The 136,787-nt window shown below is 47.5% G+C and overlaps 4 protein-coding genes and 1 long non-coding RNA gene across 6 annotated transcripts; 2 read left to right on the forward strand and 3 right to left on the reverse strand.

Annotated features, from left to right (window-relative positions):
• Positions 1-21,995: 21,995 nt before the first annotated feature.
• Positions 21,996-58,335, reverse strand: STRA8 (stimulated by retinoic acid 8). Its single transcript, XM_065397503.1, has 9 exons — positions 58,306-58,335; positions 54,170-54,367; positions 51,927-52,002; positions 50,362-50,446; positions 49,769-49,921; positions 38,814-39,084; positions 36,001-36,077; positions 32,004-32,115; positions 21,996-22,070 (listed from the first exon to the last, which is right to left on the reverse strand). Exons 1-9 carry the CDS (start codon positions 58,333-58,335, stop codon positions 21,996-21,998), a joined length of 1,077 nt encoding a protein of 358 aa, XP_065253575.1.
• Positions 58,336-59,286: 951 nt separating this feature from the next.
• Positions 59,287-83,060, forward strand: WDR91 (WD repeat domain 91). Its single transcript, XM_065411618.1, has 15 exons — positions 59,287-59,409; positions 63,628-63,807; positions 64,690-64,897; positions 66,872-66,954; positions 68,841-68,971; positions 70,716-70,893; positions 71,185-71,343; positions 73,532-73,731; positions 74,101-74,251; positions 76,443-76,537; positions 77,424-77,592; positions 78,581-78,689; positions 80,117-80,229; positions 81,652-81,849; positions 82,502-83,060. The coding sequence occupies exons 1-15, from the start codon at positions 59,287-59,289 to the stop codon at positions 82,664-82,666; spliced, it is 2,262 nt and encodes a 753-aa protein (XP_065267690.1). The 3' UTR covers positions 82,667-83,060.
• Positions 83,061-87,535: 4,475 nt separating this feature from the next.
• On the reverse strand, positions 87,536-90,440 carry LOC135895345 (uncharacterized). Its single transcript, XR_010562469.1, has 2 exons — positions 90,148-90,440; positions 87,536-87,715 (listed from the first exon to the last, which is right to left on the reverse strand). It is a non-coding gene; the product is annotated as an uncharacterized LOC135895345 (long non-coding RNA).
• A 9,155-nt stretch (positions 90,441-99,595) lies between these two features.
• Positions 99,596-108,863, forward strand: CYREN (cell cycle regulator of NHEJ). Its single transcript, XM_065411349.1, has 4 exons — positions 99,596-99,665; positions 105,054-105,183; positions 107,855-107,921; positions 108,624-108,863. The coding sequence occupies exons 2-4, from the start codon at positions 105,056-105,058 to the stop codon at positions 108,861-108,863; spliced, it is 435 nt and encodes a 144-aa protein (XP_065267421.1). The 5' UTR covers positions 99,596-99,665; positions 105,054-105,055.
• A 4,181-nt stretch (positions 108,864-113,044) lies between these two features.
• Positions 113,045-123,188, reverse strand: TMEM140 (transmembrane protein 140). Of its 2 annotated transcripts, XM_065411330.1 has the most exons (4): positions 123,020-123,188; positions 118,546-118,631; positions 117,256-117,362; positions 113,045-115,146 (listed from the first exon to the last, which is right to left on the reverse strand). In XM_065411330.1, the coding sequence occupies exon 4, from the start codon at positions 115,087-115,089 to the stop codon at positions 114,502-114,504; it is 588 nt and encodes a 195-aa protein (XP_065267402.1). In that variant the 5' UTR covers positions 115,090-115,146; positions 117,256-117,362; positions 118,546-118,631; positions 123,020-123,188; the 3' UTR covers positions 113,045-114,501. The 2 variants fall into 2 exon arrangements, with proteins under 2 accessions (XP_065267402.1, XP_065267410.1); XM_065411338.1 differs by lacking the exons at positions 117,256-117,362; positions 118,546-118,631; positions 123,020-123,188 and adding an exon at positions 117,170-117,211.
• Between the last annotated feature and the right edge of the window lie 13,599 nt (positions 123,189-136,787).

Raw genomic sequence — 136,787 nt, forward strand, 5'->3', positions numbered from 1 at the left:
ACCTGCCGCCGAAGACCCGCCGAAAACTCTCATGGGGGCCCCTGAAAACTCTCCCTGCGGGGCCTGGGGCAAATTGCCCCACTTGCCCCCCCCCCGGGCAGCCCTGCCCCAGACTTTCTCTTTGTGAGCCATGACAGCCCTGCTCAGGTTCTGAATACCATATACACAGCAGTGTTTCCCTCTCCCATTGATCAGCTGTTCGGGAGCTGTGACAGCTCCCTTCCATCCCTAGCTGATCACTGGGAGCGACAGAAAAGTGCATATGCTACTTGGGCCCTAACCAGGACTGTCAGGTGTTACATGGGCTCCTCTCAGTACTACCATGAGGAAGGGGAACTCTGTCGTATCATGTCTCTGTATGGGGAAGAGACAGGAGAAGAAGGGAATTGGGAAAGAAAATTCCAGTATAAAATGAAGGAAGAGACAGAGGAAGAACAAAAAGACAGTTAGCTCCATTTGTGTGTGTGATTTAGGCCTGGGCTACACTAGCAGGGGGGTTCAAACTAAGATACGCAACTTCAGCTACGCTATTCGCGTAGCTGAAGTTGAAGTATCTTAGTTCGACTTACCTGGCCGTCCTCACGGCGGCTAGTCGACTGCCGCAGCTCCCCCGTCGACTCTGCTTACTCCTCCTGCCGAGGTGGAGTACGGGCGTTGATTAGCGGATCGATTTATTGTGTTCAGCCGAGACGCGATAAATCGATCCCCGATACATCGAACACTACCCGCCGATCTGGCGGGTAGTATAGACGTACCCTTACAGCAGTGTTTCTCAACAACAAGTCTATGGACTGGCACTGGTCCCTGAAATCTCCCTGACACAGTTTAGGAGGCAGCAAGTTGGTCCCTGGTATCAAAAAGGTTCAGAAACACTGCTCTAGAGAAAGGTGGCCTTGTGACTGACCTGGCTGAAGAAAAGACTTTTCAGTTTCCAAGAAGTTTTAAAAAATTAGGGCAGGGGGAGGGAATTGTTTTGGTCGAACCAAAAATGACATTTTTCAAAATTGTGGGGTGAATTGAAAAGTCAAGCAGATGAACGGAATGTGTCAGTGATACAGAAATGAAACCTTTCAGTTTGATTTTCAAGTGTTTTGACAAAAGCAAAGGAGTCCTAAAATGTTTTTTGGTTTGCAACCTACAGATGATTGTACATTTCCTCTTGGTTTCCTTGTTGGTATTATCATCCAAGGGGCTGTATCTGCTCTCTGGTTAGAGGAGAAATTCTGATGCTTTTAGGAGTCTAGTCTTGGGCCCCAATCCTGCAAAAACTTACGCATGTGCTTGGACTTTCTGGGTTCCATGAAAGCAACCCCTACCCCCCAAAAGGCTTAGGGGAATCTAGGGAGGCCGTGGACAAAAGAGACACAATAGTGAATGCAGGGCCTAATAGCAGCATATAAAGATCAAACTGTGAATGGAAAAGATTTCTTTACAAGTCTTGATGAAAGTCCTATGGTACTGATCACATAAACATCGTCATTCATTATTTAAGTGCTGTGTTCTCAGCTCTGCACAAACATAAAATAAAGGCAGACCCTGCCCTGAAGATCTTACAGTCGAAGGCCCTGATCAGGGCTGGCTCCAGGCACCAGCTGAGCAAGCAGGTGCTTGGGGCGGCCAAGGGGAAGGGGCGGCATGTCGGGCTCTTCGGCGGCAATTTGGTGGAAGGTCCCTGTCCCTCTCAGAGGGAAGGACCTGCCGCCAAATTGCCGCCGAAGAAGAAAGTGGCGCGGTGGAGCTGCCGCCAATCGCGATCGCGGCCTTTTTTTTCCCCCCGCCACTTGGGGTGGCAAAAACCCTGGAGCCAGGCCTGGCCCTGATCCTGCAAAAACATATGCATCTGTCTAACTTTGTGAGTAGTCCCGTTGAAAAATGGGACTTCTCACAGTGTGTAAAGTTAAGCACATGCATAAGTCTTTGCAGGACTGGGACCCAAGACTAGACTAGGAGCAGAGAAGGCAGGCCATACTTACAGAATGGGAACTGTATCCTGGGAACCAGTGACTCTGGAAAAGACCTGGGGTTCCTGGAAGAGAATCAGCTGAACATGAGCTCCCAGTGTAAAGACACTGGCCAAAAAGGCTAATGTCACTGGATGTATAAACAAGCGAATCTCTAGTAGGAAGGTGGGAGGTTATATATGTGGCACTGCTGCCACCGCTGCTGGAATACTGTGTCCAGTTCTGGTGTCCACAGTTAAAAGAAGGATGTTGATAAATTGGAGAAGGCTCACAGAAGAGCCACAAGAATGATTGAAGGATTCGAAAACATCTTTTTATATTGAAAGTTTTAAGGAGTTCAATCTATTTAGCTTATGAAAGAGAAGGTTAAGGGATGTCTTGATCAATCTATAGATGCTTCCATGGGGAACAAATCAGGTAATAGTGGGCTCTTCAATCTAGCAGACAAAGATATAATATGAACCAATGGCTAGAAGTTGAAGCTAGACAAATTCAGACTAGATATAAGGCACAAATTTTAAGTAATGAGGGTAATTAATCTTTGGAACAAGGTTTGTGGTAGATTCTGCATCACTGGAAACTTTAAAATCAAAATTGGGTGTTTGTTTTCCTTTAAAAAAAACTGCCCTTGAATTTGACGCATGAATTAATACAATGAAATCCTATGGCCTGTCTTAAACAGGAGGTCAAAGGAGTCAATCACAGTGGTCCTCTCTGGCCTTAAAATCTATTAATCTCACAAAACCTTTGCTCAGGATGGAGTAGCAGAGGTGCTGCAGGTCAAAACTGAGGTGCATTGGCAAAGCTGTTTGGGGAACGCAAGACTAGAACAGAAGGGCATACTACAGATCATGAAGGCGGGAGACCAGGACTGATATATTAGATAAACTATCTACTATCGTCTTGGAAGCTTCAGCGTGAGATGTTTTCCTACAGGACTGCCATTGTTTAAATTGGGATCACCGTATAGAACCATATAGAATGGAAATAGAACACGAGGAATGTCCTGTAAGGATTCAGTGTTTATGTAGGCTCCTTGTAATTTTGGAGACTGCAGATATAAGAGTTTGTTTTCCTAACAATTCATTGAGCTGAAAGTCTAGAGTTCAAAGAGTGTTTTAGGGAGGCATATTATGTGTGCAGTGTAGGCATGAAGTGGGCCACATTAATTTAAATGAGCTTATATATAGCATGATGTGAAAGAAAAATCTGGTACAGATTTAATTTAAATCCGATAGAAAGAAAATATGATATAGGAGGTTCATGAGAGAGTCACTCTTCATTGTATGAACACTGCTGTGATCATTGTGCATCACTTAGCATAACTGTCTCACTGTTAACTTGATCTTCCCCATTCTGTCTGTTGTATCCACCTGTTTTTTTTTTTTTTGTTATGTTTGTATGACACCTAGCACGATGAGGCCCAGATCCCTGACTGGGTCTTTAAAGAACTACTGCACTACAAATAATAAATGTAACCTAGATCTTATTTAAAGGAATTCAAAAAGAGGCAGAAAACTCTTGGTATGGAATGCTAGAGGGTTTCAGAATTTCATCTGGACCTATTAGTATTTAGTGTGGTATTATCTGAAAATCTCCTCTCTTGTTTCAGAGTAAAACCTCTGGAGACTTCTTTATTTTTAATCAGGCAATTTTTCATTTTCAGTCTCTGATGTTATATTTGTTGGAGCTAGATTTGGAAGGATTAGATTTTTATTGGTAAATGTCAATTTCACCATACACAGAAAACCAACAACAAAATGTTTCTATTGATAACTGAAATGTATAGATAGACAAAGTAAGAAAAACTTGAGAACTTATTAGAGTTTGATTTAAGGATATTTACTTTGTATTTTTGGTATGATGTTGAAAACTTGTGTTTTAATGGTTTATAAAGCTTTAACTTTTTGAATCTCAGGCTCTATTGTCATTAAATAATTGTCTGCCATGCCACATAATTTCCCTCAACTGTGAAAACTGATTGATAAAAATAAATATACTTTAAAAATAAACATTGATATTATCCATCAAAATAATTTAAAAAAATCAAATTCTGCCAGTTGTAAACGGTGTCAAAACCACTCCCCATTATTGATTCAAATTACTTGAGGTACATAAGCATAGATTTCAATTCACAGCAAAATCTCAGTATATGTTTCTCTGCCCTGGTCTACACTACGAGTTTAGGTCGAATTTAGCAATGTTAGATCGATTTAACCCTGCACCCGTCTACACGATGAAGCCATTTTTGTCGACTTCAATAGCTCTTTAAATCGATTTCTGTACTCCCCCCCCCCTCCCAACGAGGGGATTAGCACTGAAATCGACATCACCGGGTCAAATTTGGGGTAGTGTGGACGCACTTCGACGGTATTGGCCTCCGGGAGCTATCCCAGAGTGCTCCATTGTGACCTCTCTGGACAGCACTCTCAATTCAGATGCACTGGCCAGGTAGACAGGAAAATCCCCGTGAACTTTTGAATTTCATTTCCTGTTTGGCCAGCGTGGCAAACTGATCAGCACAGGTGACCGTGCAGAGCTCATCAGCAGAGGTGACCATGGAGTCCCAGAATCGCAAAAGAGCTCCAACATGGACCGAACGGTAGGTACTGGATCTGATCGCTGTATGAGGAGACGAATCCGTGCTATCCGAACTCCATTCCAAAAGACAAAATGCCAAAATATTTGAAAAAATCTCCAAGGGCATGAAGGACAGAGACTATAACAGGGACCCGCAGCAGTGCCGCGTGAAACTTAAGGAGCTCAGGCAAGCCTACCAAAAAACCAAAGAGGCAAACGGCCGCTCCGGGTCAGACCCCCAGACATGCCGCTTCTATGATGAGCTGCATGCAATTCTAGGGGGTGCCCCACCACTACCCCACCCCTGTTCATGGACTCCTGCAAGGGGGGAGTCTCACGCAACAGGGATGAGGATTTTGAGGATGAGGAAGATGAGGAGGAGGAGGAGGAGGAGGAGGAGGAGGAGGAGGGTAGCGCAAAGCAGGCAAGCGGAGAAACTGTTCTCCCCGACAGCCAGGAACTGTTTATCACCCTGGAGAGAATACCATCCCAACCCTCGCAAGGCGGGCTCCTGGACCTTGAAGGCGGAGAAGGCACCTTTGTAAATAAAATACATGGTTTAAAAGCAAGCGTGTTTAATTATTAATTTGCCCTGAAGACTTGGGATGCATTCGCAGCCAGTACAGCTACTGGAATGCATTCAAGCAACATCCGTTCTTTATCTCTCTGTGTTATCCTCAGGAGAGTGATATCATTCATGGTCACCTGGTTGAAATAGGGGAATTTTATTAAGGGGACATTCACTCCCACATGTAATGAAGGTTAAAGAAGCCAAAAGACCGTGGCTTACCATGGCTGCCTGAAAGCTGAATTCTGTTGCCCGGCCCTGTGTGTGTGATCTCTCACACCAAACCGGCAGGTCCTCAATATAAGAGGCAAAATGTGACCTTGTACCGAAAGCACAAGTGCTATGTAATGTTAACAGCTTGGTTCACTGTGAAAGAGTCTACCCATTGTTCTCTAAAATGTGTCTTTTTAAATACTACTCTCCCTTTTTTTCCCTCCCGCAGCTGCAAATGTTTCAACGCTCCCCCATCATCTCCGTCCCAGAGGCTAGCGCAGATCAGAAGGCGAAAAAAACGCTCTCACAATGAAATGTTCTCTGAGCTCATGCAGTCCTCCCGCACTGAAAGAGCTCAGCAAAATGCGTGGAGGCAGACAATGTCAGAGTCCAGGAAAGCACAAAATGAATGCGAGGACAGGTGGCAGGAGCAAGAGGAGAGGTGGCGGAAGCATGATGAGAGGAGGCAGGATGCAATGCTGAGGCTACTGGAGGATCAAACTGATGTGCTCCGGCGTATGGTTGAGCTGCAGGAAAGGCAGCAGGAGCACAGACCGCCGCCGCAGCCCCTGTGTAACCGCCTGCCCTCCTCCCCAAGTTCCATAGCCTCCTCACCCAGATGCCCAAGAACACGGTGGGGGGGGGGGAGGACTCCGGGCTCCCAACCACTCCACTCCAGAGGACTGCCCAAGCAACAAAAGGCTGGTATTCAATAAGTTTTGAAGTGCAGTGTGGCCTTGTCCTTCCCTCCCCCCCACCCCACCCGGTACTTCTCTACTCGTCCACCCCTCCAGAGCTACCTTGGCAGTTATCCCCCTATTTGTGTGACGAATTAATAAAGAATGCATGAATTTGAAACAACAATGACTTTATTGCCTCTGCAAGCGGTGATCGAAGGGGGGAGGTCGTCTGGGTTACAGGGAAGTAGAGTGAACCAAGGGGGTGGGTTTTCATCAAGGACAAACAAACAGAACTTTCACACCGTAGCCTGGCCAGTCATGAAACTGGTTTTCAAAGCTTCTCTGATGCGCAGCGCACCCTGCTGTTCTCTTCTAACCGCCCTGGTATCGGGCTGCGCGTAATCAGCAGCCAGGTGATTTGCCTCATCCTCCCACCCCGCCATAAACATCTCCCCCTTACTCTCACAGATATTATGGAGCACACAGCAAGCAGTAATAACAATGGGAATATTGGTTTCGCTGAGGTCTAACCGAGTCAGTAAACTGCGCCAGCGTGCTTTTAAATGTCCAAAGGCACATTCTACCATCATTCTGCACTTGCTCAGCCTATAGTAGAACAGCTCCTGACTACTGACCAGGGTGCCTGTGTATGGCTTCATGAGCCATGGCATTAAGGGGTAGGCTGGGTCCCCAAAGATAACTATAGGCATTTCAACATCCCCAACGGTTATTTTCTAGTCTGGAAAGTAAGTCCCTTGCTGCAGCCGTTCACACAGACCAGAGTTCCTAAAGATGCGAGCGTCATGTACCTTTCCCAGCCATCCCATGTTGATGTGGTGAAATGTCCCTTGTGATCCACCAGTGCTTGCAGCACCATTGAAAAGTACCCCTTTCAGTTTATGTACTGGCTGCCTTGGTGCTCCGGTCCCAAGATAGGGATATGCGTTCCGTCTATCGCCCCACCACAGTTAGGGAATCCCATTGCAGCAAAGCCATCCACTATTACCTGCACATTTCCCAGAGTCACTACCCTTGAGAGCAGCAGCTCAGTGATTGCGTTGGCTACTTGGATCACAGCAGCCCCCACAGTAGATTTGCCCACTCCAAATTGATTCCCGCCTGACCGGTAGCTGTCTGATGTTGCAAGCTTCCAGAGGGCTATTGCCACTTGCTTGTGAACTGTGAGGGCTGCTCTCATCTTGGTATTCTTGCGCTTCAGGGCAGGGGAAAGCAAGTCACAAAGTTCCATGAAAGTGCCCTTACGCATGCAAAAGTTTCACAGCCACTGGGAGTCATCCCAGACCTGCAACACTATGCAGTCCCACCAGTCTGTGCTTGTTGCACGGGCCCAGAATCAGCGTTCCACAGCATGAGCCTGCCCCATTGCCACCAGGATGTCCACATTGCTGGGGCCCGTACTTTGAGAGAAGTCTGTGTCCATGTCCTCATCACTCTCGTCACTGCGCTGCCTTCGCCTCCTCACCTGCTTTTGCAGGTTCTGGTTCTGAACATACTGCAGGATAATGCGTGAGGTGTTTACAATGCTCATAACTGCTGCGGTGATCTGAGCAAGCTCCATGCTTGCCGTGGTATGGCATCTGCAGGAGAGCAGAGTTGCAGTGGAAGCGGTGGCTGACGACGGATGCCACGAGAATAGATAGTTATAGAGAACGATGAGAGGACCTGCGAGGTGGATTCAGGAGAGCAGGAGAGCAGAGTTGCAGCGGAAGCAGGAGCCCATGACAGCCAACATGGAGAAATTCACTATCGATCGAGACAAGAGCAGGAGAGCAGAGTGGCAGCGGAAGCAGTGGTTGGAAGACCAGTTTTGCAAACCTATTGCACCATCTGCTGCCAGCAGCACCAGGACACAACAGCGGTGGTGTCCGTTAGCTGAGTGGGCTGCACGCTTGCCGTGTGTGGCAGGTTCTCTGTCATGCCCCTCTTCCAGAACCCGCTGGCTGTCCCAATAAAGTGCAGAGAGTGACTTCCAGTTATACAGCACACGTGGCTTTATTTACACACACAGTTCTCCCACCACCAGTGCTGAGCTATATACAAGGCTTACAGGGTTAGTTCCCTCTTTTCCAAGCAGTCAGCCCGCAGCTAGGAGACTGACCTTTCCCTCGCTGGGCTTTTCTTCTGGCTCCCAGCCCTTATAACTGCTGGCTTGTCAAGCCCGCAGGTGGAGCCAATCCTCAGGCCAGGCATCAGGTCTGTTTCACTAGCCCCAACCTATTTCTCTTGATTGGAGCTGGCTGAGCAGAGGTAATTAGGTGCTTTTGCACCAGCACCCAGCTACACTGTGGTATGGCGAGACAAGAGCAGGAGAGCAGAGTTGCAGCAGAAGCGGTGGCTGACGACGGTCATATAGAGGACCTGCGAGGTGGATTCATGACACCAGGACAGCTGGAGAGCAGAGTTGCAGTGGATGCCATGAGAATAGATATTTATTCAGAACGACCAGAGGACCTGTGAGGTGTATTCAAGGCACCAGGACAGCAGAGTTGCAGCGGAAGCGGTTGTTTGATGACGACGGTTAGCAGTCCTACTGCACCATCTGCTGAAAGCAGTATGGCGTCCTCATGGAAAAAAGGTGCGAAACGATTGTCTGCCGTTGCTTTCACGGAGGGAGGGGCGACTGACGACATGTACCCAAAACCACCGGCGACAATGTTTTTGCCCCATCAGGCATTGGGAGCTTAACCCAGAATTCCAATGGGTGGCGGAGACTGCGGGAACTGTGGGATAGCTACCCACAGTGCAACACTCTGAAAGTCGATGCTAGCCATGGTAGTGTGGACGCACTCCGCTGACTTAATGTGCTTAGTGGCGACACACACAATCAACTGTATAAAATCGCTTCCTAAAAAATCGACTTCTATAAATTCGACCTAATTTTGTAGTGTAGACATATGATACATACTGTAAATTGAAATCTGCATCCTCAGAGTAAAACAGAATTTGTGGGATCTAGACCAGAGCTTTAGCTTGCCTGTGAAACACCAGCTTCACTGTCAAACATATTGCCTCTTCTTTTTTATTGTTTTATATTGTGGTAATGCCTAGGGCCTCAGTCAGGTGGGAGCCCATTAGGCACTGTACAGGCATCTAGTAAATGAGCTATAGGCAAAGACTGTTGCTGGCCTTGTAGAAATAGATTTCACGGCCAGAAAGGAACATTGTGATCCTCTAGTCTGACCTCCTGTATAACACAGGCCATGCAATGTGTTTGCATGTAACTAGCTGTCCCATTTTGTGTTCTAGCTTCTATGGCTTTATTGTTAGCTAATTCTCACAACTACAAAGAGAAATCTCTGCACTCTAAGTCTGTAGCAGAGCTGTAATGAATTATTACTCTCTCCTTGTGTTTAATTTCTAGTGGCCATCATCATATGCTCCAGTTATAACCTTTTGCAGCTGTGTAACCTACCCTCCCACTTTTGTTTGCATTGCCCACTGTTTTCTTCCTGCCTTCTTCCCTGCTGCCCATCTGCCTCAAACTCCCTTACTCCCCAAGTGTCCCAGCCTGCCACCCTATGTTTTCAGATCCTTGCATCTCTTGTGAAATCGACCATCTCACATCTGCCAAACCAAGACTCTCTGTAAAAAATTTAAAAATGTCCAGGACAGAAACTAAAAATCCTTCCCTGTGTTGTGATAGTGACCCTCAGCTCACCTGATGCATTATATGTTAGCACTGTGTGCTATCCATTTAGACTGTAGGCTCTGTGTGATACGGACTGTCTCTCCTGCTTGTTAGATACAGACCACACACTATTGGTGCTCAATAGATAATCATTCAGTTGGAGAAACAAAATAACCTTCTCTTCATTTTTCTGTGGTGTCCGTTACTGTTTCTAGCCTCCTTCCACAAAGCTCCTTCCCTACCCAGGTCCATCCTTGGTTTAAACTTCACCTTCAAGCCTGCATTACCTTAAAACTGATCCTGTCCCTGTAAAGCAGTGTGTGGTGCTATGTATGTAAGATGCTCTGTTAAAAAAAAAAAGGGTATGGGATAGAACTTCTCCATTTGCTACTAACATGCAAGCAGTTCTTGTTCATTCAGCTTTGCTTAGTATTCAGCCGCATGCAGTGTGTTTCATGTCTGGCTGTCAGTGCTGGATTAACACACATGCACTGTGGCCTGGATTCACAAAGGTACTGAGTTGCTTAAGTCTGGGTTTAGGCACCTAAGTCCCAGTTTTGGCTCTGCTGTGATCCACAAAACTGCTGAACCCTTCAGGTGCCTAAACTCACTCAGCACCTAAGTTATTCCCCCCGCCCGCCCAGGGTAAAAATTCCCTGGGTGCCTAAGTTTCTGCCTCTGGGCATGTGCTCTGCTACCTCCCCCTAGGCAGCCAGGTGCCCATCTCCTGCCTAAACCCTAGTGTGATCCATGAACAGGGGCAAGATAGGCATTTGTCTGCCTAAGTCGCATGCGGGACCTGCTTTGGTCTTTCAGCCCAGCAGCTAGAGCACCCACCAGCTTCAATTTCCTCCTCTCTCCACCTGAGGAAGAGAGAGAGGATTTGAACCCAGGTGTCCCACATCCCAGGTGAGTGCTCAAACCACTGGGCTGAAAGCTATGAGGTGGGCACCCCCGCCCGCCCCGGACATTTTGTGTGATGTGAGGTAGGAGTCTAACTCATTCCCTCAAGAAATGATTTAGATGCCTAAGCCAGTTGATTCCAGGAAAGAGGCTCCTGTTCATGAATCGCTAGCAGAAATAGACGTGTCCCTGCTGCCCAGAGTTCGGTGCCTATCTCTGGGCAGGCATGGGGCTTAGGACACATTCCTCTGGTTGGCATCTCCCATTGACTAGCTTAGACAGCTCCGTGCCTACGGTGTTGGCTCTTGTGCATTGCACTTATCTCCCCATTCAGTATATAGGGATCCTAGCCACCTAACTCAGGCTTTGTGAATCAGTATGTTCCTGTGAGTTCGTAGGCCCCCAAAGTTAGGCGGTGCATTGCTCAGCATCATGCCTAAGTACCTTTGTGAATCTAGGCCTATAGTCAATGCCTAGGGTCCCTGTTCCTGTTGTCAAGCAGGAACTTCTTGGGGAATTCTGTGCCAAAAAATTAAAAATTCTGTGCCTAAAAAGTCTGTGCACAATATTTTAAAATTCTGCAAAATTCTGCACATTTTATTTGTCAAAATAACACAAAATAACACAATATAATCATGCTAGTTTCAATTATGTTGGTAATTTATTTCAAAATGCCTGTCAGCAAGTATGTCTGTAACAATACAGACAACAAAAAAGATTCAGGAAATGTTTTTTGACAAATAGATTCCTTACTAGGCATATTAATACAGAACTGAGTAATAATTCATTTAAATTACAGTACAGAAAAGACAATTACCTTTCCGTAACTGGAGTTCTTCGAGATGTGTTGCTCATGTCCATTCCACAATAGATGTGCGTGCTCGCCACGTTCACTGGTGCCGGAAGTTTTTCCCTTAGCAGTACCAGTAGGGGAGCGCCCCTAGTGACCCCTGGAGTGGCGCTGCGCGCTCCCCCCACCCTCAGTTCCTTCTTGCCAGACAACTCAGATAGAGGGGAAGGAGAGTGGGATGTGGAATGGACATGAGCAACACATCTTGAAGAACACCAGTTACAGAAAAGGAACTGTCTTTTCTTCTTCGAGTGATTGCTCATGTGCATTCCACAAGTGATTTCAAGCTATATCTGTTGGAGGTGGGTAGGAGTTCACAGTCACTCAGGACGGAGCACAGTCCTGCTGAACCCAGCGTCCTCCCTGGTTTGGAAGATGATCGCATAATACGAGGTGAACGTGTGAACCGATGACCATGTGGCAGCCCTACAGATGTCCTGAATAGGGACATGGGCCAGAAAGGCAGCCAACGAGGCCTGCACCCTGGTCGAGTGTGCCCTCACAATCGGCAGTGGGGGGACTCCTGCCAGGTCATAACAAGTACGGATACACAAGGTGATCCAGTTGGAGAGCCGCTGAGTGGAGATCGGCCGGCCTCTCATGCGTTCGGCTGAGGTGATGAACAGTTGCGAAGATTTCCTGAATGGTTTTGTACGTTCTAGGTAACAAGCCAGAGCCCGTCTCACATCTAGCATGTGGAAGCGGCGCTCCTCACTGGACGCGTGAGGTATGGGACAGAGCACTGGCAGGAAGATGTCCTGGCCCATATAGTAGGCGTAGACCACCTTAGGAAGGAATGAAGGATGTGGTCGGAGCTGTACCTTATCCTTATGGAACACCGTGTACGGGGGTTCGGAGGTCAGGGCCTGGAGCTCTGAGACCCATCTAGTGAACGTGATTGCCACCAGGAAAGCTACCTTCCATGAGAGGTGTGACCAGGAGCACGTGGCCAACAGTTCAAATGTACGTCCAGTTAACCTGGCCAGCACCAAGTTCAGGTCCCACTGTGGGACTAGGGGCCTAACATACGGGAAGAGGCGATCCAAACCCTTAAGGAATCGGCCAGTCATGGCATGAGAGAATATCGTGTAACCCTGCACTGGCGGGTGGAAGGCCGATATGGCCGCCAAGTGTACCTTGACGGACGAGGACGCTAGGCCCTGGGCTCTAAGATGAAGGAGGTAGTCTAATATAATCTGGATCGGAGCAGCCACGAGTGAGACACCCCGATCAGCAGCCCACCGGGAAAACCGAGACCATTTCGCCAGGTAGGCCTGATGCGTGGAGGGACACCTGCTCTCCAGGAGGATGCGCTGAACCCCTTCCAAGCAAGTCCTCTCCTCCTGGCCTAACCATGGAGCAGCCGCGCCATGAGGTGGAGTGCCGCTAGGTTGGGGTGGAGAAGGCAACCTTGTTCCTGGGAGAGCAGGTCTGGGTGGGTTGGCAACAGCCACAGCGGGGCAACTGCCAGGCTCGTGAGAGTCCCGAACCAATTGCCTGGGCCATGCCGGGGCGATCAGGAGGACCCGGGCCCTGTCTGTTTTTATCTTTTCCAAGACCCTGCCGATCTGGGGAATCAGGGGAAAGGCATAGAAAAATTGGCCCGACCAGGGCAGAAGAAAGGCATCAGAGATCGCCCCCACGCCCAACCCCCCCCCCGAGCAGAAGCGGGGACACCGGGGGTTCTGCCGGGTCGCGAACAGGTCCACTTGGGGAGTGCCCCACATTTGGAAAATCCTGTGCACCACCTCTGGGTGCAGTGTCCACTCGTGCTGAGAGGAGAAGACCCGGCTCAGCCGATCTGCCCGAGAGTTCCAGATGCCCAGTAAGTGATGGGCTTCCAGGTAAATATCATGGGCTATGCAGGCGTTGGGCAGAGACCTGCTAACTCGTTTCATATATACTAGGTCACCGAGCCAGTGTCAGATGGTAACTTTCCGTTACTAACAACGGGGGCCAATTTCAGACTAGTGACTTAGAGATGAAAGGCTTCATATCCCATTACCAACCGCCCCTTAAGCCATCCGCCGCCCTGCTGTGCCTATGTTCCTTGAGAAGCTGCTTCTTGTCGGCAAACATGTCTTTCCTCTGAGACCATCTTCTCCAAGGACTGAGCAGGGAACAGGCCATGCAATCTAAATAGAAATGAATGCCTTTTTAGTCTGACCTTTTGGGTGAGGGTGCCCCAAAGGGGCATATACTGTACATCCTCCTCTGGATGCATCAGGGTTTTGCAAGGGTCTCCTCCTGGCATCACAATGAGAACATACACAAAGGGCGGCCAAACATAATCCATGGGAAACTTTGTGACCCTATTGGCCATGCCTTGCTGGAGAGCTAAACCGTGACTTTAGATGGGATGAAAGTGGCAGCGTTTTGCTCAGGGGCTCTGTGCTGAGCGATATCTGGAGAGGCTGTTTGTGTATGCTAGATAAACCCGTTTCAGCATGGGGCTAGCGGTTATAAAAGTGGCTCTGTCAGGAGAGTATAATGAATGAAAGATCTCTCTGAGCTTTCCTCCCAACCAAAGATTAAGGCCCAAATGTAGCCCTGGCGTAAGCTGACACAGCTTCATTGACTTCAGCGGGGTCGCACCTGCTATGTCAGCATTACATTTGTGCCAAAGCTTTGGAAAACATTGACTCTAGCAAGCTCCCGACTCGCTGGCCGTAAAGAACTCCAGGCTGCGTTAGGTGGAAAAGAGCAAGCTGGAAAGTGTTTCCATTTCTTCTTCCTTTCAACTTCCCTCCCTACTTCACATAGTCTTATGTAAGCAGCGCTGGGAGTGTTTTGAGCTGACAGATGATGTCCATCAAATGAGCATATTCTTTTGCCTTCATGAGACATGGACATCTAAATATACTTCAGTGCAGCATTCTGCAACCTCACCGCCTTTTCCCTAATCAGTTGGCCAGACATGCCCGATTCACCGGTATAATTATTGTTCAGTACTCTTTCTTTGCATTGCAGTATTGCTTATCCATGGATCAGCACCCCATTGTATTATGTACTGTAACTGTACACCCAAAAGAGAAGGAGGTCCTTGTTGCCAAGAAGGCTAACGGCATTTTGGGCTGTATAAGTAGGAGCATTGCCAGCAGATCGAGGGACGTGATCATTCCCCTCTATTCGACATTGGTGAGGCCTCATCTGGAGTACTGTGTCCAGTTTTGGGCCCCACACTACAAGAAGGATGTGGAAAAATTGGAAAGAGTCCAGCCAAGGGCAACAAAAATTATTAAGGAGGCTGGAACACATGACTTATGAGGAGAGGCTGAGGGAACTGGGATAGTTTAGTCTGCAGAAGAGAAGACTGAGGGGGGATTTGATAGCTGCTTTCAACCACCTGAAAGGGGGGTTCCAAAGAGGATGGATCTAGACTGTTCTCAGTGGTAGCAGATGACAGAACAAGGAGCAGTGGTCTCAAGTTGTAGTGGGAAAGGTTTAGGTTGGATATTAGGAAAAGCTTTTTCACTAGGAGGGTGGTGAAGCACTGGAATGGATTACCTAGGGAGGTGGTGGAATCTCCTTCCTTAGAGGTTTTTAAGGTCAGGCTTGACAAAGCCCTGGCTGGGATGATTTAGTTGGGGATTGGTCCTGCTTTGAGCAGGGGGTTGGACTAGATGATCTCCTGAGGTCCCCTCCAACCCTGATATTCAATGATTCTATTCAATGATTCTAAGTCCCACAGTCTGAGCACTTTCCTGGCAGAGGGCTGAGGAACAGGCCCCGCCTTGCCTGTTGATGTAGAACATTGAGGCCGTGTTGTCCGTGAGAACCCTGATCACTCTGCCTGCCAGGTGTGAGTGGAAGGCCACACATGCCAGACGGACCACCCTGAGCTCCTTGACATGTACGTGCAGGGCAAGGTCCTGTGCGGACCACAGACCTTGGGTCTGGAGGTTTCCCACATGGGCTCCCCACCCTAGGTCTGATGCGTCGGACACCAATTCCACAGACGGGGGTCGGCCCCTGAATGGGACCCCTTGTTTGCCGGGGAGGGCCACCAGCACAGGAAGGCTATCACCGGTTCAGGCACAGTGAGGACTTTGTCCATCCTGTCTTTGGACTGGGAGAATACAGAGGCCAAACAGAGCTGGAGGGGCCTCATCCTGAGTCTGGCGTGATGAACCACGTACGTGCATGCTGACATATGACCCAGGAGTTGGAGGCATGCTCTGGCTGTGGTCACGGGCAACCTTGTGACTGTGCTGATGAGCTCCCTTAGGGTTTCGAATCTGTCCGGTGGGAGGGAGGCTTTGGCTGACATTGCATCCAGAATTGACCCAATGAACTCTATGCGCTGCATCAGAACTAACGTGGACTTGGTGTCGTTTACCAACAGGCCCAGTGTAGTGCATGTGGACGGGAGGAGTGATACGTGATCCTGTACCTGCGACCTGGAGCTGCCCTTGACCAACCAGTCGTCGAGGTAGGGAAAGATCTGGACCCCCCGACATCTGAGGTAGGCCGCTACCCCAGACATACACTTTGTGAATACCCTGGGAGCCATGGACAGGCCAAACGGGAGTACAGTGAACTGGTAGTGCTCCTGCCCAACCGTGAAACGGAGGAAACGCCTGTGTCCCTCGAATATATGAATGTGGAAGTACGCGTCCTGTAGATCAAGGGCGGCGTACCAGTCCCCGGGATCCAGGGAGGGGATGATGGAGGACAGAGAGACCATGCGAAACTTGAGCTTTACCATGTACTGGTTCAGGCCTCGCAGGTCCAGAATGGGCCTGAGCCCCCTTTGGCCTTCGGGATAAGGAAATAGTGGGAGTAGAACCCTTTGTGTCTGAACTGCGCTGGCACCAACTCCACTGCTCCTAAGCCAAGGAGCTGCCTCACCTCCTGCTTGAGTAGGCTCTTGTGAGAGGGGTCCCTGAAGAGGGATGGGGATGGAGAGTGCGTGGGTGGGGTAGAAGTAAACTGGAGGGTGTAGCTCTGGGAGACGGTGTTGAGGACCCATCAGTCCGAGGCCAGCCGCGACCACTCCTGAAGAAAAGCACACAACCGGTTGGAGAAGGGAAGCTTTATTGCGGGTGGATCCCTGGTATGAACTGGGAAGTCGCCCCCAGGCATCCCATCAAACTGGCGCTTTCCCGCCTGTTTACCCTTAGAGGGTCCAGGCTGGGGCGCAGGCTGGGATTGACTTTGCAGGCACTTTTTATAGTCCCTTGACTTTTTATAAGAGGGCTCATATCTGGAGTGGGTGGCCTGACTGGGAGCCTGCTGCAGTTTTAACTTGGTCCTGGCTGGGGCCGGGACATAGATGCCCAGGGTCTTTAATACCATGTGGGAGTCCTTCAGACCGTGTAACTTCACGTCTGTTTGTTCCGCAAACAGGGCCTTGCCATCGAACGGAAGGTCCTGTAAGGAGTTCTGTGCCTCGCTGGACAATCCAGACAGCAGGAGCCATGACACTCTCCTCATGGACACCGCGGAGGCCATAGACCCTGCAGCCGTATCCGCGGCATCCGAGGCTGCCTGAAGGGCCACCCTTGCAGCAGCCGTGCCCTCCTCAACAAGAGCCTTGAACTCTTTCTTATCACACTCCTGGAGGGAGTCCGCAAATTTGGGCAGGGAGCCCCACAAATTGAAATCGTATCTACCCAGCAGGGCTTGGTGATTCGCCACCCTCAGTTGGAAGCTCGAGGATGAATAAACCTTTCTACCAAATAGATCTAGTCTCCTTGAGTCCTTATTTTTAGGAGTAGGAGTGGGTTGACCTTGCCGCTCCCTATGGTTGACCGACTCGACCGCTAGAGAGTTGGGGATGGGGTGGGTATACAGATATTCACGCTCCTTGGCGGGCATGAAATACTTCTGTTTCCCCCTCTTAGAGATGAGGGGCAAGGAAGCCGAGGTTTGCCACAAGGCATTCGAGATCTTAGTCACCCTGCCCAGTGCCGGAGCCAAGAGGACGTTGAAGAGAGAGTCCAAGGGTTCCTCCACCTCCTCAGCTTGTAGGTTGAGGCTTGATGCCACCCTTTTCAACAGCTCTTGGTGGGCTTTCATGTCCTTTTGCGGGACAGGCGGAGGATGGGCTGTGATTGCCTCATCGGAGGAGGACGAGGATGGGGGTGTGGTACTCTGCATCCCCACTGGTGCCGCAGGTCCCACCACTTGGACCCCTTCTGAGCACGGGACTGGGGATGAATGCTCCACCAACTCCTTTCTTGGAGGCTGAGAAAGGGAGGTCGACGGTCTTTCCGAGGCTCCAGCCACCGAGCGAGCCACCACCAGAGGCTGTGTCGGGGCCCATTGGTACCATGGCATTGGCCAAGGAGCTCGGTGCCACTGTACCTGCTGTGGCACTGGTGGAGTGGGCTGTCCAGCCTGACTAGCCTGGCCCATCGACTGACGACTCTGAAGGGAGGATGGGCTGGGACGAGTGGTGGCATCAGGAGCGGTGCCGACTGCGAGACCATGATCCCCTATGTGGAGGAGCGGGAGTACCGCCGTAGCGGCTGATCCACGACTGGTTCCGACGGGCAGATCCACGACGGTGGGGTGCTGGCGATCGAAGCCTGGGGCTGCAGGAGCCATGCCGTGGCGGGGACCTCGAGCGAGATGAAGAACGGGAAAGGCGTTGATGCCTGTACCACAAGGGGCTACGGTAGTTTCTCTGAGACAACGACCTCCGGTGCCGTCTGTCCTGGTCTCGACGGGGCACGCTCTCTTTGTGAGGTCTACGTTCCCTCAAGGCGGAGCGGTGCCTGAAACCCCTGCCAGTCGGTACCCAGCCAGACAACCTGGTGGGGGTCGACAGGGACCGGCGCAGACTGCGCACGGGGGTCACTGAGCGGGGAACGGCATAGGGAACCTTCCCTCAACCATGAGCGGTACCATCCAGGGGGCGACTGCGGGGGTCTGAGCGGTGGCTTGACTCTGGACCGGGGAGCCGACGACAGCGGTGCTACCGGTACCGGCAGAGACATAATGTCTCGAGCCACCTGCAGGGCCTACGGCATGGTGGGCACCCAAATGTGGCCACTGGCATCCGGGGAGGCCGGCTTGGAGTGGGCCGGGCTACTCCGCTCAACTTAAGTCGGAGGCTGCGAGGCCGATGGGGACTGAGAGCTGCCCAACACGGGTCTAGTCTCTGCCCCACTCTTGCTCGGTGCTGTGGTGAAGACCTCTTCTTTGCCTTTTTGGAGTGTCCCGTGGACAGGGAGCGGTGCCGACTGGTGTAGGGCACCGTTGGGTCACCGTGCACTGATGCCGCGGTGCTCGGTGCCGACTCGGAGCGGTGCAGCAGTGTTGGGGTTAGGGCCGACTCCATCAAAATGGCTTGGAGCCAAATGTCCCGCTCCTTCTTGGTCCGAGGTTTGAAGGATTTGCAAATCTTGCAGCGATCACTGAGATGAGTTTCCCCCAGAGAGCGTAAACAGTCCGCGTGCGGATCACTTGCGGGCATGGGCCATTTGCAAGTGTCGCACAACTTAAAGCCCGGGCACGGGGCATGCCCCGACCCAGGCGCACTAAACTAACTCTAACTAAAACTACTTTTTTTTTTTTTTTTTTTTTTTTTAACTACAGGCACTAATAACTATGAACTAACAGAGTCCAAGAGGGAAAGCTACAGCAGAGCTGGAGCAGAGCAGTTCCGAAGCACCTTCACTGGCGGCAAGAAGGAACTGAGGGTGAGGGGAGTGTGCAGCGCCCCTTATACCGCATCATGGTGGCGTCACTCCAGGGGTCGCTGGGGTGCTCCCCTATGGGTACTGCTAAGGGAAAAACTTCCGGCACTGGTGCACGTGGCGAGCATGCACACCTACTGTGGAATGCACATGAGCAATCACTCAAAGAAGAAACGTATTTCCTGCACCCCTCAGAAGCAGTGCAAAGGCTTGGGGGAGTCAGGAGTAATGGAGGAGCTGAGGGAGAGGGAAGTGATTGATGGGAAAGAGCCTGGGAGTGAATCTGGATGGTTGTTGGGTGTGGGTGTGGGGGGAGAACTATGGAACAGGTTTTTTTGGGGGTGGGGGGAGCCTCCCCCATGCAGCCTCTGGCTGACCCCTAGCCTCTCCTATTCAGCCAGGCACATCTGCCCCCGTCCCCGTCCGTGCCTGCACCTCCACTCACCATTTAGCTAGGCACAGCTGCCCTTATCCCCATGTGGCCCTGCACCCCCACCTCCCATCTCCAGGTGTCCCTGCACCCTCAATCAGCCAGACTTTGCTGCCCCTGTCCCCATGTGGCTCTGCACCCCCCACTACCATTCAGCCCTGGCTCAATGTTGTCACGCCAGTAGCTCCTGTGCCCCTGCTCAGTCTGCCCCCCCACTAGTCCTTGTGAACCCCTCTGTGTGACCCCCCAGCAGTCCCGTGTGCCCCACTCAGTCCATCCCCCCCATAGCCCATGCCTCCTCATCTGGCCCCGCAGGCAGGGTGCTGTGAGGAAGGCAGCCTCTGCCCCCTCCCTTGCAGCGGTTGCCTGTCCTGGCCCATAGCCAGCTGTCCTCTCTTCTGGCACCACATCAGCCTTTGGTGGGCAAAAGGTGTAATTGCAGCTTCCCTTTGCCTCCCCATCAGGATCAATTATTCTGCAGGGGGCAGGGGGATCTGTGGGGGACATTAATTCTGCATTTGTACAGTGGCACAAAATTCCCCCAGGAGTAAACTCTATCAGCTTTCATTTTTTTAAAAATGATTTTTAGCGTTCATGGCTGCAACGAAAAACTCAAAAATGTGAACTGAGTGACATCTGCCTGAATTTGCAGAGGGCCTCAAACAATAGCTCTGAGAGTTGTGAGTGCCCTGTTTATCCTAATGGGATGTTAACTCCAAGACCCCACTACTCTGGGACGCCCCTGCCAACACCAGCAGACAGGACCATGTGTGGCAGATGTGTGTAGTGGGTCTGGCTCACCCCCCCAGGCTGATGCACTCTGGTTGCTAAGGTATTGGGGACCCCCCATGCTACCACCCCTGCCTCTTCAGGGAAAGTTGGGGACCACAGCTGCTGTCCCTCTTGAAGGGGGAAAGGGCCCTATGCTGCTGGAAGGGGGGGGCCCATTGCCACTCCAAGTTGTGGGGGTGGGCACAGAGACAGAGGTGGAGCCATGGGTGGGTCTCCATGTTATGATGTGCCTTGTGCATGCTGAGGGCCACAGTTTGGGAACTACTAATCTATTGGTTAGAGCAGGGACCTAGGAGATGGCACTGCTGTGCTTTATTTCCAGTTCTGCCATAGACTTACTGTGGGCAAGGTCACCTAACTGCTCTGGGCCTTAGGTTATGTATGAATTGGATGGTGATTAATTCACATGTTGGTAAAGCACTTTGAGATCTCTGACTGAAAGGTGCTTTGCAAGTGCAAAAGAGAATTATTTCTTCACTATTTTGGGAGAAGATCTCTATGCATCGTTCTTCTTCAGCAACCTGTCAATGATGAACAGAGGAGATTGCTTGAGCACATTTGGCCAATCCTGTTTTGGTTTTTGTTTGTTTTTAGCTCATCGTTAGGTGAGATTGCTGACTATCCCAACCATCACTGGCTGCAGTTTTTTACTGCTTCATTCCCAGCCCCTCCAAAAAAAGATGTTTCCACGTTTTTAAAAAGCTGCTGAAAAATTTGAGTGTGTGCAGAAAATAGCCACAAAAATGATTAAGAGGGCTGGAGAAAATGCCTTATCTTGAGAGACTTAAGAGCTCAATCGGTTTAATTGATCAAAAAGAAGCTTGAGAGGTGACTTGGTTATAGTGTATAAGCACAGGGAGAAAGTACCAGGTACTAAAGGGTTCTTTAATCTTGCAGAGAAAGGCAGAACATAAACTAAGGACTGGAAGCTGAAGCCAGAAAAATTCAAGTTAGAAATGAGGCACAATTTTTTTAAGTGAGGGTAAGTAACCATGGAACAAACTACCAAGGGAAGCGGTGGATTCTCCATCTCTTGATGTTGTCAAATTAAGACAGGATGCCTTTCTAGAACTTATGCCTTGTGACCAAACACAAATTATACATTAGTCAAATGTGATTAGTGGGCTCAATACAGGGGTGAGTGGGTGCAATTTAATGACCTGTGATACACAGGAGGTCAGACTAGATAATCTAATGGTCCCTTCTGGCCATAAATGCTAAGAATATGAGACATGACTAGTGGCCAAGTTGATATATTAGATCAGTACACATTACCCTCCCCCCATTTGTACATGACATGAAAGTTTTTCTGCACATGTAATACTTTTCGATTTTGGCGTTGGTCCTTGGTTTGTAAAAACGAGAGATCTGACAAAACCTTATTGCTGATGAAATGCAAAGTCCACTGTACAAAAACAAAACAACCCCCCCCCAAACAAAACCAGTCGAACGAAAACAGATGCACTACACCATCTCTTTTCTTTAAAACTTTATAAATAGCTGTAACCTAAAACATTTTAACATATAAATTATGTAACTGATAATTTAACTGATAACAAAAGCACTGATGAGGGAATGTACTGTAAACAGTAACAAATCACTTCAACACAGTTTCTCCATCCATGCCCTGAAGCAGCTCACTGAAACGGGTGCAGCATCTTTTCACGGGCCAGGCACGTCAAGCAATGCTCTGTAATGTTTTAGTTAACGGAGACACCTGTATTTACAAATCTTCATCATCAAAGGTCTCCGTGCACTGTAGCATCACGGTCTCATAGTCAAACTGAAGAGCCTCTTCCTGGAAAACACAAGCAGGGTAATGGGGGAGATAGAAGCTGATTGTGGTCATTAGAAAACCTGGTGATCTGGCACCTGCATACTTCAGCAAAGGGACAGTGAGCACTCCCTCCCTTTTCAGTCAGCCACTGACACATGCCAGCAGAAGTGTGCTGGCTGTCTGAAGACAGTCTCTCTGTTTCAACCAATTGCTAAGGAAGTAGGGGTCAGTCCTGGTCCAGCTGACATCATTTAGAGATTTCACTGAGTGCAATGGGCACATGGTCGCCTCTTAGGTCCTTAATCTGCGAGGGGCTGAGTACATCCCACAAGTTATTGTGGGCAGGATTCACAAAGGGACATAGGTGTTACAATGCTCGGGGTCACAATGCCTAGCACTTAACTGCCTAGGCAATCACTGGAACAACATTGTGATCCAAAAGCCCTGTTAGGTGCCTAGGCACCTATACACTGAATGGGGAGAGACAGGCACCTAAGAATGCGATTCACAAAGCTAGCATGCAAGCTACCTAAGCTAGCCAATGGGAGACACCGACCAGAGGGATAAATCCTAAGCCCCGTCCCTCTCTTGAAGATTGGTGTCTAAGTCTAGGCTACGCGGAGCTCTGCTAGTGATCCACAAACTGGGGGAAGTTAGACACTAGGTGCAGGACCTGAAACAAAACAAGGTGGGGTGGAAGGAGGAACTGCTCCCTTGCAATCTTCATCTTAGTGGATAGGGTACTCACCTGCGATGTGGGAGACCCCCACTTCATGTCCCACCTCTGCCTGAAGAGAGAAGGGATTTGTACAGGGATCTGCCACATAGCAGGAGACTGCCCTGACCACTAGCCTATGAATAGTCGGAGGTGGGTCTCCCTCAAGCTCTCCTGCTGAAGTTGTTCCACTTTGATTGGGCTAGAGAAAGATGGCTCCATAGCCAAGTGGTTATGGCAATCCCGTGCAATGTGGCAATCCCTGTTCAAAACCCTTCTTCCCTCAGAAGGGGGAACTTGAACTGGGGGGGACAGACGACTCACAGAGCCTGGTTAAGTACTCTATCCACAAAGTTATAACAGTGGTTGATGCCCTCCTCTCCTCCCCCCCTGCCACCTGTTTTGTGTGAACTCGCCTGAGGCCCCAATCTGGTAGGTGTGCTCAGAGGCTGCTTTCCAGATTGGGTCCCTGCAGGCAACTTAGGCAGCCAAAAGTCCATATTTCCCAGGTTGTGAATGTGATGTTGCACTCTATATGATTTCATGAAAATATGCTAATGCTGTAAATATAATGTAACTGGAATATGCTTCATGCAAAAGGTCTCTTGTAAGGTATCATTACAAAGCTTATCTACTGAGTGTGGTCATCCTATTTGTATAAATGTATCACTCTTGTATCTGAAACTAGAAATATGAAATATAACTCTGAGGTCCTATTGTAGTTATGCAAAGTGTGGGCCATTAATGGTGATTTGGAATCTTGATGGCTCCCATTAACCAGGACAATTGACTGTAGATGTCTCTGTTTTACTTGCAAATCTTCCTGTATACGTATATGCTGGCAAGTGGGTAATGAAGTCTTACAGTGACATGTGATCATGCCACTTGCACTGGAATCCATCTTTAACCTGGTGTTTTTCCATTGAGAAGGAGGGGTGAGAAGCCAGAGAGGGACAAAGGATTCCCGCCTTATGCAAAAGATATATAAGTGGGTGGAACAGACCCAAAAGGGCTGCAGTCATGAAAATCCCCTAGCTACCACCTGAGCTGGAACAAGGGCTGTACCAGGGGAAAGGATTGTGCCCAGACTAGGAAGGCGTCCCATCTGTGAAAGAAACTTATTGAAACATCTCTGAGGGTGAGATTTTATTTGTATTCAGTTTTATTACTGTATTAGGCTTAGACTTGCGTGTTTTATTTTATTTTGCTTGGTAATTCACTTTGTTCTGTCTGTCATTACTTGGAACCACTTAAATCCTACTTTCTGTTTTTAATAAAATCACTTTTTACTTATTAATTAACCCAGAGTATGTATTAATACCTGGGGGGGGGGGCAAATAGCTGTGCATATCTCTCTATCAGTGTTATAGAGGGTGAACAATTTATGAATTTACCCTGTATAACCTTTATACAGGGTAAAACGGATTTATTTGGGGTTTGAACCCCATTGGGAGTTGGGCATCTGAGTATTAAAGGCAAGAACACTTCTTAAGTTGCTTTCAGTTAAGTCTGCAGCTTTGGGGCACATGATTCAGACCCTGGGTCTGTGTTGGAGCAGACTGGTGTGTCTGGCTCAACAAGACAGGGTGCTGGAGTCCCAAGCTGGCAGGGAAAGCAGGGGCAGAAGTAGTCTTGGCATATCAGTTGGCAGCCCCAAGGGGGTTTCTGTGATCCAACCTGTCACAGTGAATTCCCCTGGCGCTTGGCTGTCCAGACACCACGGTGAGGCAGCTGTGCTCGGGCAGTAGCCTGGTGCCTAGCATGAGGCTGCAGTGTGCATGTCCAGAGTAAAAACGTAGGCGCCTACAGGGATAGACAGCAGCTGAGCGAGGTTCTGTGGATCGCAGTGGTGCCTAAAAGTGGGACTAAGGCACCTAGCTCTGTGGATCCCACTGACTTCAGTAGCTCAGGATCAGGCCCTACTTCCCTTAACTCAAGAGATGGATGAGTCCCTCTCCTGGACAGACTTAAGGAGAGTGAGTGCCTCTTAGGAGGTCCGTGAAGCAGAGGTGAAAAAGCTGGTGGTCTTTTGACATATGTCTACACTCCAATGTGAGCCCAGGGTCTGTGGGACTCAAGCCCACAGGCTTGGTGTTTGTAAGCCTGGTACTGAGTGTCCATAGTGACTACTGACCCTAGGTTTAGAATAGCTGCACCTGGGTCTCACACCTGTGCAGACATGACCACACTGCAATATTCAGACCCAAGTCAAACCAGCCCATCCCAGGCTTCTTAGCACCCTCCCCAGCTGTAGTCACTCGAGCTTCTTCTTCATGGTGCACTGTGGGAAAACATGACTATCCTTCCCATGGCACTTTACAGGAAGTTGTCATGGCCTGCCAACTCATCGAGCCAAGCTGTCTTTTGGGTCTGCACCCGCCCCCAACCCTAGCAACTGGAGCCAGCAACATGAAGGCATCAGCATTTGAAGAACGTGTCCTGCTTGGGCTTTCACCTGGTTCAGGAAACAGGCACAGCATCCATGAAACAGTAGTGGACAGTTTGGTCGTGTTTTCTGAATGACCGAAGGCACCTGTTGGAGGATATGGACAATTCAGACATGGCAGACTCACATTGGCTGAGGCTGCACATGACTCTGATGCTCCCTCAGTAGACTGACATTTTCAGAGCAGGACCATAAGCACAGACTGCTCAGAGCACATTGTCATGTGGACCTGGGATGACCAGCAATGGCTACAAAACTTTTGCATGAAGAAAGCTACATTTCTGGAGCAAGTGAACAGCTTGTCCTGATCCTCCAGTGTCATGACACATGCATGAAGGTGACCATGCTGGTCCAGAAGTGGGTTGTTATAACCATATAGACGCTGACTACCCCAGATTGCTACAGGTCCATTGCTAACCAGGTTGGTGTTGGGAAGTCAACTGAGACTAAAGTGGTGGCAGAGGTTTCTGAGGCAATCAGGCAGGTAGTAGGCATAAACAATGTCCCTGAAGTAACTGCTGGTTTTGAGAGAATGGGGTTTCCAAACTGCGCTGGGGCCATTGAAGGGACTTCTTTGCCTTCCTCAAAAAGCACACGAGTACATAAACACAAAGGGTACTACTCCATTGTTATGCAAGCCCTTGTAGACCACAGAGGCTGATTTATGAACACCAATGTAGGCTGCACGGAAAAGTTAATGATGCTAGGGTCTTCCCTGGGAGTCTGTCTTCATGGACAGGCCAGGATACTATTGCCACCAAATGACATAGTCCTATGGAGTATTTGTCCCCACTGTTATTGTAGGGGATTCCGCGTACCACCTTTTGCTTTGGCTTATGAAACTGTATCCTGATCTCAAAGGCCTTGGCAAAAGAAGGTTTAATTACACTCAGTAGTTGCAGAATGGTGGTTGAATGTGTGCTTGGCAGACTGAAATCCTGCCAGCGCTGTTTACAGTGGCATCAATGCTGTCTGCATTATTGTGCCTTTCTGTGCTCTTCACAATCTCTGTGAATCCAAAGGTGAGCCATTTGCCACTGAGTGGACCTATGACAGTAATGGATTGCTGAACTGGTACACTCAGCCAGAAGGTGCGCCTGTCGCAGCTGCAGCAGGATGCACCCGGGCAATAGAAATCAGGGATGCTGTGTGAGCCCACATTATGGACTTGCCTGGACCAATGGAAGAGGGAGACTGGTACATTTATTGTTATGTATAACAATTTGTACATAAATGAAGTACGGCTGCTGTATGCTATGAATGGGCATGTGTGTGATTGTCATGAATGGTTAATTGTGGAGGAGATGACTACTTATACAACATGGGCGGGGGACGGAGGCTTGTGTGGCATAAACTGTGGATTTTCTTTATGGATTGATCTGAATATATATAGCGAGAAATTGTGCTTGAACACAACTTCTCAGCTATGTCTTATGTTTCGTCTTTATTCTTTGAAATACACATTATATGATGTGATGCAGTGATGGAAATACACGTTAAAATAAAATAAGTGTTTGTTTGTGAATTTGGCAGTATTACCAAAAAACAATATTGTCAGGCAGGCCAGCTGCCATTAAAACACCAGTAATAAACCAACATCAAAACCGGTGATAAAATAAAGTGCATAACTCAAACATGGAACAGTGCAAAACAGTGAAATAAGTGCAAACAATTACATTCCCTACTTCTGCGTGTCCCTAGCTGCCCATTCCCCTTTTCCTTTCCAGCTTGTTTAGTGTGCACTTGGTGCCACTGCACGGGGCTGGAGGACTGCAGTAGTGTGGAGGACTGCTGGGGGTACATTTGTCCTGCCCAACTAGCATTCAGTCCTGGTTGCATGGGCCATGATATTATCCAACCATGATATTATCTAATGTATTCCTGGTCTGCAGGACATGGTACCATGGAGGGCACTAAGGACATAGTGTGGGTGGGGCAGGAGCCTGAAGTCTTGCGGCCATTGGCGCAAGCAGCCTCTCAAACAGGTCTTTCTGCTGCACTCTATCTTCCTCCCTCAAGGGCCGTTCTTGCGCCACAAACTGTGCTGTAAGTCTCTCCTCATGTGCTGCAATTCTCTCCTTGTGCTCTGCAACCTGTTGGTGTCTGCCGTGAATCCTTTTCCCTTTGGTATTGGTCCTGATGGCTGGCTCTGTCCAGGATGTCCACCATAAGTTCATCATGGAAATGCTTCCTCTTTTGCCACTCATGACTGTTCAAAATCCCAGGCGCTTGCTAGACTGTGGCTGGGCTGCAGAGGTGGAAGGGCCTGAAAGCAGACATCAAACAGTACACTGTCGTCTCAGTACTTCAAAAAAGCTTCGGTGCTTCCTCAGAAAAAGTGTCTGTGAAATATCAAGGCCAAAATTAATCTCTTTGTAAAACTCAGCTCCAATATATTCTCAGCGGAATGCTTTGGTTCCCCAGAAACTCCCTAGACACAACTCAGTTAAACAGAGTGAAAAGGGCACACACACAATTGTGAGGTATAATTTTAAAATGCTGTATGTTTAAAAAATGCGGACGACTGTAGCTTGGGGGTTTGTCAGTGGTTTCAGGCTTTCCACATTCTGCAGGACTTAACAATCCTGCAGGGTCCTGAATGGCAAGGAGACATTCTAGTCCAGTCAAACTTCATTGCACCATGACCCCATTCTGACAACAAAATTTACTACACGATCCCAGGAGGGGGGACCGAGCCCGCCCGAGCCTCACCGTCCCAGGGCCAAAGACGAAGCTCAAGGGCTTCAGCCCTAGGCAGGGGGCCTGTAACCTGAGCCCCACCACCCAGAGCTGATGCCCTTGGGCTTGGGCTTTGGCAGTGGGGCTTGGGGTTTGGCTTTGGCCCTGGGCCCCAGCAAGTCTAAGCCAGCACTGGCGACCCCATTAAAATGGACTTGCGACCCACTTTGGGGGTCCCAACCCAGAGTTTGAGAACTGCTGATCTAGTCCATGGCACTGGTGGCAAGTCAGCTGTGTATGCCACAGATTTTCAAGCTTATGGTGACTGAGCAACAAATCTATGAGTGGTGTGAGCTGGTGTCCTATAAAGGTGGGCCTGGAAAATATGCTCTTCCCCTATCTGGTGTTCCTACTACAGGAAAAGTTTGCAGCTATCACCATCAGAGATTGGGTCACAATTCATGGGGAGAATCAACAGGATGCTAATTTAGCACCCACATGGATTACTGCCTTCTTATTGCTTACGATACAGCCTATTCTAATTACATCGACCCATGGACTACATGCAAGCCCACACAATAATACAAACTCTCATAAAACTGCACAGACAGCCCCCTTTCCCTGGCAATTTCTTGACTACATACAATCTCCTGCCGTATTTTGGCCACTGATTTCATCACCCATGCACTACATTTCCCTATACGTTTTACTGGTTACAGGTGGCTCACTATGCTGTGTTGTGGCTGATTTGTACAGTGTGATGTACTAAAAGGGAAAGCAATAGACGGTTCTTACTTTTAACATCCCAGCACATCTCTGTAAGAATGTGTGAGAAACTAGTAAAAATGTAATCTTAAATGCTTGTTTAACTATGGTTTGCGCTTTCCGGTCTCCATTCTGAATTCACCATGTGGTGCTGAATTACATCTTGATGCCAAGATGCTGGCGTGCATTTTGCCATTAGTGGACACATACAGCTACCCACAACTTGTAATAAAAATTGCACTGGGTCATAACCCAGAAACCCCTCCGATTGGCATATTAACAACAAACGTGGAGCCAAACACTTACCAGGCTCTGGGGCTACATTCTGTCTCTTCTGCTTCTGCTGCCAGTTCCACAGCAGGCTGCTCCTACGGGGGGGGGCGCAGGGTGTCATCAAACAGCTCCTCTGAGTATGGACCCAGAATGTGCTGTGTTTGCTCTGGAGGCAAAACCTCTTTGGGGACTGGTATGAGCACCAGTCACCTGATCCCGCGTCTGCTGGCTCCCCTCCAGTGTTATACTAGATTTGGGGGGTCACAAGGCTGCCATCCCAGCTGACCAGGCTATCGTGAACTGCTGGGGGCTCAGTACCCAGCACCCAGTCAAAGTCCTCGTTAAAGAGACAGGATGATGGGGAGTTCCCAGAGGTGTGCATTCTCATCCCTGGCTTTCCGGTAGTCACTCGTCAGCCGTTTAATCTGCTCCCTTCACGGTCACCAGTCCGCTGAATCCCAGCACTGTCTGCTTATTTCTTGGAATACACGGTCATTTCTGGGATTCTTACTGGAGTGGAACATCTTGCTCGCCTCACACCACAGATCTACCAGAAGCTGATTGTGGGCCTATGACCAGGTAGCAGTGCGCTTGACAAGGACTTCTGTTCAGTGGCTATAGCTTATGCAGGAGATGGTTCACTCTCTTAGTACTTCAGCAATCAGAATAAAATGGAAGGGTTAAATGCTGAGCAGCTGAACTTGAACCAGGGGACTGCTTCTGCTTCCTGGGAGTCGATTGGCTAGTCTTGGGATAGAAAGGCTAGGAACAAGGGATTGTGGGACAGCGTTGGCAGACTCTCAGGATGAGTTTGGCAGATCGGGGCCCGAACTGCATCCATGCTGCCAAATGGTGCAATTTGGATGGGACTCGGGCCCATCTTAGGGCATGGATGCTGAGGGCTTGCTGGCCCGGGGTCAGACACATTTCTGTGCAGACAGAAGGGAGGTATGGCTTGAGCCTGAGCTTACATTACAGTCTAGACACACCCATAGTTCATCTAGTCCCTCCTACCGCACCAGTGCAAGATTCTGTAGACTGGGGGGGGGAGGGAGAAGTTAACATTTTTAAAGGCACCTTAGTGATTTAGGAGCTTAAGTCCTATTTTCAAAAGTGACTTAAGCACTTCTGTTCCTAAGTCCCATTTACTTTCAGTGTGACTTAGGCTCCTAAGGGCTAGATGTTCAAACATACCTATGCACCTAGATAGCTTTCAAGTGAATTTACAAAAGCACCTAAGCAGGTTAGGGACCTAACACCCACTGACTTTAACTTAACACAGTTTTGAAAATTCTACCCTAGATCTAAAATAATGTTTTATCTTATCTGCAGTTGAGCAACTCTTACAACAAGGCCTCAAACCAGCAGCCCTGGACAAGTTATATAATTGCATAACTGATCTCCCTGTTAAAAATATTTCCCTTCCATGTAATCTAAACGTTCCCATTCTCAGTTTTAGGCCTCCCCTTCTGCACTGTGTTGTACACAGTTCTTTCCATTCTTCTGCCTGGTTCGCTCACAAGTATTTTTTCAGGTGGGGAGCCTTCGCTGCACTGAGAACCCGACCAGAAACTTGTCCAGAGCAGCTGCATTTGATATATGTATAAATAGTCACAGTCATAAATTTGTACATTCTTTGAGAGAGGGGTTGAAGCAGCACTAATTAGTTTGTACTGACCAGCTATAAAACCCATCAGCTGATCAGTATTGTTCTTGTGCCACAGTTAGAGGGAAAGGTGACCAGGGGCTGTATTTTATTATTCAGTCAGCTACACATTGTGCACCCTGATTACAGTTATATCTGCCACCTCACCTTTGTCATATGCATGAACCTTAAGGACACTAGCTCATCCGTCCTGAGTGTTTTATGCCATCAGCATTGCCCAATTTCCTGAGCTAACGGAGTGCCTGCAGGAGCTACTGTGCCAGGGGCAGGGTGGAGAGTCTGTGGCTACTGGGATGTGGAGCTGCATCGCTGCTCTCAAACCAAAAATCTTGCAGGTTGTATTTTGCCTTGTAGTATTATTCCCTAGGTGTACTGTTATCTACATTAAATCAGATGCCATGGGTAATTTGCCTGTTTATATTCATTATAATGTGATTTCTCCTTGGCTTCCCTTCTAATTCTCTGTTAACTGACAACCTGGTATTCCTGAGGAATGAAAGTGCACAGCCCGTTGGTTTTATCTTGAGGGCTGTGCCAGCTGAATTATGAACAATCTCAGTCAACTGCCTACAGGTTAATCCATAGCTTCCTCTGATGCTACAAATCTTTTTGTCTTTCACACTCTAGCTCCATTTCTTATTCCCACTGCTTGTCTCTTCATGACCTAAATGTCTCACCACCCCTTCCCATCCTCCCCAGTCTGGGTGCAGTGAGATAGACTCATGACAAAAATCACTCAAACTCTAATAGCACTGTTTTGAAGAAAGGAAAGGGAGAGCACATTGTGACTACCTGATGCAGACAGACATAAATGCTATGCTTCTTTACCCTCCCACAAGCTACAGCCAATAAAGAAAATATGTATTTTGGTTGCAGCTATTTCTTCTTTCCCCTCCTTCCTCATCTTTTGTATTATGGATGATCAAGTGACAGAAATTAGGAAGCAGAAGTAGCAGCAACTATCAGAGAGGCACAGCTGACGTTGAGCAAACAGGATTTACTTAGGGACTCCCTTGGGTCCCCACATCCCATGCAAGTTCTGCAGCTCAGGGGCTGACCCAATCTCCCTGTCTAGTAGTGGGATGAAAGGGGGAGGAAACAACCTGCAATCTGAATGACTTTCTGTCCACTGGGCCAGCCAACTCCAATGATATCAGCGAAGTTATTCAAGAGTTAAATTTGGCCCCCATGTCTTTTGTAGCATCTAAAATAAAACAATTGAACCTTGCCCCCTAAATGGTGAGTTTATTAATCTTTGGAATGGAAGGAATTAAAAAAATAATGAAGCCTAAGATTCCAGTTTGGATGATCCTGAGGAATATGAGCAAAGGCACATCAAATGGAAATCCCAATCTGTTATTCAGAGGAATACGCTGCCTCATCTATAACAAACACTTTGGCAAGGCCTACCTGGGGAAACTGTGTGTTAGCAAAGAAAAGACCCTTTAAGAAACCAGTGATCTGCAAGTAGAGCCGGTGGTTATCCTCTGGATTTTCTGAGGTGCAGCCTGCGAACATTGAGCTGAAAATGGAAACAGAAATTATATTTAATTTCCAGTCTCCTGTCTCTTCCTGCTCGCTTCTTTTCCTTTTTATTTATTTACAAACCTTAATAATTATTTTCAGGATTAATAAAATAAAAGCAAACAACTGAACAACGGGGATATCATTACACAATAAATTATACAAATATAGAAATGTGATACAAGAAACAATTATCAAAGCAAAGAAATTCAGAGATACATGGCAGATGTGATAATATTGTTCCAGGAGAAAAATGTACGCTAATTATAATGCAAAGTAACAGTCATATTTATCTGGCAGCCTGCATGTTTTATAGCATCACCTTGTTCAAATTAAGGCCTTTTATTTTTTATGTAACATTTTGAGTGAATGAGACAGCTTTATGTCGTCACAAAAGTTGACTGAGAATATCAACTAGCAACAGCCACTCTGTGGCCATATGCTGGGCAACTTCCCCGGCAGGCTCTGCCAATCTTGAACCTGACTTCCAGCCTTGCATCTTCTCCTGAGCTCCCACAGAACTCTGCCAATGCACATAGTAAATCCTTTTTATTCTGGGCCTGAGTTGCTTGAAACCACAGGCTGACAAAAAAAGACCCAATTGTCCTAAAGTAAGAGCTGGCTAGGGACATGTGCAGATGGGGCATTAACTCAGTGTGCCTGAATGCTTTCCCTCATTTTTTAAAAAACAATCACTTGTTGTTTAACTGGTACACATTTAATTTAGTTTTATTATATATTTGAGTGTGTTTTGGTTAATCTAAAAGGACTTATTCTCATTTACATTGCTCAAGCAGTGTGACGTGTAGTTTTAGTTTAAGAGCAAATCACACCTCACATGTTAAAGGACCTTCTAAACTTCTGGACAATTATTTTCCTAAACTTACAACTTGCAAGGAGAGAAAATCCCACCCAAGACACAACCTGCAGCGAAAGTACTTCAGAGCTGAGCCATCACATGGATTTTCTATTAAGAAACACAATCCTTGCCCTTGCTAGGGCTACTGGCTGAGATCAAGAGTGATGACATGTCCTCTCTTGACGGACTACACACAGCCCTTGCACAGGGAAGGACTTGATGTAATAGATCTTTCCTTTCTCTGATGTTACTATTCAGGTCAAACAAACTACATTTCTGCTCTGTAAGATATTTGTTATTGCATTCGAATATTAAAAAAGGGTGAAGGAGACTGTCTAAAAAGTAGGGCTGTCAAGCGATTAAAAAATTTTTGATTAATTGCACTGTTAAACAATAATAGAATACCATTTATTAAAATATTTTTGGATGTTTTCTTTGATTTCAATTACAACACACAATACAAAGTGTACAGTGCTTACTTTATATTTATTTTTGATTACAAGTATTTGCACTGTGAAAAAACAACAGAAATAGTATTTTTCAATTCACCTAATACAAGTACTGTAGTGCAATTGCTTTATTGTGAAAGTTGAACTTACAAATGTAGAATTAAGTACAAAAAACTGCATTCAAAAATAAAACAATGTAAAATTTTAGAGCCTGCAAGTCCACTCAGTCCTACTTCTTGTTCAGCCAATCGCTCAGACAAACAAGTTTGTTTACATTTGCAGGAAATAATGCTGCCTGCTTCTTGTTTACAATGTCACCTGAAAGTGAGAACAGGCGTTCTCCTGGCACTGTTGTAGCCGGCCTTGCAAGATATTTATGTGCTAGATGGGCTAAAGAGTCATATGTCTCTTCATGCTTCAATCACCATTCCAGGGGACATGCATCCATGCTGATGACAGGTTCTGCTCGATAACAATCCAAAACAGTGCGGACTGACGCATGTTCATTTTCATTATCTGAGTCAGATGCCACCAGCAGAAGGTTGATTTTCTTGTTTGGTGGTTTGGGTTCTGTAGTTTCCGCATCGGAGTGTTGCTCTTTTAAGACTTCTGAAAGCATGCTCCAGACTTCATCCCTGTAGCGGGGTGAACGCCCGCTCCAGCCCTGAAGGGGTTGGAAAAGCCCTGCGGAGGGCTGGGGCTGTGTAAAGGGGCAAAACCCCGGCTGATTGGGGAAGTGGCTGCAGCTGGGCCATGCCCCAAACTGAGCCACTCAGCCTTATAAGAAGGCCAGGGTAGCCAGAGCAGAGCAGTCTCCCTCTGACAGGAGAGAGAGAGACAGGCCTGGCTGCAGGGAACTCAGCCAGGGACCTAGAGTAAGGCAGGGCTGGGGAAAGGCCTTGGGGCTGGGAAGCCCTAGGCCAGCAACTCCCCAGGCTGCAGGGCCTGGTCCCAGGTCCACATAGGTATTGGGGTTGCAGAGGGGCAACCTGAGGGTGGGTAAAGGCAGCCAGTCCAAACCCCTTGTTGCCGGTGATGATTGGCTGATAGACTGCAGTCTGCCCCAGGGCGCAGGGGCTAGATGGTGACTGGCAGTAGCCATAACTGAGGTGACATTGGGATAGGAGGTGGGGCACCTAAGCCAAGGGCACCGGGGTCCGGGAGGGACACGGGGCCAACGACAGGCGGATCACCGGCCTGCAGAGGGCGCTCCAAAGGCTGGTGAGCTAATTCCCGGTACGACCAGCAGGAGGCGTCGCAGGGGTGAGTCCACGCCTGATTACAATCCTGCTCAGATTTTGGAAGGCACTTCAGATTCTTAAACCTTGGGTCGAGTGCTGTAGCTATCTTTAGAAATCTCACATTGGTACCTTCTTTACGTTTTGTGAAATCTGCAGTGAAAGTGTTCTTAAAATGAACATATGCTGGGTCATCATCCGAAACTGCTATAACATGAAATATATGGCAGAATGTAGGTAAAACAGAGCAGGGGACATACAATTCTCCCCCAAGGAGTTCAGTCACAAATTTAATTAACGCATTATTTTTTTAACGAGCATTATCAGCATGGAAGCATGTCCTGTGGAATGGTGGCCGAAGCATGAAGGGGCATATGAATGTTTAGCATATCTGGCACATAAATACCTTGCAATGCCGGCTACAATGCCATGCGAATGCCTGTTCTCACTTTCTGGTGACACTGTAAATAAGAAGAGGGCAGCATTATCTCCTGTAAATGTAAACAAACTTGTTTGTCTTAGCGATTGGCTGAACAAGAAGTAGGACTGAGTAGACTTGTAGGCTCTGAAGTTTTACATTGCCTTGCTTTTGAGTGCAGTTATATAACAAAAAAAAAATGTACAGTTGTAGGTTGCACTTTCATGACAAAGATTGCACTACAGTACTTGTATGAGGTGAATTGAAAAATACTATTTCTTTTATCATTTTTACAGTGCAAATATTTGTAATAAAAATATACACTTTGATTTCAATTACAACACAGAATACAATATCTATGAAAATGTAAAAAACATCTCAAATATTTAATAAATATCAATTAGTATTCTATTGTTTAATAGTGCAATTAATCACGATTAATTTTTTTGAGTTAATCGCATGAGTTAACTGCGATTAATCAACAGCCCTACTAAAAAGACTTTTTTTGTTCCACGGGAGGAGAACACAGTTCAAAATTAGCTAACTTATCCAGAGGACACCTCCTGGCCTCTTTAGATCTTGTGAGGGAAACAACAGACAGCTTTAGGAATCCTACATTGCGACAGTGGGGATGACTACAAATGCTGATGAAGAAAATCAAAAAGATCCCATGTCTGGTACTAATTGGGAATTCTTGAGATTAACACACAGGGTACTTTCCATTTTAATGTAAAATGTCTATTAATTGCAAGCTTACCAATTCTTACACCTTAACAAATGGTATGATCATGAGCAAGTTGCTGCAAGCAGTTGTCTTTAACAGACCTAAGGGAGGAGGACATAAATATGGAAGCTGCCTTATTAATGTGCATCAAAGGATGAGGATGCTGGCTAGCAGACTGGGTGTGTTTATAATTACCCTGGACTGGATGCTTGTTGAGTCTCATTTCTGTCAAGGAAGCCAGCAGCAACATCAAATGCATCTTCAAATAGTATCTACAAAAGAAAACATTTTAGATGTCAAAACTATTAGCCACTGCACAATGTTATCCAGTCTATGACAGTTTTGGATAATTAAGTCTTTAAAATCTAGGAAATCTTTCTTCCCCTTAGACAGGTGTGCTTATTTCCTAGACTGGACCAATAATATATTGTAAAGGCAGAAATAAATTACTTTCATTACTACACAATGGGGCAAAAGGTCCATCAGTTCCATCCAGACTGTTAGTTTTCAGGAACTGGATTTAGGCCAATGGTTTACAAATACCTCAATGAAAAGCAGGGATTATACAAGTGCTTCCCAGTCTATGGGTACGTCTATACTTACCTCCGGGTCCGGCGGTAAGCAATCGATCTTCTGGGATCGATTTATCACGTCTTGTCTAGACGCGATAAATCGATCCCGGAAGTGCTCGCCGTCGACGCCGGTACTCCTGCTCCGCGAGAGGAGTACGCGGAGTCGACGGGGGAGCCTGCCTGCCGCGTCTGGACCCGCAGTAAGTTCGAACTAAGGTACTTCGACTTCAGCTATGTTATTAACGTAGCTGAAGTTGCGTATCTTAGTTCGAAGTGGGGGGTTAGTGTGGACCAGGTGTATTTTGCTAGCTGTTACTGATGTGCTCAGCCAAAGATCTCAGCTGTATCAGCCAGTGCCCACACAATCTCATTCAGCTGTGTGCGCCAGCTTGCAATGAAGCCTGGAGTGCTCCAAATTCCAACACTGCATTGTAGAATTCCATGAGCTCCTCCACCCACCCTGCTATGTTCATTGTTACTCCTGGTGTACATGTAACCCTCCAATACCATTTTGTAAGTAGGCCAGTTACATAAATGGCCTAACTTCCTTCCAGTTGAGATGGCTTATTGCTGCAATGCACTTATGCATTAAAGGTAAATACTACTAAAACACCACTAAAAAAGTACTCAACCTTTCTTTGAGCAGCTGAGCACTCAAATAAACAGCATTTCAACAAATGTTTACAATCAATTACCTTCTGCTTATTCTCTTTAAAAAATTCCAACCATCATGTGGTCACTGACTTCCCATCTCAGCTGAGACCCCCCTCCATGCATTGGACTGGCAGTTTCAGTTGCACAATTGACTACACTGGAGTGGGGAAGCTGGTGTATGAAAGTTAAATCCAGTTTTATTACCCACTGTTATAAAATGCTATTATAAAGAAAATCCTTACGATCTGGGAGCTGATCGTTGGGTCCAGCATAGCTGTGTTCTAAGCAGGATTTGTGAGGCGAAGGTAGGTGTATGTCATCTTTATCCTTACGCCCCCTGACAGATATGGCCATTTCCTGCAATATCTTTGGGATTAATTTTATGTATCATTATGGGCCAGGGATTGTATGTAATTCCATGGGGGAGGGTGACCACAGCCCTTCAAGAACTAAGAACAGTGGGGGTGATTAGGCAAATTCACTCAGGCTATAACACCTCTGGAGAAGTACCACCACCCAGAGAGGCCCACATACACTGGTTCAGACTGGATTCTCCAGAGGCCAACAAAGGATGGACTTTTGGATATATAGCCTGAGTTTAAACTGACTCAGGGCCTCCTTTCTGACCCGGCAAATGGACAGGACCTTCTGTCCAAGGGCGTCCCCAATCCTTCCTGGAAATGGCTGGAAGGACTTTGGCCTATTGAGACCCCACAAGACTAGTAAGCTTGTAATATGCATATAGGAACTTTTGCTGAGGAAGAGGTGCGTGGTAACTTATAACCTCTGTTTATAGCCTCTGAAGAGAAAGCAAAGCACTGGTGATGGCCTGTTTTTAGTTAGTCTGGCTTGGTGGGAATAACACAGTGCAGGCAGGGAACTGTGCAGCGTGGAAAACCCCCAGTCAGGAGGGAGAGAGATGTGTCTTCACCCAAGAGAGCGGTGACGCCTGAGGAGCAGGGAGCCTACAGTGCGTGCATGGGCAGCGGGTATCAGAGGCCAGGGCTAAGTCTTCCCAAACAGCCCGGTGTGGCCCTGCCCACACTCCACCCCCATACTGCCTCCGGCTTCCTGCTCTTCCCCCCGTCTAGGGCTAGGGTGGCCTGCAGCTGGGGCCGATGATCACGCTGCCTGGTGCTTCAGGGCTGAGGCACTGGGGATGAGGCTCCGGGGCCACGCCGCCCACCCAGTTCTCCGGTGCTGGGGCTGCGCCGCCCGCCTGGGACTCTGGGTGCTTGGGCGGCCCAGGGCTGGGGTGGAGGGCCCAGGGGCTACTGGTGGGGGAGAGGCGGGGCCTCAGGCAGAAGGGGCAGGGACTAGCCTCCCCCCAACAGTTGGTTCATGCGCCGCCCATGAGTGTGTGCCCTTGTTACACCACAGAGGGGGAATATGGGTGTAGTTGCCCTGAACTGTGATGCCCTGCTCCCTCTCTCATAAGTTGGAGCAAACTTAACCATTACCTACAGACTCCTCACTTCAGTGCAGAACAGCAGTACTACTGGCATTAATAGCCCAGTGTACTTGGGGATACCTTAACAAAACTGAAAAACTGGCAGCCACAGGAGAGCAAGGTTACGGATCTGCTAAGGAGTAAGAGAGAATTCAATGTAAACATTTACCGCCATGCCGTTAATGATATTCACTTGTGTATTATACTGCTTATGGAAAGGTTTAATTAAAATAATGTGTTCCCCTTTAAGAGATGCACACTCAGTGTAGCTAGTAACTTTCCTGCAGTTTGGAACTTCTGAAGCAGGAAGCCTAGTAGTAATTGCCACCTACCTCCTCGGGCGTGGATACCAATGAACCACTGGCTTCCTGACTATTAGCTCTGCTGTTCCTCACACTGCCTTCAGTGCAGGCTGCCTTAGGATCTGGGAGTATATTTTGTCTCTGACTACAGTACTGCAAGACGCTGTCTCTCCTTTCCTCTGGCAGATTCTGCCATAGGTGGGAAACAGCTGTGGAGACCACAGGAAGAGTGACCTCTTCGGTGCACACAATCCCATTCTCAACCAGCAGGTCCACGGTCTGTTTATAAAAATACAGGTACCTGTAACAAGAGGAAGGGAGGCATCTCTTAAAAACGGTTTATGGTGGAGCAGCCTAATGGTTAGACCAGCAAGCGATTGGGAAATAAGTCTTAGATTCTATTCCAACCAATGCTGCTGACTCACAGCAGGACCTTGCACAATTACTCTTGTTCATACAGGTGGGGCTGGAAGCACCACTTGTTATTAAGGTTGCCCAACATTCACTATTATAAGACTCTGTTTTCAGCTGCTGCTTACTTTGACAAACTTTAACTGGGCTGAAATTTTCCATGCTGGGTGTCTGCTTCAGGCTGAATTGTTTTGGAAAATTTCAGCCAAAACAGTTCAGCTGTTTCTGAGAACAAGGCTAGGGAAAAATACATTGTTTTGGCCATGTTAAAAAATTCTGGCAACTTTTTCTTTGAAAGACTCTAGTGCTCTTGTGCTTTGGAGCAGGGATGTGAAATTTGGCAAGGTCTGGCCTTTGCCATCTCCATGAAAATATGCCCAAATTTGGCAAAGTTATGAGTCTCAGTAGGGAATTAGATTTTAGCAGCTAAATTCCCTGAAGATACCATCCACACTGGGCATGCTCCAGCCCAGGGTTGAGCAGGATTTTCCCTGCATTGCAGCTGTGGGCTGCTGCAGGCTCTGTCCAAGTCTGGGCACTAGAACTGAGAGCAGGAAGCTTGTCTCTCTTGTGTGCTCATTGATGGCTTAAGCAGTGTGTAGGAGGAAACAACCGTATTCCCACGCAGAGGGGACAAGAGCTGGACCTGCGGGAGGAGCAGGAGGAGAACACTGGGACAAAGAGCATGGGAGAGGGAACGGGGACTGGAGGTTGGTGGGACGGAGGGAAACTAGGATTTGCTGGGCAAGGAGACTACAGCTGGCTAGACAAGGAGACTGGGAACTGGGGAAGAAAATGGAGGATAACGAGACGGGGAGCCAGTAGGCGATGGGGAGGAGAGACACTGAGATCAGAGGAGCAAGGGGGAGGCTGGGCTGGGCAACTGGGACTGAGAACCAGTGAAGTGTAGGAAAGAAAGTAAGGAGAAGGGAGACAGATCTGACCAAGAGCCCGACAGTTGTGGGGAGACTGGCACTGGATGGTCAAAGAGATTGGAACAAGAAGTCAGGGCAGGGGAGATGACACTGAAACTGGGACGTCCAGTAGAGATAAGGAATGTGGCTGGCGGTGGGAGTGGCTGGAGGCCAGAGTGGGGGAGAAGGACAGCTTGGATGAGGAGCCAGCAGGGGTGAACTGGGGCTGAGAAGGAAATGAGAATGGGACTGAGAGGGGAAACCGGGATGGGGAGCATGGAGGAGTGATCCTAGGACTTGCTGGGCAAGCAGACTAAGACAGGGATGAACAGCCTGAAGAGCGGAGACTGGCTAGGAGAGAAGAATGGGACGGATATGAGAAGCCAGAGGTCAGGAAGTGATAGGACTAAGATAAAAACAGATTTGAGGGGATAGGATCACACTTGGGGTGAATGGGCAGAAGAATCTGTGCCCAATAGAACTCGCTCAGCTCTGGAGCTTGGACTGGAACTCAAGATTCCTGAGTCACACCCATTCCTCTACTGACAGCGAACATCTGTGAAACCCACGAACAAAGCATGTCTCTCTCATCCCTCCTAGTGGTGGTTCACATAGAGGATAACAACCTACTACTGCTATAAGTTACTCTTTTAACTCAAGTGGCAGAGGCCTATGCAGTGGATGTAAAGGTTCCAACCCTGCTGATCACCCTTGTGGGTGTCAATATGATGCCACATGTTGGAATTTTTGTTTTTTCAGTTAGCTTTTATTAAAAATCTGGAAAATTACACACAAAATGTTTTTAAAAACATTATTAGGTTGTAAAGTTAAGCATTCAAAATTTAGGAAATGCCAGAATTAAGGCTGTGTGTACAATCTTAACTCACCCCTTTTGTGCATATGCATTATGAAACATTTTTAATTACATGATCACAACCTATTTTTTCCACAGGACCCTTTCTTTTTCAGTGCACAGGGTGGACATGTTCTGGGGATGAATCAGGACTGTATAATGAAGGAGACTGTTGTCTGTAGGACCAATGCATCCTCTGTTGCAGAATTTGGAAGGCATGTAGTGAATGAGGCATAAGATTGCAGGAAGAGAAAGGATGGTTTCATGTTTAAAGCAGATGAATCCTGCTCTGGAAAATTAGATTCTATCCCTGCTTTTGCCACAGAGTTCCTGTGTGATGCTAGGCAAGTCACCTAATCTGAACTTTTCACAAGTAGGCACCAATTGGGTGTTCCTCATTTTATGGGTGCCCAATTTGTTACCCTGGGGTCTGATTTGCAGAAGTGTTGAGCACTCACAGATGTGATTGAAGTCAGTGGGAGCTGTGCTTAAAGTGCTATATAATGCTGAATAGCCTGAAAAATCAGGCACTATGTATCTCAAATTGGGCACCAAAAATTAGCAGATACTTTTGACCTTAATCTCTCTTTGCCTCAGTTACTTAGCTTTATAAAATGGGAGTATTCATCTCAAAAGGAGTTCTGAAAATAATTGTATTAATGTTTGTGAAGCACTCGGACAATATAGTGATGATTTCCATAGAAAAGCTCATGGGGAAATGTATAATTCTGTCTGCAAAGCAAGGTTTGAATAGTGCGCAGTAAATAGAGCTTAGGGACACACATTGAACAAGGACAAAACAAAATACTGAACAGCTGCTCCTTAGCTGAGCACCATCCATCCTGTGCACTGAATGAGGCAGGCGTCCCGTGGAATGTCATGTGAATAAAGACTGTATCATAATGCAACAGTGAGACTGTGACTTGTGCAAGGTCACACAGGAAATCTGTGGTGAAGCTGAAAGTTGAATCCAATGCTCCTGAGTTTTAGTCCACTGCCTGAACCACACAACTGTCTTTCTTCCTACACAATCCTTCCTCTTCTTTAGGACCTCCATTTTGTCAATGTAAAATGGGGATAATAATACCCACCTCAAAAAGGAGCTGCAAAGCATAGGGCTCATCTACACTAGAATTATTTCTGATCAACCGTTCCTGATTCACTCCATGTTTGGACACTTCTATTCTGAAACAAGAGTGCCTTGTTACTGTTCAGCATTATCCACTTTCAAAGTGGATTACCATAAACAGGGACAAGGCACTCTTGTTCCAGAATAAGCCTGTCCACACATGCAGTTAATCAAGAACAGCTATTGTGCTTTAAATTGACACGCTACCTTGATCCACAATTAACTTTCAAATATAAACCAAGCCCTAATTTAAGGTTTGTAAAGTGCTTAGAGCTCTCAGATCATGAAAGGCTCAAGTTCAAAGTAATATGAAGGACAGTGTATGCACCAGTCATTGCTATTAAGTTTTATCAGGCTTAAAATGATTCTTTGGAAGATGTTCCAATTAAACAGATTTCCTGATTCACCAGAGTGTATTGTATGATAAAGCAATTCAAAGCTGTTCAATCTTTTAAAAATTGATATTTTGACAAGCCAAGATTGTAAAGCTTGAGGGAAAAAATCCACCAAAACCTAAGACCAGCAGTGTTCAATCACTCAACTGCCTAAGGTTGTTCCACTGTTCCTGGAGGTAGCAGTACTTATAGGGGCTTTATAATTTTGGGGTATTTTCACATAATTTGTTATGCTCATAGAAAATGCTGGTTTGCCAGCCTGGAGACTGATGGCTATAATAGCTCCCAAACAGATGTTCTTTAACCAAACCAAGAGGTACCAGTCTACAGATGAAAGGGAGTTCAGTTTCCACGTCCCTTCAATCCTTGCTGTTTTTGCTTAGACTGCCAATAAGATGGCCACTTAACAGGGTGGTTGTTTGGACACCTGTCTACTGGAATCTGAAATAACACCACCAAACTCACTACATGTAGGCCCAGTGATGAAACATGCCACGGTGATGAACTCGGTGTAGATGTCTAGATAGATTAGAGAGACATAAGCACCGAACAGCCACCTGTTGATAGTAACTTTCAGTGACTATTCACCTGAGCTGAATTTGAATGAGAGTTAAAGAAGGAAAAGACTATATATTATTATGTATTTGTATTGCAGTGGGCTAGGACCCATGTCTTTAAGTGACCAACACTTCTATGCCACCACCTGGCAGAACTGTGGTCAATGCACTGTAAACCCTGGGAGACTAGGCACCACTGGAAGTGCCACCCATGGAAGACCCAATAAGTGGCACCCCTCATGACCTCTGACTGGCCAAGGCACACTGTTTAAGCATGAAGGAAGTTCCAGGAAGCCATTTGTGTAACAAGGCAGATTTGACCTTCTGCTGAGACAGCTCCTGCCTTGTTCTTGTGTCCTTGCCTTGTTCCTGGTCCCTGTTTCCTCGCCCTGTCCCAGCTCTGGTCCTGCCTTGGACCCAGCTCTGCTCCTGTCTTCCTTGACTCCAGATACCGTGGTTCTGACTCTCAGCTCTGACCCTTGCGTGTATCCGGGTGGGGAATAAGTGCACTCTTCTGGACCTGAATTTTGAATATCTGATGATGCCATTTAACTGGCTAATGCCCCTGCGACCTTTCAATCTTTGTTAATGATGTGTTTAGAGACTTTCTGGACCAGTATGTAGTCATCTACCACAGTGATATACTTGTCTTTTTCAGAAAACCATGAGCAGCACAAATGCCCTGTCAGGTATGTACTGAAGAGGCTGCGACAGCACAGCCTATATACAAAATTAGAGAAAGGTATCTTTGTCCAAACTGCCACAGAGTTTTTGGGGTACATCCTCTCCCCGGAAGGCATTAGGATGGACCCAAAAAAAGGTGGAAGCCATTTGCAACTGGGAAGTACCCTGGAATACTCAGGAGGTGCAGCGCTTCCTATGTTTTGCAAATTTTTATCAGCATTTTATCCCATATTTCTTGGGGCGAATAGCCTGCATGCCAGCCCGCTTCTGCAAAACCGCCAAACTTGTCTGGTCGCTCAAGACCCACCTCTGAACAGCTCAAGACAACAAATAATGTGAAGTCCATGCCATATTGGATTCCAAATTGAAACAGGGCAGGCTATGGTAGCACAAAGACTGGGGAGGCTGCGACCACAAGGAGCAGTTCTGGGAATCTGCTAGTAATGTTCACACACCTGAACTTGTACAGAGCTTTCACAAGGATCACTCAGACAAGCATAGGGGCTGACTTCCCCTCTGCCCCGTGGGTGCTCAACCTCCCCCCCCCCCGCCCCTGCACCACCCTCACCCCACCACAATTCCATCCCCTTCTCCCAAGTCCCCGTCCCGCCTCTTTACCACCTCCTCCCCCAAGCACGCCGTGTCCCCACTCCTCCCCCTCCCTCCCGGAAAGTCCTAAGTGCTGCCAAACAGCTGTTAGGCAGCGGGTGGGAAGCGCTGGGAGGGGGAGGAGCAGGGACGCGGTGCGCTTGGGGGAGGAGCAGGTGAGGAGGGAGTGGGGGCAGCTTGGCTGACGATGGGTACGGATCACCCGCTAATTTTTCCCCGTGGGTGCTCCAGCCCTGCAGCACCCACGGAGTCGATGCCTATGCAGAGAAGCTTGGCCCAACAATGCCCCAGGAGCACCCCTAAAGGGTGGGGGGAGTGATACAAGGATCCAGTGAGCTAGATACAGGTCTGGAGGGCACCCGATGACCAGTGCTTTCATGCCACCCCCCAGCAGCCATGGCAGAGCCATGACCAATGAGTTGTAAACCCTGGGAGACTGGACATCACAGGAAGCGCTGCCTATGGAAACTCAATTGGCAGCACCCCCTGTAACATCTGATTGGTTCAGACACACTATTTAAGCATGGAGGGAGTTCCAGAAACCTGTCTGTGCAACAAGGTAGATCCCTGACCTGCTGCTGAGACAGACCCTGCCTTGTTCCTGCATCCTTGCCTTGTTCCTGGTCCCTGTTTCCTCGCCCTGTCCCAGCCTTGCTCCTGCCTTCGACTCAGATCTGCTCCTGCCTTCTCTGACTCCAGATACCCTGGTTCTGGTGCTCTGCTCTGATTCCTGGCTTTGACTATGGTTCGACCCTTGGCTCAGGCATCCAGCTTCTGACTCTGGTTCTGACCCTTGGTTCTGTTTCCCAGCTTCTGACTCCTGCTCCAATCGATTGGTGTGACTGTCCACACCCCGGTTCCTGACAGTAATGACCGGAGGCCCTATCAAGGCCTAATTGTGCTAGGCACTGATAACACTGGTCTACAATTTTTGAGAAGTCGTCTGCTTCAGAGATAAAATGTGCTATTTATTATGTATTTTGATGTGCTGAATTCAAATATGACAATTAAAACAACTGATTGGCTACTGTTTCTAAGATATTTAAGTTTTTACATTTTATGTCTATGTATATTGTGTAGATAGTAGAGTTTTAATCATAAATTGTAAACCTAGGTCTTTTCATGTGTTTATGGTTGCTTTACATGATAATATTTCACCTGTCCTGTTTATGTAACACTTTAAAAATCAGCAAAAGGGTTATATAAATAAAATTTATTATGCAACAAAAGGCAAAAAACTATTATGTACATAGTTTAGTCCTATTCAGTGTCTACTCGGCGCTTCTTGGCTTGTCTCTTGTATTCATTAATGGAGCATCTCTTGTCACTGTCCAGCAATAGTCTGCAAGCATTGATGGGCTCCATTTGCCCTGATAGCGTTTCTCCATTGTTGCAATGTCCTGGTGAAATCGCTCGCCGTGCTCGTCGCTCACTGCTCCGCAGTTCGGTGGAAAAAAATCTAGATGAGAGTGCAAAAAATGTATCTTTAGTGACATGTTGCAACCAAGGCTTTTGTATGCCTTGAGGAGGTTTTCCACCAACAACCTGTAGTTGTCTGCCTTGTTGTTTCCGAGAAAATTTATTGCCACTAACTGGAAGGCTTTCCATGCCGTCTTTTCCTTGCCACGCAGTGCATGGTCAAATGCATCATCTCGAAGAAGTTCACGAATCTGAGGACTAACAAAGACACCTTCCTTTATCTTAGCTTCACTTAACCTTGGAAATTTTCCATGGAGGTACTTGAAAGCTGCTTGTGTTTTGTCAATGGCCTTGAGAAAGTTCTTCATCAGACCCAGCTTGATGTGTAATGGTGGTAACAAAATCTTCCTTGATTCAACAAGTGGTGGATGCTGAACACTTTTCCTCCCAGGCTCCAATGACTGTCGGAGTGGCCAATCTTTCTTGATGTAGTGGGAATCTCTTCCATGACTATCCCATTCGCAGAGAAAACAGCAGTACTTTGTGTATCCAGTCTGCAGACCAAGCAAGAGAGCAACAACCTTCAAATGGCCACAAAGCTGCCACTGATGTTGGTCATAGTTTATGCACCTCAAAAGTTGTTTCATGTTGTCATAGGTTTCCTTCATATGGACTGCATGACCAACTGGAATTGATGGCAAAACATTGCCATTATGCAGTAAAACAGCTTTAAGACTCGTCTTCGATGAATCAATGAACAGTCTCCACTCATCTGGATCGTGAACGATGTTGAGGGCTGCCATCACACCATCGATGTTGTTGCAGGCTACAAGATCACCTTCCACGAAGGAGAATGGGACAAGATCCTTTTGACGGTCACGGAACATGTAAACCCTAACATCACCTGCCAGGAGATTCCACAGCTGTAGTCTGGAGCCCAACAGCTCTGCCTTACTCTTGGGTAGTTCCAAATCCCTGACAAGGTCATTCAGTTCACCTTGTGTTATGAGGTGTGGTTCAGAGGAGGAGGATGGGAGAAAATGTGGGTCCTGTGACATTGATGGTTCCGGACCAGAAGTTTCATCCTCTTCCTCTTCCTTGTCTGACTCAAGTGAGAATGATTCTGGTGCATCAGGAACCGGCAGTCCTTCTCCGTGGGGTACTGGGCGTATAGCTGATGGAATGTTTGGATAATGCACAGTCCACTTTTTCTTCTTTGACACAGCTTTCCCAACTGGAGGTACCATGCAGAAGTAACAATTGCTGGTATGATCTGTTGGCTCTCTCCAAATCATTGGCACTGCAAAAGGCATAGATTTCCTTTTCCTGTTCAACCACTGGCGAAGATTTGTTGCACAAGTGTTGCAGCATATGTGTGGGGCCCACCTCTTGTCCTGATCTCCAATTTTGCAGCCAAAATAAAGGTGATAGGCTTTCTTAACCATAGTGGTTATACTGCGCTTTTGTGATGCAAAAGTCACTTCACCACAAACATAGTAGAAGTTATCTGCACTGTTCACACAAGTACGAGGCATCTCTGCTCACTTTGGCTAAACAGAAATGTGTCCCTTTGCAAAATCAAACACTGACAAATAAGAGAGCACGACACTGTATGATTTCTAGAGCTGATATAGGGCAATTTGTTCAGCAGAGTGATGTAAGCTTCGTTATGATTGCATCATCCATGACTTCTAGGAATAACATGATGCAATTCATATCATGTATGACGCAATACCAGCTTCAGATTGCATCATTCATTGTTTTGCCTAAAAAGCAAGTACTGTCCAAACCCAGTCATAGATTTATTCATAGATCCAGTCAAAGATGTATTTTAGTCATTTCTGGTTTAAATTGAGATCCCTTCCCTTTATAACTCACTTATCCTCCGCCATTCCCAAGTCAAGGGTTGTATATACTGACCCAATAGCATATCTTGAAAACTAGAGCCAATCAACAATTTTAAGCATCATTTTCGTTCTCAGTGACCCAGAATTAGTAAAGTTTGACTACATTTATTTCAGAAGCATTTTGGCTGTAGAGCAGTGTAACATATATATGTATGCATCCACACCCTCAATGAGACAGTCTTTGCATCAAAAACAGTCTAAATCAGGGGTTCTCAAACTGTGGGTCGGGACCCCAAAGTGGGTTGCGACCCCATTTTAATTGGGTCACCAAGGCTGGTGTTGGGCCTGGGCCCCAGCAAGTCTGAAGCCCAAGCCCCACTGCTCAGTGCTAGGGTTACATGCCCCCCATTCAGGGCAGAAGCCCTCGGGCTTCAGTTTTGCCCTCCCCAGCCCCGCTGCCCCGGGCGGGCTCAGTCTTCGGTCCCCCGTCCTGGGGTCATGTAGTAATTTTTGCTGTTAGAAGGCGGTCACGGTACAATGAAGTTTGAGAACCGCTGGTCTAAATAGATGAGGTAGGTGAATGGTGGGCAGGGAGACAGAAGCACAGAGAAGTGACTCGCCCATGGTCACACAGCTGATCTGTGGCAGAATTAGGAATATAATCCAGATCTTCTGATTCCCACTACAGGTCCCTAGCCACTTAATCACATTGTCTCTGCTCAAACAACCACGGACATGGAACCATCCAGACCCCCTTATAATATTGTAATATGTTTCAAGTGTTTTTTTTATTTTATATGCACAATTTATACAGGGATATTTGATCCGAAGCACTTACAAGTAGCTGCTGCTGGGGTTCAAATGCCACGGAAGCCAGCTGTATAGTACTGTTCTGTGCCTCTGTTTCCTATCTACCCTTTGCCTATTATTGTGTGATTTAAGTGGAAGGAACTGTGTCCCTCACTATACCTTTGTCCAGTGCCTAACAGAATGGGGTCCTGATCTTGATTGGTAAGGAATGGCTGGCGTAGATCCTTATGAGCGGATGAACTAGGATCAGGCGGCTGTGTTAAAAACCTAAATGTGAATCATGGACCTCCAATCTCTTTAGAGGCTGGCAAGAATTGATAACATTTTGGAGGGGATAGTACTTTGTGCTACTATCAGCCCTGGATGACCAGTTTAGATGACGGACACAAACAGTTATTCAAAAAAGCTGTGATTCCTGGTGTTGGATGGAAAACGTGGCTACAGTATCACGTTACTAAAGGCGTGAAGTTGTTCCTACAGGACAGATCACTGCTGTGTTGTGTCAGACAGGAGAGATCCCATGAGAAGGATTCAATATACAGCAGTTATAATCTGCCATGAAACTTCAAGATAAATGCCACAGATCCCACATATTGCTGCAAAGGTCTTGCTCTGCATATGTCAGTGAGGGAGGGGAAAGGGAAACCCATGAGGAGCTAATTATACTAGTCCACCAAAATCATTAAACAGCATATTTCAAGGTACTGTACACACTACCTGCCTACAAGCACTGTTTTTTTCTGATTCTTACAGGAGTAAAGGATAAAACTGTAGAATGAAAGCAGCAGACTTGTGCCACCTGCTGGCACAACTGCATTCCCATTTTTATGAAACCATTATCAGCAACAACAGGAAATTTTATAAAAAGCCCTATACACAACATGACAGTGAGATCAGATTGCAGAAGGTTAAAGATTCAAAAAAGAACAGACACTTATGTGGATAACAAGAATACTCAGACTTCTTATAATTAATTATAACATTTTAGAAGGGATATTAACCCTCATGCTTCACGCTAGAACACTGACATACTTGAAAGAACATTACATCTCTTTCCTGAGGATGGGGAACCCTCAAAGATTTTCAAAGGCTTGTGAAGCAGGGAGATGCCCTGTGGCTGAGGAGGGCTGGACATGCCAGTATTCAGGCTCCGAGTGCCAGCCAGGAGTGAGGGAATCAATTGAGAGTCATGGAAGATGCTCAGTTTCCACACCAACAGGGGCTGAGATTGATGTCTCTGCTGGCCTGGGGATCCTGGGATCCAAAGTCAGACCCCAGGAAAGCTACATGATATGCAGTGACTGAATGGGTTGTTTCACATGAAGACTACTAAAATACTACACACTTATACTCCTACCGTTCAAACTCCATCAGATCAGGAGATGAAGTGGCTGGGGACTGGATAAGTCTTGGCTTCCCATCCTCTTCCACTGAGTTTTTTTCATATTCTTGAATCAAATACCAAACCGTAGAGCCACTCTCACTCATGGCATCTGAAGGGGATGCAGTACTGGAAAGAAAACACGGGACAAGGCCAAATGCATGGCTTCCCAACCAATTTAAAACGGTCCCTGCCAGAAACACTTTGGAGTCTCAATGATTCTTTTGGAGCAGGTGACTTTTTTTTTTTTTTTTGCATTGCAGGGCTAATGAAAGCCCCTAAGTGGAGATGATCTACACGGGGAGAGAAAGGCAAATACATGCACTGACTGGGAATGAGACCAGCAACGTGCTCAGAGCTTACACGCACTGAGCTACTGTAAGGGTCCAATTTTAATAATTTTTTTCCTGCCTGCCAGTTAAAACCTCTTCATCTCAATCTGTGTATTTCCTTCCCTCACAAGGACAGACAACCATTGCTCCGTAATATTTGCAAAGTGCTTTGAGATGCTTTGTGCTTTAGAAGCAAGTGCAAAGTATTATCATTTCTTGATCTGTGTGAGTCATTACCTGTGATCGCTGAAGTACATCTTGACATATTCCTCCTTGACTTCCTCCAAGCTGGACGGGTTCCCATCCTCCAGATTGAAGGACTCTATTGTCAGCAGAAAGATAACTGTCACAGACTGGAGCATTTGGCATCTCACTCACCGTCCAGCCCAATCAAAAAGAGTAATGGTGACAATTTGAGTGTCACACAGAGTTTTTGATTAGACAAAAATAATACTGGATGGGACATTCTGTCTTTCCTTATAACATGACCAGCTGTGTCAGCAGTTTATGAGCACTGATATCTTCATAATGCTGGCCTCATCAGTGAACTGATAACTTTGGCTTTCAGTAATAACAGCCAGTGAAGCAAAGTCCAAGAGACTACTAGTCAATACTATATTTTGTGGTTATTTTCTTTCTTTGAAGTATTGATATTTCAGGCTTTTGGGAGTCTTTCTGACACCACTTAAAACATGAAAAATGTGTTCAGCAGCTTTAAACCATCACCATGGAGTTCAAATCTCTACCATTGAAAACAGAAAACATACTTGATTTTAGTTCTGGTTCCCAGATCCTCAGTCAGGTGAGGAGGCAAGGAAATGGGGCTGGGAACACTGCAGAACCAGCATATTCTGCCCTAGCGGAGGGAGTACCTCACACCACTCACCAGGAACTGATCCAGCTGATTAAAGGGTGTGACAGGTACTGTAGGGAGTCACATTGTACTGTCCTCATTCAGAAGAAAAAATGTGTTTGTTTCCAAGTGCTGGGATAGGCTAATGGAAAAGTGTGTGTGGAGGACCCAATAAGCCACAAAAACAAAAAACTAACAAACCCACCATTACCTGTCTTAATCATTTCCCTTGGAGTAACTCCTTAACTAAAACTTCTCACTTCCTACATTTTTGTGAGGAAACCCTGAATGGGATTTCTGTCCCCCTCCTGCCCTACTTTTAGCCCAGAATAGATTCTCTCTGTGCCCTCCAGTCCAAACGTGGACCCCAGCTATGTTTGTGAATCAAGAAGCTGTACACTTAGGGCCAGATTGTGTGTTGAACTATGCACCTATGCAGAGAAAATAAGGGGAGGAAGAAGCTCCCCTTTGTCTCTTTTGTTAATTAGCTGGATTTTGGGTGCACAGATGTAAGAAGGCACTCTATGCTGTTACTGACCCCTGGAATATGTGGGTGAGGAGGAGTGGGCACAGTTCCCCAATCCACTGCCAGTGCAGATGAGCCAGCAATAAATGGGGTGCGGAGAGGAAAGGAAGGAGCAGCCTTAATTTGCTGCTGATGTAGGCCAGCAACAAACTACTATTTGAATCCGCCCTCCCTCGCCCACCAGTTCAAGGGGGAAGCAGGGAGGAAACTGAGAGTCAGAGGGATATCTTTGAAGCACAATGCTTCCTCGGGCTATTCCTGGGTGATACAGTTTATGCATTATCTCTTGCTTGGTGCTATGCCTAAAGGCACCCATCTTGCCTTTAATACTGGCTCAGCCACTTGGCTAGCTGTCCCTACTTAACAAGTAAATGAAAGGCAGGCCCAAGGAAACTTTTTCAGGTATATATTTCCATACAGTACCTTTCATCTTCAGCAAGGTACCCAAGGTTTGCTCCAGCTCCTGGATATAATTCTTAGCTTTACGCAAAACCTGACACTAAATACAAAGAGAAAACAGAACCAATCTTCCTGTGTTCAGATTGGACTGACATTTTAACATGCCTTAAGTGTCTTTTACACCTTTTCCTTTTGCTGACTAGCTATCTCCATGTCTCCATAAAAACAATTAAGTGGCCCACTGCACTGATGAATGTGAAAAAAGGGAAGAAACCAAGAATCAGGGCAAATACAAATGAAGATTTTAATTTACATGCTGTACCTATTCACATACAGGTTTGAGGTTTACTCTGACCATTCTCTACAGTCAACAATTCCTTTTTGGAATTCCTTCCTTTTGGGACTGTTTGCTCTTTGAGGTATATCTGTAAAATATCATGTACATCAATGGTGCTATATTTACTATTATTAATAATAACAATAAATTAATAATGAATAATAAAAACATAATTGATACTATTTTACACCTTATGGCTTATTGTTGGATGTTTTCTGACTGTAGGCATACATTTTTCCTGATCATTTCCAGTGGGAACTATGTAAGGAGACCTCTTTAGCCAAATTCTGCTCTGTTACACTGATCTAAAACTGGAGTAACCTAACAACCTTCAGTGCAATTATTCCAGGTGGAATTTGTCTACTTGTGACTAAACACACAGAGGATACAAGAAAGGATTAAACATTTACATGGTTAATAAGAACATCCATAATTACTTTAGAGAGATTTTTTTTGTAGGGGATATAAATCCAATGCTTCAGGGCATAAGCCAATCACTAACTGACAAGGATTAGGAAATGACTTCCTCAGTGCACAGGCCCTTGAAGAAATCCAGTCTTCCTTGACCCAAAAGGATCATGGCTGTGATGTGATACTTTCAAAGGTAGCAGCGTAAAGCTGGGAAAAACCAATGGGACTCATCAAAGTTCTAAAAGGGAGTCAGAAGTCCTCCATTCCAAGCAATAATAAATGAATGGTAAATCCTGTTGGACAAAACAAATAATCCTGTTTGGGATTTAGCTTCTGAGACCATGATGATTATTAGCTTTGGCTGCATCTCCATCAGAACTTAACAATCAGAGCTCCTGCCTCACTCTAAGGCCAGGTCTACACTACCGCGGTAGTTCGACAGCTGGCAATCGAACTTCCGGGTTCGATTTATCGCGTCTGGTCTGGACGCGATATATCGATCCCGGAAGCGCTCGCCGTCGACTGCGGTACTCCAGCTCGGCGAGAGGAGTACCGCGGAGTCGACGGGGAGCCTGCCTGCCACATGTGGACCGCATCTGAACCGCGGTAAGTTCGAACTAAGGTATGTCGACTTCAGCTACGTTATTCACGTAGCTGAAGTTGCGTACCTTAGTTCGAATTTGGGGGTTAGTGTAGACCAGGCCTAAGTTACAGTTAGAGTCCAAACAGGTGAAATCCCTAAATAACAATACTTTGCACCTCTCAAGCACCTTCCATCCAAGGATTTCAAGGCTCTTTACAAGGACATACCCTTTTGAAATATGCATTACCATCCCCATTTTACAAACCAGGAAACTGAAGCACACATAACCTAAATGATTTATCGAAGGGAGTCAGTGGCAGAGCTAGGAACAGAACCCAAGACTCCTGATACCTTTTCCTGTGCCTTGACCACAATAACATTCTTCCTCCCTGGTAGCATTTTAGTGCCAAACCAGTGCTTTTTCACTTGTTTTTATATAGTCCATTTTGCTTAAACATTTTCTAAAACTAGTAAAACACGGGAAATGTTACAGCTTGATTTTTTATTTTTACATACTTTCCCAGTTTGCTTCCCCCCTCTATATAAATTAACTCATGAGGCTGAATTAACTACTTTCCCCTCTTTCTAACCACAACCCACTAGTTTTGATTTCACAGCTGTCCGTCAAGGATGAAATTTAATCATGGTATTCCTTGACTAGCTTCCAAAATACTGCCATTATGAAGAAGCTCAAAATCTACTAAGTGGAGACAAGTCACATGATAAACTCATGCCAGTAACAATAGAAGGCATTTAGTTTTCTTGCTCTGAAGAGAGTATTTATACAAATAGAAGAGACACAGGGAAAGTTGCACATGATAAGATTACACACATACATGAACCCCAAAGATATCGTGATCAGAATGATTACGTTGGTTAACTACACTTTGTCTTTGCAAATATTTATCCGTAACAAATAGAGTTTCTTCTCCATACCTTTGATGCTGAATTGTCTGACTGAGAAAACACAGTTTCCCGCAGGTTGTTGAAGAGTCCTGCCAGCGTAGCCCGGTGTCGTGCCTGAGATAAGCGTCTTCTTGCCACTTGGGGCTCCAAATCTTGCAGATGTGTCAGGAACCCAGGAGTCACCCTGACATATGGGCTGCTACAGTCGCCAGATGTCTCCATCAAAAGCTGCAATGGAACATTAAGTTTTATGAAATAAATAAATAAATAGCACTTAAAAATAGAGTGAGTCTACACTACAGTATGTGTGTTGGGTTGATGAACAAGTAAAGTTGAGAGTGTTGAAGCAGAACAATCCAGCTCATTTCCCGCAGGAGGTTATGAAGGGAATGTTAAATGATTTTCTCCTCTCCCTATGAAAGCAAACTATCAATATGTAGTAAAACTTGATCTACCACAGGGGTTCTCAAACTTCATTGCATCGCAACCCCCTTTCGACAATAAAAATTACTACATGACCCCAGGAGGGGGGACCGAAGCCTGAGCCAGCTGGAGCCCCAGGTGGGGAGGGGCCAAAGCCTAAGCCCAAGGGCTTCAGTCCCAGGCAGAAGCCTGTAATCTGAGTCCCAACACCCAGGGCTAAAGCCCTTGGGCTTCAGCCCCAGGCGGTAGTGCTCAGGCTTCAGCTTCGGCCCCGGACCCCAGGAAGTCTAAGCCAGCCCTGGTGACCCCATTAATATGGGATTGTGACCCACTTTGGGGTCCCAACCCACAGTTTGAGAACTGCTGATCTACCACAATGGTGGGCTAGTTGTACAGTGTGGCTTGAAACACACTAAATTAAGGCAGGCAGGCAGTTATTTCTTGCCCTGAAATGATGTGGTTAATCTTTTTCCATAACATGCGCTGGGCTCCATCTTGCAATGTGCTGAGTGCTCTCAATTCCCACTGAAGTCACTAGAAGACACTGTTCTTTGTGACATCATAATCATTTTCTCAGTTAAGTGGGACGTCACAGTAAATTATGATGTTAGGTGGGGGTGGGAGAATACGCAATAGAAGCAGACCTTTTAAAGTCACCTAAATACCCTTTTAAGTTAAATGCTAGTAGTGAAGAAAAAAGAAAAATACTTACAGAAATTATATTAAACAGAAGCAGAAATGACTTTTTTATGCTGTCATCTGCTTTTTAAAGGCCCAATTCAACTGCCATTGAAATCACTGGAAAAACACCCATTGATTTCAGTGAAAGCTGGAGCAGACCCTATGTTGCTAAAATAGACTACTATAGTTTAAAATTGCATTAGGGTGGTCATAAATAATACTGACATGTAGGAAATTATATTTAAGGTAATTGGTTTCCTTATGGAATAAATATCTGGTATATTGATTTTGTGTTGTACTACGGAATAGTATCCATGCTTTAATGTACCCATTTATTATTTCTGATGTAATGAATTTGTATGAATTTCTCAATCATGGCAAAAGCCAGATAAATAAAAAATTAATGTGTAATGAATATCAAAAACAAAGTTCACATTTTCTTTTCCAGATACTATCAATGACTTTTCCACATAGATTTAGGCACAGAAATAAGCATACTGAGGACATAACATATCCTCCAGAAAAAAAGTCTGAAAAGGCTTGCTGCAATTACCCTGCAAACGTGAACTAGGCAATTTAATATGACTCAATCCCACAATCTTTACACAGGCAAAACTACTACACTATTGGAAGTCATTAGAAGTTTTCCTTCTCTAAATACTGCCAGACTGGAGCCATAATTAACATCCTTTCTGAGCAGTCTCTAAAGTACCGACCACGTCACATTTTCATACCCCTGCATATTCTGTTCCTTAAAACCTCCTTCCATCTTTTAAATTATTTTAAAATAATAAAAAAACAAATTATGTATATGGTAATTTCTAAATTTCCACTCATTTAGGGGAAACTAGCTTGCCCTTGCCCTCACCCTTCTCTTAAATTTGTGGGTGAAGATCCTGATTAGAATCTTGCTGACATTTCTGTTATTATAGACCAGTCAGGGGGGAGAGATTATTAATAATTATTTATTATCACTAATGGTTCCAGAAGTTCCACAACTGAAAGAAAATCAGATCAAACAGAACTGTCGTTATAAAAAGCCTGAATCCCTCCTTCAGATCCTCACAGAAAGAGACATTTTAAAGAATCAAAGAGGGATTTTTTTTAAGTCTGCTCTTCACATGATTTTAAATCATATAAATGCATAGCAAGAGGCTCCCTAGGAACTGTTCAGCAACAACCATCGCAACTTCAGAGCTCTGGCTTCCCTTTTCTATGGTCTTTGTCCTTTCTTTTTGGGTCCTGCCCCACTATGTATACAGGCTCTGGCCTTTCCTTCATTTCTGTGAGCTCTGCGCCCATTTCCCTGGCCTCTGTACTTCCTTCTGTGGCTCAGTCCTTTCCTATGGGCGTTACCCCTTCACTATAAGCTCTGCCCCCCTTTTTATAGGCGCTGCCACCTTTCTGGGAGTTCTGCCCTCTCTTTCCTATTAGCTCTGCCCCCCTTCCATAGGCTTCTTCCCCCTTCTTGGCTCTGCTCCCGGTTTCTCCCCAGCTCTCTTCAATTACAGTCAGACAGTCCCCGAGCAGCTGGAGGCCTCAGGCATCTCTGCGGAGTATCCCTCCGGCCCGAGTGGCTCTATAGCCCGTCCATTCCCCGCCCGTACCCACCGCCCAGCTCCTGCTGCGGCTCCCCCAAGCCAGCTCGCATGCGCTGCCGCCACGGCCCAGCAACACCGGCAGCACGTGGCAGGTAGCCAATCACAGCTCGGGGGACGCCCCACAGGCCAATAGGAAGGCGCCTGGGACGGGAGAGAGAACGTTGGCATTGTAGAGACTGCCTGAGAAGGCAACAAAAGCGCGGGAAAGCGCCGGGGAGGGAGGTCGCAGGAGAAAGGGGAGAGGAGGAGGTGGGGGAGAGAGTTGGAAGAGTGAAGGGAGGACGGGGAGGAGAGGAGGGTCAGAAGAGAAAGGGGAGAGAGGTGGGAGGAGGGGAAAGGGGAGGAGGTGGGGGGAGGGGAGAGGGTCGGAAGAGGGGAGAGGAGGGTCAGAAGAGAAAGGGGAGAAACTGGTAGGAGGAGGGAGTCGGAGGGGAAAGGGGAGAGGAAGGGGGTCTGAAGAGAAAGGTGAGGTAGGAAAGGTGGGGGGGAAGGGTAGCGAGGAGTGTTGGGGTGTCTGCAGTATTGGGGCGCACAGTAGGGGGCGATGTGCATGAGTGGGAGCCTGCATGGGTCTGTCAGGACATGTCAGGAGCTGTGCCACCATCCCACTCATAGCTCAGTGTGGTCAGGTCTCCACGGGAGCCTGTCGGCCCCCTGTGGCTGTGTACATCGCTGTTCTTGTGCACACCAGAGCCGTGTGTTTGGGTGTAAACTCGGCGGGGGAGAAATGAACACCCCCATGTGCTCCTTTGTGTCCTGTTCGAGCTGTCCCCTTCTTCATTTTACAGATAGCCCGATAATTAAAAGGCTGGTGCTTCTTTCTTTCTTTCTTTCTTTCTTTCTTTCTTTCTTTCTTTCTTTCTTTCTGCCACTGTGATCGGCTGAAGGATGTGGCAGATGAAAGAGGGTGCCCACGCTTTGTCCCACTGAAAGACACACTGCCATCTTGCTGGGATCTGTAAGGGTGTGCGGAACTGGCATTAAGCGGAGCAGCTTGCTGTGTGAAAGTATGGTCAGCAAAAACAACAAGGAGTATGGTCAGCAGATACTCCAAATCCCAGCATGCAGTGTGGCAGCCTGCAGTGTGCATTGTGAACTATTGGATGCTGGGAACTGTAGTCTCTGCAGGCCACACTTCTTTACTGGGAATGAGGGTGGTTAGTCCCTATGTTAGAACTCTGTGGGTCGCGTTCAGCCCCTCCCCCCCCCAGTCACATTGGCATAGTTACAGTGTCAGGAGTAGTTTGAAGAAGGACGTTGATCAGCTCCTGTCTCCTTGCCTCCTCCGTTCCACTACTCATGAGTAAGGCTGCATGTCTATCACGGAGGTCACAGATTCCGTGACTATCTGTGACCTTCGTGACTTCTGCAGCAGCCGGTGCTGGCTCCGGGCAGCAGTTTGGGTGTGTGGGAGGGGGGTCAGGGCTGGGGCAGAGGTTTGGGGTGCGGGATGGTACTTACCTCGGGGGGGGGGTCCCCAGTTCCCACCATCATGTCCCTGCAGCTCCCAGGCGGAGGGGCCAGGGGGCTTTGCGTGCTGCACCTGCCCACAGGCGGCACCCCTGCAGCTCCCATTGGCTGTGGTTCCTGGCCAATGGGAGCTGCGGAGCAGGTGCTTTTGGTGGGAGCAGCATGCAGAGCCCCCCTGGCCACCCCTCGCCCTGGGAGCTGCAGGGACATGCTGATGGGAACCAGGAAGGGAGCCTGCCAGCCCCGCCAACCCTCCCCCATCCACTACCAGAAGAGGTCCTGGGCCACCCGACGCCACCCACACACCTCCCCCCAGCACCAGGAGGGGTCCTGGGCCAACCCCCCCAGCACACCCCCCCCCCCCCGAGAGCACCCCGAGCCCCCTGGCCCAAGTTTGGGTTAGGGGTATATAGTAAAAGTCATGGACAGGTCATGAGCGTGAATTTTTGTTTACTGCCTGTGATCTGTCCATGACTTTTACTTAAAATAGCTGTGACTAAAAGGTACTCTTACTCATGAGGGATGTCAAGTGTCTAAGCATAAATGATTGATTTTGCTCTTTGGTTCCATGGAACTATCCCTTGGGGCTGTACATAAGACTGGCCAGACTGGGTCAGAGACCAATGGTCCCTCCAGCCCAGTATCCTGTCATCTCACAGCGTCTGGGAAAGAACTGAACAGGGCAGTTATCAGGTGACACATCCTGTCGCCCGGTGCCAGCTTTTGGCTCAGCCACCAGCCCCTCCCGCCAGGATGCTCAGGGAGAAGAAGGCATGTGACAAGACGAGAAATAGGTGGGCGGAACTTGAATGGGAGGGGACGGGGCGAGACAAGGGGCGGGTGTAAGGGAGGAGGCGTGGCTACCCGGGGAGGGGCGGGGCCGGGCCGTGTAGTCCGGAGCTGCCGGCTCGCTGCAGCCTGGGCAGGTTCCTCTGCGCCGCTACCCGGCTGCCTGGGCGGCTCAGGGGCCTGATGGCGGCGGCGGCCGAGCGCACGGACGAGTTGGTGCGGGAGTATCTGCTGTTCCGCGGCTTCACCGGCGCCCTGAAGCAGCTGGATGCGGAGATCAAGGCGGACAGGGAGAAGGGCTTCCGGGTGAGGCCGCCTGGGCGGGGGCTGGGGGCGCTGGGGAGGGAATGGGGCCGGCGCCGGGGGGCAGGTAGGCGGGGGCGGAACGTTAGCTCCTGAATGTGGGACACCCAGCGTGCCCTCTCGGTTTGGTGTGAGGTTAAATGCTTTGTAATAAATAACAGTGTCTTAGCCATGTACCCTCTGTGATGGGTGCAAGGTGTGGGTGTGTCAGGGACAGCAGGGAATGCGAGTGTGGGAATGGGTGTCCCTGTGACCTACCACAAGGTGGGTTACATGAGTAATGGGTAGGCCAGACCCATGGCAGTTTGCTGCTACTGTGGGATTGTGGCATTTGGGGAATTTAGTGTTGGGAGATCATTATCTATTTTAGAGTTTTTAGCATCCATCACTGCAGTGCCCGAGTACTTCCCTGAGATGCTAAAGATGCATAAATCAATACAATGAGATCCCTAATGGACTTGGTGGAGTCTTCTACTCTTCTTCACTCCCTGGTAGAGGCTCTGCTTAGGGAGTAACTTCTTTTATCATAATGCTGATTTTAGTGGAAATGCTTCCTTAAAGAGGGATGACTGAAGGGGTGTTAACTTCACCTTGAATGGTTCCTTGAAATATGTGTTAATTACTTACGCCAAATTCTGTTCCAGCTGTGTATTTAGCAGTGACACTCTAAGGGTATGTCTTTTCTAGCAAAACCACGGCAGCGCTTTAACGTGGCTGGGTAGTTGCGGCACCAGCACTGGGAGAGACCACTCTCAGCGCTGTAAAAAAACCACCCCCACGAGGGGAGTGGCTACCGGCGCTGGTGCACTGTCTACACTGCCACTTTACAGCACCGAAACGTGCAGTACTCGGGGGTGTTTTTTCACACCCCTGAGCGAGAAAGTTGCAGTGCTGTAAAGTGGGAGTGTAGACAAGGCTTAAGGCTACATCTACACTAGCACTTCCATCGCTATAACTTATGTCGCTCAGGGGTGTGAAAAAAACACTCCCCTGAATGACCTAAGTTACACCAACAAAAGTGCCGGTATGGACACGCTATGTCAGCGGGAGACGCTCTCCCACCAACATAGCTATTGCTACTCGTTGGGGGTGGTTTAATTATGTCGATGGGAGAGCTCTGTCCTGTTGGCATAGAGTGGCTACATGGGAGATCTTACAGCGGCACAGCTACATTGGTACAGCAGTGCCACTGTAAGATTGCTAGTGTAGACATGGCCTGAGTATGTTTCCCAGACCTGAAGAAGAGCTCTATGTAAGTGCAAAAGCTTTTGTCTGGCTTGGTCTATGCTAGCAAATTATGTTGGTATAACTGTGCCACTCAGAGCTATGGAAAATCCACACTAAGTGACATATTTATAGCAACCTAACCCTGGTGTAGCCAATGCTATGTTGGGCTTCTCCCATCACCCTAGGTACTCGGGGGAGCTGGAGTTCCTACGCCGATGAGAGAAACTCTCCCATTGGCATAGCATCTTCACTAAGCACTACAGAGGTGCAGCTGCAGCGCTGTAAGTGTAGACAAGCCCTCTCACACACAGAAGCTGGTCCAATAACGGGCGTTACCTCACCCATCTGTCTTTCTAGTCTCCTTAAAGAGGTGGGTCTTGCAGTGTATCCTGAAGGTCACTGGATTCTAGATTAGTCTGACTTCCTTTGGAAGCTTATTCCTATAGCTTATTCCTCTCTTCTGAGAACACTTTATCTCCAGCTACCGTGTGGTTCAGCTGGGGGTTTTGTAAACTCTGTTGTTCCAGAGAGAGGTAACTGTTTTAGCAGGTCACAGGTGGAAATATGGTTGCTTATGTACCTAGGTCCTGATCTTTTAAGGATTTTAAAGACCAAGGCTTTGTACTGCAACAGGAGTGAATTGGGAGCAAGCGGCGGGATCAGAGTCTGAAGCTGGCAAGCCAGTGGTGCTCTGTCTCACTGAGGAGGTGGGCAGCCACATTTCGTCCATGGTGTGGCCTCTTTATTGTTGACATTCATTCCCGGACACAGTACATTACAATAATCTAGACTGGAGGTGTCAGATTTATGGATTGCTGTGGCCAAAGCCTTGTTGGGCAGATAGGAGCTGAGTTTCCTAGAAAGCTGTAGATGTCTGCCTATATTGCAGTGCACTAACCCTTTGCAGAACGCAATATTCTTCTGTGACAGGTGCTATAGAAATGCCGTTGTTATGATGATGATACTTGTATTGCAATTGGAAGACAATCTGCGGTTCCCAATAAATGCTTTGTAATCTAGATAATTTGATTTGCATGCAGGTAATGAATATATGCCCCACTTTCCCCCCATCACTTTATCATCTGTTTATGAGCTGTTTATGTTCATAGTGCGCTCATAGCTTCATAGTGAGCTGTGGTTGGAGACGGTACTAATATGACAGGGGACATAGGATTGGAAGGGACCTCCTGGGTCATTGAGTCCAGCCACCTGCTATGCAAACCTTCCATGTAATCGAGATGGGCAGAAAGATCTGGAGGAGAATCAACAACTTTGACTTAAGCCATTCTTGTTCATGACGTTTTAACAAATTATGATTATTTTATATGGACAGTTTGGAAGCTTTAAGCATTAGATAGACAATATAGATACTTATACAGAACTTATCTCTGAAAACACAGTATTGGATACAGTTTTACTGTGATCCACAGGACTAAACATACTCGGTTTCTGTGAATGCCAGTGAGTGTCTATCTTTGTTTGCCTGAGGCATAAGTGACACTGCAACCTTGTTCTAGGTCCTAAATCTAGATATTTTTATAGATGACCAACTTTCTCTGCAACCAACTGTATAGCCATGTATAATAAAGTTATTGAATAAAATTAAAACCTCCTGCAGTAGGTGAAATCCAAGCATAAGGACCAGCAAGCAACTGTGATTGAAGTGTCACTGTCCAGCTGCTAAAAAAAAAAAGTGCAAAAAGTAAAGTGATAATATCTGCTCGTGAAAAGTAAACAAGAGTTTAAGCAGGTTCAGTTATTGTGTTTTTGTAACCAGCATAGAATCTTTTTTTAATCTCATGTTGGCCATCAGAAATTAGCACACTGAAATCCTGGTCCTACATCATTGTTCCACACCATTCAAGTGTCAGAAGCAATTTAAAAGGGACTGTCAACATAAGGCTCCTATGTTGTAAACAAATGAGCTTCTGTGCCTATGTTGCTAATATGCTGTCAGTGGTCCCCAAACTTTTTCCGTTGCGCCCCACCCCTTACCAGTTGTGGAACTCCTTACCTGAGGAGGTTGTGAAGGCTAGGACTATAACAATGTTTAAAAGGGGACTGGATAAATTCATGGTGGCTAAGTCCATAAATGGCTATTAGCCAGGATGGGTAAGAATGGTGTCCCTAGCCTCTGTTCGTCAGAGGATGGAGATGGATGGCAGGAGAGAGATCACTTGATCATTGCCTGTTAGGTTCACTCCCTCTGGGGCACCTGGCATTGGCCACTGTCGGTAGACAGATACTGGGCTAGATGGACCTTTGGTCTGACCCAGTACAGCCTTTCTTATGTTCTTATGTTCTTATGTTATGTTAGTAATGCGATCTATCCGAGGCTGGAAGCAGAGCCGAGGTCAGGGCTAGGGGCCCAGGCTGGGGCCGGAGCAGAGCTGGGAACAGAGCGGGGCTGGGTGGTGCTCCCTCCGAGCTCCCTGAACATTCTTCTGCGCCCCCCCAGGTGGACATGCCCCACAGCTTGGGAACCTTTGTGCTAGGTGATTTAAAAGTGAAAGAAGGTTAAAAATATAGTTTACTTGATACGATGCTTTTTGTTCACTTTTTGCATTTTCCTTGTCTTGGATAAATAAAGTTAGTTTCATTTTCAGGTTTTTGTATTTCAAACTATAGGGCAATATTTTTGTTTAAAAACATTATCAATGAAATTTTAAAAAGTGTGGAAACATTTCTGATGGCCATAGGTTTTATAAAAGCATGTGTTTACAAAATTTGAACTTTGTCCCAAAGATTGGCAGTATTCCTTTTACCCCCTCTGCAATTGAAAGATACTGTAGATGGGAGAATGTTACTATAGAATTGAAAACATTTATCTGTTTACTGGCTTAAATAGCTAATGCAAAAAATGCTTTGATTCCAACCGTACTTTTGTAGTTAAACCTCAAGCATCAAGCTGTGTATCTATTCTTGTGTAAGTGGAACTGTCACATGACTGAAACTAACAAACGGACTTTTTTGGTTCCCCATTTCCTTCATCAGGTGGATAAAATAGTGGAACAGCTGCAGCAGTTTGTTCAGAGTTATGATCTGGCTGCCCTTCGGGATTACTGGAATTATCTCGACCGGCGCCTTTTCAGTCGTTTGGAGGATGTATACCGGCCTACGGTGAACAAGCTGAAAACCAGTTTATTCCGGTACTACCTCGTCTACACTGTTCAGGTACATATTAGTCCATTTGTTTTCAAGATTCTGCTTAAATTGTGTTCATGCAAATAAAAAGAGTAATTACCATAGTTGACCTGATAACTCAGAGGCCCTGGTGTTTTGGCTCTAGGTGTGGAGGGGTTGAGTGAGGTCAGTAACGAGACAGTCAGTGTGTAGAAGGGTTGGCTTTATTTATTACAAGCATCTCTGTGGCACCCATCACTATAGTATCTGGGTGCTTTTTTCATGGATTTAGGTTACAAGTGACGCTTCCCCTGTGACTCCATTTGACAACACCAGGAACTTTACATCACTTGCTCATGAGGAACCTTGTCAGTAGGCTAAATGGATGATGGGAGGGTGGGGGATTTCAGAACCATCAACAAAGTCTTCAGGAGACCTGTTCTCTCCCACTCCAATCTCCTGCTCTGGACACATGTTATGGCACCATCCTTCTGGTGAAAGAGCACTGGATGGGATTCTCTTTGGGTTCCATCAATTGTAGGTATAGGTATTGAGTAACTCGGGACATGCCCTTCCTTGCCCTAGGGGCTTAAGCCGTTAGATCTTGTCTAAACACGCAAGCTGCACTGGTTTAACTCAAATCAATTTAATTAAACGGGTATAAACCCAACCATGTGTAGGCAAGACCTTAGTGATTGTAACAAAGGAGATCTGATTCAGTGCATTTTTTTTAGTGTATAGATTTGGGATTCTTTAGACATGATAGTTTCCATTTTGTTTGTGTTAACTTGAGTTGCCTTTCCACTGCTCCATTTGATGGTGTGACTGGTGTATGGTTTTGCTCTCTGTTCTGAGCTCAGGGTAACTATATTTTGGATTTCTTGTAGTAGAAGGAGGTAAAACTGAAGTCACATTTTGCTTCATATGTTTCAGACAAACCGGAACGACAAGGCACAGGAGTTCTTTCTCAAGCAGGCCTCAGAACTCCAGAACCAAGTGGAGTGGAAGGATTGGTTTGTTTTGCCCTTCCTCCCCACCCCAGATTCAAACCCTGCCTTTGCCACATATTTCTCACGACAGTGGGCAGACACATTCATCGTATCTCTGCACAACTTTCTTAGCGTCTTATTTCAGTGCATGCATATCCTTTTAGTTTCAGAAGAATACTTGCCGTTATGTAGCTAAGTCTCGTACCCCCTCAACTGGGTAAAAGTGATGTTCTGCTTATTACAGCAACACTGCCAAGAATCTAATGGCATAGAATTCTTTAAATGCTGTCTTAAGACAGTTGCTAAGATTGGCGGCTCAATAATAAATCCATATCTTTGGTGATCATCAATGGATGTTGGAGAGAGAATTGATAGTTCATTAAACAAAATGATTTTATATTGAAGACTAGTGTTATACTTACAGGGCCAAACTTGGCCCTCGCATAAGTAACTCCCACTTAGTCAGAGCTGAGTTTAGCCCAGTGTTAGTGGCTGGGGGTGTAGTGACCACAGAACTACTGTGAGATGCAGGTTTTGTTCTTGAGCCCTTTCCATCATTTTCTGGACTAGCAGAGGTTGGCATTGCTGCAAGGTGATTCATGATGGCTCATTGGGAGGATGTACAACCCTCTGCTCATGTGGCTTTGGTTTTTTGGGGAGTTCCATCCACTCTTTTTCCAGTGTGAAGAAGACTGTCATGTCATCAGGCTGAGGGCAGTTTTACACGGAAGGAAAAAATGATAGTTGAGATGTTACATGCTTGTTCTTGTAAGTCACCTTCCAATTTGTATATTAACAGTTTTCAGAGCTGTAGCCGTGTTAGTCTGTATCAGCAAAAAGAACGAAGAGTACTTGTGGCACCTTAGAGACTAACTAGGAGTACTTGTGGCACCTGTGAGTAACAGTAGGGGAAACAAATTCCTATTTCCCCAGGCTAATTTTTTTCCCCCTACTGTTACTCACACCTTCTTGTCAATTGTTGGAAATGGGCCATCCTGATTATCACTACAAAAAGTTTTTTTTCTCCTGCTGATAATAGCCCACCTTAACTGATTACTCTTGTTATAGTTAGTATGGCAACACCCATTTTTTCATGTCCTCTGTGTGTGTGTGTATATATATCTTCCTACTGTATTTTCCACTGCATGCGTCCGATGAAGTGGGTTTTAGCCCACGAAAGCTTATGCTCAAATAAATTTGTTAGTCTCTAAGGTGCCACAAGTACTCCTGTTCTTTTTATATTAACAGTGTGTCTCTTTGCATAACAGTTCTGTGAGGGGATGGAGAAGAGGCTGCAGGACTGAGGGGTTCTATTAAAAACGACTCTTGGCCATCATTTTAGGACTATTTCAACCACATTTAAATCAAGACCATCTTTGGTTTTGGAAAACAGCTCTTTATACTGTTCCAGGAGACACCCTCAGTCTGGAAAGAGACCACTGAAACTCCTACAAGATGTTAGGGCCTGTGTGCATGGGATTAAGACCCTGAACAAATGAATAGATGTACAAAGAGTTGGTCTTTGCCCATAACAAAACTAGAAATGCCTATTGGATCTTGGTCTAGGCACAGCCTCGCTATATTGTCTGGAAAAGCTAAGCATCATGGGAGAGAAAGTAAACACAGTTCACAAGCTACAGTCCCAATCCCCCTTCATAGAGTGATGAGAAGGCTTGCCTTGTGCCAGAGTTGGAAGAGCTGGCTTCTTTTTCTAGCTCTGCCATACACTTGTCTGAGTGAGTGAAAGTCACTTAACCTCAGTGGCTCTCCGTTTCCCATCAAGAAATGGGAATAATAATACTATTACTTTGCATAGGTTTTGTGAGATTAATTCTTTAGTTTTTTTTTTTAAAAAACACTTGCAGATCCCCAGATGGAGAAGTACATTTTGCAGAAGTACAAAGTAGGTGTAGTTGAATAGGCCACAAACCCATTAACAATCCATGATTTTACCCATGCCCCTAGCTATCCATGTTTGCTCTAAGGACTAGCACACTTGCTCTGTCTACCACTTGCCTATCAGGCAAAACCCACACGAGTTCTGTGCATTAACTTATGTGGAAATGTCTTGGCTAAATAGGATGTGCAAATACTGTTGTCTTGGGTTTCTCTTTAACCTTCATTACCTGTCCCAGTAATCTTGAACTTTGATGCCGAATGTCAGAGGAGCGCTCTCGTACAGGAAGAAAATGATATTTTGCGTCAAAAGGTCAGAGGGGGGTGTGTGTGTATTGTATTTAACAGGATGCCAAAATCAGACACTTAAATGTATTCTTTTGAGGTGGGTTAATGGACTCTTGCTGCTTTTGTTCTACCATCGCTTCAGTTTAACTTTGCTTCTTGTTGACAAGATTCTGGCTTTCAAAAGATTTATTCAGGCTTTGTCTATCTGAGAAAGTTGCACCAGATTTACTTTTTTTTTTTTTTTTTAAATTAGTTTTGTTAAACCATTGCAAGCCCTTATGTGAGTACTGTTGTTTTGGCTTAAGAATGTCTGAGGGCAGGTCTTCACTACGGGGGGGGTCGATTTAAGATACGCAAATTCAGCTACGCGAATAGCGTAGCTGAATTCGACGTATCAGAGCCGACTTACCCCGCTGTGAGGACGGCGGCAAAATCGACCTCCGCGGCTCCGCGTCGACGGCGCTTACTCCCACCTCCGCTGGTGGAGTAAGAGCGTCGATTCGGGGATCAATTGTCGCGTCCCGACGAGACGCGATAATTCGATCCCCGAGAGATTGATTTCTACCCACCGATTCAGGCGGGTAGTGTAGACCTAGCCTTATTTTGGGTTAGCTTAAACCTGTTCCCAGTCAATTTAAGCAAAACTGAAGTAAGTGTCCACATAGCCTTTTGCACCAGTTCCACTAAACTGGTTTAAAATCACACCTTAAGTTAAACCTTTCTTGTGTTGCAAGATTTTAGTGTAGTCTAGTTCCCCAAATGTGCTAAATAAAATTAGTTTTTAAAGGAACACTGTCTAGGAGTTTAAGCTCCAAACTTTACCCTCTGCCTCACAAAAGCTTTATGATCAGATGTTCCACTTCCTGATATGCATATCCTGTTTTACTGGAAGCTGATCTACTGTATTGTTTGCTTGTCCTAAGATTCCGAAGGATGCCAAACATTGTCGTTTTTGACACTGCTGTTTATCTGCCATTACTGGGGAAAGGAAGGCCTGTGACTATGCACAGTACAAGGGCTGAAAACCTTTACTGTTAGGAATTTATGAAGATGGCTAGTGCATGTGCAGGGAGTAATAGAGGTGTTTTTCCAATTTGATATCTAAAAATTCATACTATCTTGCACTTTTTTTGTCAGCCAAACTGAAGCTGTCTTTTATCCTTGCCATGTTACTTGGCTTTGTTTGTAGATTGAAGTAGTGTCAACTTTCAAATTGTACTTAGTAAAACCATACTCCTTTTTTTTTTCCCCCCCCCCCCCTTCTTTCTGGCTTGGGATATTAGTTCAAATTAGAAAGGAGACAGCTTTAAAAAAAAAAAAAATTTTAAGAATTAATTTTCATTTTTTGTGAATAAGTGGCAGCTTTCCTTTGAAATCTATGGGGAGCAAGAAGTGAATCTGGATCACTCTGATTTCACTGTCCAAGCTGAGTGACATACGATAAGTGAACAGTATGTTAAGAAAACTAGACTCCTAAGATCCCTTCATTTTCAGTCACTTAGGATGTTACTAATAGGTGAGAAATTAAATATGATTCTTATCTATGTCCCTCTTCTACCTGAAAAACCAGAAGCCTCGTGAAGTACTGGCTCGCTCTAGCTAGTTTGCTTTCATAGTTCTTGCTGGCAGAGGGGAAAGTGACACTAGAACAGCTGCTTGTGGAGAAAAGTGAGGGCTTTTAGCAGGCAGTGATTTCATGCACACAAATCATTGATTGTTCTCTGCTGCTCTGAATAATTATTCAACATTGAGCCAGTCAGAACAACTCCACTTTTTTTCACAACCTACTAGAATTGTTGGACTAGCGCTGCTGGGCTAAGAAATGGCACATGGTGTTGATGTTGCTTGTCATTGACATGGAGGGGAATCCAGTGAAACCTCAACTAACTCCGCTCTGTTCCCTTGTTGTAGCTCTTTGCCTTGCAGGCTGAGACCTACCGAATGAAGAAAGAGGAGCTGCAGCAGGAGGAGGAGGAGTCAGTTGTCCACCACAGACTGCCTGCTTATGTGTCCAACATGGATCGACTGGGGGACTGTGAGCTGTGAGTGTCTCGCTAGGGTCAGGCAGCTGCAGGGGATGACAGCCTCTTAAACTTTTGTTTGTGCTTTGGTGCTGTGATGAGAGCCCTTTCCCTCCTTTATGCACCTAGCATGTGGAATGATGAGATTTCATATAGAATCCCGCTTGGGTAGGATTTCATCTCTCAGAAATGAATTGTGTGAGGCAATGGATTGTCTCTCCTGTTCTTCCCTTTTGGTGGGGGCCCATTATCCTGAGTCCCTGTCAGAGCTCTGATATTCCCATGCCAGCAGCCATTCTGCCCTTAAATTATAAAAATGACTTTTCTATAGTCATGGTCCAAAACCACATCTTACCTCAGTGATACTATGTTGTTTTGGACCATGACTGTAGTCTCTGAGGGGTGGAGTTTCTGCCTCACATCTACGTATCTCGCTAGCTGGGGACACGCTTTGGCACCTGCCTATAATATGAATGCTGTTCCTAAGTGACTTAGGTTGCTGTTGAGCAAGAAGTAGTGGGTTTTTTTTTTCTCCTCATAACACAAGAACTAGGGGTGACCCAATGAAATTAATAGGCAGCAGGTTTAAAATAAACAAAAGGACGTATTGCTTCACACAACGCACAGTCAACCTGTGGAATTCCTTGCCAGAGGATGTTGTGAAGGCCAAGACTATAACAGAATTCAAAAAAGAACTAGATAAGGTCATTGAGGATAGGTCCATCAATGGCTAATAGCCAAGATGGGCAGGGATGTTGTCCCTAGCTGGGAATGGGCTTCAGAGGATGGATCACTTGATGATTACCTGTTCTGTTCATTCCCTCTGAAGCACCTGGCATTGGCCACAGTTGGAAGACTGGATACTGGGCTAGATGGACCTTTAGTGTGACCCAATATAGCTGTTCTTGTGTTCTTAAGACACTTCCCTGCTGCAAAGGGGTGACCTTACAGTTCTCGCAGCACTTGTTCACGTGAGCAAAAGGCTCTCTTCTGAGCTGCAGAATGACACTCAGAACCACCAGACCAATGAGCTGGCTCCAGAAATGCTATTTTAAAGTGTGTGCCTGTTGCCCAGTCTGAAACCAGTAAGCCCTAGTGGAGATTATGGCTATGCAAGTGATGTTGCAAGATTGTCTAGCTGGCTGGCGTGTATTGAATTAAACTCTTTTTTGGTGAGGCCGAGTCTTCAAACTTGAATTCAGTTTGCATGTTTACATTTTACAAGATTGTCCTAGGAACATGAATTTGGCCATGAGAGCTATTTATTAATATTATTGGTGAAGTCAGTTGGAATTGGGGGTGCTCAGCACTGCTGGGAAGGCCCACTGACGTCTCACATTGGGAATCCAAGATTAGTGGGTACTTCTGAAAACTTTAGCCTTAGTGTTTCCAAGAGTCTCTCTTAAGTACCTGATTGGAATCTTCTTAAAGGTTCCCCCAGCCCTGAAAACACCTCCGTAAAAGCCTGACATGAGCACAGTGCCTCCCAGGGTCTTTGAAAGGCAGCTTTAGTTTGTTGGCTGAATTCTGAATGAATTCCCATGGGCTGAGAGTGTTGACACTGTGAGTGTTTGTTTTTTGTTTTGTTTTTGTTTTTAAAACGTGATTTTAGCACAGGGTGGTTCAGTCACTGGGGAATTAATCTCTGTGTTTTGGAAACTAGAAGCAATGTAGTCTCCACTCCTTGGTTATTGGATCTCTTTCCAGGTTGGTGCTCTAGTTACACCCCTTTCAGGTGTCTCTTATTTTTATTTTTTTAAACCAGTGATATGACACGCAGCCAGAGGAGCACCGCACACTCCCTTCAATCCCGAGGGGGCTTCCTGTCCTCTCTGCTCTCTCAGGGTAAGAAGGGCCCTTCTAGACCAGCTGTGACGACTGGAGTCTCCCCAACACAGGCTGGTGGGATATTGTTAGGGAAGAAAGAACCATCAAACCATCAGGTAATTCTCCAGTGGGTTCATTGTAAGATGATGCTTGAATAGCCAAGGAGCTAACCTGTGCCACCTCTGCTATTGGCTTATCCTTGAACCTGGAAAACCCCTCCTACTATCTACCATCTTGTTCTCATCTGGATCCCGGGACTGAATGGCAGTCATTCTAGTGCTGCAAAATACCAGCTGCTCTAGTCTGAGAGCAGCTGGTATTTTGCCTTCTGTTTTGCTTTTTGTTCAAAGGTCTGGCACAGGTATTAACAGGGCTCAGGTTTTACAGATCTTCTCTTTGCCTTCCAGAGCACCAAAGGAAAGGAGGTGGCAACAGGCTGCAAGGATGTAAAGAGTCACTTCACTGGGCTGACAGCAAGTGAGCCTAGCTCAGTACCGCAGCGTCAGAGGCGTCTGCAGGATCATGGGAAGGAAAGAAAGGAGCTTTTATCAAAAGTAACTTCCCAGGTATTTGGCGATATCGCAGGTGGTCTTGGCATTGTACAGTGCAGTAGAACTTAGTAAGGCAGATGCACGTTTTTTGTAAAATCCCTAGCCTGATATTCTAATGCTGCTCAGCTGTATGAAAGGTCAGTTATTCTAGCTAATCGGTTACTCTTTTCCCATTCTTAGGGTATTTCTGCAGATTCCTAGCAGAATAGAGGAGGGATCTGGGTGTAAAGCAGGAGTTAGAGTGGTCTCTCCTGTCTCCCCCCTCTTCCCCTGTCCCCACCATCTTCAGTGGGCCCCAGCTCTGCATCTTCAAATGCATGATGTTTAGTTCTGATCTCACTTTATCAGCAGTGATACCTAGTGACAAGACCTCAGTACAAGCTGGTGACCAGCTGTCAGCCAGAATTAAAATCCCTATCTATAAAAAATGGGGCTGTCCCAGAGAAGCTAGCAGCTCTGATTCCAGTGACAACTCTTTCTTCACTGTAACAGCCTGGGCTGTGGAGAACAGTTTGACAAGTTTTCCTGGGCAGAAATGCAGAGGCTTGAGGCCTTACCTGTAAGAGCAGCAAAGAGTCCTGTGGCACCTTATAGACAAACAGACATATTGGAGCATGAGCTTTCTTGGGTGAATACCCACTTCGTCGGATGCATGCAAAGCTCATGCTCCAATACGTCTGTTTGTCTATAAGGTGCCACAGGACTCTTTGCTGCTTTTACAGATCCAGACTAACACGGCTACCCCTCTGATACTTACTTGTAAGAATTAGCAACATCTCTTGTATAGAAGAGCGGATTTGCTGTGGGTAGGCAGGTTGCAGAACAGGAGCCACTCAGTGAAAAGCTACATTTTAGGCTTTAGAAAACCTGTAGGTCAGTAGTGCCACATAAAACAGCCTTGTGTTATTGGTGCAAACTCTACTGTAAAAGGGACATGACAGCAGCTTCTTATATTTGCTTATCTCTGAGACCCTGACTTGAGGGCCCTTATGAAGACATGGTAGGGACAGCGGTGCTTATCAGTCCTTCCAGGTGGCACTTGATTGGGTGAGGTGGCACTGCCAGATCATCCAGATCACAATGCGAACCTGGCAGTACTGGGTGCACCTCCGCTGGCTTCTCAACAAGTTTTCTCTGGCCTTCCTATTTTCCCTGGCTTTGTTCAGCTCTCAGGAAGCTGGTTGCTTTAGGTATAATGTGTTCTTGACACGCTTGGGTAAAAAGGAAAGGTGATGCTGTTTTTTCACAGGCTAACTAACATGAACAAGGGTGACGTTCTGAGGCTTCTGAAACTCTTTGCAACCACATGACTGCAGATGGGATTTGATTCTCTCCTGTTGCCCAAAGCAGGCCAATAGTATAAATGCAAAAAAAAATCCCCAATTACACTTTTGAATATCTTGACCTCTCCAGATAATGCTGTAACAAGATGCTGTCTCCAGGTATCTCCAGCTCTTCTGCTTTCCATCTCTTGTCATGAGAGGAGGGATGGTCTTGTGGGACTCTGGATACCTTTGTTCAGTTCCTGACTGCCACAGACGTCTTGTGTGAATATAGGTGGATTATTGAATCGCCATGCTTCCATTCCCTGTCTGTAAAATGGGCATAATATTCTTTCTCCTTCCCTCTCTCGGTCTTGTCAACTTAGATTATAGGTTCTTTGGCTTTAAGTGTTTGTATTGTGCCCGTGTGTTCCCATCGTGTAGCTGGAATCTTGATTAGAACCTGCATACAATAATGAATCCAAATATAACAATGATCTGGATAACTAATAAAAACTGAGCTGGGTAGAACTGGACATGAAGAGGAACATGAGGTGACATATCTACATTGGTGTTTAAAACCTTCACAAACTTGTCTGGTTAATCTGCAACTTTGACAGGCTTTCACTAGAAAAATATCAGTTTAAAACTAGAACTCCAAACCCTTTTTGTAAAAGCTCCCTGACACACGCCGTGTGATATGCTCTTTTCTCAAGGGCAGTTGTAGAAAAGCACCAGAGGCACATGCTGTGACTATAATAATGCTGTTCTCTCCAAAAGAACCTTCTAGTTCTTGCAAAAGGATTTTAGCCACTGACCAGCAACTGTGCCTCTAGTAGTGCAGCTCCTTGGTTCTCTAGTTTGTCAGGATGGATGTGAGTCGCTTAACCCAGTACTGCTGCCTGGCTATACTTTTATATAGGGTTCTTTCCTTGCTTTAGGGGCAGAGTGTGGAGAAAAAGACTGAGACTGGTGCTACAGAGGCAGAAACCTCACCTGAACTGCATATTGAGCAATCGGAAACCCTCACAAAAGCTTCCGCATTCAGCACAGAGGCTGGAGGTGTCAGACAGGAGCAGCCGTTCATTGTCCTGAGCCAGGAAGAATACGGAGAGCACCACTCCTCCATCATGCACTGCAGGTAGTGGGGGCACTTTTCATGCAGTGGAGGTGTGATAGGATCATCAGCTCCTTGGGAGGGGGTATAGGAGCTACTCCAAGGTAGCATTTTGAGGTGGCTGGCATAGTGTCAGTGCCTCTGTTCCTGGGGAATGCCAGTGATGCACAGGAGAATGAAATCCATGGGAAAGCAGGAGGGTGTCATTAAAGGGCATTACGCTTTGAAATTCTGTCCACATTCTTGTACTGCACCTGGTATCTCAGCACCTTCAGTTAAATTGGTGCAGGTCGCTCTAGCAAAGGAAGACTGTTGAACTGTGTTTAGAGGGAGGCATAACTAACCATGAGCGTAGGAAGGAGAATGCTCGTTGATGTTTTCTTCTGTGCATAGGGTGGATTGCTCTGGGCGGAGGGTGGCCAGCTTGGACGTAGACGGGGTCATCAAGGTGTGGTCTTTTAATCCCATGATGCAGACCAAAGCTTCATCTATTTCCAAATCTCCACTGCTCTCTTTAGAATGGGCAACCAAACGGGACAGGCTGGTGAGTAGCACATCTACTTGTGTACTACGGAGTTGCTACTGATGCCTAACAAATAGGGGTTACGCATCCATGGACATGTTCTGCTGTATATTGTATGGTATCCATGCTAACTGAACTCCAAAATAAAATCAGGATAATGTCACATGTCAACGTATACATATAGGAACAAAGAATGTAGCCATAATTACAGGATTGGGGACTCTGTCCTTGGAAGCAGTGACTCTGAAAAGGATTTGGGGCTTGTGGTCTATTCAGCTGAATGCGAGCTCTGACTGTAACACTGTGACCAAAAGGGCTAATGCGATCCTGCAGTGCATAGACAAGGGAATCTCAAGTAGGAGTAAAGAGGTTGTTCTACCTCTGTATCTGGCACTGGTGTAACCACAGCTGGAATATTGTGTCCCATTCTGTTGCTGATGATTCAAGAAGGATGTTGATAAATTGGAGGGGGCTCAGAGAAGAGCCACGAGAATTATAGGAATCTTAGAAAACATGCCTTATAGTGATTGTGGTCTTTGTTAAGCTAAATAGACTCAAAGAAAAGGTTAAAGGGTAACTTGTAGGTACTTATGGACTGTAATCATGGGGGGGGGGGATATTTAATAATGGGCTCTTCAATGTAGCAGTGAAAGGTATAATATGAACCAATTCAGACTGGAAATATGGTGTACATTTTTAATGCTGAGAGTAATTAACCATTGGAAGAATTTACCAAGGTGAATTCTCCATCACTGACAGTTTTTAAATCAAGATTGGATGTTCTCCTAAAAGATCTGCTCTAGGAATTATTTTGGGGCAGTTCTCTGGCCTGAGTTATATAGGAGGTCAGAGGAGATGATCACAAATGTCCCTTCTGTTCTTGGAATCTGACAGTGGAAGGGAGTTGTAAATTTAGGGGATGAAGATCAGAAACCTCTAGGAGCTGAAACAGAGGGGAGAGTGGGAGTGTATCTGGAACAACTGAGCAGAAATTCAATGCTGCCTGCTTTAGTAGGTGGACCAAAGGACTGGAAGTTGGGGTGCCTGCTCCTGTTTCCTGACTTGCTGTGTGGCCTTGGCCAATTCAGTTATCCCCTTTCCAGAGTTGGGTGGATAACAGCTTTCTCACAGGGACGCTAAAGCTTATTTAATTTTCATTAAATGGTTGGAGACTTTCAGAAGAAAGGCCCTGTGGAAGTGAAGAGCACTACTCCTTATCCTACTGGATAATAGGACAAGGCTTAATTTCTGTGCAGTCCATTTACCTGAATAACTTTTATTGTCTGTGATTCTATGGGACACAGTAATGGTATTTTACATCATCCCAGTTGGGCAAAGTGGTTGGGAAATGGTCCTGTGACAGAGGAAAGTTTGTTCTTATTAAAGAGTAGCTAATGTCTCGCTGCTAGGTCTGAAATGCTGTCCAATTAAAGCTAGTTCTGCTGTTTGGGTGTTTCACTTCCCTTGTTCTTACTGAGACTTTTCATGCAAATGCAATCTTTCTCGCTTAGAAGTCTCTACTGCTTATTCCTTAACTGATATTGTGGTCTGAGGATTTTTAAAAGTAATGGGTTGACATCCAGTGGGATTCAGCGGCATGAGAAGATGGAAGTCCAAAGCCCGAATGATTGTTGTTTTTTCTTAATAAAAGTAGGGACAGATGCATTAATATTGCTGGTGTGTGTGTGTGTGTGTGTGTGTGTGTGTGTGTGTATTTGGCCCATTTACATTGATATTTCTCCTTCCTCTGAACAAAAGGAGGCATCCCTGTCTCCCTAGCTCTCCCCCAAGAAGGATGAATACTCATTCTGTTGGCTCCATGACTTTTTTCCTCAACGCCAGATCTCTATTCTTAATCTGACATCATTTCTTCTTCCTCCCCACACTTCACCCTGCAATGTATATCCTGCTTCTGGAAGATGACTTGTTCCTCCCCAGGGTCCTAACCTAGTCCTGTTTCCTAAGTGGCCACAAACTTACCCCTCTCACTGACACCACGCTTTAGGGGCTTTCTAAGAGTAAACTCCCTTGGACTATAGCCAGTCCCCTGTGGACATCCACAAGGGGATAGGATACTTTCTGATGGATTGATATGTAGTCAGAAGTGAATGTTCTAAAGAGAAGACTTCCCATGTGGTGTGGTGGCTCAGGGACAGAGCCATCATCCTCCGTTCCTTACTTTCTCTTTCTTTCCCTCATGCTTGATTTCAAGCTGTTGCTGGGCAGCGGGGTTGGGACAGTTCGTCTCTATGATACCGAAGCCAAGAAGAATCTCTGTGAAATTAACATTGATGAAGACATGCCCAGGTAATCCTGAAAATCTCTTGCATTCCTCAGTGTGTGGAAGAGTAGATGGGCTTTCAAAGTTTTTCCTGCATTCGTATGACTCTGTTACCCAGCCCCTATTTCCGAAGGCAGTCTCTGTCTGGTCCTGTGTGAAACAACTGCCTTGTGTAACAGGAATTGTTGATGATGATTGATTGCACACTACTTCTTGATAGCAACCTGCTTCTAGTCCTCTGTAGAGTTTTTTCCAGGATGCTTATTAAGTCTCAGAGCCATCACATAGATGTTTGCCGAGAAGATGGACACAGCATTGAAGTGACAAATCAACTCTACATGTGGTCTAGTCTAGCAGCAGACAAGCAGGACACTTATTGTAATCCAAAGTGTGTTAGTGGGCTTTAATATCCCTAAATTGAGAAGTCCGACATCTTTTGTGCTATTTTTAATTAGTCCAGTATGAATTTCCTTTAACTAGTACTAACCCTGGTGGCCACCCCATTCTGCCATGACTAATTATGTTCTTTATGCACAACATCAAGTTCTGTCCCAACACGGAAATAACCCCCTCCTCCAGTGGGTGAGCAGATGCTGCTGAAGGCACGTTAATGTGTGTGCGTTCTGGCTAGCAGCACCAAACCCCCTCAGCACAGATTGTTTTTGTTAGCAGCAAGAATTGTCTTGGGTTGGGGGCGTGGTGTGGTTGCCATGTCAGGTGGTCATGAGACACATAGGTCCTAACCCTGCATGGCCGCCTGCTGCTGCTCTGAAGGCCTTGCCAAAGCAGCCTTTCTGGGGGGGATTTCTACCTGGGTGAGGGGGAGAGCTAGGAATGGTGCCCACTCCAGGCTCCCTCTCTGGGTTTCTTATCCAGAGGAACTAAGCTGACTGTGGGTGCTGTGTATTTCAGGATCCTCTCACTTGCGTGCAGCCCAAGTGGTGCCTCCTTTGTCTGTTCCGCTGCAGCGCCAAGCCTGATCACCCAGCTGGACCTCGCAGCCGCTGATACTGGAGGGAGAGGCATGAACCAAGTTCCAGGGAAGCTGCTTCTGTGGGACACTAAAACCATGAAGCAGCAGGTATTGTCTTGTGTCTTCACTCCTCGAATCTGCTCACTAAGAACAAGGAAGCGTTTTTTCTCCTAGCCCCCTCTTTAATTAGCAATCTCACTCTCCTGCACTTCCCAAATAAAACCACAACTGGGTAACCAGGCTTATTTTTGAGGGTTCCTTCAGAATACCCCAGCCCCTTGTTTTCTTCTTTTCCCCAGCCCTTGCGAGGGCTTATATGGTTGAATGTTGCTTTCTCCAGCCTCCATTGTCCCAGTCTGAGGTATAATTAGCAGAGTCAGGTTGCTCCTGCCACCCCCTGTGCTGCCTGGTTAGCATGTGAGGGACATGTTCAAGGTTCACGTTCTCCACTTAGCACTGGTGCTGAGGTAGCTCAGCAAACCACAGTCTTGTGAACGCTCAGTGCCACAGCCTTGGCTGGTTGTGTTGGTTGTCAGGCTGAACATAAAGGGATCAACATACAACGCATTATTCCTTTTATTTCTAAAGTGCCTGTAGCATCTGGATGCTTTTATTGACGTATTTGTGTAAGGGAAGCTTCCCAGAGGGGATATAGCTCTCCTGGCTTGTCTGCTTCCTAGCTTTTTATATGGAAGGGTAAGACTCAAAGGGGAATCATGGGCCCTGTCATCCTGCCCCAATGACCAGTCTGAGCAGGCTATGCTCAGACCCTGTCTAATAACTGGCAGAAGTTGGTTCCACAGTCTTGGAGCCATGACCAAGAAAGCTCTGACTCAGCCAAGCTGAACAGTTGGTTCTGTCAACTAACATGTCCTGACGAAATGCAGCTACCATCCTGGGGTGCAGTTAGAGGTGGTCATGGGGTGCAAAGGTAGGGTGAAAGTGTGGGGGTGGGATACCAGATTGTGGAGGGGGGGCTGTCACTCTGAAGTCTGGCTAAACAAACTTGATACCTGGGTGGTATCTGCCCCATGGAAGAGGTTTGTAAGGACATAAGCACAGAGTGAAATCCACTAATGGTGACTTTATCTTTTAGCTCCAGTTTTCTCTTGAACCAGAGCCCATTGCCACAAACTGCACAGCCTTTAACCACAACGGCAACCTGTTGGTCACTGGAGCAGCAGATGGAATAATTCGTCTCTTTGGTAAGCAGGGGTCTCGGATGACAAGTTTCTCCAGCCTTTCCTAGCTGAACTGTCCCCAGAGTACTCCTCAGCACGATGAGGTACATGTGGGTAGTGTCGTGACTAAAGGCAGATGTGGCAGCCCCTTGTCTGAGAGCTATTGCTCAGGGCAAGCATGATTTATTAGAACCAGTTTTTAGTGGGGGAAGTTGGATGCTCCTTGAAATGTCGTAGAATCCTTCTCCTTCCCCTCCTGCCCCTAAGAACAGGAGGAAGCTCAGCTTAATCTCTCATCTGGAGAGTGACACTTCAAGCAGTGCAGTTACCCCTAACACAGCACCAAAATCACATTGGTGTGAGCCCAGGCTCTGGAGTAGGGCATGACCATCTGGTCCAAAGATGAGGACTGCCAGCCGAGCTGTTCTCTCCCCTTCCCGTCAGCTGTTCCCAGCTCATTCTCTCCGTATGCTTTAGCCTATACCTGTGAATGGAACTCCCCCACCCTGCTCAGTGTTCTGTCCTCTGTCAGCATTGGACTTGCACTTCCCTTGCAAAGCCTTCAGACTGATGTGCTGAGAGACCATGCTAATGCTAGGCAGAAATGGGGATCCTAGAATGACTGAAATGACTGTTCAGAAGACGATGGCACTCGGTCCTTTTAAACGCACTGTGGCCTCTCTGAGGGAGGTCACTTGTTCTCTGGCTCAGTGTGGCCCTGCATCAGGCCGTTGGCATGCACAATCTTCCTTCCCTGTCCAAATGAGTTTGGAGGTTAAAAAGGAAGGCAAAATTGCATCTGATGCTCTCAAGTGTCCTTGATCTAGTGACAAATTTGTGTAGACAGCCAGGTGGGCTGTTATGGTAGGCTGCAGCCTTCTCCACAGCTTTCCTCATTGCGCCTCATCCCTCCACAAGAGGTAGTTCTACCTTTCTACGTGTTCCACTTCCCCTCCACGCTCCAGGGCAGAACCTTCCTCTAGCTGAAGGGAGGCATTTAAGACCACTACGTTCTGTGCTAAACCTAGTGTCTTCCCGCTTAAGAAGATTGCCGGGGAAAATGCTATCCTGTTTTCCTAAATAACGCTCTGTGGGGTGGTCTGTCCTGGCATGTTGTACTGCTGGATGGGATTGCCCAGAGAAGCCATTGGGCTGCCATTGGCAGCCTCTCCCTTCATCTGGTGATGCTCTGAGCAATGGGTGTACACCCTGTAAAGCCAGAAGAAGTGTGCTTGGATACAGGGCTTTGTGGATAATAGAAGAACAATACATGTGAGGGATCCTGGAGGTGGGGTGGGGTGGGTAGAAGGGAAATTGGCATGGCTGGAGAATGGGGGACTGCATGGTGGGCGGAGGGAAGGCACAAGACACCCTGCCTTCAGTTTTAAGAGCCCTTTCTCTGTTTCCCACCTCTGTGCACAGTGACTGTTCAGTGATTGCTCTCCCCTCAGATATGCAGCAGCATGAGTGTGCTCTGAGCTGGACGGCGCATGATGGGGAGGTCTACTCTGTCGAATTCAGCTATGATGAAAACACAGTTTACAGCATAGGAGAAGATGGGAAGGTAGGCTCTGCGCGACCTCACAGCGAGGAGAAGGTAGCGAGATCCTAGACTGGTGTGGTAGTGACATGTTCTCCCTGCTCATCAGCTGTGTTGTCTTTGCACTGCGTGCTGTTCCTTCCTGCACAGCTAGAGTGGACGGGCTCTTTATTGTGTATTGACAATTCCATCCCTGGGGCCGTTTCTCTATCTTGGCAGGCAGGCCAATCCACAAGGGAGAAGGAGGTTCAAGGGGGGGGGAACGCTTACCTCTGATGCACACTGGGAGCAGTTCCTGGTGGGTGCAAGCGCTGTGATGCAAGTATTGTAATAAGGAGTTAGTGATGATTGGTTTGAGGAGGGAGTAGTTGATCAACTGGAAAGAAGAGGAGGGTGAAGAGTTGTTCACCCCACTGTGTATTGAATGCATGCAGTGTGCCAGGTGCTGTAAAGAGGTATAACATAGCCCTTGCCCCAAGGATCTTAAAATCGGATTTCAGTATCTTCCTACACTAAACCTGAATGTCTTCCCCAGCGTGGAGAGCTCCTATTCCCCCCGCAAACCGCCCCTTGGAATACTCCTTTAATTGAGACTGGGTCAATGATGGACAAGCGCTGATGCCTGTCGCTGTGCTGCTAAGACAACCAACCAAACCCCATCTTCCTTTCAGTGTATATGTTAAATGTCCAAGCAAGTCAGGTGACTCTTGGGATGGCTAACCCCGGGGAGGCCCGAAGCTGGGAAGTCGCTTAGTCACTGTATTTGGATTTATGAGACTAAAGATATTGGCTGCCCAGGCCTAAGGTGCCATCATAAACTGAGTGCGTCCAACCATTATTTAAAGCCACTAATAACCATAAATAGAGGCCAGCAACAGCCTGGACCATAGAACAGCAATGGCTAGTTTAACCTAAAACTAAGAGAAAATGGACCATGCCTCAAACTCAGGCCTGAAGCAGCATTCTCCTGCCCGAGAACCTTCATCAAGATAAGCCTTGTAACATGCCCTGAAGGGCGACACATTGGCGGGGTGCCTGACCGATGCGGAGCGAGTTCCAGAGCCAGGGGTCCTCTGCAGAGAGCACCCTGTATAATGGAGGGCTCCGCTTAGAGCATCTGCTTGGATCTCCGTTGTGGCAGCACGGCCCGGGGGAGAGGCAGGTTCCAGTGATGGCAATAACCTATTGAGACAACTTACCCTAGGGATGGGCTGGATTCCCCATCACTTGGGTGTCGTTTTACAAGATCGGCTCCAGCTCAGACAAAAATTAGGGGCTTGATAAAGGGATGACTGGGTCAGATTCTATGGGCTGTGTTATGCAGATCAGATTAGATCATAATGTTTCTTTCTGGTCTTAATCTCTATGAATATTACTGAACTCTGTGATACCTCTAGCATGAATCTATTTCACTGGAGACATTTATCCCCTCTTTTGCTGTCCTAGTTTATTCAGTGGAATATTCACAAAAGTGGCTCAAAAGTGTCAGAGTACGTCCTTCCCATGGATGCCACAGGCCCCTTCGTCCTCTCAGGGTACAGTGGGTATAAGCAAGTCCAGGTCCCGCGAGGAAGGCTTTTTGCTTTTGATGCTGAGGGAAACTACATGCTGACCTGTTCCTCCACTGGGGGCATCATCTACAAGGTAAGGGTATGAAAAACAATGGGGGTTGTTGGAACTGATACAAACAAGCTTCCTTATCCAGAGGCTGGAATTGCAGCCTTTTGCGAGAATCCGTTAGTGCTTTGAGCCAGTAAAGGGCCACCACCAACTTGTAGCTCAGGCTGGGCTCGCTGGTGAGTCTGATGTTGTGGTGCATACACACTAGCAGTGGTGCACAGCAGGTAGATTGTTTTGTTACAAAAGCCCCATTTGAAGCAGTTTTCCTTTCTGTAAATGCCTAGGAAGAATCCGATCTGTGTTGGATGGGATACAGACTTCTACAGGCCCAGGGTAGCTTAGTGCCAAAGTCACAACCGAAGTTGCATTTTGCTGACTAATTTTGCCCCTTTGCTCTACCTGATGTGCTCTGTGCAAGCTTTTGCTGGATCTGGTATGAATTTTCTTTTACTGGGTGCCTCTTTAAATTGTGATAAGGAAGAAAAATGACCTTTTCCCTCCTCCACATATCTGCTATCTAAAGCCCAAACTTGTCCCTAACACAACTGAAGGACATAGGCCTATTGGGGCTCCTAGGTTATGTCAGGCTTTAGATTCCCATTTGAGCAAGCTGCTTCTGCTGCAGAAACATGCTTTAATAAGTTCTTGTGATCTGTCTTCCCAACCCCTGTCGCAGCTGAACAGCGACGAGAAGATCCTGGAGAGCTGCCTCTCCCTGGGAGGACACAGAGCCCCAGTGGTCACCGTGGACTGGTGCACAGCCATGGATTGTGGGACCTGCCTCACTGCCTCAATGGATGGGAAGATCAAACTAACAACCTTACTTGCTCAGAAATCTTAAACTGAGCAGCACTGATAAGAAAGAACCAGATGTGTTATGAAATCCAGTGTTAACCGTAGAGGAACAAACTACATGGAAGAGAAGAAGGCGAATTACCTGGACCAAAACTTTTTTTTTTACAAACAGCAAACCACTGCAGATAGGAACCTGTTCAGCTATGGGAAAAGTGGCTGCACTGAAGAACTGACACTCTTAAGATGACCTGTTTTGGCAGCTGCGGAGCCTCAAGCACCACTTGACTCTAAGTGGTTGGGGTAGGGCAGGTGGAGGTTACATGCAAATGTAAGCTGAATGCTGAATTGCATTTTAACACAACGGCTCCAGCTGAAAATACCTGCGTGAAACTCAGTGTTCTGTATGTAATCTTTTTCTTAAAATAAACTGTTCCCTTGCATTTGACTTTGTACTTATTGCTGCAATAGATTCATATTGTGATGTTGCACTCCATATGTTTTATGGAAATATGCTTATGAGTATGAATATGACAACTGGAATATGCTTTATGCAAAAGGTCTCTTGTAAGGTATCAAAACAAAGGTTATAACCTACTGAATATATTCCTCCTATTTGTATGTATGTATCATTCTTGTATCTGAAGCTAGAAATATGAAGTGTAACTCTGAGGTCCTATTGTAATTATGCAAAGTGTGGGCCAGTAATGGTGGCTTAGAATCTTGATGGCACCCATTGACTAGGGCAATTGGTTGTGAATGGGTTTATTTACGGAGCAGGTCCTTGAGGAATCAATTCTGAAGCACTTAGAGGAGAGGAAAGTGATAAGGAACAGTCAGCCTGGATTCACCAAGGGCAAGTCATGACTGACTAACCTAATTGCCTTCTATGACGAGATAACTGGCACTGTGGATGAGGGGAAAGCAGTGGATGTGTTATTCCTTGACTTTAGCAAAGCTTTGGATACGGTCTCCCACAGTATTCTTGCCAGCAAGTTAAAGAAGTATGGGCTGGATGAATGGACTATAAGGTGGATAGAAAGCTGGCTAGTTTGTCAGGCTCAACAGGTAGTGATCAATGGCTCCATGTCTAGTTGGCAGCTGGTATCAAGCGGAGTGCCCCAAGGGTCGGTCCTGGGGCCGGTTTTGTTCAATATCTTCACTAATAATTTGGAGGATGGTGTGGATTGCACCCTCAGCAAATTTGCAGATGACACTAAACTGGGAGGAGTGGTAGATATGCTGGAGGGTAGGGCTAGCATACAGAGGGATCTAGACAAATTTAGAGGATTGGGCCAAAAGAAATCTGATGAGGTTCAACAAGGACAAGTGCAGAGTCCTGCACTTAGGACGGAAGAATCCCATGCACTGCTACAGACTAGGGACCGAATGGCTAGGCAGCAGTTCTGCAGAAAAGGACCTAGGGGTTACAGTGGACGAGAAGCTGGATATGAGTCGACAGTGTGCCCTTGTTGCCAAGAAGACTAACGGCATTTTGGGCTGTATAAGTAGGGGCATTGCCAGCAGATCGAGGGATGTGATCATTCCCCTCTATTCGACATAGGTGAGGCCTCATCTGGAGTACTTTGTCCAGTTTTGGGCCCCACACTACAAGAAGGATGTGGAAAAATTGGAAAGAGTCCAGCGGAGGGCAACAAAAATTATTAGGGGGCTGGAGCACATGACTTATGAGGAGAGGCTGAGGGAACTGGGATTGTTTAGTCTGCAGAAGAGAAGACTGAGGGGGGATTTGATAGCTGTTTTCAACTACCTGAAAGGGGGTTCCAAAGAGGATGGAGCTTGGCTGTTCTCAGTGGTGGCAGATACAGAACAAGGAGAAATAGTCCCAAGTTGCAGTGAGGGAGGTATAGGTTGGATATTAGGGAAAACTTTTTCACTAGGAGGGTGGTGAAGCACTGGAATGGGTTACCTAGGGAGGTGGTGGAATCTCCTTCCTTAGAGGTTTTTAAGGTCAGGCTTGACAAAGCCCTGGCTGGGATGATTTAGTTGGGGATTGGTCCTGCTTTGAGCAGGGGGTTGAACTAGATGACCTCCTGAGGTCCCTTCCAACCCTAATATTCTATGATTTACCTGCAAGCCTTCCTGTGTACATGTGGGCCAGCCCGTGGGTGATGAAGAATGAGGTCTCACAGGACATGATACTTGAATCCATCTTAAATCTGGTACTTTTCCATTTAGAAGGAGGGGTGGGAACCCAGAGAGACAAAAGATTCCTGCCTTGTGCCAAAGCTATAAAAGGGGTGTAACAGAACAAAGTGGGGGCTTCCAGTCTTGAGAAAACCCCTGCTTTCCACTTAAGATGCTTGCTGGAACTAACAAGGACTATACCAGGGGAAAGGATTGTGCCCAGACTAGGAAAGAGTCTAGTCTGTGGAAAGAAGCTTATTGGAACATCTCTGAGGATGAGAGGTTACCTGTAATCAGTTTCTTAATGTATTAGGCTTAAACTTGCATGTTTTGTTTTATTTTTCTTGGTGACTGTAGGTGCGGGAATAAAGGGAGTCTCAGGGCTGGATCTGGCCTACAGGGAGCTGAAGGCAGGATCCAGGCATAAGAGCTTGCCTTCATAATTCTCTGCAGAAACCCCGGATTGGAAGCAAGATGACTCTCAGCTGCATGGGGGGCCCCTGTCTAACAGGAAAAAGGGCAATACAAGTATTACCTCAGGAGTAGCGTCCTCTCATAAATTAAGCCACAAGTTCCCTAATTTGGGGCCTTACCGTAAATTAGGCTATTCAGTTACCCAATCTGCTGCGAGTAAAATAGGGCTTCAAAACACACCCTCTAAGGAATCGAATAGGTAGGGTCCAGGGAAACGTAGCCTCTCCATTTTAGGAAGCAAACAAGTCGCCTCCGGGAAGGGGTAATCCTCTCCATATTAGGAAACAAAAGGATGATTTGGAAGGTAGGGGATAGGATGGGTACCCAGAGAAGAGTCAGTTTCCTTACTGAGCTTGGTCACTGAAGAGTTTTTAAATCCTCTTTATCTTTGATTAAAGAGCTGGGGTTAGTAGAGACCTGATTGTAGGAAAACAACCCCAGAATTGTCATGCTGCATGCTATCCTCCATCTTAATACATGGTCTTGGGTAACATTTTTTGCTTATTTTTTGCCTTATAATTTTCTTTAGAGTTTTAGATGCAGTTTGGTTTTGGTCCTCTCTCCTCTTTTACTAATTACAGGATTTAGTTATGCTGACTCTGTTTCCTCAAGATTGGAAAAGGTGATCTAGCTATCTCCTTACATCGAGGATGTTTCTATTACTTGCTCATGATCAAATTAGGGAATGTATTCACATTAATACAAGGGATATTACAAATCCTGGAATGGAATGTGAAGCTTTTCAAAAGCTAGTTAGGGGACAACCAGTTGTTTGTTTCCCCAATAGGTATTAAAAAAGAAACACGAAATGGAGAGATTTATAAGCTACAAATGGCAGCAGTTAGGCACAAACAGCCATTCAATTTTTTCTAGAAATTGGGTGTCTAACTCCTATTTGTGTCTTTGATTTCTAAGACAGTGTGCTTGGGAACTAGAAGCTTGGGAGATTTTCAAACAGTATTTACACAGATTGATCTCCTAAAACATCCGAAAGTCAGAGCACTAGGAAACAAGAATTTGGCCTGACCAATACCCATTCTGTGCAATGTATTTTATTTAGAGCTAAGCAGAAAGATTATGAATGGGCTGACAAAAATAGTAAGCTGCTGGCTTGGATACTCAGGAGCGATTGAGTAGATAGATTCCTACTGCTCCATCTATCATTGTCGAGGATGGTACTATTACCAGTGATCCCACTCCAATAAATCAGGTTTGGGAACAGTTTTATAGTAGGCATCATGCATCTATGGCTACTTACAGTCCAGTTAGAAGTGATGTGTTTTTAGATAAATGAACTCAAAATACTTAGTGAAGAGCGAGCAGTTGCACTTGATAACCTTATTACAAAAGGGGAATTACTGTAACTATAGCTAGTCAGGTGGCAGTCTAGGAACACCCAAGGCAGCCTTGCAAAACTATCATGAACATTTGCCACTTCCAATCATAAAATCTACTCTCCTGCCCTTTATCACAATGACTGATGAGAATGAAAAAAAACCCCGAATGATATGTTCACCCATCCAAAATCACCTGTCCCCTCAATGGGAGTAGAATGTTGTAAGACAACCCAGGGTTAAATGGTCTATCCATCGGATTAGCTCTCTTATATTCGCCATTCTCTTATTAACTCACTATTAGATATATTTGTGTGTTGTCAAAACAGGTCTTTCCTTCATACATCAACAAATCTCTGATTCTTGCAAACTTAGGGCCAGAGCCTAGAAACACACACAAGTAGGAAAACTCATGAGTTAAGTTACTGGTATATGTGTTAGAGAGCCAAGGTGGGTGGATATCTTTTATTGGACCAACTTCTGGTGGTGAGAGACTCAAGCTTATGCAGCTAACTGACTTGAAAAGAGCTCGAAACCTTGCCTCTCTCACCACCAGAAGTTGGTCTGATAAAAGATATTACCTCACCCACCTTGGCTCTCTGGGACCAACATGGCTATAACAACACTGCATGCAATGATGTATGTGTTTGCAGGACTAGAATAATGAGTTACCTGTTTGCTCAAGCCACTGTGGTCAGGCCAGAGTGACTGGTTCTGTAGGTGCTTCCTATCTATATTATGTTTTTGAATGTAGCCCTTCATATTTTGTCTCTATTACTATTACACTACAAGCTGTTGTCCCAATACATGAGAATCAATCTGCTCAGCCTTCTGGCTGGTCAACCGCACAGAACGAGAGATTCGGCTAAAATAGCTGCAGATTCCTTTATCTCTATTAATCAAGAAAAACTATTTGCTTCTGCAGAGTGGGATTTTGTTGGTGATGCTGAAGAGAATAAATGTTGGAAATATTTTTTAATTAGACCAAATTGCTTCATGCAGCAACTTCACATTTCATAGGGAGATAGTTTCAGGTTTCTAAATGTTTTTGGCTGCACAGCAAGATCCATGAAGTAATAAAGTTAGCTTCCAATTAATTCTTTGCAGTTGAGTCTGGGAGAGAGAGCTGAGAACTGTAACACCTGAAGTACACAAAAGGAGATATAAACAATAAAAAAAATGTTGTCATTCAAACATGAGGCGCTAGAAGAAATTAACAAGGGAAATCCAAATGGGGCTGGTTTTGTATCATCCAATAGCAATAATCTCCTTTTACATTTTATTTTCAGTTAACATTTGTAAATGCATACTCAGTTTTGAACAATATCACTTAGTTTTGAAGATCAGAGGCGCATAAAATGTGTCATTTTCAGTGTTCATGTGAAGCACAGATAAGGGCACCTCACAGGCACAAAAGAGGTTACATGAAATTTTTTGATGCGATTAATTGTATTATTCTCCTACAAGGAATGTGTTTGAAAGGTACAGAGAACATAAAAGAAAAGAGGGAGGATTGTGCAGTTTTTAAGTCAATTAAGGAGTTGATCAGTGTATGCAATGAAGTGGGTTTTGTGGCTCTAATCCTGTAAATAAAAGCAGTATGTAATTTTATTCAAGTGAGTAACCCCATATAATTCAATGGCAATACTCACATAAGTAAAGTTACACAGGAGTTTAAGTTTATGGGGCATATGATATAAGATGTTATCATGGAGTCATATCAACCCTTCATTATCCACACATACACTTAGATAATTGAGGCCAAACAGTTTTTTATTTAGAGAGGGATCAGTGGCTAAGTATAGGTACTGTGACATGATCCCAAACACACACACAGGCCAAGATTTTCAACCTAAAATCAGGCTCTTCAGTCAATGACAAAGCACCTTAATGGCCTGCTTTTCAAAAGGGCTGAGCAATCAAAAGCTCCCACTGCCCTCTCAGATCCTTTGATCAAGTCAGGAAATTCCAAGTTGCAATTTAAAAAGTCATGATTTTTTAAATGTTGCAAAGAATGGAAAAACAGAATTTAGATACTTTTGCTTGTGAAGGAAGGTGCTATTCAATTGGAGTAATCTCACTGAAATCAGTGGGATTACTCATGGGACAATGTTCTGTTTAGTTTGCATAAGGGCATCAAAATCTGACCCCTAGGAAGTCTATGGGAGGCAAAGCCTGTGGACTTCATAACTCTCAGCCTTTAGTCACAACTTCATTTCACTGCTTGATGTTGGGAAGGTGCTTATACATTTTGTGAACTCCTCAGTCTTCTACAGTGTGTTGCTCCAATCTGGAGCGTGATCACATCAGGTTTATTATTACCCGCTACACATTCTAGAATTCATCAGCTGTGGGTTCACATCACTGTAGCACACCTGTCGCCTCGAGCCACAGAGGACAGTTCTTACACTGCATGCAATTCATATGCAAGAATCCCAAAATAAACCCTAGAATTTAGAAACAAGATGAACCCAACCCCTCCATTCCCCACGTGGTTAGATAAGAATAACCGTGTGCATAGAGACGTTCCTTTTGTTGTGGAGAACCTTTTAAAGGTAGCACCTGCTCTTTAACAGTTCTTCATATTCATTCCTACCTATTGTTTTACTGTCTTAAAAGCAAAACCTCAACTTTACAAATATATATTTGTCTACCTATTTCTTTTTGGCCCATCTCCCCTTCAGGAATTATGCTCCAATGTTTTACTCTAGCCAATGGTTACTTTATTTCTAGCTTTTCCTCTCTTCTGCAACAATAAGCTACCCACCTATTCTTTTTCCTAAACCAGCCAACGGTTCTGACAGTAAAGGGCCTGATCAACTTTCATTGAAGTCCAAAGCTCTTATTTAACGTCAGTGGAAGAAAGATCAGGACCTTAAACTTCCCCTCCCCCTGAAAAACTTTTATCTCAAGAGGATCACCTTAACATAAAACATCTTGACTGGCCAGAGCCCTGAACAGCTTCTCCTCTGGCTTTCAGGATGAAGCTGTTCCTTTTAGTAAGCACCCTTAGGCATTCATGCACAGAGACGTTGTAAGAATATTGCTCTTAGTTTGAGTTAGCTGAAATTATAGACACACCTGTGTAAGTGCAGTATGTGTGTCCGTCCACCTGTCTGATACTTTCCGACATCTGTTTAGCAGGACTATTGACAGCTAAAGTGTTGGTTTGATATGTACCGGTTAAAGAAATTACAGTGTTCATAGAACTAGTTACACCCTTACACACATGAATGCCAAGATTTGCAAAAGTGTCTACATAAAATTAGACACCCAAATCCATATTTTCAAGAAAGCTGAGCCAAGAATCTCGTGCTCACTTCAGTGGGAGCTGTTGTGTGCACAGCTCTTCTGAAAGTCAGACACCTAAAGAAGAGGTACCAACTGTTGAGACTCTTTACCCCTCTGTATACATTTAGGCCAATACAGATTTCATTGTCATGTCCAATTGTGACCCCTTCATAGACTAGTTTCAGAGAAAACATATTATAAACACTTAATAGACACAAAGAAAGAGTCACAAGATTATATCATACATTATCCAGTGATTAATGGCAACAGGTCAGTAGCTTACACTGAAGAGTTCCATCTCCTAGTCAGGAAGTTGTACAAATAAGCTTGGCTCTTCCTCTCGAGCAGGTTTCTGAATCAGATTGTTGGCATGCTGTTCCCTTGTGCACTACTAGGAAATGGAGATGATGCTATCTTCACTGCACAGCGCCTCAGCAGCAGCAATCTAGCCCCTTTATACTCTTTCAGAAAGGAACAGATAAAGCATCAGTGTAGCATGGAATTAAGCTATCGTAACACCCCATCAGAGTGGAAAAGCCACTTGTTATAAAGACTTTAGTCGACAACAGGCATCTCTCTCCAGTTTCAGAGGAACATAACAGGCTGCCAGTGAATGCAAGCAACACACACATGGGTGAGATTTTGCAAACTCCTTGGTGCAGCTGGCTCATTTCCCCACCTGAGAATAAGGGAGTCTAGGAAACAGGAAGAGCACTAGTACCTGAGAGGGGATCCTAGGAGGAGATAAGCCTGGGCAGAAGGCTTTGCTGGGGAGGGTTCACGTATTATTTTTAATTACATGTTTGTTAATAACTGAGACCCCGGGAAGGTCTTTTTTGACTCTGTGAGCCTGCGGTTTTGTTTGGAACAGGGCAAGGACTCCACCTACATACAAGCTGGAGAAGACATCAGCCTCCGCCTACACCTTTGCAAGCCAGTGGCTCACTCCTTCACAAACCAAACTTCGTTGCATCGCCAGTACGGTTTCATGGGGGGGGAGGGTGTCATAGCCATTACACAAGTAGAAGTCCTTGCGGTAGGCTGCGTCGCTCCCCAGGGCAGAGCGCAGCTTGGCGGCATAATTCACATAATCCTCGTCCTTGGCATAACCACCAAACTGCCTGCAAAGGAGCCAAACATGGAGACACTGAGTGAGACAACCCTGAAATATGGTGACAAAAGGGGAAAGAGGGAACAAGATGCTAAAAATACATAGTGATGTAGATCCATGCTGTGGCTTTTCCCTGAGCTATCCTGTCTGAATCTAGTGCAGGCAAAAAGTGTTGGCTTGAGAGCCCCAGAGACTAGACAGCTTTAGTCATCCACAGATATATAAAGCATGGGCATCACCTGTACTAGCCCCCCACGTCCTGCCCTACATCTCAACCCCAAGCTGAAAGGACAGCTTCTTGTAGTGAAGGGATAGGTATCTCTACGCCCATTCAATTCTTGGCCTTTGTGCTGAGCCTGCCTACACAGATGTTAATTGTGGGGTGAACACTCACCTGCTGGAACCTGAACTATGAGAGGAAGCCAAACTCTAGCTAGTTCAAGTAACAGAGGGATAAACAACAACAAAGGGCTGCTACTGATTCCTGCAGGAACAACCAACAGCATGCAGCTCATCTTTGTTGACAATGCAGCCTGTCCCCATGGAGGCAACCAAACACAAAAGCTGGATTGTGGCAGCATTCAGACACACCGCAGGAGCTTGCAGACTGCAAAGGGAAAGGCCAGGCCAGATAGAAACATCTCACCAAGGGGGAACAGATTTGAATCCAGCATAAGTGTGTGTAGCAACCAAACAAAATACCCAATGGCTGTTCAATCCTGAATAACAATTGATGGTTTGATTCTAGTTTCTAGAGGACACGTGTCCACATTACCATGTGGCACTAACTGACCCCTGAGTTAGACAGCTGGTGGGCCATGACCACTATTTATCTATCTGTTCCTAACTCTCTCATTGTTACTGGCATACCCTCTTACGGTCTATGGCCAACATCTGTATCATGAATAATTTCAACAGAACTCTGCCGAGGGACCTCCAGACTGATATGAGAGACAGAGGAGTATTCTGCTCATTGAAAACTAACAACCACAAAGGAAACGTTAGAGGAGAAAACCCTAATGTATTTATTTTTACATCATATTTACTCTTTGTGCCTATTTCCAGCCCCTTCCTCCCTAAAAGAGATGTCCAGCCTGAAATGCCATCCATAAGTGGATTTGTAAATGTTGCTTCTACACAACCAAGCAGTGAGCATATGCATGCTGTTAAGCTTAATGACAAAGTGCTCTAAGGCTGGAGGGATACTGGTGCAGAAATTTCTGTGGTCAGGAGGGACCTGATCTGTGAGAAGGATTTGTTACCAGGAAAAATGGCAGAATTAAAATTGGGGGGGGGGGGGGGTTACAAAGTCCTTGCACCTTTAGTTAAGGTACACATGGAAACTGGTGATTTGCAGGCTGAACTGACTGTCACAGCAGTGGCACACAATTTTGCACCGTTTCTACTGGGGAATGGCTTTTTAGATGTGGCAGAATCTGTCCCAGGATTTGTTAGTAGCAAGAAGGAATCTTGTGATGAAAGCCTCAGAGGGGAGGGTGAAGTCACATGTGCTGCTGGGGAAATAGGAGAGTGTCTCTTTAATTACTATGTAGCAGTGGAAAATGGGCTGTTTTGGGGAGGGATGGTTGAGGCCGGTTCCTGTAGCCCCGGACTTAGGGCAGGTCCCTGTGGGAGGGGGTGGATAGAGCCCTCTCCTGTCCTGTGATCATCTCTCTGGGTGGTGGGGATAATCCACCTTGTAATGGGGAGGCCTTCCCAGCTGCTGACTGCCAGGAAGTGGCAGATCAGCAGGGGAAAGACCCTACCCTGGAGTGCACAGAGACGTGTGTCCTGGAGATGGAAGTTTGGGTCCTAACAACTGCTGTGGTGGGAACAGACCCCAAGAGCTCTGTAGCTGGAAGCAAGCCCAAACTGAGTGAAATGGGGCGTGGGGGGAGGGGAGGAATTTTGCTGGCCAGTGAAGGGTCTGTCATGGCAGGTAGCTGAGAGCCCACAGATGGATCAGGAACAGTTTTCCTTTTGGGGGACATAGGGGTATGTCCCTCATGGGGGGACCCAGAGAGGAAAGTCCAGATGGAAGGTGAAGGGGGACAGGGGAGTCTGCCCACCTTTTGTAGGAAGGCTTTTTGCCAGGAGGCGGGTGAAGGATCTGTATCTGAAATGCCAGACCCCTGATCTGTGGATCAGGTTTTAAGGGAAGACTCGGGGTCAGATCTCTTGGAGGGGTGAGTCCACCCAGCTGACTTTATGGGAACAGAGAGTGGGGTGACCGAGGGGATCTTACCAATCCAAAGCATTCCATTCAAAGATGTTGTTCCTCTTAACGCTTGTAAGAGATAAAACTGTCCCTTCAAGCCAGAAGGAAGAAAAACTGCATTGGGGAAACTTCACAAGCGGGTGGGGTCCAACATAAAGAGATTCCAGAGGGCGGGGCCGTGGGCAGTGTACACGTTCCTTGCCAGGACCCCAAACATATACCTGAATTAAGAGTCTTCTGCAGAGGCAGGAGAATCTGTGTCTGAGAACCTACCATGGTACACTAAGGGATTGGGAAATACAGTGGCCACTGGGCAAGCGAGGCAGTGTGAACTAAGTCTGTCTGTCCATCATAAATTGGCTGTTAATTTTGTGTCTTTGGCTACTCCACCGCTGGGTCAAGACAAAGGAGTTAATACTAATGGTAAATGCTTTGAAGACGAGTGACATACCTAATTTTTGGGGAAAACTTTTGTACATGCTAGGGATGGTGACAAGACAGACCCATAAGCATGCTGCTTTTCAGCTTATACCTGTAAACAGGCTGGAGGCTTGGCACAGCAGCAAAAGCATAACAGGCCTACACTGCTGTGTGGAAGGGAAAACTGAGGTACACTGCCTATGACATTGGTGGCTAAACACCAAGACATCTACACTTTAACAGATATTGCAATCTGCATTCTGTTAGCAATACTGCACCCCAACATGTTTTCAGGCACCCAGGGACCAAAGAAACCTGGAACTTTGCTAGAACATCTATGAATGACATCATATGGTTTAAAGGTACTTGGAGGGTGTGTAACCAGCGACAAACAGGGATTTTACATGTACTGCTTCCGCCATGGACAGTATCCAAGACTCCGGCAGTAAGTTCAGGAGGAGGGTGTGACATTGCACTCCATAACGTTTTATGGAAATATGTTTATGAGTGTAATTATGATATAACTGGAATACGCTTTATGCAAAAGGTCTCTTAAAGCTTATAATCTACTGAGTCTGTTCATCCTGTTTGTATGAATGTATAATTCTTGTATCTGAAACTAGGAAGATGTAGCATAACTCTGAGATCCTACTGTAATTATGCAAAGTGTGAGCCATTAATGGTGGTTTAGAATCTTGATGGCTCCTATTGACTAGGACAATTGACAGTAGATGGCTCTGTTTACCTGCAAGCCTCCACTGCATACATGTGGGCCAGTCCTGGAAGAATGGATGGGGGCTCACAGAACATATAAACATGTCACATGATACTGGAATCCATCTTCAACCTGGTGCTTTTCCATTTAGAAGGAGGGGTGGGAACCCAGAGACACAAAGGATTCCCACCTTGTGTTAAAGCTATAAAAGGGGGTGGAACAGAACAAAGGGGGCTGCCAGTCATGAGAAATCCCCTAGTTACCACCTGAGCTGGAACTAACAAGAACTGTACCAGGGGAAAGGATTGGGCCCAGACTACGAAGGAGGCTAGTCTGTGAAAGAAGCTTATTGGAACATCTCTAAGAGTGAGATTTACCTGTATTCAGTTTCTTATTGTATTAGGCTTAGACTTGCGTGTTTTGTTTTATTTTGCTTGGTGACTTACTTTGTTCTGTCTGTTATTACTTGGAACCACTTAAATCCTACTTTTTATATTTAATACATATTTTTTGATGTGGCAGAATCTGTCCCAGGGTTTGTTAGTAGCAAGAAGGAATCTTGTGATGAAAGCCTCAGAGGGGAGGGTGAAGTCACATATGCTGCTGGGGAAATAGGAGAGTGTCTCTTTAATTACTGTGTAGCAGTGGAAAATGGGCTGTTGGGGGCAGGGATGGTTGAGGCCAGTTTCTGTAGCCCCAGGGCAGGTCCCTGAGGGAGGGGGTGGATAGAGCCAGCTCCTGCCCTGTGATCATCTCCCTGGGCGGGGCGGATAATCCACCTTGTAATGGGGAGGCCTTCCCAGCTGCTGACTGCCAGGAAGTGGCAGGTCAGCAGGGGACAGGCCCTACTCTGGGGTGCACAGAGACATGTATCCCGGAGATGGAAGTTGGGGTCCTGACTAATGAACAGTGTTGTAGTATTATATAGAAGCCAGGTTCTCCAGCTTTCACTTCCTCCCTTTGTTAATCTGCTGACCACTGTTGTTTCCCTTACATAGCCTTGCAGATCTCTAGGCAACATGTTTCAGCCCAGCCTCTGGGAGTGGGGGAATAGTGCACAAGTAAAACATAGTATAAAATCCACTCATCCAGTGCAGCTGTGTGAAGATAACTGAACCAGAACACAGATTTTGTCAGTCACTAGAGAGATGAAGGAGAACAATCAAAGTCCATTGCTGTGTGTGTTGGTCGGGATCTGAACTGTGATCAACGTGCTCCCTTAAAGGGCAGCTGTTGTAGGAGCAGCAGTGATCTGTATGCTCTGTATAACCTGTATGTTCAAGAGGTCTGTTACACCCAGGGCCAGCTCCAGCATTTTTGCCACCCCAAGCAGCGGGGGAAAAAAAAAAAAAAAAAAAAAAGTGCCACGATCGGCGGGACTTCGGCGTCAGGTCCTTTCCTCCGAGAGGGACTGAAGGACCCGCCGCCGAATTACCGCCGAAGAGCCGGACGTGCCGCCCCTTACCGTTGGCCGCCCCAAGCACCTGCTTGCTGCACTGTTGCCTGGAGCTGGCCCTGGTTACACCTCTCCTCTCCCTCCCTGAATACCTGTGAAGTGGCTTTCCCCCTTCCCTTTCCTCCTGAAATGCTTGTGGGATGAATGAGCTGCTTGAGCAGCTGGAAGATCAGAAGAGCTCCCAGGTAGACATGGTGTCTGGCACTCTGATTAGGCAGCGCTCACACACCCAATGCATGGACACTATCCGAGGTGGAGTGTGAACAACCAGGCGCAGCCAAGTCATCTCTAGTCGCAGGCCATGAGGAGCAGGTCCTTAAAAGGGGAAGGGGCCATGTGCTCGGGAGTGCACTCACAAGCTTGTACCTCCCGTGAAGGCCCTTTGCCCGGACTGCCTGGCCAGTGGTTCGCCGCATTGCATTCCATCGTGCCTTGGGAAGACTTACCTTCATCGCACCGTCCATCGCTGTGCTGTGGGACACTTACCTTCTGCCAAACTCTGGTGGGTCATTAGTCCTCCCTAAGCTTACTAGCTGCAGGGCCGGATTAACTTTTTGTGGGCCCGGCGCCAAACATATTTGTGGGCCCCCATTGGGGAAATAGGACATGTGATGGGGGGTGGTCCGCAAAGTGAGGGGCTGGTTGGGGGCAATGAGACGCAGCGCGGCAGGAGTGGCCCCACTCAGCCCAGCACAAGGGCACCGTTTACAAACCCCAAACTGCTAGATGCACACTGGCCCACCCAGCCCTGCGCTGCCAGCGCGCCCCTTCCACACTGCCCCCCTGCCCAGTGCCCTGCCCTTATGCCAGCGCCCCCTCACCCAGAGACTTCCCCCACAGATCCCTATGCCCAGCACCCCCTGCCTAGAGACCCCTCCTGCTGACCTCCCACCACAACTACACAGCACCCTGCATACCATACCCCCTGCCCAGCTCCCCCACCCACAGATCCCCTACTGTCCAGCACCCCCTTCACAGTCCCACCATCACAGCTGTACAGTGCCCCATATTCCTGAGGGAATTCTGCATCAAATTCTGTACATAATATTTTAAAATTCTGATTTTTTTTTATTTTATAATAAATGTGGAAGCTCCACCACGGCAGTGGGGAGCACAGGCCACTGGCTGCATGGAGGTGGGAGAATACCCTGCAGCCTCCCCCGCCCCCCTGGAACAGGGATTTGGCAGTGAGACTGAACCTGACACAGCACAAGGGCCATGCCTGTCACAGAAACACCCTGGGGCACTGCCCCTTTTGCGCCAGGCACACCAGATGGGGGCAGGGAGGCTCAGCCTGGCAGCAGGATCCAAGTGCAGAGGGACTTAGTGTGGGGGGGATCCAGATGGGGGTAAGAGGGTTATGTGTGGGGGGGGTAAGAGGGTTCTGTCGGGGGCAGCTCAGTGGGGGATCTGGATGCACAGGGAAGTGCCAGGTGCAGGGACAATGGGAGTCTGCAAGGGGGACCAAGTGAAAGTGGTTGGAGCTCAGCTGTCTGGAGGTGCTTGCCTTCCATGCCTTGCTCATTCACACCTCATTCATTCAACATGCCAATTGATTAAGGGAGTGTGGGGAGGGGGAATCTTATTCTACTCCTAGCAAAAAGACATTTTTCTTCTACTTTAACTATCCTTAGGGGCTATAACATTATACCAAGGCTTAACACAAAGTTTTCTATAAGTTTTTCTACATAGGGATCTAATACAAAGTTCCTATATCAAAGGACTTGATACAAAGTTGTATGAAAATAGCTTAATACAGGGTATTATGAAGAGTCATATGAAATATAAAGTCATATGAAAGTTAGAGGTTATATATGGATAGGCTTAATACAAGGTTATATAGAGAGGCATAATACAAAGTCATATGAAAGTTATGTGAAGATGCTTACTATAGAGATTTATCTAGAGGGTTCATTTGGGTGGGGGTCTAGGTGTAGGTGGTTGGGGCTCAGTGGGGAGGGTGTCTGGGGGGGCTCATCGGGGTGGTACAGATGCAGGGGAGGTGGGGCTTGTCAGGGTGAGGGTTTGATGGGCCTGCTTAACAGGGGAGCCCCAGCTGCTGCCAAGGGGATCCACATGCTGGGCCCCCGTTTCCCCTATCCCAGGGATCGGTAACCTTCGGCATGTGGCCCACCAGGGTAAGCCCCCTGGCGGGCCAGGCCGGTTTGTTTACTTGCCACGTCCATAGGTTCGGCCGATTGCGGCTTCCACTGGCCGTGGTTTGCCGCTCCAGGCCAATGGGGGCTGCGAGAAGCCGCGGCCAGCACATCCCTCGTCCTGCAGCCCCCCATTTGCCTGGAGCTGCGATTGGCCAAACCTGCGGACACGGCAGGTAAACAAACTGGCCCGGCCCGCCAGGGGGATCACAGACCCTCCCCTCACTCTGTGTATGTGTGTATATGGGGGGAGGTCACAGGCATGTAGGATGACCAGACAGCAAGTGTGAAAAATCGGGACAGGGGGTGGAGGGTAATAGGAGCGATGTCACAGGGAGCGGGGGAAGAACAGTCAGCGCAAAGCGGCCACCATCTTGGCAACTACAGTCTGCAGCGGAGGGAGGCTGCGCCCAACCCCTCCCGACCCCCCCACCCCATCTCCTCCTCTTCCCCCAACCCCTCCCTCCTCCTCGGACCCCCGCTCAACCTGCCGCCGCGGCTCGGCGCCCGGCCCGGCTCTGACCCTTGAGCGTGGAGCGCTCCACCAGCACCGTGTGCACTTGGGGGTCGGAGAGGAACTTGCGCATCTGCTCCAGGGCGCCCGCCGCCTCCAGCGCGGCCGGGACCTCCCCGCCATCCTCCAGCAGCGGCACCAGCTTGCGGAGGTGCTTCTGCAGCACCGAGACATCGGCCACATTCTGCACCGCCGAGCCCGGCACCTCCAGGCCGCCCTCCTCGCCGCCCCCGCCAGGACCTCCGCCGCCCGCGTCCGACATCCCGAGACAGCCAGACACAGCCTAGAATCTGCTCCTGCTGCTGAGCCACCGCCTAGTACTACTGAGCCAGCCGCACCCACCGCACCGCCCTGTAACCACCTCCCTCCCCCGCCTCCGGCTGCGGGGCGGCCTGGGAAGTGTAGTCCGCACAGCCCGGATCCGCAAGACAGAGCCGAAGAGAATGACTACAAATCCCAGCATGCACATTTGAACGGGGTGGGGGGGTGACTCTGCGACCTAGAGCATCCTGGGAGCTGTCATTCACTGAGGTCACAAACCTGACGAGAAAGGCGACCAACAAATGCGACAAATCCCACTTTGCCTTGGGCGGGTAGATCCGTGACGGCGCGGACCACATGCAGGCTGGGGAATGTAGTTCCTACTGCCTAACTCGCTCATCGCAACATCAAAAGGGAAAACTATAAGTTCCACAATGCACCGGGACAGAACCTGCCTTCACAAGTGTCTCCCGGGAGCTGAAGTTCACTGGGGGCAAGGCCGGTCCCGCGGCAGGCGAGAGAAATGACTAGGAGCTCCAGGCTGCCTCGCTCAGCCGTTTGTCCTAGCTGGCCCAATTTCGGGTAACAGCAGCAAGGAGAAGAAGAGAACTCAGGCAAGATGGGGGCAGGGGTGGAGAAGGAGTAAGGGGGGAAAAAACAATTACTTGTTAAGTTGCTCGAAATGAGGCAAAAAACAGCCCTGGTCTTTTCAAACTTACACCCTAACTTCTTACCCCAGAGAGAAGCAAGGTGGGGGCTGCCTTATCTGTAATGCACAAATATTTCCCAGTTGTCTAAGAGGCATTTTTTCTGTGAAATGCACAGAGTGGAAATCATAAAGCATCTATTTTTTCCTAGGATAGTGAATGTTAATGGGTTAAATGAGTCCTGTCATGCAGTCCCGGGCTACAGTGGGACCCTTTTAAAAACTGCTTCACTCTTGGCAGGAGGTAAGGTCATTATGGCATCTGTATAATCTAAAATCCCCACCCTGTAGTCACGAGTTTAAAGCACTACAGTACTAAGTTCATAACTGACTTACCATTAACACTGCTGCTGTGCAGTCTGCCAGCAGAGGGAACCCACACTAACAAACGGTTCCGGGCTGTGCTGACTTCCGGAAAGATCCAGATCTTGTGATAGGGAGATAACAGAATTCCCTTGAGAGGGACGGGGGAGAGGGAGAACACTTTTTTTGCTGTTTCCTAGCTGGAAAAGGGGTAGGGACAGAAGTGTTACTTAAACAATGAGGAGACCTTCGAGACTAACAAATTTATTTGGGCATAGGCTTTCATGGGCTAAAACCCACTTCATCAGATGCGTGGAGTGAAAAATACAGTAAGCAGTATAAATATTACAGCACATGAAAAGATGGGTGTTGCCTTATCTAGTGTGTGTGGGGATCAGTGCTAACGAGGCCAATTCAATCAAGGTGGAAGTGGCCTATTCTCAACAGTTGACAAGAAGGGGTGAATATCAACAGAGGGAAAGTTACTTTTTGTAGTGCTAACGAGGTCAATTCAATCAAGGTGGATGTTGCCCATTCCCAACAGTTGACAAGAAGGTGTGAGTATCAACAGAGAGAAAGTTACTTTTTGCAGTTACCCAGCCACTCCCAGTCTTTATTTGGGCCTAATTTGATGGTGTCCAGTTCTGCAGGTTCTTGTTGAAGTCTGTTTTTTGAAGGGTTTTTTTGTTGAAGAATGGCCACTTTTAAGTCTGTCATTGAGTGTCCAGGGAGACTGAAGTGCTCTCCTACTGGTTTTTGAATGTTACAATTCTTGATGTCTGATTTGTGTCCATTTATACTGCTTACTGTATTTTTCACTCCATGCAGATGATGAAGTGGGTTTTAGCCCACGAAAGCTTATGCCCAAATACATCTGTTTGTAAGGTGTCACCGGACTCCTCCTTGTTGTTTTTGTACATATAGACTAACACGGCTACCTCCTGATACTTGACTTCTTAGTTTAATTACAGTGAGAACCAGCCCAGGCAGTTTTGTTTCCATGCGGGTTGCGAGGGTGGAATCACGTCAGGAAAGTGTCTCTCTGGCAGCAGCCTGTGCCTTGGGGAGGGCACAGCCTAAAACTGCAACACAAACAGCCCCCGCCCAGTGGGTGGATGGGGCACCCTAGCTACAGGGGCGCAGCGCTCGCCACGGAGTGAGAGGGGCGGGCTCTGCTCGCAGGGCAGCCGCGCTATTGCACTGGGCCGAAGTCCCCAGGAGTAACCTACGCCCCTGCGCTGCAGCGCGGATCCCCACCCAGAGCGCGGGGAGTGCAGCGGGCAGGGGAAATCTGCAGCCGCATTTCCCGTGGTGCCGTTGCGATCGTCCAGCCCTCTGACGTGTTAGTGTTTTTCAGTCGCTATCCAATGGGGAGAGGGCGAGGCGGAGCCCAGTGTAACTCAGGTTTCTAGCTGGGGAGGAGGGCGGTGCTTGGAAAACCTGCGGGCCTGTAATGCTCTCGTGTGCATAGCGAGCTCCGAAGAAACGCGGGCAGCCGCACAAGCAGGCCCTGTGGATGGCGTCTGGGCTTCCCAAGGCAGCCTCTCAGCATCACTAGAGAAGGCACGAGAGCTGGAGGCGCTCCCGGGGGCCCAGCCCTTTGCTAGCAGCTGGCCTAAGGCCCTTCCTTGGTGTAAGCGGGTTGGAGGGAGGCTGGACGAGTCCGGAGATGTGTGTTTGCTCCTACCGGGAGCAGCTTGTCTTCCACACCAGATCTGTGGGGGCAAAAGGGACGGGGCAAACCAGCCTTTCTGGTGATGCACATTTGCCAGCTTTCACTTCCCCCCGGTCTCACTCTCTGATGCTGGTGGGTTTTGCTGTGTGTTTTCAGCAGTGAGACATTTCAGAGCTCAGTCTGATCCTGGCCGCGTTATGGGAAGGTCACTCCTTGCCTGGCTCCACAAGGCTAGAACTGATCTCGGGCAGGTCTGAGGTCGAGCCGTGTTATAACCAGTGGGAAGTGGTGTCAGTTTCCCTAGCGTAGGCGAGGCTTTAAGCAAAAGCTGTTACCCAGAGTCCAGCTTTTTAGGCACCTTTCCCGTATCCCTGCTGCCATCTGAGGCCCAGGAGGCCGCCAGGGTGAAGAGATCATTGGGGGCCAGGTGGTAGCACCCACTGCTGAGGCATTAGCAGCAGAGTCCAAGCAGAACATCTCCTTAAGCCTGCCGCTCCTCTGTCCAGCATCCCCAGGCCTGACAACCCGAGTTCCTTGCTCTGTGGTAGCCTGCTTACAGAACCAGGGGCCCAGTGGCGAGACAGAAACAAGGCACAAAAGCAGGGAGCAGGAGCCAGTTCCGTACTCAGTTGAATTCAAGACTTTTAAAAACATGCTTTGGTGGAGTTTTTGCCAAGACAGTGGGGCACAGCCTGCTGCAGGAGGGTTTTTACTCGAGGTACAGGTGCATCCTCTGTTGGGTGTATAAGGAACACGTGGTGAACACTGGTTCAGGTGAATCCAAACCCTTGTTCTCATAAGGTTCTTAACCCATCCAGTGTAGGCCATGTTTGGGTTAGTTTTTTCCTCCCTGTAGTAATGTGTGCACCTGTAAAGCAGTCCATCTTTAACAAGCCCTTATGTGAACAAAAATGTTTCATGAAATTATTTTGAATGAAAACATTTGAGGGCAGGGGGAGGATCTAAATCTTCTCCCGGAAGAGTTGTGAGCCTAATCACAGCCACAATTGATTAGTGCCCAGGGACTGGAAAAATCTGATGAGGGGAGGCAACGTGGTCTGAGTGCAGGAATTGCATTCAGGAGCTTCTGATCCTGATTAGGTTTATGGCCTGGGGCTTGTCGCTTCACCTGTCTGATTAAGCGACAAGGGTGAGGAGTAATTAGGAGAGCCCTACCAAATTCATGCGTCACAGACCGTGAAATCTGATCTCACCCATAAAATCTGGCTAGTGTATGAGGGAGGGGCAGGGCTGGGGGCACTTACTGTGCACTGGTCTCCAGATGCTAGTCCTGGCTGGGCTGGAAGGGAGGGGGCTTCCTCTTCCCCTGCAAAGGCTGCTTCCATATCCGGAAACCTCCCCCAGCTGCAGGTATCTCCATGGCTGCTGGTTGGGAGCCCAGCTCTGAAGGCAGTGCCACCACTAGCAACAGCACAGCAGTGAGGGTGGCAATACCGTGACCTCCGCCCCCCCAATATTAGCCTTGCGACTTCGCCATGACCTCTGTTTGGTTCGGGTCCCCTGTGGTTACTACACTGTGAAATTTCCGATTTAAATATCTGAAACCATGAAATTTACGATTGTAAAAATGTTATGACCATGAAATTGACCAAAATAGACCCTGAATTTGGTAGGGCCCTAGAAATTAGTTGCTGTTCGTGCAGTTAAACACCAATTCTTCTGGTCAAGATGAGGGAACTGCAATAAGTAACTGGCAATGGCTAAACATAAACTAGATCTTCTAAAAATGCTTTCAGTCCTAGGTGGTGAGAAAACCCAAGTTTGTTTGTAATTAGGGCTGTCAAGCAATTAAAAAAATTAATCGCGATTAATTGCAGTGTTAATAATAGAATATCATTTATTTAAATATTTTTGGATGTTTGCTACATTTTCAAATATACTGATTTCAACTACAACACAGAATACAAAGTGTACAGTGCTCACTTTATATTTATTTTTGATGACAAATATTTGCACTGTAAAAAAAAAAAAAAGAAATAGTATATTTCAATTCACTTAATACAAGTACTGTAGTGCAATCGCTTTATAATGAAAGTTGAACTTACAAATGTAGAATTATTTACGAAAAATAACTATTCAAAAATAAAACAACGTAACACTTTAGAACCTACAAGTCCACTCAGTCCTATTTCAGCCAATCACTCAGACAAACAAGTTTGGTTACAATTTGCAGGAGATAATGCTGCGTACATCTTGTTTACAATGTCACCTGAAAGTGAATACAGGCCTTCTCATGGCACTGTTGTAGCCGGCATCGCAAGATATTTACATGCCAGATGCGCTAAAGATTCACATGTCCCTTCATGCTTCAACCACCATTCCAGAATACGTACGTCCATGCTGATGACAGGTTCTGCTTGATAACAATCCAAAGCAGAGCGGACAGATGCATCATTTTCATTATCTGAGTTAGATGCCACCAGCAGAAGGTTGATTTTCTTTTTTGGTGGTTCGGGTTCTGTAGTTTCCTCATCGGAGTGTTGCTCTTTTAAGACTTCTGAAAGCATTCTCCACACCTCGTCCCTCTCAGATTTCAGAGGGCACTTCATATTCTTAAACCTTGGGTCGAGTGCTTTAGCTATCCTTAGAAATCTCACATTGGTACCTTCTTTGCGTTTTGTCAAATCTGCTGTGAAAGTGTTCTTAAAATGAACATGTGCTGGGTCATCATCCAAGACTGCTATAACATGAAATATATGGCAGAATGCAGGTAAAACAGAACAGGAGAAATACAATTCTCCCCCAAGGGGTTCAGTCACAAATTTAACGCATTATTTTTTTAACGAGCATCATCAGCATGGAAGCATGTCCTCTGGAATGGTGGCCGAAGCATGAAGGGACATATGAATGTTTAGCATATGTGGCACATAAATACCTTGCAACACCGGCTACAAAAGTGCCATGCGAACGCCTGTTCTCACTTTCAGGTGACATTGTAAATAAGAAGCAGTCAGCAGCATCTCCTGTAAATGTAAACAAACTTGTTTGTCTTAGCAACTGGCTGAACCAAAAAGTAGGACTGAATGGACTTGTAGGCTCTAAAGTTTTACATTGTTTTGTTTTTGAGTGCAGTTATGAGACAAAAAAAAATCTACATTTGTAAGTTACACTTTCACGATAAAGAGATTGCACTACAGTACTTGTATGAGGTGAATTGAAAAATACTATTTCTTTTGTTTATCATTTTTACAGTGCAAATATTTGCAATAAAAAATAATATAAAGTGAGCATGTACTGTATTCTGTGTTGTAATAGAAATCAATATATTTGAAAATGTAGCAAAACATCAAAAAATAATAAATTTCAATTAGTCTTATATTGTTTAACAGTGTGATTAATCGCAATTAATGCTTTTAATTGCAGTTAATTTTTTTTGAGTTAATCACGTGAGTTAACTGTGATTAATTGACAGCCCTATTTGAAATATATATTTATTTTGGCAGTGTCCCTTTAAGACATTAACGGGGACCTACGCACATTCCTTGATGCATTAGCCGTGGATTAATGACTGCTTCTATTTGGGGCAGGGATTGTGCATAGGACAGCACCAGACAATCAGGCACATTGGTGAATTCTGAACTGTATGAATGGCTGAGTCTTGACTGTGTGGCCGTTCCTTTTTTAAATGCAAAGAGATGGAAAGTGCTGTGTGGAAGGCAAAGAAGAGGGTCCTCCCGCCATGGATGGCAGCAAGGGAAGTGGAGCCAAGAAAGACTATGTCAGCAGTGAGAGCCAAGAGGGCGAAGAAGCCAGCTGTGGCAAGGTAAGCGCTTTGTGCAGCTGTGCCACCTGGGGCTGCAGTCGCATTGGCTCCTGTGTGCAAAGCACCATTGGGCCTGGTCAGCGCTTGGCTAGGAAACCTCCAAGGAGAAGGGAGGGTATCACACAAAAGTGGAGTTGGAGGCTCAGTCAGGGTGTTCTTCCCTGTGTCAGAGCTGCAGGGAGCGCTGTGCGGGCAGAGCTGCCGTCTCTCAGCAGAGACGGAAAACACAGAGCTGTTTGCCTAGATCTAAAAATTTTATTAAAGTTAATGTTTAAAATCAAATTTACACAAGTTAAGAGGGAAGGTACTGTACATCTGGGGTCGGGCTTGGGTTATGGGGGATTGCGAGTATCGGTTACAAGGTTCACGAGGTACATACATATCAAATAACCAGCATATATCCAGATTGGGGTGTGGGAGTTTTTAAAGCGTCAGTGGATAAGTGGGCTCGGGTACGCCACCCATGGAATGTATTAAGAGTCCAAGTCGATATTGGTGTAGAGAATAAGTACATGGGTGGGGTGCGTCCCTTGGTTCGTCAGGGAAGGAAGTGGGTTATTTCCCTGGTCGGCGATCTTGATTACTTAACCTGGTACTGGCGGTGTCCCGTGATGTGTTCCGTGTAGATGTCTCTGGACCACCTCATGGTGTCAGACACCATGAGCTGTCTCATGAGCCGGGCGTAGCGTCGACCGACTCCGCACGCTCTCAGTACCGGCTCGTTGTGGGGGGTCCCATGCACCCAGGGCTCCCACGACCAGGGCGTGTATCTGGACCTCATAACCCTGGGCTCTCAGGGTGTCGGCCAGCGGGGTGTACTTCAGCACCTTCCGTGCTCGGGCCTCGTGGAAGGCTGGTGACCTGTTTTCAAATGGCACCATGACATCTACCATGAGGGCCGTCTTCTTTTCCGCGTCGGTCACGACAATGTTGGGTCGCAGTCGGCTGTCTGTCCCGGGGATGGTGGAGTCGACGGTGATCTTCCCCAGGGACGGCGGGATGGCTTTCACCAGCCGGTTCTGGCTATTACACTCTTCACAAAAGCTGGAGCCATAGTTGAATCCCTTGTTGAGTATTTACCTTCTCTCTGAGCTATGTTATTCTTCACTTCCCTCCCTCTTGTGCAGCGTTCCTGGTACTCGATCCCTGCTGCTGGATTTGTACAGGAGCCCTGTTCCCCCAGCCTGTACGGTGCTTTGCAATCCTGCAGGGATAACTGTTGTGTTTAGAAGTGTAAGGGATTATGATGGTTATGAAAATATACAGAAAGGAATGATCCAGAAGGGTTCTGATTTCTGCTCTGAGCTGATGTACATCAGGAATAACTCCACCCAAATCATCAGATTTATACTGGTGTAAAAGTGGTGTGAGAGGACAACCAGGCTCCAGCTTCTGACTTCCTGCTATTGAAAAACAGGAACTTGCAGAAACAAAGGCAAACATTACAATGACCCCGGGTGCAGACATTCCTTACTCCTGGGGGAATTCTATGCCAAAAAAAATTACAAATTCTGCACACAATATTTTAAAATCTGCATATTTTATTTGTCAAAATAACACTATGCAATCATGCCAGTTTCAATTATATTTGAAACCCCTTCAACAACCCAGTTCCTGTTTCTCTGCCCCCTCTCCGCAGAGCCCAGCAGGGGGGCCAGACACCCACAACCCCTCCCCCCAGAGCCCAGCTGCGGGGGCCCCCAGCCCAGACACCCGCACCCCCTCCCCCACAGAGCCCAGGGATCCAGAGGGAAAAACAGCCTGATGCTGGGTCCTGAGGGGCTTGTATGGAGTTTCCTGCATGCTGCCTCCTTCCTTCAGGACATGCCTTCAGGACATGCCGGCAACTGCAGCTGCCAGGAACCCGCCAGTTCCCTCCCCCTCCTCCTCCTTCCCCCCTCCTTGCTCCCTGTCCCCTGACCCCTATCTACCCCCCGCCCTCTGACAGACCCCGGGACTTCTATGCTCCATCCAACCCCCCCTGCTCCCTGATTGCCCCCTCCAGAGACCCCCCGCCCGGGATCCAACCCCCATCCAACCCACCCTGCTCTCTGTACCCTGACTCCCCCCACCCCGTATCCAACCCCCCTGGCCCCAGACTCCTTACCATGGCATGAGATGAGGCTTCTAGCCTCCCCGCGGAGCCAAACACTGCCCCGCGGGAGCGCGCGCAGCCCTGGCCCCCAGAGCACTGCACACGGGGCAGCATGGCTCCAGGAGAGGGGGGAGGTAACTGCCTCCCCGTGGAGCCAAACCCTGCCCCACGGGAGCGTGCAGCCCCGGCCCCCAGAGCGCTGCGCACGCGGCGGCAGGACTCATGGGGAAGGAGAAAGGCGGGGGAGGGGCCGACAGCTTGCTGCGCTCGGCAGGGGAGCGCAGACCCCGCGGCTTGCCACGCCTGAAGAGGGGGGCCATTTGCCCACCCCTGCATTAGGGTGTGCCCAGGCACACCCGGCACACCCCGTGCGCACGCCTATGCCAAAACCATTAATTTCTGCACACATTCTGCATTGTTCAGTGGTGCAGAATTCCCCCATGAGTACATTCCTCTGCTGTTTCCTATGCTGATTGTGTTTCCACCGGGGCAGCATTCACATTTCTGCCCATGACAGTGTTCCCCATCTGATCCCTGCTTTTGTTTTCTCTTCTGATCTCCTCTTGGCCTGCTCAGGACCGTGACTATCTATTGTATGAACGAAGCGGAGCTGGTGGATGTGGCATTGGGGGTCCTGGCTGAGGTGAGCAGTGAGGCCTGCTGGTCCATCTTCCTGTCAATTCAGCAGTTTCCTAACATGTCCCTATCCTGATGCTTTTGCCCAGGCTAATTTAAAATGGCTGGCTTCCACCACTTCCCTTGGGGAAATTCCACTGTAGGGAGGCTAAATGGAAGTGTTCTCCTTTGTAACCAGCCGCCTCCATTGCAGTGATGCCGTGGTCCAGCGTGTGTAATATTGTATCACGCCCCCCTGGAAGCGTTGTGATGTAAGCAACAACAGTGAATGGGTCAGGCAGGAGGAGGGAATGGGTGACTTGGAGGTTGAAGCAAAGACTTGGGAAGTCTGCATGCTATTTCATGCTCTGTCACACACTCCTGCATGACCTTGGGCAAGCCACTTAACCCCCCTCTTCCCTCTGAGCACTAAAGACCCCATTACACTCTCTTTGAAGGTGCACAGGTGTTAACTGCAGCGTCCTCACCAAACTGTAGCTTGGGTAACTGTCCAAAATTCTCCTGCAGCTTCAGTGGTGAAGAGCGGTGTTCTTCACGGCCTAAGCCGGCGTGTTGTGTGCTGTTAAGTGGGGTGGGATGCAGCAGCTGTTGATCAGCCTTCCGTTGATTGGGGCCCTGGTGCCGGTGGGGATGGGTGTTTCTCCCTCTGGCTTGGGACACGCTTGGGACGAAACGCTTTATGGACACGTACGGTTTGTTTCTGTGCCAGAATTGTAAATACAAGGAAATGGAGGGGAACGTTCCATCTGAAACCGAAGGGGAGCAGGAAGGCCAGCAAACGCCGACGGAGCCTCAATGGAGTCCAGCAAGCAGTGGCGGGGCCAGCACCCCCAGGCCAGGCCCCGGGCCCCACGCTCAGCCAGATGCTTTGGGCTGTGCTAGCAGGACAGACACGGAGGACGACGAGGATGATGCTTTGAAATACGTCCGGGAGATATTTTTTAGCTAACATCTCGCAGGGTTTTTTTAAGCAGAGAAAAAATAATGTCTAGGGAGCCATAGTGGGGGGGAAGGGTGGGGCAGACCCAGAGGCTGGCTCCAGTGGGTGGGGATACGGCAGTGTGGGGCTGTATGGGTGCCCCCTATATCCTCCCAATTCAAAGGGAGCCTGGAGCAGTGGTGTGGATGGGGCCCCAGGAGAAGGGAGCAGGAGAGAATGTCGGAGAGGAGCTTGCCCTTGCTCTGCCATGAGCTGCATGGCCAATGTCTGGTTCAAGTACAGCCCTTGCCCAGCGTGTCTGAGCCTTGGGGACAGCCTCTCACCTACCCCTAACACTCCCCCCTTCATAGCCTCTTCCGTGTGAGCCACGGGTCCCCTCCTCCCCAGGCCAGCTCCCCAGCTGATACTAAGTGGCCTCCTGATTGTCAGTCTCTGCCCAGAAGTCATGGAGACTGAACTCCCCTCCCAGCTCTGGGGTGGAGCTCGGCAGGGCAGGGCAGGCACTTGAAGGTGGGGGGAGACTTGCTGTGCAGCAACCCGTGATCTGTGAGTAAACAGTTTGTTCTGCAGGGCTGTCACTGGGGCACCTTTTATCAGTATTATATTCACTTCAAAAGGTTATTAAAATATTTAATGTCTCTTTTAAAAACAAGCGTCCGTGTGCTCTGACTGCACCATAGGCCACCCTGTGCTGTCTCCTCCCCCACCTGTTAGCGTGATATTTACCTGATCTGTCAATGGACCTTCATTGTCTCAGCTTGATGACCAGGCGAGCCAGAGAAGCAAACTGGATCCATTGTCTAGGGCAGACCTGTTCACAAGCTCCCCCTGCCATGCCTGGTTTAAATGCACTTTAGTCATAATTTCTGCATCTACCCACAACTCTTAATACCCATTGTGTATCTACCTCATGCAGGAATAGTAGTGAGCAGTGAGTTGTTAGTTTGCAAACGATCGCTCACAAGGCATATTGTGTACAAAGATTATTGCAATGGTGCGAATACAGGGGGCTTTGAATCACGCGTGTTACTCAACCAGAGACCAGATATAGTACCAGCTGAACATGTTCTACAACATTCCACCACCGTGCTCCAGCTCTACGCTAGTCAGTCCTTGTCCTGAGCCTACCAGACAGCGGGGAGAGGCCCAGTGGCACTTTCTGCCCTGTGGACAACTGGGACCTACATACTGTGGTGATGCCACTATCTCATTTGCCATGAACAAGTAGTGGGTGGTGATAGTTAGCTCCGGTCCACACCTGTAGAGACTAAATCTATGCTACCGGGATGGCTCAGCACCTGTTTCCCAACTGTCTGAGCTGCATTTTCTGCCATGTTAACATATAAAATATGAGCATCTAATTTGAAATATTTTGCGGGCAGGTTTGAATGCACACTGCTGTGCTGGAAAAAGGTTTTCCACTGTCATCGTTTTGGCCTCCTCTTTTTCAGTCTCCTGGCTAAGATCAAAGATAGTAACACATCTTTTACTGGGGACCAGATTACGCACGCAGCAGATGAAATTACTTATTACCGCCTCCCGCCCCCCCCCGGGACCCCTGCCCCATCCACCCCCCCCAGCTCCCTGTCCTCTGACCGCCCCCCCACCCCATCCAACCCCCTCTCCTTCCTGACTGCCCCCCTGGGACCCCTGCCCCCATTCAACCCCCCTGTTCCCCACCCTCTGATTGCCCTCACCCCTATCCACACCCCTGACCTCTGACCACCCCCCTGAACTCTATCCAACCCTCCCTTCTCCCTGCCCCCTTACCGTGCTGCCTGGAGAAGCGGTGGCTGGCGGCGCTACAGCCACGGCGCCCGTCTGGAGCCAGCCACATGCCACGCAGCACAGTGCACCGGGCTCTGCAGCTGCACTGCCCCCAGGAGCTCGCAGCTCCGCCACCCAGAGCATTGTGCTGGCGGCACAGTGAGCTGAGGCTGTGGGGGAGGGGCAACAGCAGGGGAGGGGCCGGGGGCTAGCCTCCCAGGGCAGGCGCTCAGGGACCAGGCAGGAGGGTCCCGTGGGCCGGATGTGGCCCGTAGGCCATAGTTTGCCCACTTCTGTGATTGATTCATTGAAAATAATGTCTTTGTTTCAATGAGTTAAATATGTAGTAATCTGGAATGATTACTTTATGAAGGTTTAAGAGTACATTTAAAATATAAAATCAGCTTAGAAATACTAATTAAGAAAATGTAAAACAGAGAAGAGCTGCATTATGTGTTCCAGGGGTCAGCAACTTATGGCACGTATGCCAAAGGCAGCATGCGAGCTGATTTTCAGTGGCACTCTGCTGCTGGCCTGGGGTCCGGGCCACCGGCCCTGCTCAGCCCACTGCTGGTCTGGTATACCAGCTGCTGGCCCCGCTCAGCCCACTGCCAGCCTGGGATACCGGCCGCCGGCCCGGGGCTCTGCTCCTGACCTCAGCCCAGCGCTCTGCAGCCGCCCCCAGCTGTGGCCCACTGGCCCCAGCCTGGGGTAGTGAGGGATGTAGACAGGGGCAAGAGGGGGCAAAGCTCAGCACCCCCACCTTAACAATTGTTCCAGCGCCACTGGGATATTTTTAAGTCCTGGTTTGCTGCTTATATCAGGCCATGTGGAACAGCGCACTGCGTTTGACGTTGTGCGTGCCCTCTGTCACCATTTTTCCCCCCACTGTGAGTTGAGGGGTACATTTGACAAAATGTCAGCTCCTAAGAAAGCAAAGTTAGATGTCCATTCATTTCAGCCTTCTTGGAAAGACACATTTGGATTTATTCAAAAGAAGGACTGTGCTGTTTGTGCTTTCTGTTGTGAAAGTGTTGTTTGTCGCACATCAAGTGTTCGATAACATTTTGAAACGAAGCACAAGAAAACCTTTCTCGATGAAGCAGACAAGACTGAATCGATCAAAAACGCAGTAGCAGGATATGAGAAGCAAAGCAGTGTTTTTAAATATTTAAGTGTAAGTAAAAATCAAGCTACAGGAGGAAGTTACCAGATTGCACAGTGCATTGCAAAAAATGGAAAGCTGTTTACAGATGGGGAATATATAAAAGAAGTTTTTCTCAGTAGTTCGGAGGTTTTGTTCAATGAGTTGCCAAATAAAGATACGATCATATCTAGAATAAAAGAACTTCCTGTCTCTGCTAGAACAGTTGAGAGACGCATAAACAAAATGGCAGAAAACATTAACGAAAAGAAGACAACAGCATTAAAAGACACAGCAGTGGTTAGCGTTTCAGTTGATGAGAGCGTGGATATAAACGACATTCCACGTTTGGCAATTGTTGCAAGATATTGTGCTTCCGATGAAATCCAAGAGGAACTTTGTTGCCTAAAACCCCTGCATGGCACAACAAAGGGGGAAGTTATAGCGGAAAGTTTTATAAGCCATTTTGAAGAATGAGGAGTTGACATCAGAAAAATATTTTATGTGACAACAGATGGTGCTCCTACCATGGTCGGAACACAGAAGGGATTTGTAAAGTTACTTGAAGATCAAATTGGCCACCGAACAGTCAAATTTCACTGTATCATCCATCAAGAAAACCTGTGTGCTAAAATTTCTAATTCAGAGCTTAATAATGTGATGAACACAGTGGTGCGAATTGTGAATTTCCTTATTGCTCAATCTGCTTTGACTCACAGACAGTTTCAAGCACTGCTAGAAGAGATGGACAGTGCTTATAATGACATTCCACTTCACAGCAACATTCGGTGGCTAAGTCGTGGCAAGGTTTTGATGCCCTTTGTAAACTATTTTGATGCAATCAAGGCCTTTTTGTCGGAAAAAGGACAAAACTACCCCGAACTGGATGATGACAAATGGCTGTGTAAGCCCATATTTCTAACTGACATCACCGCTCACCTAAACGAACTCAACCTCTGTCTCCAGGGTGCAGGGCAAACGGTTCTGGAGCTTTATGAAGCCTGGAAGGCATTTGTTGTAAAATTAGCAGTTTTTTTCTTGGAATATTCTAACTTTGACTTTCCGCTACTTCCAACACATAAAAGAACTATCGACACATTGCACTGTCAGTGTTGATGAGATTGGAATGTACATGCAAGAACTGGAATCAGAATTTTCTGACAGATTTCAAGATTTCCAGCAATTTGGCCCAATGCTTTCTTTTCTAATTGAACCTGAAAACTTCAATGAAAGTGACTTGGATTTGTTTGTATTTCAGTGGATTGGTGTTGAAGATTTCAAAATGCAGCTCATTCAGTTAAAAATCTCAGAATTGTGGATGTCAAAGTTTGGAGATCTGCGGACTGCACTTGAAGCTACTGAGAGAGATCATGGGCCTCTATTCTGACCTGCTGAAATTTAACTGTTTGAAGAAAATTGGGTTTGCAGTGCTTTCAGCATTTGGATCCACATACCTGTGTGAACAGGTATTTTCACACATGAAATCTGTCCTCTGTCCCTCTCAGAGTCAGTTAACAACTGATCACTCAGAAGCCTGCGTGCAGCTTAAAGTATCCAAATACGTGCCAGACATTGGAAAACTCAGCTAGGAAAAGCAAGGGCAAGAATCACACTAAACTGATAAGATCTGCATTTTAATTTAATTTTAAATGAAGCTTCTTAAACATTTTAAAAACTTTATTTACTTTACATACCACAATAGTTTAGTTACATAATATAGACTTATAGAGAGAGACTTTCTAAAAACATTAAAATGTATTACTGGCACGCGAAACCTTAAATTAGAGTGAATAAATGAAGACTTTGCACACCACTTCTGAAAGGTGGCCGACCCCTGATGTATTCCATAATATTTAATGTTGTATTCAGCAAGACAGCTGACTTGCCCTTACTACAAAGTGTTTGCAAATAAATCTGACAAACTTCAGGGTATATCAAAAAAACCCGTGACTGACATTTTTATTCCCAAATTTAGTGCTTTTAATTAGGTACCTTCTGCATGTCCAGTCTTCAACTTCTGGCATACAGTGGAAAACATGCTCTATTATCTTTAGAAAGAAATTGCAGAAGAGTGTTTTTTTCAAATGCCATTTGCTTCATTTGGGTTCAGGGATTCGGCTGGAAAGGGGTGACCGGTGAAGGGAAGGGAAGGGAAGAGAGGAGGGGGGGAGAGGGCGGGGCCTGGGCAGAGTGGGGGCGGGGCCCAGGGCAGAGCAGGGGTGGAGTATGGGCGGGGCCACAGGTGGGCTGCGGAGCTAGCCTCCCCAAACTGCAGCTTCACCCACCGTCCATGACAGCAGGTAAGAGCGGGTCGGCTCCCGCACACCCAGTGCACACTGCAATCTCTTTAGGCAGTGGCCGTATTCATAGAACTATAGACACCAGCGCGGCCCATTCTGTGTGAGGGAGAGGGTACGGGGGTCTCTGCAGGGAACTCTCTGCCACCGTGAGGCAGGCCGGGTGGCTCAGTATTCTTTGCTGCCTCGTCTCTCCCCCCCCGGGCTGCAAGCCCAAGCTGCCGTCGGGCATAGGGGGACCAGTTTAATAATACTGCGTTGGACCCCATAAATCCAAGGGACGGCCCTGTGAACTGCCTGACAAACTTAGACATAGAATAGCGTTTCGGCCCAAGGCTGTACACAAGAGCTGGCTATATAGTCTGACTAGCAGATGATTATAAAAACTTGATTGGTAAGTTCCCACAAGCTAGCACTGCAACTTCCTCCCTCTCTGCCTTCAGACCTGGAAGGCTGGGGGCTGCTCCTCAAGGGAAGGGTTGCCCTTTTCAAGAACCTCCTTGAACCATGTGAGGTACATAGCAGCAGCAAAAAGCTGGAGCAGCAGCAGGGCCTGAGCCCCAGCTAGTGCCATGAAACCCCCACTGAGTTCAGAGAGTTGAATGCAAACCCAGGCCTGGAACAGAAACAAGCCAAGGCCACCAGCCAGAAGAGCAGCTGAGAGGCCCAGCACCACAAGCGTCACTTCCCAGGCCTCTCTGGTGTTCGCATATTGGGCCTGCATGATTAAAAAGGGGGAGAAGCTACAGAGGACCTGGACAGTATATACACAGAGCCTTGCCAGCACTAGCTCAAATTGGTCAACCCCCATGTCCATCAGGTCCTTGAATTCTAGGCACTGCAGCTCTCCAGACGTCTGGTTCCACAGGCAGAAGTTGTAGAAGCCGATCCTTTTGTGAGGAAGGTTGATGATGTTCCCAGCTTCCCACATCAGGGCGTAGAGCAACAAGAAAAAGGACCCTGCAGCCAGGAGGAGCATGCTCCAATAGAGCTGGCACGCCCCAGTTCTCTGCTTCAACAGACCCATTCTAGTTTCCACACTAGCTCCTCAAGACCACGGTAGCGCTCTCCTCGAAGAGACCTGCTGTGAGACATGAATGGGGAGAGCCCTCAGTTTCTGTGTTCATGCCAGTAATCCCACTGCTACCTCAATGCCCAGGTAACACGCTGACAGAGGGAGTGGTGCAGCCCCTTCTCATGGCTGGTCTACTAGATATCCTACTTACTAGTGCTCAGAGACTTAAGGTCAGAAGGAACCATCGTGATCATCAAGTCTGATCTCCTGCACGCTGCAGGCCATAGAACTCACCTAGCCACTCCTGTAATAGACCCCTCACCTCTAGCTGAGTTACTGAAATCCTTGAATTTTAATTTAAAGACTTCAAGTTACTGCGAATCCACCATTTACTCTAGTTTAAACCTGCAAGTGACCCCTGCCCCATGCTGCAGAGGAAGGTGAAAAAGCCCCAGGATTCTCCGCCAAGTTCAAAGGCTGCTGACTGCTTGTGTGAGGGGCTATTACACGCACTGTTAGTTTCCTGCATGTGGCAAATAGGGACTTTCCTTCCTCTGGTAACAAGCAAGGGAAGAAATGAGCAAATTCTGTGAATTAACCAGGGGAACATTTAAACATTAAACTAGAAGCAAACAAGATTTCCTGACCACAGCACTGGGCTGCAGGTACAAAGGTTAGAATTCCAGCTGCCTGTGCAGTGGGGCTCCAGTTTGAAATGTGACTAGAAATACCCTCGCGGGGTTCTGTTCTCACACCTCCGGTGACAAGCCAGGAGACGGGTGTTCTACTGGCCAGGCCCGCACATGCCAGCTGGGATCTGCAGCTCAGCCTGTGCTCTGCCTCCCTCATGTCAGTACCAGGAATGACGATTCTGCAGCGGGCGCTTGGCTGATGATGTATGAGACAGACCAGAGGCTTTGGCTCCCTCCCATAGCTCAGCTGGCTGGGCAGTGCTCGCTGGAGGACAAACAGGGCTGTAGCAGGAGCGGCTGACACACAGCTCTGTGACATGAGGACCCAGTCACTTGTCTGACTGTAACCCTGCTGGACGGCTGGCAGCCTAGGGACGGAGGCTGAGAGAACTGAGGAGACAGCACAGTTAAGCTGCCTTTGGGCATTTGCAGTTTTTCCAGTGCCCACCCCTGCAGCGACGCTGCTAAGAACTGGAAGGCGTCGCATCCATTTTGCCTTATCTGAAGGCCCAGCGATATGAGACCTTACGGGGATGGGGGAAGGGACAAGGGATACCAGAGCACAACCTCACATTAGAAACTGACCCCCATTTCACTGTGCCACAACTCCTCCTTCTGCATTTGTGGGGGGAAGTGGGCACAACAGGAAACGAGCAGGGACACCCGCCATCAGCAGGGGAACTGTAGAGATAATCAACACGCTTCCTCCAGCCACTTGTAAGAGAAGTAAAGGCAAATGGACCAGGTTCTGACTTTTATGCACGTGTACACGCCCCCGCCCCAAACTGACTTCCCCCAGGGACGGTCTCCCAAAGGAGGGAGGGAAATTTGGCTCCATGGAAGAAAGAGTATGGATTGTCTATACCTGTTCAACTCTTGCCTTCTTGGCTGGGTACCCAGCCACCAAGAGGGAAAGTGAAAGTGCCTCATTGGACAAACATGCCCGCATGATCCAGTTGATACAGTGCCAATAGTTATGACCATGACATATTATTATGGCCTTAATCTGAAAACAAACACTAAAAGAAGCAACTTTTAAGCAAAATGGTCACTGTGCAGAGGAGAGGCGTGAGCGTTGCCTGGTTGTTTACTGCCAGTTCTACCGTAAGTTACCCATCCGTGTGTCTAGCTTCAACCTAAAGATCTCTGTCAGGGTGGGACCTTCCAGATACAAACTTTTCTCTGCTGGACTGGGAGTCAGTTATTAGGCCAGTTAGTTGCCAAGCTTGATAGTGTGAAAGGCTTGGTGTCATTTACTGTAAATGCCTAGATTAGCAGTACTGTCTCCTCCCAGGGAAAGCACTTTTGCTTTCAGTTCTGGTGAAAAGAAGAATGAATCATGGGAAAACAAACACAAGGGGTGGGATTCCTATTGCCTGAAGTGGCAATTAGGTGCCTACCTTTCTCTCCTGAATCCCAACAGAGGGGACTAAACAATCTGACCGTGGTCCCTAGACCCAAGGAGAGAGGTGCTGTGGGAACCAACCTGCAGGCTCTCTTGTTCGGCCTGACTTCTTAGCAGACTTCACTGACGACTTCTCTCTTAGCTCTTTGGCTTCCTTTCAGCTGTATTTTTGTGGCTTGGGGTTTAGGCTGAAAAACAAAATCAGACGTAAAAAGAGAGTCCCCAGCAGGCCTACGCAGGGAAAGGGATCAGCAAGAACTGCTGCCTCAGCCTCTCAAGGATGACTTGCTGGTTGCGTCTGCCTGTAGGTATCAACAAGGGACTGGGAGTGAGTGGGGGCCAACCTACTCCGTGCTTGGCTTTGAACACTTCAGAGAGAGAGAATTTGCCTCTTCAAGCATAGTTAAGGGTAAGATTATGTCACGAAAGTTACAGATTCTGTGACTTTCAGAGACCTCCATGACATTTTCCAGCCCCGGGGTGGCAGGCTGGATCTGGCAGCTGGCGGGGGCTTTGGAGCTCTGAGACGCCGTAAGCAGTGGGGGCCAGGTGTTGGATCCCCTCCTTCTGCAGTCGGGCTCGGGCTCTCATCCCCGCCTCCCCACTTGGGCTTCAGCCCTCCCCCCTTCAACCGCATTTTGTCACAGTTCTTTTTAGTAAAAGTCAGGGACAGGTCAGGGCTTCTGGGAATGTTTGTTTATTGCCCGTAACCTGTCCCTGACTTTTACTAAAAATAACCATGACAAAATCTTAATCTCAAGCATAGTCCCTTGAGTGTATTCCCTTGGCAGGGCATCCTCCCCTATGTATCCCCCACTCAGTTTAACATCCACCCTCAGATGTTTGGTTCTGGCAATGAGGACTTCATTGAACTCCCTTTGGATCCTGCCATCACCACTCCATTGGCTGTCACCACTGAGCCACCCAAGACAGGTGCTGTCTCGTGTCTCCCAGAGCCTGATGGTTATCGCCTGGGGAGGGGATACAGTTAAAGCCTCTAAGCCACAAGCTCAAACCGTGTTTTAAGTGTATCATGGTGGGACCGCTGTGCTGTGCTCAGGCTTCTGGGCGTGGCTGCTGCACAGGTGGTTCCTGGGAATCCTCAGTGCTTCCAGCCTCTGTGCTGAGAGCCCAGGCCAGGGATCTGAACCCACGTCTCCCAGACAGTGCTCAGAGCCAGGAAGCAGGTCTCTACACTAACCAACAGGCCACAAGCCATCTTTCTGCTCTTTGACAAAGACATGTCAAACAGCACTGTCTGCTCTTAGCATGACAGTGTAGGCGCCCCCTTCCCTCCACCTGCCTGGCTCACCCACTCTTCGGAGGTGAGGGGGCCCAGTTCTCTCAGTATTACCCCTACACCATCAATACCTCACTTCTGCTTCCGCGTGCTTCGCTTAGAGATCTTCCGGCGAAGCCTGAATGTGCTCCTGCGCTTGTCGGTGGCGTCCAGTGCACTGTAACAAACACAACCACACAAACAGCTCAGAAGTGGGTGAGAGCCAGACCCCGGGGGGGGGGGGGGGGGGGGATACAGGGCAGATACGTAGTTGACTAGATTAATAGTTCCCCCTTGATTTCCACCTGGGGCGCCCAGCCACCCTCTCCAAAAGACCCTGGTTTCTTGCTGCAGCCTGCCCCATCCAAAGGGGGATGAGACTGGGGGGGTAGTCACAGCAACAAAAAAACTACTTGGCTGACTTGGGGTTCTGGGCCTGGTCATGGGGTAGGACAGGAGCTGGGCCAGGGAGCTGGTGCCAGGCTGGCGGCCTGGACGGGAGGGGGCTGGCGTGGGAGCGGGCGCCGGGCTGGTGGCCTGCGGGGGGGGGGGGAGGGGTTGGCGTGGGAGCGGGCGCCGGGCTTGCAGCCGGGGGGGGGGGGCTGGCATGGGAGCGGCCACAGAGGGAGCCCCCAGCAGCCCTGCTGTCAGTACTGCCCTAGCCCCAATCATGTCCCCGCCCAACTTCCAACAAGTGTAAAAATAAAAAATAAAAATAGAAACAAAAAATCTTAAAAATAAAAATCAATGTTAATTGTCAAAATTAGAACAAAATAAATCTGGAATTCTGCCAAACCCACCAATGACGTAATGGCCCAAAGTCTTGCCATGGCCCTGATTGGATACACATTAATACACTGGAGACAGGTCTGGCGGCAGGAGGTGGCGAACTACAATGCCCCATCTGGAACCAGCCTGAAACCCGGGTGGCTATGGGAGCGTAACAATACCAGTAAACTCTATTTAAATACCTGTCATTCTAACATCATGAACTACACAACGTACCTACATCAGCACTGAAATGCAGCTGGTGGGTCGGGGCTGCAGCCAGCACTCTTCAATACCGTATTGCGGGGAGAAGGCCAAGGCAGTACTCTGCTAGGAAGAGCCCACAGGGTCTTTGATGTGCCCGCAGCACAGAGAGGTCGCGGTTTTTAAAGTCTCAGCTGAATGCCCAACCTCAGCCCCTAAATTCCATGGCATTCAGTGACCGCGGTTCACCCCAACTGGTGCTGACGCAGGGCCCCGCTCAGGGGTCGAGGGGAGGCAGCTTGCACATTGTGTATTCTGAGGCTGTTGGAAGCCAGTTTGGCCCCTGGCACTGTTCAGGGAAGCCCTAAGGGCTGCTCTCTGTGTGCCCCAGTCGCTGTGGCATAGCCAGGGTGAAGGCATGCCAGCCACCTCTCCTGCCTCCAGCTGCCCCGGACGGGTATGTGCAGAGCCAGCTCAGTGCCTGGCAGAGGCCCCCTGAACTGGGGTATTCTGAAGGGTGGGCCTTACAGCTGCTTTGAAGTCCCTTTGTGACAGCAAAGGTGAACCAAATGGGGAGAGGGCAGTTCATAAATCTCCCCAAAGTACCTCTCCTGGGAAGATGGAAGGCTGAGCTGACCCAATGGGATTTAAACCTGCATGTGATTGGTGCTGTTCTTTCCCGCATAAAGAGCACATGCGTTCTTCCAAGCCCAAGGAGTGTCAGCTTGGATCCAGGGGAAAAGCAAAAACAGAAAAGAACTCTGTGTGCGCGCGAGTGCGTGCCCTGCCCACCCATCCGTCCATCTCCAGAGTCTGCAGTGACTCTGCCTCTCAAAATGGCTGCCTGTCATGCAGGCAGGCAGTAGAGTTCTTAGATATTTAAAAAGTGCCCGAAACAGACACATCAATTACATTGTCAACACACGGCACCAGCAGCCGTTTTCAGGTGGGCACCATTGGGGCCTGTCATCAGGGATGAGCTCTTCCTCTGCCGCTCCCATGTGGTAATTCGTCAAAAGGCTCTGTCCCTGGTAGTCTATCATTCCTATATATCAGCAAGGCCATGGCCCAGCTACCTGCACCAGTATGGGGAGGGCCTGGTGGTCTTATCATTTTCTACTGCACCTGCTTGTTCCATCACTCCCCTGGTTTGAATGGAGGGTGCCTCACTTCAGAGGGGAGGATCTGAGTAAATCAGGGAGCTCTCTAAAACAAGATCGGTCACCCAGCCCTTTCTCGCCCTGACACTGTGCCCTGGTTCTGGCTTAGACAAGGACAGCCAGAGAGAGGGTGGGAAACAGAAGGAACAGGGGAAGGAGAGAAAACAGGCAGAGCAGAGGAGACATCAGAGAAGAGGAAAAAATAGAAGAAGCCTGAAGAAGATCCATGCTAACAGAAACAGCAGCCCTGCCAGTCCCAGATGGGAGGGCCCACTCTCGGCTTCAGGACTTGGCAGAAATAACAGAATGACTAAGTCGCCTGACCCAGTGTAAGCGCTCTGAAGAACTAAACCACAATGAAAACAAACAAGCAAAGGGGAGGAGGAAGGGGAAAGATATCCTGTTTCCTTTGGCATTCCAGATTAATCGCCAGTCATCTGAACATCTCTAGAGCACACCCTAAAATGCTTCCAGATTGCATCTGTCACTCTGGAAGACGGGAACTAGAGCAGCTGTCCCCCTCCCCCACCATTTGAAATTGAAAAACATTCAGCAGTTCAAACTTGATCCCTTCACATCTGTTTTCCTCTCTGGCCCCCGCCCTACTCCATTCTGACACAGCTGGAGTGTTCTTCCTCACCTACTGATCCCTGCTAGGTCTTTGCCAAACCATTTTGGGACCCAAGCAGAATCCTGGACTAAATAGTGATAACTTTTGTGATAGCCCCATCCCCAAATTACAGATCTGTAGACAACTAGAGCCGTGTCTCTCAACCTTTCCAGACTACTGTTCCCCTTTCAGGAGTCAGATTTGTTGTGTGTACCCCCAAGTTACACCTCACTTAAAAACGACTTGCTTACAAAATTAGACATAAAAATTACAAAAGTGTCACAGCCACACTATTACTGAAAAATTGCTGACTTTCTCATTTTTACCATATAATTACAAAATAAAACAATTGGAATATAAACTACTTACATTTCAGTGTAGAGTATATAGAGCAGTATAAACAAGTCATTGTCTGTATGAAATTTTAGTTGACTAAGCACTGACTACGCTAGTGCTTTTTATGTAGCCTGTTGTAAAACTAGGCGAATATCTAGATGAGTTGATGTACCCCCTGGAAGATCTCTGCGTACCCCCTGGGGTATGCGTACCGCTGGTTGAGAACCACTGAACTAGAGTACAGCTGGTATGTTTACTGCGTGCATAGGTGTGTCTGTGGAGATAAGCTGTAACAGTGGGTGTACTGGTCTGCATGTGTATGAGCAGGTGGGTTTAAGTAAATGGCATGTACTTGATGGGGGTAGGGGTACCATGGGGGGGGGGTAGGGATGAGCTCTGCAAAGACACAGGCGAGGTCATCCCTTCCCCCCTTCTCCTCCTCCTCTTCCTCCCCCGTGCCTGGAAACAGCTCTCAACTCCTCCCTCCTGCACAATGCCAAGGCTCCTGCTGCCATGTTCTGGTGTGAACCCTGGCAAAAATCGGCGGGCGGGGGGGGGGAGGATTTTCGCTCTGAAAATGTAGGTGTGAGTGAGATTAGGCGCCTAAAGGATTCAGTGGGGGGGGGGGGGGGGTGTTCTGGATCACAGTGGAGCTTACACTGGGACTTAGGTGTCTGAATTCCAGAATTAAACCTCTTGGTGGATCTGGGCCATAATTATCACTTATAACATGAAAACTAAAAATAATGGGGGCTGATTCTGCTCTCGGTTACTCTGTTTTTTCATGGTTATAATACTCCACTGAAATCCATGGTGTTGCTCATGAGTTGCCCTAGTGCGAGAGAAAAATCAGGCCGAGGAGATGTAAACACTGATAGGGACATTTGACTGTGTGCGAACCCGGAAGTTAGGTAGATAGAATACAAAAATGTTAATAACCAGATATTTACTTTTTCAATCAATTCAACTGACATCCTCAAGTAGAAATCTAATCCACTGCAAAAAGAGAGAGTGGAAAGTAGTTTCAGGTGCTTCACCTACTCTCTTGAGCCCAATTCCCTATTTCTGTGATTCTTTTCAGTCACATTTTTTTCCCATTTAAAAATTTTGCTTTCTCTCCCCTCTTGCTGTGCAAAAATCCCATGCAAACAACAAAGGAAGCTGACTATACAGAGAGTCCTGCCAAATTCACAGAGTAAACAACAGGGGAAACTGACTATGATGAAACTAACTATACCCATAACGCTCTCAAATGCACAAAGGAATCAAACTGAAAAAATAAATATATTTCTCCCGCATCTCTTTCCATTAGACTGATCTTAGGCATTCCATATATAACAGCAATAGGTGAACAATTCAGACAGAAGTAGGATTTTTAAGTTGATAGTGTCCCCTTAAAAGACTCAGGAGGGACTGGACTCCTGGGTTTTGCATGCACAGTATACTCTCAAAGAGATATTGCTCCTAGCCCACCAGCAGGGTACTTACATGAGGACCACCATTGTGCTGATTGCTGAACCCAAAAAGAAACACCAGCAAGAAGAAGCACTTGAAGTCCAGTTCAGTTGATCCTCTTTAGTACAGTTCAACAGCTCTGTCTCGGATCCAGTGTAAGAGCAAAACTCGAGCCTGTGCTCCTCTGCTCTCCTGAAGCTATTTACTTATGCTGATAATCTTTGCACTTGGTTATGTTTTGACACAACACTCAGCAGATTTCACTTTCATTTTGACTGTTTGGGACTTCCCACACAATACTGGTTCTAGCCTAGGTCACAGGAATGTTCCCAATGCCGCGCCCTATTGTTAACCAATTTACAAAACAAATTTAGCACGGAGCTGGAGTGCTCAGGCAGATTTGCATTTATTTCCCTGGTTGCTACTAAAAAGGGGGTTACGTACTAAGGGTATGTCTACACTACGGGATTAATCCGAATTTATATAATTCGAATTTAGGAAACCGATTTTATAAATTCGAATGTATTCGGCCACACTAGGCACATTAATTCGGTGGTGTGCGTCCAAGCTACCGTACTAGCATCGATTTCCAGAGCGTTGCATTGTGGGTAGCTTTCCCATAGCTATCCCATAGTTCCCGCAGTCTCCACCCCCCCTTGGAATTCTGGGTTGAGACCCCAGTGCATGATGGGGCAAAAAACATTGTCGCAGGTGGTTCTGGGTACAGCCTCCCCCTCCCTCCCTGAAAGCAACGGCAGACAACCATTTCGCGCCTTTTTTCCTGAGTGAACTCTGCAGACTCCATACCGCAGCAAGCATGGATCCCGCTCAGCTCCAGAACGCAGTCATGAACATTGTAAACACCTCGCGCGTTCTCGTGGAGTTTATGCTTACCCAGGACCAGAAAAAAGAGGCGAGGAGGAGGAGGCGGCGACTGCAGCGCAGCGACAAGCGTGATGAGGACATGGACAGTGAATTCTCTCAGACCGCGGGCCCCGGTGCTTTGGAGATTATGATGTTAATGGGCCAGGTTATAGGCTTGGAACGCCGATTCTGGGCCCGGGAAACAAGCACAGACTGGTGGGACCGCATAGTGTTGCAGGTGTGGGACGATTCCCAGTGGCTGAGAAACTTTCGCATGCGTAAGGGCACTTTCATGGAACTTTGTGACTTGCTTTCCCCTGCCCTGAAGCGCCAGAATACCAAGATGAGAGCAGCCCTCACAGTTGAGAAGCGAGTGGCGATAGCCCTGTGGAAGTTTGCAACGCCAGACAGCTACCGGTCAGTCGGTAATCAATTTGGAGTGGGCAAATCTATTGTGGGGGCTGCTGTGATGCAAGTAGTCAAAGCAATCACGGAGGTGCTGCTACGAAAGGTAGTGACTCTGGGAAATGTGCAGGTCATAGTGGATGGCTTTGCTGCAATGGGATTCCCTAACTGTGGTGGGGCGATAGATGGAACCCACATCCCTATCTTGGCACCGGAGCACCAGGGTACCCACTACATAAACCGCAAGGGGTACTTTTCAATGGTGCTGCAAGCACTTGTGGATCACAAGGGACGTTTCACCAACATCCATGTGGGCTGGCCGGGAAGGGTTCATGACGCTCGCGTCTTCAGGAACACCAATCTGTTTAAACGGCTGCAGCAAGGGACTTACTTTCCGGACCAGAAAATAACCGTTGGGGATGTTGAAATGCCAATTGTTATTCTTGGGGACCCAGCCTACCCCTTAATGCCATGGCTCATGAAGCCATACACAGGCAGCCTGGACAGGAGTCAGGAGTTGTTCAACTACAGGCTGAGCAAGTGCAGAATGGTGGTAGAATGTGCATTTGGCCGTTTAAAAGGTTGCTGGCGATCCTTACTGACTCGCTCAGACCTCAGCCAAACCAATATCCCCATTGTTATTACTGCTTGCTGTGTGCTTCACAATCTCTGTGAGAGCAAGGGGGAGACCTTTATGGCAGGGTGGGAGGCTGAGGCAAATCGCCTGGCTGCTGATTACGCACAGCCAGACACCAGGGCGATTAGAAGAGCACACCAGGAAGCGCTGCGCATTAGGGAAGCTTTGAAAACCAGTTTCATGACTGGCCAGGCTACAGTGTGAAATTTCTGTTTGTTTATCCTTCATGAAAACCCGCCCCCTTTATTGACTCATTCTCTGTAAGGAACCCACCCTCCCCCTTCCCCCAGCTTGCTTTCAAAGGAAATAAAGTCACTATTGTTTAAAAATCATTTATTCTTTATTAATTGATTATAAAAAGAGGGAGAGAACCTGAGTGGGGTTTGGGAGGAGGATCAGCGGGAAGGAAAAGCCCACTAAAAAAAGGTTAAAAAAATGGCAGCCTTTTGCTTGGGCTGTCCACTGGGGTGGAATGGGAGGGTGTACGGAGCCTCCCCCCCCGTGTTCTTACACGTCTGGGTGAGGAGGCTATGGAACATGGTGAGGAGGTAGGGGGGTTATACAGGGGATGTAGCGGCACTCTGTTCTCCAGCAGCCGTTCCTGAAGCTCCGCCGGAGCATGTCTGTTTGCTCACGCAGCAGCCCCAGCATTGCATCCTGCCTCCTCTGATCTTCCTGACGCCACCTCTCATCTCGAGCGTCTCTCCTCTCCTCACGTTGGTCCCTTCTGTCCTCACGTTGGTCCCTCATGTCCTCACGTTGGTCCCTCCTGTCCTCACGTTCACTGGCTTCTTTCCTATACTTGCAAACCGTGTCCTTCCACTCATTCAGATGAGCTCTTTCACTCCTGGTGGATTGCATGATTTCTGCAAACATCTCGTCTCGCGTCTTCTTTTTCCGACGCCTTATCTGGGATAGCCTTCGGGAAGGAGGAGGGAGGCTTGAAACATTTGCAGCTGCTGGAGGGAGTGAAAAAAGGAGAGAATTTTTTTAAAAGATACATTTTTCAGAACAATGCTTATACTCTTTCACGGTGACAAATACTATTCACATTACATAGCACATGTGATTTCTGTGCAAGGTCGCATTTTGCCTCTTAATATTGAGTGCCTGTGGCTTTGCTGCTAGAGATCACAGACGCAGGTCCGGGCAACAGAATTCAGCTTGCATGCTGCCATGGTAAGCCACTGTCTTTAGGCTTCTGCACCCTGCTTTCCCACATACCAAGCAAAGCCCGTTGTGCTGCAGTTTTCCTGTTAACCTTCAGCAGCAGAAAACAAGCTAACACCCCCCCACCATCCAATTGTCTGGGATGAGTGCTTTATCCCTCCCCCCACCGCGTGGCTGGTATCAGGGAAGATCCCTGCAGGAACCAAACTAACACCCCCCCCAACCCGCCATGAATTCTCTGGGATGAGTGCTTTATCCCTCCCCCCACCACGTGGCTGGTATCAGGGAAGATCCCTGCTAGCAAAACGCGAAAAGCTCTGGGCCAATCCTCCCCCCCCCCGCCTTTGCACTTGGCTAAATGCAGGGAAGGATTTCTTTTCAGCCACAGGCAAACAGCCCAGTAGGAACGGCCACCTCTGTCCCCTTAATTAAATTCCCGTATTTCAACCAGGTTACCCTAAGCGATATCACTCTCCTGAGGATTACACAGCAAGATAAAGAACGGATGTTGCTTGAATGCCAGCAAACACCGGGACCATACGCTGCCAGGCTTTGTCATGCAATGATACCAGATTACTTGCTACTAGCATGGCGTGGTCAAGTGTCCTACCATGGAGGACGGAATAAGGCTGCACTGCCCAGAAACCTTGTGGCAAGGCTTTTGGAGTACCTCCAGGAGAGCTTCATGGAGATGTCCCTGGAGGATTTCCGCTCCATCCCCAGACATGTTAACAGACTTTTCCAGTAGCTGTACTGGCTGCGAATGCATCCCAAGTGCTCAGGGCAAATTAATCATTAAAAATGCTTGCTTTTAAACCATGTTTTATATTTTAAAAGGTAAACTCACCTGAGGTCCCTTCCATGGGGTCATGGTCTTGGGTACTGGCTTGGGAGGCTTGGGAGGGTACTTCAGTCAGGGTGAGAAACAGATCCTGGCTGTTGGGGAGAACGGAGAGCTGGGTGCTCTCTGCCAGCTCGTCCTCCTCCTCCTCCTCCTCCTCTTCCCCTTCCGCGGAATCATCAGGTGTACCTGATGAGATTATCCCCATCTCGGAATCCATAGTCAGAGGTGGGGTAGTGGTGGCGGCCCCCCTCTAGAAATGCAGTTAGCTCGGCGTAGAAGCGGCATGTCCGCGGCTCTGACCCGGAGCAACCGTTTGCCTCCTTTGCTTTTTGATAGGCTTGTCTGAGCTCCTTGACTTTCACGCGGCACTGATCTGAGTCCCTATTGTGGCCTCTCTCCATCATGCCCTTGGAAATTTTTTCAAAAGTTTTGGCATTTCGTCTTTTCGAACGAAGTTCTGCTAGCACTGAATCCTCTCCCCATATAGCGATCAAATCCAGTACCTCCTGTACGGTCCATGCTGGTGCTCTTTTTCGATTATCAGCCTGCATGGTTACCTGTGCTGATGAGCTCTCTGTGGTCACCTGTGCTCTCCACGCTGTGCAAACAGGAAATGAAATTCAAATGTTCCCGGGGCTTTTCCTGTCCACCTGGAATAACATCGAATTGCGGCCACACTAACCTTAATTCGGATTGACAATACCGATTTTGATGCTACTCCTCTCGTCGAGGAGGAGTACAACCTGGTCTACACTACGACTTTAATTCGGATTTAGCTGCTTTAAATCGAATTAACGCTGGACCCGTCCACACAACGAAGCCATTTAATTCGAATTAAAGAGCCCTTTAATTCGATTTCTGTACTCCTCCTCGACGAGAGGAGTAGCGTCAAAATCGGTATTGTCAATCCGAATTAAGGTTAGTGTGGCCGCAATTCGATGTTATTGGCCTCCAGGAGCTATCCCACAGTGCACCATTGTGACCGCTCTGGACAGCAATCTGAACTCGGATGCGCTGGCCAGGTGGACAGGAAAAGCCCCGGGAACATTTGAATTTCATTTCCTGTTTGCACAGCGTGGAGAGCACAGGTGACCACAGAGAGCTCATCAGCACAGCTAACCATGCAGGCTGATAATAGAAAAAGAGCACCAGCATGGACCGTACAGGAGGTACTGGATTTGATCGCTATATGGGGAGAGGATTCAGTGCTAGCAGAACTTCGTTCGAAAAGACGAAATGCCAAAACTTTTGAAAAAATTTCCAAGGGCATGATGGAGAGAGGCCACAATAGGGGTTTCACTAGAAACTTTTGCCAGTCTAGCAATGTCAGTTACGGTTGTGACGCTTTTACAACTGTTCTATACCAGCAAAAGCCCTAGTTTAGATAGTTATACTGGCCTAAAAGTGCTTTTGCTGGGGTATCTTTATTTTGCTTGGGGAACAGATATAAGTTATACTGGCAAAAGCACTTTTGCTGGTATAAGCTGTGTTCACAATAGGAGGGTTTGGACATATAGCTATACTATACTAGCTTTTCTAGTATAGGCCCCGACCTAATTCTTCTTTTCTGACTCACATTGACCCTCTTTCCTTCAGATCCCAACTTTCAGTATAGCTTCTGGTGGTTCTGAGTGTCCACTGCCGTTCACACGCAAACACACCCATTGTCTATGAAATTCTAGGTCTCTTAGGAACTGTGCACACTGCACAGTGGTTATCTGTCAACTACTTCTCAGAAAAGTTCCATGTGGCTAGGCAGATAAGTACTGCGGTCTGGCAGCAATGACATGAAGAAGAACAATACCGACCCCAAAGAACTGTGCAGAGGATTAGTTATAGAATCTCCTTAAAGTGCTCTGAATGTGTAAATAAGTGTATAGATTATTTTTATCTTCAACAGAATCAGTCAGGAGACGAGATCAGAGCCCCAGAAGAAAGCAGCAATTACACCAGCTTTTTGAACTCTGATACTTTCAGTCTTCAGTAAGTCACCCCAAATTTTGCAAAATCATAGAGTGGTAAAAAGAGGGTTTTTTAGCTTTAGGACTTTGGGATCATTAGTCACAGAAAAGAATATACACAGAATTGATTTGCTTCTACTGATACAGTGTAGAATGAGCACGGACTATGAAATGGAATTCTAACCTGTTCCCCATTCACACTAACAGATCATTTACACAAACAAGTGGAAGAATTAAGTGCCTTGAAGCAAAAATATTAATTCACCTTTTTGACTCAAATTTGTACACAAATTTGTTGAAGAAAGTACCCAGAGCTCACCATGGCCAGAATTCACACAGCCTAGACTGGGAGCTATGTAACAGTGACCTAAAGAATATGTCTACACTGGCAGAGTTACAGCGCCGGCTGTTACAGCACTGCTCAGAGAGCACTGAAGGGAAAACCACTATTGTGTGTTCACACTGTCAGCTGCTGGTGCAATAGTGTGTTCACACTTGCAGCACTTGCAGCGGTATTCGGAGCGGTGCAATCTGGGCAGCTATCCCATAGAGCACCTCTTTCTCTTCTGCCACTAAGAGTTGTGGGAAGGAGGAGGGGGTCGCAGGGCATCCTGGGTCCTGTCCCGATGCCCCGTGATGCATTGCTTCACATCCCAGCAATCCCTGTGCTTCCTTCCACATTTGGCACCACCTTTCAACCCTTTGTGTACTGCGTGCTCTGCCTTTTCAGTCTGCAGGAATGGATCCTGCACTGTTGACCAGTATGCTGCTTGCTCTGGCTAACACGTCATGAGTGGCAGTAGAGTTATTCCTTAAATTACAAAGGCAAGAGGAGTTCGATATTGATTTCACCACACGTAGTAGCTCTGACACAAGATTGCTTGTGGCATTCACGGAGGTGCTGACCACAGTGGAATGCCGCTTTTGGACTCGGGAAACAGGCACTGAGTGGTGGGATCACATCATCATGCACGTCTGGGATGACGAGCAGTGGCTGCAGAACTTTCGGAGGAAGAAAGCCATATTCATGGGACTGTGTGATGAGTTCGCCTCAGCCCTGCGGTGCAAGGACACAAGAATGAGAGGTGCCCTGCCGCTGGAGAAGTGTGTGGCAATTGCACTGTGGAAGCTGGCTACTCCAGACTGCTACTGATCGGTCACTAACCAGTGCGGAGTGGGAGAGTCAACCGTTGGACTCATGTTGATGGAAGTGTGCAGGGCCATTAATCGCATCCTGCTCCAAAAGACCGTGACTCTGGGCAACATGCATGATGTTGTGGGTGGCTTTGCAGAAATGGGCTTCCCTGACTGCGGAGGGGTGATAGATGGCACGCACATTCCGATTCTGGCACCAGACCACCTAGCCACCAAGTACATTAATCGCAAGGGGTATTTCTCAATGGTTCTCCAGGCGCTTGTGGATCACCATGGGCGTTTCACAGACATTAACGCAGGCTGGTCCGGAAAGGTGCATGACGGATGCATCTTTCGGAACACTGGCCTGTTCAGGAAGCTGCAAGCAGGGACTTTCTTCCTGGACCAGAAGATCACCGTAGGGGAAGTCGAAAAGCCCATTGTGACCTGGGAGACCCTGCCTACCCCTTAATGCCGTGGCTTATGAAGCCATACATGGGGCACCTTGACAGCAGCAAGGAGCGGTTCAACAACAGGCTGAACAAGTGCAGAATGACTGTTGAGTGTGCTTTTGGCCATTTAAATGCCCGCTGGCACTGCCTATATGGGAGGCTGGACCTGGCCGATGACAATATTCCTATGCTTATAGCCGCGTGCTGTAGGCTCTATAATATTTGTGATGGGAAGAGTGAAAGCTTCACTCAGGGCTGGACCACTGAGGCTCAGTGCCTGGATGCTGAATTGGAACAGCCAGAGACCAGGGCTATTAGAGGGGCACAGCATGGGGCCATAAGGATCAGGGATGCCTTGAGGCAGCAATTTGAAGCTGAAAGTCACTAATATTTGTTGCTATGCTTGGGAGTATAGTGCTTGTAACGCTAGGAGGTGATTGTGCAGAAGATGCACTATGAAGACGTAAGAAAATTGTCTGTTGCTTTGCAGGGCTCTGTTTGCTTTCAATTAATGGAATAACGATCGCTTTCAAACCAAAACAATTCTTTTATTAAAAAACAACAACCAGAGGGGAGAGAAACAAAAAACACACATCAGCACTGTTGGGGATGGGGAAAGGGAGGGTCCCAGGAGGAGATGGGGTCCCGGGACAGTTAAAGATTTGTGTATGTCCAGGTATCATATGCAACCTTGTCCTTCGGAGTACAGTACAGCGGGTACTGTACTTCAGCAGGGCTAAACTGCAGAGGGACGGGTGTTGAGTGCAGTGGGTACTGGGAATCTGCAGGGCTGGACTGTGACGGGGCAGGAGTGGACTGCAGCGGGTACAGACTGGAGCCAGGAGGTTGATAAGAGTGTGTTGGCGGTGTCTGCGGGGCGCATGGGAAAGAGTTTTGCAACAGCAGCTGCAGGGGAGGGCAGGCACAGAGCTGCTCGGTTTGCAGTGCTAGTAGCGCCTGAGGTGTGTCCACTTGGCGCTCCATAACATTTAAGAGCCACTCTGTGGCTTTGTTCTGGCACCCCGCGTTCTCCTTTCGGTCCCCCTTCTCGCTGTCCCACCACTCCTTCAATTCTTGTTTTTCGGCCGCAGAGTGCATCAGAAAGTCCTCTTTAGTTTATCATGGCCGCTTTCTAATTCTGTGCAGCCGTTCAGCCGGTGATAACAAAGAGGGAGGCTGGGCTTCCAAGGTCATATCTGTGAAGCCAAAATGTAACATTTTACAGAAGCAGTATTGTTTATAGTACACAGACCACTGATTTAAAACACAGCCACTATTCACATACCAGTCACTAACTGGCTGACCCCAAGTAAGCAGACATGAGCCACAAGATCCCCAAAATGGTGAATAACTGCAGGGGCAGGGGAAATCCGTGTTCCAGGACCGTACTGTACACTGGGCATGTGGCTCTTGGGGAGAGCCAGCACTGTAGGGGGGGCCTTATAATCATTCCTGTCCCCACATTTTCCACAGGCTGTGTTCATTATGGAAGATATCTCGCTGCTGAGGGTGAGCAGGGAATCAAGGGAGGGTCTTCTCCAAGACTGCGGCTTCCGCCCTGGCCCTTATGTGGCTCGCCTGTGTGCAGCAATGGTCTCCCCCCCAGTGACGGCAGAGTGGCGCGGGAAAGTTACCCTCAATGGGGCAAGAAACAAAGCAGCTCTGCCTAAGAACCTGTGGCAGCAGATTGCCCAGTATCTCCATGAGAGTTTCATGGAGATCTCTGAGGGAGAGTCCCTTGAAGTGAGGGAGTCAAACAACACCCTGTTCCACCACTCAGACTAGGCATGTGGTGGTATGCGCATCATACAGACACAAGCCTGCTTTCTGCTGCCCTCTTGCCCCCAACAACTTGCTTCAGCGATTCCCAAAATCAAAGCCACTTACCAGGGGCCTCCTCTCCTGTTTGCGCTTCGCCAAGATCTGACAGCTGTGACTGGCTAGGCTCCTCTGGGGTAGAGAAGAGTTCCTGACTGCATGCAGCTCTGACCTCCGAGTCATCCTCTGCCTCTGGGTCCCCCTACGCCCCCCCCCCTCCACATCCTCGTCCAAGATTTCCTCCTCCTGGCTCGGTCCACTCTTGACTGGCACACAAGCCACCGAAGTATCCACAGTGGCCTTCGCAGTGGAGGAGGGGTCACCATCGAGTATCGTGTCCAGCTCTTTGAATAACCAGCAGCTCGTGGGCGCAGCACCGGAGTGGCAGTTTGCCTCCTGTGCCTTGTGGTAGGCGTTCTGCAGCTCCTTCACTTTGACCCTGCACTGCAATGTGTCCCGGTCATGGCCCCTTTCTGTCATGCATCATGAAATCTGTTCATAGGTATCATAATTCCTACGGCTGGAGCGCAGCTGGGACTGGACAGCCTCCTCTCTCCAAATGCTGATGAGGTCCAGCAGCTCGGCATTGCTCCAAGCAGGGGATGCCTAGTGCGTGGAGCAGGCATGGTCACCTGGAAAGATGCGCTGAGACCACTCCATGCATCACCGAGCAAACAAGAAGGGAACTTTCAAAATTCCCAAAGAAGGAGTGGGGATGATGGTTGGGCACCTGAGGGCAGGGCAGTAGAGTTCAAACTGATGACCAGAGAGGTGAGAACAGGCATTGTGGGACACCTCCCGGAAGCCAATTGCAGCGCTGTAATCAACCAGGGTGTCTACACTGGCACCATGGTGCTGTACCGCCAGCGCAGAAAGCTGTACACCTCTCGTCGGGGTGGTTTTTTTACAGCGCTGCTGTGACATTGCACTCCATAATGTTTTATCTCTGGGGGTGAGATTTTACCTGTAATCAGTTTCTTAATGTATTAGGCTTAGACTTGCATGTTTTTGCTTTATTTTGTTGGTGACTTACTTTGTTCTGTCTGTTATTACTTGAAACCACTTAAATCCTACTTTTTATACTTAATAAAAGAACTTTTGTTTATTAATGAACCCAGAGTAAGTGATTAATATCTGGGGGAGCAAACAGCTGTGCATCTCTCTCTATCAGTGATATAGAGGGTGGACAATTTATGAATTTATCCTTTATAAGCTTTATACAGAGTAAAACAGATTTATTTGGGGTTTGGATCCCATTGGGAGCTGGGTATCTGGGTGCTGGAGATAAACTAAAAACTGCTCAGCAGGTTTCCTAAGTCTGCATCTTTGGGGGCGTGGCCCAGACTTGGGTCTGTGCTGCAGCAGGCTAGTGTGTCTGGCTCAACAAGGTGGGGTTCTGGAGTCCCAAGTGGCAGGGAAAATGGCTCAGAGGTAATTCAAGCACATCAGGTGACAGTCCCAAGGGGGTCTCTGTGACCAAACCTGTCACAGCTGCAGCTGCACAGTTTGGGCGCACTAAGTGGCTTGGCAGCAGGGCCGGCTCCAGGCACCAGCGAAGGAAGCAGGTGCCTGGGGCGGCCAATAGAAAGGGGCGGCACTCCATCCGTTGTTGGGGCAGCAGGTCCGGGTCAGTGGCAGCGGCACTTCGGCGGCAGCTGAATCGGTCCGCTTCAATCTTCGGCGGCAATTCAGCGGGAGCTCAATCGGGTTTTTCTTTTTTTTCCTTTCTTCTTTTTTTCCCCGCCACTTGGGGCGGCAAAAAAGCTGGAGCTGGTCCTGCTTGGCAGTGTGTACACCCAGGAGTTACAATGCAGAAAGCTGCTTTACTGTGCAGAAACTTGCCACTGTAGACAAGGCCTAAGAAAAAGACCAGTAACTAGAGAATGTAAAAGTGCAATAGAAGCATGTATAAAACAAGAGACATGAAAGAATATTCCCTGAATAAAGGGCATATACAACAGGAGGAGACTGGGAAAAGGACAGGGTGAGTTACAACATTGTCCTTTCTGGAGACATGAATTCCAATCCTGTTTCAAATCACAAGTGAAAATGCTGATTTGCCTCAGATGAGGCTCTGGATTAAGAAAAAAAGGGGATACTCCACGCAGTTAGGCTTGAGGTGTATCAGCAAAGCAGGTCCTTCAGTGAAGGGCACAATAACCAAATGGAATCAGCAGAGGAGGTAGGTGAGGACTTAGAAATGTTACATTTTACTTATTGTCATTGTTGGCCATAGCTTTTACTGCTTGCTTTGCTTCACTATTTGTTTTCCAAGGAGGCTGGGTTTGTGTTCCTCTGATGGAGGCAGGATTCCCCAGGTAACTTGCCCTGTAAGGTCTGAGGCCTTTTTCTGCAGCCATAGTAGGAGAGCAGCAGCCATGAGCCAAGACTCAGGAAGTCACATCCTCACATTCCTTCTAAATTATATCAAAACAATGTAATATCGGGCTGTTAAGAAAGCACCATCGCCAGATAAGCAAGGAATCTCCTAAGATGTTTAAAGAAAACTTTGTTTGATGGCACTCTGTCTGGCAAGGAATCTCTAATCAACAGTTGGGGGTGTGAAATCTATATTGTTTATCTCTATGGTTTCTGTCTGCTTCTTTGATTGTTTCTGTCGCCTAATTAATTTTACAATATTTAAATCAACTAAGATGGTGGGGTATGAATGGGTAAAAAATTATTTCACAATATGTTAGGACTGGTCAAAGAATTATTTTCTAACATTTCAGTAAAATGATTGGTTAAAGTATAGCTAAGTGGAACTCAAGTTTCACTAGATAAACTGAGGTCCAAGAAGGAGACCAGCTGGGAAGGAAAAAGAAAGGAAAAGGGAAAAGAATAATAGGAAGGAAAGACCTGAAAGTAGAAGAACTCACCCCCCCAAGACACAGCCCAAGAGCAGAGCTGCTAAGAATCCTCTGCATGACTGTGACGTGCAGCAACCAGAATCCAGATGAGACCGAACTTGCCTGGGCAATGGGGAAAGTCCACCTGTGTGACCAGGATTGGTGAGCATAGCATTGTATGCTTAGCATGTCTATTCTGCTTGGCAATTGTTAATAAATAGAAGATAAGGATATTACTGTGTAAGGCTCTTTCACTGGTAAAAAGATCCTGGAAACGCACAGAGGAGTATGCCCTGAGCCCTAGGAATTGGGTATGGGTGGCCCTGAGCCCTAGAAACTGAGTAAGGGTAGGTGCCTTTCGCCCAGAGCCCTAGGATCTGGGAAAGGGCGAGGGTGTGTAAATCAACCAGGCTATGCCTTGAGTCCTAGGAACTGAGTAAAGGTGGGCGTCCTAGTGTGTGGGTAACAGCCCCAAATCTGCCACTGCTGTTGAGGCTGCTATACCTGGAGGTAGGGTGCTTCAGGGCCAGTGAGGAATGTTTGGGGGGCGGGTCATGACCTCCTAGTAAATGTACCATTGTTTTAAACTGGTACCGGAATTTGTTATCCTGGTGAGGTATCAATACTGTTTGCAACATCTGCATGCTGGACCTAACCCACTTCATGTCTTCTCTCAACTGCAGGAAAACCTGCTGGAACTGCCAGCTGGAGAGTAGCAAGTGTGAACCTTCTGTGCAAAGGCTGTAAAGCTAGTCATGTCTGTAAGTCTTTACAGGATGAGGCCTTAACATTTCATACACCGATCTCACTAGTCACATGCATGGAGTGAGTGTTTAGCGGTTTGAAGCTCTGTACTGAAATGAGCTATCTTGAGATCGCTACTGGCTCAGGATACAGCTGAAGCAACTAGTTACAGCATTATCCTATTTACTTGCAATATCCTGTTGTTCAGTACACAAGAGGAGGAAGTCAACTCTATTTACTTTGAATGCTGCGTGTTACTGTGACATTCCCAGGGCATAGGGAAGCTGTGTTTGTTGTGATATAAAGCCAAGTAAATATGAGAAGGGGTTCCTTTTGAGGCTCTCTATTATCTGACCCACATTTCATGTGAGCGTGGATATTTTCCACAATGGTAATAGATACACATTTCCAGGACAGGAGCGTCAGGTTAGTATAATTTTTGGTGGTGCCCAGAACGGGTCCAAGTCCCGCCCCGCCCCTGCCTTGTAAGCTGAAATATATTTTTTAAAATAATGTAAAAATGGACTGGAAACAGTAAGTGTTTAACGGTTTCCCTATATTGCACAATGTGTGTGTGGGGGGGTGAGGGCTCTGGGGTGGGGGTGAGGGGTTTGGGGGGGCTAAGGGCTGGGGCAGAGGGTTGGGGTGCGGGGGGGTGAGGGCTCTGGCTGGGGGTGGGGATGAGGGGTTTGTGGTGTGGGAGGGGGCTCAGGGCTAGGGCAGAGGGTTGGGGTGTGTGTGGGGGGGTGAGGACTGCAGGGTGGAGCCAGAGATGAAGGGTTCAGGAGGGGGCTCAGGGCTGGGGCAGAGGGTTGGGTGCGGGGGTGTGTGTGTGAAGGCTCTGGCTGGGGGTGAGGGCTACAGGATGGAGCCAGGGATCAGGAATTTGGGGTGCAGGCAGGCTGCCCCGGGGCTGGGGCCAG

The sequence above is a fragment of the Emys orbicularis genome, chromosome 1 (genome assembly GCF_028017835.1).
Source record: "Emys orbicularis isolate rEmyOrb1 chromosome 1, rEmyOrb1.hap1, whole genome shotgun sequence".
NCBI classification, from domain to species: domain Eukaryota; kingdom Metazoa; phylum Chordata; order Testudines; family Emydidae; genus Emys; species Emys orbicularis.

Bases quoted from the DNA above. Each gene is read 5' to 3' on its own strand.
- STRA8 (XM_065397503.1), bottom strand. From the start codon at position 58,335: ATGGTGGGAACTGGGGACCCCCCCCCCGAG. The intron at 54,368-58,305 runs GTAAGTACCATC...GTTCCATTGCAG, and splicing joins CTGGGGACCCCCCCCCCGAG to CTTTTGATGGAGACATCTGG. The intron at 39,085-49,768 runs GTAGGAGTATAA...CTCTTGTTACAG, and splicing joins GATCTGATGGAGTTTGAACG to GTACCTGTATTTTTATAAAC.
- WDR91 (XM_065411618.1), top strand. From the start codon at position 59,287: ATGGCGGCGGCGGCCGAGCGCACGGACGAGTTGGTGCGGGAGTATCTG. The intron at 68,972-70,715 runs GTGAGTGTCTCG...TTTTTAAACCAG, and splicing joins CGACTGGGGGACTGTGAGCT to TGATATGACACGCAGCCAGA. The intron at 70,894-71,184 runs GTAATTCTCCAG...TTTGCCTTCCAG, and splicing joins AAGAACCATCAAACCATCAG to AGCACCAAAGGAAAGGAGGT.
- TMEM140 (XM_065411330.1), bottom strand. From the start codon at position 115,089: ATGGGTCTGTTGAAGCAGAGAACTGGGGCGTGCCAGCTCTATTGGAGC.
- CYREN (XM_065411349.1), top strand. From the start codon at position 105,056: ATGGAAAGTGCTGTGTGGAAGGCAAAGAAGAGGGTCCTCCCGCCATGG. The intron at 105,184-107,854 runs GTAAGCGCTTTG...TGGCCTGCTCAG, and splicing joins AAGAAGCCAGCTGTGGCAAG to GACCGTGACTATCTATTGTA. The intron at 107,922-108,623 runs GTGAGCAGTGAG...TTTCTGTGCCAG, and splicing joins CATTGGGGGTCCTGGCTGAG to AATTGTAAATACAAGGAAAT.